Raw genomic sequence first — 121,896 nt, 5'->3', positions numbered from 1 at the left:
ATTCCCAGTTTATACTTGAGGAGACTGAGACTTCCAGAAGTTAAGGAAAAGGCCGAGGATAAATGGCCAGTGAGAGGCAGACCTGGTTTTGATCACAGGCTGTATGTCAGCAGACTCTGATATATGCTCCATTCCTTGGGCTGCCTTAGCAGAGTGTCACAGACTGGATGCTTTTTTTTTTTTTTTAATATTAGGAATGAGAGTAAACTTTAATAATAGTTCACACGTTAAAAAGAGTAAATCTACGATGAGTACATTTCTTTGTGTACCTAATGAAAAAACACACAGGGACTTCCCTGGTAGTCCAGTGGTTAAGAATCCGATCTGAAATGCAGGGGATCGAATGTTTGATCCCTGGTCTGGGAACTAAGATCCCACTTGCCACAGGGCAGTTAAGCCTGGGAGCATCCAGGAAAGATCCCACATGATGTAACAAAGATCCTGCATGCTGCAACTAAGATCTGACACAGCCAAATAAATAAATACAAATAAATATTAAAAAGAAAATATATACAATGAAGTGAAATTTAAATACATATACAAGGCGATTTTTTGTGCGCTAAATAAAACACATCATTTATAAATAAATGTACAGCATGTGGGATCTTAGTTCCCCAACCAGGGATCGAACCCATGCCCTCTGGAGGGGAAGCATGGAATCTTAACCATTGCACCATCAGGGAAATTCTTTTTATGCCTCTTTAAAAAATATATTTATTTATTTGGCTGCTCCAGGTCTTAGCTGTGGCATGTGAACTCTTAGTTTTGGCATGTGGGATCAAGTTCCCTGACCAGGAATCGCCCTCAGACCCCTTGCATCGGGAGTGTGGAGTCTTAGCCACCAGGGAAGTCCCCCTTTTATGTATTTTTGACCGAGAGGTTTATATTCTATATTAAATCATAAGATAAAAGAAGTTATAGATGGTTTTGGTTAAATGTATTCTCTCACAGTTTCAGAGGCTAGAAATCTGAAATCAGGGTGTTGACAGGCTTGATTCCTTTTTGTTAGGCTCTGGGGGGAAATCTGCTCCTCCTTTCTTTCTCACTGTCCTTGCTGGCAATCCTTGGCATTCCCTGGCTTGTAGCCGTGTCCCTCCCATTTTCGCCTTTGTCATCACACAATCTTCTCCCCATAGGTTTCCATCTTTCTCAGAAGAACTCCAAGTGATTGGACTGAGGGTGTCCCTTCTTATAATACAAACTCATCATGATTACATTTGCAAAGCCCCTATTTCCAAATATGGTCACATTTACAGGAACCAGGGGGTTAGGGGAGAAGGAAATGACAACCCGCTCCCATATTCTTGCCTAGAGAGTCCCGTGGACAGAGGAGCCTGGTGGGTGGCTGTCCATGGGGTCGTACAGAGTCGGACATGACTGAAGCGACTTAGCATGCGTGCATGCATTGAAGAAGGAAATGGCAACCCACTCCAGTATTCTTGCCTGGAGAATCCCAAGGACAGGGGAGCCTGGTGGGCTGCTGTCTATGGGATTGCACAGAGTTGGAGATGACTGAAGCGACTCAGCAGCAGCAGCAGGGGGTTAGGAGTTCAGCACGTTATTTTTTGGGGGGGTTGGGGGACACATTTTGATGCACACAACGTTGAGCTTCCATGGGGAATCTATGGCTTCAGGATGCTACATGCCTGTGTTGCTGCCAGGATTCCAACCTGCCCATTGGCCTCCTGGATCACACATGCCCTTTACAGAACCAGGCTAGCTGGGGTGACAGTGTGGGTACAGGCAGAGGGCTGGAAAGGAGGAGCCAGGCTCCTTCTCTGTGGGGGAGGGGAGGTTGCAGAGGAATCCAGGTGGACCACCCAGGACGTGTGGGCAAGGCAAGGGGGCATTTTTCATGGCTGTTGTGAACACACATCTCTCCCTGCAGTATGGTTTAAATCACCTTGACAGGAAAACCTCAAACGTAGAATCTGAGCTGAAGATGCTTTGTTTTTCTTGCTAATCAGTTCTCTTGCTTTCGGTGAGTGGTTAGAAAGATTTCAACATTTGACAGCTGAAAAGCTTGTTGGAAGCTCTTGGAAGACATCTTGGGAATGCTCTACAGAAATGCAGCAAGTTAAATGAGAACTAGAGACCCAGTGAGTAGAATTCATGACTACATATCCTCAATACTTGTCCAAAGAGACAGGGAAATGTGTTAAGCACTGTTGTATGATAGAAACTGCAAGGCCCAGGAAGAGTCACGAGAGAGTACTTAGGACTGTGGTCACAGACAGCTCTGGCCTTGAATCCTGGGAGAACTGGGGAGTCCCCGGATGTTCATCTTGATCTTGGGGACCTGCCTGGAGTAGATCTTGTGTAAGAGTTCAGTACTTGAGGGAACCAGAGAGGAGACTGTCTCGTTGAGCAGACTGATAGAAGTTGGTTCTGTCCCATCTTTTTTGGCAAGTCACAAGGAGTTCACTTGAACTAACAAGTATCCATTTGGTGGTACTTGGAAAGCACTTTGGTTTTCCCCCGGGTTCTCATGAAACATGGCCTCACGCATTTAAGCAAGTCATGCTTCTGAGGCCAAGCCAACAAAATGGTCAGACCACAGTCTCCAGCCTTCACATAGAAAGAAATTCTCCTCTGGTCATTTCAACAATGACTCAGTTACTAGGAGCCCAAATACTCCGGTAGATAGCCGCCATGTGCTATCTGTTAACACTGCCCTTCACCTTCTGGGCTTCTGCCCCAGGGCTGGCCACACAGACTCTTTTTCTTGGGCCAGACGGAGGTTTCTTAAGTGTGACTCAGACTGGAGATTAGGTCCAGGCAGAGGAGATAATTGTTTCTAGTCTGGTTTCTCCTTGGGAGGAGGAAGTTCCCGTTGGAACTTTGCTCAGACGTCAGCCTTTACGACTCTCCCCTCAGTTGCTCTCTCACGTTCCCCAGGTTTTGAGCCCTGGACCTTCTCATTCTGTGCTTCCCCACTCCCAGTTTCCGTCCAGAGTCCCAGCACCCACTTCTCTCCTGGGGGCCAGGGCTAATGTCCCACTTTCTGTTGGGAATGGAGTGTCAGCTCAAATGCAGTTTTTCTTAGATTCCCTGCTGGCTCGGCTGTTCCCACTTAGAAATGACCTGGCTCTGTCTGACTTACTTCACTTAGTATGATAATCTCTAGATCTGATATTCAATGTCTTCTGAGCTTCCCAGGTGGTACAGTGGTAAAGAATCCACCTGCCAATGCAGAGATGCTAAAGATGTGGGTTTGGTCCCTGGGTTGGGGAGATCTCCTGGAGTAGGAAATGGTGACCCACTCCAGTACTCTTGTCTGGAAAATCCCATAAACAGAGGAGCCTGGTGGTCCATGCGTCTCAAGGAGTCAGACATGACTGAGCACAGCAGTGTATAATGGAAAATCATATGAATCATATGAATAACTACATCTAGGCCAGCTAGAAGTCCAATGTGCTCTCCATTGTGCCACACAGCCAGTTAAGGAAAAGCATATGAAAAAGAAGATATATAGGTGTGTATAACTGAATCACTGCTGTACACCTGCAACTTATGCAACATTGTAAATCAACTAGACTTCAATTTAAACAATTTTGTAAGTTAAAAATAAAAACAGGGACTTCCCTCGAGATCCAGTGGTTAAGACTCTGTACTCCCAATGCACAGGGCACGGATTTGATCTCTGGTCAAGGAATTATTAATAGATCCCACATGCCACACAGTATGGCCCAAATATAAAAAAAAATAAAAATAAATTAAAAAGTAAAAACAAAACTAAAAACAACCTGGCTTTTGACTCGAGAGGCTCCAGTCACTCGAGCCTAAGCCAGATCTTGTGGGCAATCAGCTGTTCGGTCTTACAGAGTTCTCCTACCTCCTAAACTCTCACTGTGTTATTTTCCAGTCTCACTGCCAGGCTGGCTCGCAGGCCCGTCACCGCTCAGCATCACAGCTTCCCTCCTGACTGCTCTCCTGGCTCCCAGCAGCTCAAAATTCTTACAACAACTTGATTGATGCTCTTAACTCCCCAACTCTGCTCCTGTTACTTCCCTGCAAAAAAAACCTCCCTGAGCTTCCCTTTTCTCTCCATCAAATGAAGCACCCCTTCCTCCTCCCAGAATGAAGGCTTCTTTTCAAAATGGGCCTTTTGTCGTGGGGTTGCATGGCACTCCCTTCATATGTTGTTTCAGGCATGATGAGTGTTATATTTGTTTTTCAACCTCTGGGCCTTTCCTGATCATTTAATTTATCCCTTGCAGCATCACGCTCTCACCCTCATCTCCATCTGTTGCATCACCAACCTGCAGGGCTTATCTCAGGTGCCTCCCCACCTCACTAAGACCTTATCACACCTGAGGTTAATCTGTGGTATATGCCCAGAAAGGTACATGTATTTGAACTTGCGTGCAAACTGTATGCTACTTGAGTCCCTGGGCCTAGTAGATGCCTGGTTTATCTGTTAACTGAGTGTGGACAAATGCTGGCTTTATGCTCCCCGCCCCGTCCCAGCCACTTCTGGCCCATTACAGCCTTGCTTTCTCTACTCTTTTTAATCAGACACAGGCAATAAATTTGGCATGGAAAGGACTACACCCCCAACCCCCCAACCAGCCCCCACTGATTTTATATTTTGTTGGAGGCAAAAGCAAATTTCCAAGATTCAGGTCAACACCAATTTCAAATTCTTTCTGCCAGTTGGAAAAGAAAACTTTGAAAAAGACATTTGACTTTTTTTCTTCAACTTGGGGAAAAATTTGAAAGCTGTTAGCCTTTCAAGGAAACAGGATACTTAAAAACAACAACAACAACAAAAACCCACCCACCAGCCTGGCTTTATGTAATTCAATCCTGTCAAGCTCATTTAATCTTTTGTGACAGAACAACAGACCTGGTAGATCAAGGGGGGAAACAGTAGTTGGAATTTATCTTTGCTGCCTTCGAAACTTTTGATTCCTGGGTTCCACTCAATATGATTATTATTAAACTGCTTGAGAGGTTAGAGAGAACCAGTTCTAGCTAGGGGACAGAAGTGGCCTCCCTAGGGGGTCAGCCTTGAGCCCAGTTGCCCTAAACAGTGCCTGAAAGGGCCAGACAATGGAAAAAGGTAACGTATTCCAAGTCAGCATTAATCTCAAAGTGGAATTGGGGGTGTCAATGAATAATCAGCCAGAAAAGCAGCCTTGGCAGTTACTTAAATGATCAACAGAAGTGGGCAGGGTTGACTAGAATAGAATTCACTTTTGGGGAGAAGAGCATCATTAATGTACCTATAGCTTAAGAACAGGAGACTGAAGTCAAGCAGTGCAATAGGTAGGAATCCTGCAGCCCTGAGCTTGCTCTGACTCAGTCCCCTTCCCAACTTCACAGCTAAAGATGGGAAAGAGAATTTGGATGACATTCAAGGAAGAGTCACAGAGGTAACTGAACTAAGGCCGGGACATGGGAATTGAAGACTTATACCAAAAAGTTAACTAAATTTTGTTTATTGAATTTAGAGACGGACAACCTTGTCAGGGCAACAACAAACAAGAATAGAAAAAGGTTTAAATTACAACATATGAGAATGAAATTAAATGTAGGGCAGACTTGCTTTATTGGAACAGATATCTCATAGGATGGTTGGAGGGTGCTAGGAGTTAACTGACAGGCACACCTGGAGAACCCCTGAAAATACGTCTCCACCTCATGTTGTTATATGAGGTTTACTTCAAAGCACAGTTGACTCTTGAATAACGTATGTTTTGAACTGTGCCAATCTACTTACACACAAATTTTTTTTCAGTAGTAAATTCCATAGTACTACACAATCCATGGTTGGTGGAATCAGTAGATGGGGGTTGGGGGAACAGAGGAACCATGGATACAGGGGGCTGATTATCAATTATACATGGATTTTTCACTACATGGAGGGTTGATCCTCTAACCCCCATGATGTTTGAGGGTCAACTGGACTTAAAATCCAAAATGGAAAATAAGAGATAGTCAGTGCCTCAGTGGCTTCAAGTTTAGTTATCATTTATACAAAGAAATTTAAACACTGAATAAAGCTATTTCTTAAGACGAGTGCTGGGGACACTAGCGGTGAGGCAGTACTTTCCTATGTGTGGATACATGGCAGAACTCATCTGTGGTGCAGCCAGACAACACACAGGTAATGGGGTTCTTTCTATTTCCCCACCTTTAGTACCAACAAGCCCATGATAAAGTATCTAATCTGGGAAGATGGTAACATGGGAAATGTGAGTGCAGGGCTCCCTAACCTACCAGTGTCCCTGAACACAAGCCCGTTCAAACATGTTTCATTACTGAGTGATATGGCAAAGAAAATAAGGACACAGTGTCTGTCCCAATAACACTGCTGATAACTAATGATCACACAGTCATTTGTATGTAAGTTGTCTTTAAATTTAATCACTCCTTTATAAAATCTCCCAATTAATTAGTAAAAGATGGCTTATTTGAATAGCCTAAAACATTGGCCGCTATTTAAACAAGACATTCTAAAAAAGAGAGCAATCACATAATAGTTTATAGTAATTTACAAGTGGATGGTATACATTTAGATACAGAGGTAGAAGTTCACTTTTACAACGTTTCACTAATACACATTTACCAAATTCAAGGCACAAAATAGTTTGCTTTACAAAAAAATACTGTAAAAATGTCATTTGCTGTTCTACAATGTGAATAAAACTTTCAAAAGAATCTTTACACCTTTCCGTATGTATTCCATAGTGTAAGATTTTTTCCCCCTTGCTAATCATAGTTGGCACAAAAACAGGGACGTTTTTAAGTGCACAAGTTCTCACTTTTAGAAACTGTTTCTTTGCAGAGCTGCTATGTATTCTAGATCAAAGTCCAACCAAAGAAATGAAACACAGCAACTTTCTTAGGAAAGGGCACTTTCTGTATGCAGCAAAATTCACAGGTAGAAAATCTATGATTTTTTTTTTTTTTTTGGATAAGTAGGTCTCCGTAAGGAAAGACCTCAGATATACATTTTAAAATTCGACCAACAATTTGGTCGTTGTGACTTTAACAAAGAGACCTGATCACATGACTTTACTGTAACAATCAGACATCCTCTACTTCCAATTGATGGAGATTTCAAAATGCCTTTTTAAAAGGGCTGTATATATACACACACCATGAAAGAGCCACACAGGCTTTGCAAAGCTGAAACTTAGAAAACATGAGAAAATACAGCACTGTCAGTCCTTGAAGTTGCAAGGGTGTCAACTTGCTAGAGATTAATTACAAGAATTAATAAACTCTATGGGAATGAAGGAAAACAAACACATGAAACACACAGTCATTATCATCTTGAGACTTCCTGTTCATTCCAAAAATAATAATAATAATGGTGGCCTGGCGACGTCACACAGCCGTTGTCTAAAAGACTGGACTGGTCTTAGGGTTCTGCCTGCAAAGGACCCCGTTGGCAACGACTTAAGCTCACTTCTGCTGATCACGTTTTCCAAGTACTCTAGTCAGTTAATTTACACTTTATTTATTCTTGTAAAAAGCTGATTTGAAAAAAAAAACAAAAAAAACATGGATGTAGAATCCAGAGAGTATCAGTCAAGCTGATGTGGGTCGGACTAAGATATCCTGATCGTCTTCTGGTAGAAATGATATTCCATACAAAAAAGACCCTCAGATTCCGTTTTTCGCTTCGTTGTTGTTTGTGGCTTGTTTCCTTTGAGCGATAAAGGGGTACATACACTTGTCTGCTCCTAGGAACCGATACATGCACACAACTGCTTCAAAAGGGAGGATGCTGGAAAAGGAAGAGTCACAGTTAGCAAACGTGAGATATGTTGTGTTTGTTAAATTACAGGGTGGGTGTGGGAAGGCCCGCCGAGGGGGGAGGCCCTCACACTCACCTCTTCATGAAGGTCACGATGTACATGAGGCGGGGCGTGCAGATCATGGGCTGGTCGGTGAGGATGGCCTTCATGGCCTGCTTCACGCAGTAGTCGGGCTTCAGAGGGGGCAGGAAAGGCTCGATTTCTTTCCTGGGAGTTACACATTCAAGATTAAATTAAGAATTCACATAAAATATGGAAGGCTGGAAATACGTATCAAAACACCAAGGGTGATGTTATCTGAGCAATAGGATTTACAATCTGTTTTGTTCACTTCGTTGTGCTTTCACTGTATTTTCCAAATTTTCCTACTGGGAACATATTTTATTTGCATTGTCTGGAAAACAAGTTTTTTTTGTTTTTTTTTTAATAAAAGAAAAGCAGAATTGGTCTGCTTTTCTGTAAAGTGAGAAAGTTGTGTTTTCAAAATGCCTTGGAATGTATTTCAAATTATTATTATTTTTTTCTTTCAATTGAAAAAAGAGAGGGTGTCTGACATAACAAACAGTAAACCCAAACAGGATGCCAAATTAGCATTAAGTGTAGTTCAAATGATGGTGTGTAAACACCGACATAAACCTTCCTGAGAGAAAGAAAATTCAGCTGTGTGCCTCCCTGGATGCCTGGAGAGGAAAAGCCCGGGGCTTTTTGGGGGGGTGGGGGGAGGAGTGAGAGGGGTGGTGTCTCTGAAATGAAGTGCACGGGAGACAGCCTACCTTCAGCTGAATTCATCCAGTTTCCCGTAGAAGTAACTTAACAGAATTTACCCCCCTCACTTTTCATTGTCCAGCCCCCAGAGCAATGGACACCCGCTGTGATGCTAAATAGGAGACAGAGCTCCTCAGACCCTCTGCAACTGGTTCTTAAGTTTGTAAGAGGCAAAAGCCAAACCAACACACACACACACACACACACACACACACACACACACAGAAAAAGAGGTGGGGTCCAGTCCACTCCCAGTCTGGACCTGGACTCAGCCTGAGATTGAAATGATTCAAGCCACCTCCACTTACTTCACAGCCGGGCCAGGTTCAGGATGTGTCAAGATTGGCCCTGACCCACGGGGAACTGGCTCACTTATCTCACTTTGTCTTTCAAATTCATCTAAGCAAAGATCTCGCAGTGAGCATGTCTCCGCAAGTGTCCTCTTCGTGAGTCACGGCTTTGTTTATTCTATGTAGCTCGAGTCAGATGTGACTTGACATGGCTATTCCCACGTGCCTCCTTTCAAAGTGTGGGGGTGTTTTATTTCATTTGTAGAAAATCTCAATGTTTCTTCTCATTCTGTCAGAGTGACTCTAGCTACAGACACTCTCTGCAAAAAGGAAGTTCCCAAATGTGGGAAGGGTCTTTTTGGAAGAAAGGCCACCCTCCTCAGTGGCAGTGACACTGTTCTGTATCCAAACCAAAGTCACATTTATGTGCAAACATGGATGTTAAGGGGCTTCCCAGGTGGTGCAGTGGTAAAGAACTCTCCTGCCAATGCAGAAGATGCAAGAGACGCGGGTTCAATCCCTGGGTTGGGCAGATCCCCTGGAGGGCATAGTAACCTGCTCCAGGATTCTTACCTGGAGGATCCCACGGACAGAGGAGCCTGGTGGGCTACAGTCCATAGGGTTGCAAAGAGTCGGACATGACTGAGGGACTGTGCACTAACTACATTGATGTTAAAGAAAGAAAATCACTTCCAAAGTAGTAGCTTCTAAGTAAAATCCTAGGTATTTGCTCCCTGAAGGACAGAGAGGTCGTTTCCTACTGATGCTCCTTGCCTTCTGCAAATTAATACCAGCCCTTGCTTGTCAATCACACATGCATCAACTTGACAAACCTTGACCAATGAAAACTACACGTGAGCTAAAATGTCAGCTGTGGAAGTGCCAGGCTGCTTACGGTTGGAGATCTGACTGATTTCACATAGTCTCCCAAGATGAAAAGATGGTTTGTTAGAACTGCTAATCATCAGCATTGAGGCGGGTCCTTTACTGACCTGATTCGGCAGCCCCTGAACATGCCAGTGTCCACCAGGTAAGGGCAGACCAACGTTGTTTTAATTCCATCCTTCTCTGCGGCCTTTAACTCATGGCTCAGGGATTCATGAAAACCCACGACTCCAAATTTACTGGCGCAGTAGTCCTGGGGGCAAAGCACAGAGGGCAGAGGTACTCAGCATAGTGCACATTCCGGACCAAGCCCCAGGTTGCCCCGTTACTCAGGTTACAAGTCTGATACAAAAGGTTACAGGTGACTAAGCAAAAAAAAGGAGAGCATTCTAAAAGACGGGTATCTGATGTGGTTTGGTGCAGAAATAATATTTTCAAAGCAACAGCAGAAACAGATGAACACTTTTTGCCACATCAACGAAGTATCAGATTACTTTGGGGGAAGTTACCACAAAGGAGTCTATGAAAGCTAACAAGCTGGGGCTAAAAATGGAGAGAGGCTCACTTTGAAGTGTCTGGAAAATTTACAAATGGCCTCTTGTTCAGTAAAGGAGACTGAAAAACCAGTTTGTTTAAATTAATGCTAGGAGAACAAAGGAGACTAGAGCTGGAGTTATGAGCTGTTATGATCCAATTTTCTTTTTAAGGGCCAAGTGAAAATGGAAATGATAACTCCACCTTGTAAAACTTCAACTAGAACTCAACCTAAGGACTCACGGTATAGAAAAGAAGTTCTCCATTATCCAACTTTAAATGTAGGAATGGAAATGTACAATACAGAAGCCATCCTTGCGCATCCTTTTGCATATTCGCATGGGCTGATGTTTCCTATTTTCTGCTACAGGCACCCGTGGGACAAACACGGAACAACACACATATGCATGCTTTGTAACTTGAAGTTGGTGAAGAACAGGGTCTGATTAAGCCCAGTTCCACAGACTTAACATGCGGACACCTCATACCCACCCTAACCATCTCATCTGATGAGATAACACAAGATAGCTCACTTTTGACAAGCTGACCAAAACAGAGTGTCAACCTTTAGCCTCATTTATCTGTTCTCTGGGGCACTGCCAGTGCCCTCCAGTCTCATCTTGACCCTGTGTCTTCCCACTGTTGTCAAGTAAAACTGCTAATGAGAATGGGGCCACACTGAGGACCGGCCCACCTACTCCTGCTGCTGCCGCTGGTCTGTCAAACTAGTGTAAGTTTATGGCAGAATATGTAGAGGTGGTGGGTGCTGGGGTGCACTCCACAAACAGCACACAGGTAGCTTCCAGGGGCTCGTAGGAAAATGAGGGCAGCAGGCATGCTTCTAGGACTGTAGTGTATTTGTGACGAGATGAACTGATTGAAAGAAGGAGATGCTTTATAATGACAAACCTCAACTCCAGCAGTGCTGAACAATCCCAAGGAACTTGCAACTGTCACAATATGACCATGATTAATCTCCAGCATGGTAGGAAGAAAAGCCTTAGTGGTCTGCAAGAAAAGGAAGATGTAAGCTTCAGAAATGACCTATGGATTTCACCTAAAAAACAAAAAAACAACGAAACCAAACCAAACCCCACCAACTCAAGATCATGAAACAAAGTTTTATCCATATAATGCTACATTCCCCAATTTGTTTTAAAATATTTCCCATTTATCAAAAACAGACGATCCCTGAAGCGTCCTGGTTCACTTAGCACCGTGTCATTGGCATGGCAAGCCTATCACAAGCCATGACCCACAAGACTGTAACACAAGCGCTTTCGGGGACCATGTCCAGAGATGAAAAGAAAGCCATTAGGAGAGGCTCTTTATCACCTTTCAAGTGAGTTATCTGCTAATCTAAACTACTCCTGGGTCAGAGATCTTTTCATGCTTGTGACAGCTGAGTGCAGCATCTCATGGTCTGGGAGGGACCTCCCGCTGCCCACAAATAGGAGGCTCCTGTAATGTTTGCCTCATGACTACGTCTACTCAGCAACAGACCCATGAAGGCTGAGATATTCCAGCAGCATCTTCAAACATCCAAGCTGTATTATCAGAGTCTACTCACAGGAGGTAAAGTATTTTAGGTGTAAAGAAAGAGGGTAAAAGTACAGAATAGTTTTAATGAAAACTGTGTCCTAACGCTAACTTCACATGACAACAGCTCATGGCATCTGACTGACCCAGCTCTGCTGTGGGGTTTCCTGGGGAGTGTCTTTCCCGTGGAGGCAGGTGACCAGCCCTAGGGGGACAGAGCATGTGGCAGAAGCTCCAGGGCAGTGGACCCAGAGGTGGCATCCATTTCTCATTTCACTAAACTTCTCTTTTCCCTCTAGCTTTCATGCCTTCAAGACACAAAGCTGTAATTTTTCTTTTTTTAAATTACTTCAAATTGCTTAAGATAATCTATTAACTACTCCACTAGGCTCCCAACAGTTTTATAACCTGCTTCCTAAAAGAAAGCAGCAAAGAGCAATCCATCTACTGCTGAGTTATATCCCACTGCCAACACAGCTTCGCATGATTTATGAAGTTAAAAAAAAAGCCCAAACACTACCCAGTGGACTTAAAGAAGAGTTGCATTCCCTCCTCAGAGGATTTTCCGGTTAAGACATCACTGAATTTTTGCACACGTATATGATTTGCTCTGATAACTTTTGTGTGGACAAGATCAAACAGTCATTCCATTAATTTTGAAGTTTTTTCCATGTTCCAACCCGTGATGCATTGTCAGATGAAATTTTGTGAAGCAGCCCAAGGTCTTCCCCAGTCTGACTCCTGATCATCATATAACCCCTTGGTCCCCACTTACATCCATGGTGGGCTCTGCACTGTTGTTCCCTGAAAGTCGCTCAGTCATGTCCGACTCTGCAACCCCATGGAATTCTCCAGGCCACAATACTGGAGTGGGTAGCCCTTTCCTTCTCCAGGGGATCTTCCCAACCCAGGGATCGAACCCAGGTCTCCCTCATTGCAGGCGGATTCTTTACCAGCTGAGCCACAAGGGAAGACCAAGAATACTGGAGTGGGTAGCCTATTCCTTCTCCAGCGGACCTTCCCAACCCAGGAATCGAAGAGGTGTCTCCTGCATTGCAGGCAGATTCTTTATCAACTGAGCTACTAGGGAAGCCTGGGTCATGCTTATTCTCATCTGTACAGTTTTACCCGTGAACTCAACTCTTTTCTGACAATCTGCCCCCAAAGTCTTCTTATAAAACTCAAACTGTAATATCAATCACGTATTTACATAGCCTCTCATGCTTTTCAAAGTGCTTTATGTTAATTATGTCATCGGAGCCCCTTAAAAATTCTCTAACACAGGTAGTTAAGAGTGTTAAGTCTTCAATGTTATTCCACTCACCTTGACTTTGTCCATATAACCAGTATCATTCACTGTGACAAATAATTATATGTTCTGTGGTAATTTGGGTTTTTTTAATTGTTTTCAGTTTACAGCACCTGCAAACTCTAGGCTTTATAACTTGTACATGAGCACTATATCACAGAATTACAATAAAGTAACATCACAGGGAAACTTATCTACATCAATCTAAACTAAAAACACATCCTTCAGTACTCATGCCTATGAGCCTTCTTTTAAATATCTGATTATAATCAATTGTTTCTAGATTAGCTCAAAAGTATAAAATTTAGTCTTGACGTTATTCAGAGATCACTTCTAAGTATTAATAGTTTCCCTCGTCTTGGAAGAGAAGGATAGATTTAGCATGAAGGTCCTATTTTTAAGTTAAGAAATTAGAAGGACTTGAGAGTAAATCCTAAGCGATTACACACAGTACAGAATACTAGCAGGAATCTGCTATGTGGTTATAACAAATCCGAGTCGCTGACCGTGGTCATCCCCAGCCTGTGTCCATGCTAACTCTACCAGGTGGCCAGCCCTCCCCAGAAACCCAGATGCCCAGTGGGCTGGCTCTAATAACTTCTCCATGTTGGTGCTTGCAGGTGTTAAAGGACTAATCCATATCCCAGCACATATGAAGGCAGGTAACTGTTTTAAGTTCCTCACTGTTTTTAACTTCTTGCAAGGTTCTAAAACGGATTCATGTCCCCTCTAGCCCTGCTGGAATTAACTTATTCCTTCAACCGGTATTTCTTGAACACCTATTACATGCAGGACCTGATTACGATCTGGCCAAGCAATGATGGGGAACACGTGAGCAGGTCTCATTCCTGTCTCTAAGCAGACTTTTATACTCAGATGGCACCAGTGGTAAAGAACCTGCCTGCCAATGCAGGAGACAGAGGAGGTGTGGGTTCGATCCTTGGGTTGGAAAGATCTCCTAGAGAAGAGCATTGCAACTCACTCCACTATTCTTGCCTGGAGAATCCTGTGGACAGAGGAGCCTGACGGGTTTCAGTCCATGGGGTTGCAAATAGTTGGACATGACTGAAGCAACTTGGCATACTCACCAGCACCAAACTGTGTTACGTCAGTACAACAAATAGAAAACAGTTCTGGTTCATCCTTCACAAAAGTAGCGTGCTGCAGCTGCATATGCTAAAAAGTCTGATTTGAACCTGCTTCCCCTCCCACCCCACAAAGCAGTTTGGAGGGACATTTAAGCTGCTGGGTTTGTGCTTAAAGGAAATAAGAAAAAAGAACAAGAGAAACAAAAGGATCCAAATATAGCTATGTGACTAAAGTCTTTTCCAACTGTGTGTTGTAAACATATTTTTTAGGGAAACTGGCTTCATTTTAAGTAGCTAGTAAAGTGTGACACAGGTTTGTTTGTTTTAGTATGAAACTTTCTTTAGAGGGAGGGGTTGATTTTTTTTTTTAAAGGGGTGTGGCAAGTCAAAGATTCTTGTAAAATATGTGACTTCTTTTCCCCATCCAGGGACAAATTTGGCCTTCTATAGAAACAAAACCCAGTGTGTCATTATGCTTTTTTACCTTCCAAGGCAAAGGCCTATGTTCATCTAGAAAGGCTCACTACTTATAGGTCTAACACTACAGTTACTACAACTCCTAGCAGACCAGGGACAACACACCAGGCGCTGAGGAAACTGGGAGGGGAAGTGAGCCATTCAAGGGCTGGGTGGCCTTGGGACCCCTACTGATTGCCTTCCAAAGCTGGTGGCCACCACTCAGCTCCTCCTGGGTGCTGGGCGGAGGCAAGCCTGGGGGAAAAGCTTTCATACCAGGGCCGCTCAGGTTTCTTTTTAAACCCAAGTTTGCACGGCTCAGGCTGGAGCCTGATCCACGTGACTGAGCACTGAGGCTGTTAATCATTTCCTTTGCTGCCTGAATGGAGGCGAGCAATTACTGCCCAGGCGTTCTTTCCACAACCAAACCCCTGCCTTGTGTCTGGGGCGCATTACCACATACGCTTTGATCAACACGAAGCCTGGTCCTCATGTTAGGAATAAAAAAAAAAAAAGGCTGTAAATGGGTGGCGAGAAAGCATCGTGTTCTCAGGAACTTTCCAGAGTAACCCGACAAGTTTTCCTTTCTAATTACTCTTGCCCTCAACAGTCTGGTGGGTGACATCTGAGATAGCACATCATATTCTGTCCTTGACACGGTTTGACAGCACAAAGAAACCTGGCACTTTGTAATGAATTACTAATGTGCACAAATATCGTAGCACGCGTGAGGGGGGACCAGCAAGAGGCGAGGCGCTGGTTGCCATGACACCAGTCAGTTCAAGCTCAGGTTCGTGATCTTCAACTTTGTCTCAGACTCGTTAGAAGAACATAAAGAGCAAATCTGCGGCTCACACCCAAAAGGTGTGAGTGTAAATTCACGCACGGGCTGCTCACAGTGAATCTGAGAGGGGCAACTCAGAGAGCCTGCTGAACACCGCTGATGGATGAATTATCAGGAGTTACCAGCTAGTCAAGGGATCTCTAAAGGAAGTACATTTCATCAGTCACCAGAGTTAGCAGGTCCCAACGGTAGCTGGCAAGGTTAGCCTGATGCTTAGCCTAAGCCTGACTGTGCTGATGGGGACTTCAGGTCCTATTTGGTGGTGATGGTATAATCGCTGAGTCTCTTTGTGATCCTATGGACTGTAGCCGGCCAGGCTCTTCTGTCCAGGCAAGAATACTGGAGTGGGTTGCCGTTTCTCTTCCCCATCCAGGGATCGAACCTGGGTCTCCTGCACTGTAGACAGATTCTTTACTGACTGAGCCACCAGGGAAGCCCGCACTCCAAAATCTGTCCTCTTATTCAAATGTCTGAGACACGGGGGAGGACATCTAGTTTGTTATCAGGAAAACGTGATTGACTCTTGAGCAGGGCAGGGGTGGGGGGGCTGAGTCAGCAACCAGTATATACCAATTTGTATGTTCAGTGAGACAACTTAGAGTTGGAAGGGACCCAGTGGGATTAGTTTATCTGCAAAAGAGAAAACTTTTAGTAATGGACTCTGGCTAAAAAGTGTGATAAGAGACTTTTGATTACCTGTGTTGAATTTTATCACAAGACTCCAATATCATAACCTGCAACTGGCTGACAGGGTTGCTATGTGACTAAAAAGAAAAGAAAAGAAAGAAGAAGGATATTCAAATGGACACTGACATTGCTATGAAAACATGCTTCGCAAGTTTAATATCTCCATAGCTCCTCAGGGTTCCTCTTCAAAGCATTGGGACCTTTGAAAGATAACTGTAAAGGTCATATTTATAATATAAACAAGAACTTCTTAAACAGAAGTGTGACTGGACATAGACATGACATGTCATATCTTGAGAAATCTTTGAGTGTTAGGTTTACGCCAAATTAACTCCCAACAGTTCCAACCCTCCAGACCATTCTTGGTGCTCTTAATGACAGACTGCAATGCAGAGCCTGCAGCTGCACTGTCAGGACAAATTAACCTAAAGTTAAACAAAAGAGAATGTGAAGAAATGCGGTATCCGGCAAAGTCTGACTCGAGAAATTTCGAGATTGATGACATTTTAAAGGTATAGGTAAAACACTCAGAATATGTTTTCCATATTTTCGAGTTTTTCGAGGTTAATGGACACTGAGCGAGGAGCAAAGCTCATTTCTCACAGTAGGAAAAGGCTACATCCTCTATTTTTGTGCATTTACCTGACTGTCCTGCGGTTAATTCAAGAAAAGGCATCTTAAAAAAAAAAAAAAATCATTTTGAAGTATTTCTCTCTCACCTGAATGTCCAAAAATAACACAGAAAACTTTCATCTCTAAGTGAAGTCGCTCAGTCGTGTTCGACTCTTTTAGACTTTATGGACTGTGGCTCGCCAGGCTCCTCAGTCCATGGGATTTTCCAGGCAAGAGTACTGGAGTGGGTTGCCATTTCCTTCTCCAGGGAGTCTTTCTGATCCAGGGATCAAACCGGTGTCTCTAGTGTCTCCTGCACTGGCAGGCGGGTTCTATACCACTGCGCCATCTAGGAATCCAACACAAATTCAGAAATTCATGTAATGCGATGACAGCCCTTTTTCCCCTTTCCTGTTTGGGTATGTTTGTAGAGACAAGAAGGATCTCCTGACAAACTGTGCAATAGAGTCTCAAAGATACTGAAGGCTGGAATGAGTCTCAGACTTAACAAGATCAAAGTCTCTATGTGCTTGATATAAAATATTCTCTCTTTAGGTATAGAGAATATGTCATAATCATCAAATTCCTATCAATGTTACATCTACTGTCCTTTTTCTGATTATTCTCAGCCCACAGGGATTGGTTTAACATTTAGAGGCATCAGCAGTTAATACCTAACACACATGCATGAGTCTACTCCTGCAGTTGCCCTGCAACCAAGAAGCTAATAAAAGAGCTGGGCTTTTCAAAGGAACACCTAGATGATGACACCATTAGTTATTCAGCAAAAATAAATGCTTCATTAACTTGCCTTCCCACTGTTAAAACATAGGATGGATCTAGCTTGAGGCAGGGATTCAGATATCAACATTCCCTGACACTTCAGAGTTCACTGTGCAGAAATGCCAGAAAGGAAAGGACTTAAAAACTCAATGTGTCTGGAAAGTACACTGGCCTTTACTGTCCAGAGACCACATAGTTCTGTCAATCACTTAACCTTCCTTGTTAATTGACCTCTCTTGGCTTAACTCATTTGGGAGACAAAAAGGAGATAGCCAAGATTTCTTAGCTCAAAAGTGTGATGATGGCTTATATCCAATCATTCATCCTTCGATTCCCACCACATGTTCAATACACAAGTCTTAACACTGAGGTATTACTTGCCTAAGACTCTCATAAATGACTCAGTAAGGTATCAACTCCATTAGCGCAGTTGCCAGCATCTGGTGAGCAGCAAAAATATCTGTTCATTAAACATTTATATGTTGTCATGACTGTGCCTTTTACAGTAAGATAATTTGAATCCATGCCTCTCATCTAGTAAAAAAAAATTACAATCATTTTTCTGTCTTTTACTTGAGTCCACAGATGCCCAGTGTGTTAAAAGAAACGATGGAAAAAAAAAAAAAAAAAAAGAGCAAGACAATGAATGCTGCCCACTGGTTCCGAAATGCTACATTCCCTGACCCTCCCCCAGCTGAGTTCTAGATGATCAAAGGAGTATGCCATGAGCTCCAGTTTGCGCCCCTTCCCCGATTTAATAACTCTTTATAGAACAGTGAAAATCGCCCGAAAAATTGCAAATAGTCTGCTAACAACAGGTTGTCATTAATCCCTTTGCTTTGCTTTCACATCACCGAAAGTGTAATAAAGACAGATCTTCCCAAGGGCAGGGGCTTCAATTCTGCTCCAGAGACTGGTAACCACTTCCGGGAGGTTCATCCACAGGCACAAGGGCTCAGCCACTGCCTAGGTGGCAGGACGCCCCCCACCCCCACCCCACCCCCGCCGCCAAACCACAGCCCAGCAAGGCCCCCATGATCACTTTCTGTCATCTCTTGTACTTCATATGTGCAAAGAGTTCAAATTCTTCTCTACCTTCTAGGGTGCTTATTGTAGGAGTCTTTGTAAAAAATCAAATCTTTACCTAAACTCAAGGTACATCTCATCAAGAGCTTACTCCTAAAAACTTTCCTTATTCTTAGGCATGCACTGTAACAATTCAGAACTCACTCACTGTGTATGAGGGTCTATGAGGCACCTGTATTGTGCTAGGTATTGTTTAAAAACATCTTTGCAATCGCATGGACTGTAGCCTGCCAGACTCCTCTGCCGATGGGATTTACTAGGCAAGAATCCTGGAGTGGGTTGCCATCTCCTCCTCCAGGGGATCTTGCTAACCCAGGGATCAAACCCACACATCTTCTGCACTGGCAGGCAGATTCTTTACCACTGAGCAACCTGGGAAGCCCTTCTGAAACAAACTTAAGGATTGTAAAAGCCATGTTTTCTAGAAATCGGTTCTCAAACTACGCTATACATTGGAATCATCTGGGGAAGTTCCTTCTGATGCTGGGGCACACCCTAGACCAGTTATATCCCGGAGGGAGTCCAGCACCGGAGCCAGCGTTCCCCAGGTGACTCTGTTGTGCAGCTGCATTTGAGAGCCTAAGAAGAGAGTCATCTTGCCCTTAGCGCCACTGACATTTTGTGTTGGATGATGTTATGCTGTGGGAGGGCTGTCTTGTGCATTGTAGGATGTTAGGCAGTATCTCCGGCCTCTACCCACTAGATGCCAGAAATAACCGCACCAGTTCTGACCCAGGAAAATGTCTTTAGATGTGGCCAAATGCCCCTGGGGAGGAAGAGTCCCCATGAGAACCACTCTTTAGAAGGAATTCGCACATTAGTAAATTAGGTTCCATGTGGTCCAGTGATGATTTTTTCTGAGCTCTAATTCTCATATTGTCATCACATTTTCTAGCTTTGAAAGACATTCTAGACTTTTAAAAAAAAATCACAACTTAAATTCACAACTTATATTCAATCACTTGTTGATTGGGTTAGGCTCAAAAGCCCATTCTTTCTGGTTTACATGTCAAAACCTTCACCACTGTAGCACTCACTTCAGAAATACTGTTGAAGGTAAATAATGCTGACAATTTGCAGGGACCAGGAGTGGAGGAGGGGGATGCACAAGAGGCAAGGCCTCTGCCCTCCTGCAACTTGTTTTCAGTTGTTTTGGTCCTAGGCAGGAAGAACATAGCTCTTCAGCACACTGTGAAACTCCACCCTGGGCACAGCAACCAAGGGGAGGAGTGGGCAAGAGAGCATCTTTTAACAATGGCCTGGAACCACAAAAACAAAACAAACAAAATCCTAGACAAGGATGGACCCCAGCATCCATGGTCTGGCATTTTTCTAGTCTACAAAATTCCTAAAGGACTAACTAGCTCTGGGGAAAAAACATGCAGAGACTACTGAGAAGGTGGGAACGGAAATACACGCTCAAGAGCAGCTCCTCCACTAACTGTGGTGGGACAAGAACCACTTGGCATCTAAATCAAGGGCAGACCCTGACCCAGGAGGTCCGGGAGAGGCCTAAGCCTCCTAATGTGCAGCCTGGCAGGTAACACTACTGCTCTGGACCGCAGGCTGAGCAGAAGGTTGCAGTGTGAGCCAGCTAATGTCTACTCCAAATGTCAAGTGGCTTCAAATAGATTTCTCCTAGAAATTCAACAAAAAAGGCAGACTAATTTCTCTGCCCTCTCTCCTATCTGTGTTCTCTGAACCAGGGTATCTGGGGTTGAGAGGTCCTGTTCTTCACTCCACACATCCTTTCCCCAATAATGTTTTGTCAGACAAACACCAGTTCATATTGATGTCAAGAGCCCTGGGAGATTTGTATGGACAACGATGGGAGCTTATAGGTTGACTGTTTGGTTTGAATGTGTGTGTCCCTCCAAAATTCATGCTGAAACCTAATGCCCAATGTGATGTTGCTGGGTCATGAGGGTAGAGCCCTCATGAATGGGATATGTGCCCTTGTAAAAGAGACCCTTCCCCCTTCCACCATGTGATACAGCAAAGACAGCTGTCTAGAAACCAGGGAATGGGTCCTCACCAGACAACCCATCTCCCAGAGCCTTGACTTTGACCTCGTCCAGCCTCCAGAACTGTAAGCAAAAAGTTCCTGTTCTTTATATGCCCCTTAGTCCATGGTACTCTGCTCAAGGTGCCCAAATGGACTAAGACACCCCCATCCGCATTAGAACAAGCTCTCAAAAAGAGATCCAGTAGACTTCAAAATCCTTTCCCCTTATCTACAGAGCTTTGATGGCTTAGTTTTCAAGGCAAGGAATTTAGACCTTTTTAGCCTCAGTATTCACCTTTAAAAATTTTCCACATTTATTTTTTGAGGTTTTCATGCTTTGATTAGCCTACGAGAAAACCCTAATAGGAAAAGAACTATTCCTTTAAAAATCAGATGCTTAGTCCACAAGTTGGGACACTATCAGCTGGCCAAAGCTGCACAATTTTGAGAATCCATGATTACATTTTCTAAGCAAAGCTCGTGGAGTTATCTGGAATTCTGATCTCATAAGATTATTATATAACAGAATAAAGGTTTTACATTTTCCAGGAGATAAGCCTAGAACAAACCAACAAAAACCAAAACTCAAATCACACTGTTAATTGACATTTCAGTACCAAGTATTTACAGAACTTTCTTCAGCCGGTCCATCTAGAAGAGCCCTTTTTATTCATTACTTTCTGTGTCTGTCAGTGCTGACCTGCAAATTAGGAAGAGAAGGAAGCTGGGTGGCTAAGGATATACCACACTCTCCTTAATGAAGTAACCACCTCAGCTACAGACGACAGAAAATTATGGAAAAACACATGAACTGGGCTTTAGTAATAAAATTGTAGTGTGGTACTGGTTTTTTATAATTTTACATGCTTATCTAATTTATGGAGCAGACTTTTGGGGATATTAGGGTTAATTAGTCATTGCTAAACTAACCATGCTAATTAAAAAAAAAAAAAAGAACATTTAAAGGTGTATTCATACATTATACCACAGGGCACAAGCCTAAGTGACTCACAGGAGAATTTACCTTAGAACATGTGGCCTGGAGAAGTATCTGCAGAGCTACTACACTGAGGTCCTGGGCTTCCCTAGTGGCTTAGATGGTAAAGAATCTGCTTGCAATGTGGGAAGACCTTGGTTCAATCCCTGGGTCAGGAAGGATCCCCTGGAGAAGGGAATGGCTATACTCCAGTATTCTTGCCTGGAGAATTCCATGGACAGAGAAGTCTGATGAGCTACAGTCCGGGGTCGCAAAGAGCCTGACATGACTGAGTGCTCACACACAAACTAAGGTCCTGGGCTGAGGGTCTAGGTCCTAGATTCTTCCTTCCCCAGTGGAGCCCTTACGCAAGTCCCATAGCCTCTCTCGGTTTGTCTCCTCATCCATAAAAATGTGGATAATGGCTCTACTTAATTGAGAGTTGCTGTGAGGAGCAAATGAGAGAAGAGCGTTCATGAAAGGGTTTTGTAAAATTTAAGCGCTATATAAAAGTACAGTAAATGCACCCAAGGCTAATCAAGCATATATTTATAGGGTACTTGGGTTAGAAGTGCTATCTATTTTTGGTTATGTTGTTTCTTCAAGTTCCTGCCAGTTCCAGGTTCTTACCATGTATGGTTCCCAGGCCCCCTGCCCTCCGGGCAGTGTCAGACCACACTTCCGGCAAAAACCCCGCACTGGACCACCAGAAGCGGTCTCACACACCCGGGGCTGAAAGCTGCCCGCCCTCTTCCTCCAGGATCCTGGGAGATGCTCAGAAACAACAGACACTTTCCAGTAACACTTCTCTTCCTCCAGAATCCTGGGAGATGCTCGGGAACCACACACACTTTCCGGTAACACCTCTTCTCTTCCTCCAGGATCCTGGGAGATGCTCAGAAACAACAGACACTTTCCAGTAACACCTCTTCTCTAATCCTTTTCTTCAGTTCTGTTCTAAGGGTCAGAGAACTACCGTTTCAAAATACAAATGACACTGTTTGATGAAGGGGAGTCCAGCAAATATAAAAATACTAAAAGTCAGTCTGAACTATTTAACAATAATTTATCAGACCTGAGGTTTCTCTTTCCAGAGAGATTACAGAACTATCCTCATTAAAGAGAACCTTGAGAAATCAGTAGGGGGCAGTATGTTAATTACAATTTGCAGGTGGGAAAAAATTCAGGCTTTGAATTTGAAGTTTTCACTTGTCCTCAAGCTACCCATGTGCTTACATAAGTTACACCACAAATATTTTCCCAGTTACACTGATTTGGGAAGTGTTATTTTGAGCCTCATTGTTTAGAGTAACACTGAGAAGCTGAACCGTGTTAATATTCAGCAATTCCAGTACTAAGCCATTTGAAGGCAAGGCAAGAAATTCACATTTTTATGCAAGCGGCAAATGAGAAACACTTTGGTTTCCACAAGCCCCCCAAAATGCCAGTGCTTCCAATTTTAACACTGCTGCCACCTTTCACACATCTTTGTGGGATCTTTGGAAGTTTCACCCACCAAGTCATGTTGTGTTTCCAAATGTGAATTCACTGTAAGTGCCTTGTCAGTTGGGCTCATTTGACAGCACTCAAGTTTGCGGCAGTAATTGCCCTTCCTTGTTCAATATTCTAGCAGCATTTGCTGCCGTGTTGGAAGTCTTATCATCATTATGAGAGGATATTCATTTTTTTTTTTTTCTCCCTGTGGTTCACTTAATTTTAGCTTCAGAGCATTTAGGAAAATGGTCCCTGACAGGTGTGAACTTGAGTTTTGAGGGACTTGACAAATAAAGTGAAAAAGAAAAAGAAACACCCCGGGAGCAGGCCATGCTGGATAAGAGCAAGTAAAAGACAGTGGCATCCTTTTGTCAGAAGGCATGCCCGCCGGTGCTGTGATGGCGTAAGCCTGTGCAAACCCAGAGGTCCAGGTGATGGGAACTGGCTGGCCAGGTATGGCAGGGTGAACGAGATTAGGTCCTAAGGCCATGCTCTGACAACAATTACTCTAAACAGTGGTGTCTGATCAGGGTTAGACCACAATCTGGGAGGTTCTCTGAGACAGCCCTATCATGGGACCCAGCTGTATGCTTTACCTGTCTACTGTATATTTTCAAAGAAAGAATTAAAAGATTCCATCCTCTGAGTAACTTTCTGGTTATGCTTACAAGGGGTCTCTGCCTAGGTCAGTTGATAGAACTTTAAGAGGGGGTTAGTTCTTTGAATAGCCAACTACACCAGTAACTTCTGAGATAAGAAATCACTAATTAAACCAAGGGAGATTAACACATTTTAATCCGATCCCTGGAGTTACAGGCTCAAAACACTGGATTTAACCCCTGCAGCTGAGGCAGGGAACAGGTCCCTATTTCTTAAGGACTCTCAAGAGTTTGTCACACTCCAGAGATGAACAACAAAAGGCCCTTTATCTTGGAACAACTAGTGGCTCTGTGTGGGGAAGGAAGACATAAATTCACCCTGCCAGGACACCCCCTAGTGGAATTTCAGCATAGTACAATTTGGGGGTCCAAAACCATCCCCCGTGTTTTGGACTTAACACAGCCTCTGGAGCACTTTTCCAAGTCCAGAGGCTGTAGCTGCACCAATCATGGTCAGGAGCCTTCTTCCTCACTGAGCACTCCCACACAAGCGCACGAACCACACACATCATCTCTCCATCCAGTCACATAGGCAGATTGCCGGATTAGGCAGAGACAAGTTGCCTACTTATCATCATTTCAGTTTCTGAAAGAACTAGAACAAGAATTTTAGATGAATCTGCTATTAATATTCCTTAACTCAAGGGGGGAAAAAAAACATTAAAAAAGAGTTTCCTACTGAAAAAAAATTATTCCCCCTCCCTATTGAGGGTATTAAACTGCTTGGAAGGAGTTTTCCGATTGTCACATCTTACGTATGTTCAAATTACTCAAGTCAATTCACTAGAATTTGCCAAAGATCCTGAAAATCTGAAAAATGGTTAAGGTAAAGATAAATGTTGTTTTCAAACTGTGGTGCTGGAGAGGACTCTTGAAAGTTCCTCGGACTGCAAGGAGATCAAACCAGTCAATCCTAAAGGAAATCAACCCTGAATATTCACTGGAAGGACTGATGCTGAAGCTCCAATACTTTGGCCACCTGATACGAAGAGCTAACTCATTGGAAAAGACCCTGATGCTGGGAAAGACTGAAGGCAGGAGAACGGGGTGATAGAGGATGAGATGGTTGGATGGCATCACCGGCTCAATGGACATGAGTCTGAGCAAGCTCCAGGAAATAGTGAAGGATAGGGAAGCCTGGCCTGCTGCAGTCCATGGGGTCCCAAAGAGTCGAAGACAACTCAGTGACTGAGCAACAACAAAAGACAAATGTAGAAGAGAATACACTGAGAATGTGAGCAGTTAAGCATTTAAGCACAGGGTCTGCAGCCACGCTCTGGGCCACGGTGACCTGATCCTGCAGCCAATCGAATGGCTAAGGACTCTGCCAGGTGCTCCCCACTCAGTCTTTCTGAAAAAGCTAGTCCGGCAGTGTCAGCATTAGCGCAGGTTAACGAATGCTGCCACTCTGACGTGCCCTGTAGGTTAATGTCTACTTGGGCAGATACTGGATAAAGCCCTGGATGTAGAAATAATGAAGGAGAAAAGAACATCAATTTTGCTTCCAAAAACCAAGATTAAACAGCACATAATCAAACAAGAGAGTGCCATTCCCTGAACAAGGAACATGCAACTATTCTATTTCACAAAGACTGCCCCCTTTGGTATATCAAGACCCTATGAAGTTAATGTGAAAAGATTTCAAATGTGTTCGTTTTTCTTTCTCAGGAGTAGTGATACATTTTGTCTGAACTATTCAACTTTTGTCCCTGAGGAAGACGGGACCCAAATGGTAGGAGAGGTGAGTGTGCCGGCCCCTTCAGGCCCAGTGAGGCGATGGGCTTGGCAGGCAGGTGGAAATCGGCTTTGGAAGGCTGGAGCTGCCATGCTAACGAACCTGGACTTCACTCTGTGAACAATATGGTCACGCAAGGGCTTGGGGTAAGGTTCTAGTCAGCATAATCTTTAAGTAGGCATACGAGCAATTCAAGTCTGCTTAGGTACCCTCAGGTTGGCGAACAAAGGCTGGAAACAGGGAGAGAAGTTCACAGATTCTTTGCAGAGACCAGGCAAGAGGTGACGGAAGCACAGAGGAGGATGTGGCAATGGAAAGGAGAGGATCAAAGTACACAGTTTGGTGACCCACGAGTGTGTGCAGGATGGAGGATTAAAGACATTGCTGATGTTTCCAGGCCTGGCATCTGCCACACACCAGGGGATTCAAGACGGGGCAAAGAGGAATCGCTTTCCATTTTGAGATTTGCTGGTTTTAGGGAATGCATGGAAGAGGCAAGACAGTTGTATGAACTTGGGAACTCTCAGAAATCACAGTCAAAGCCACTGAAATAAAGAGACTACCCAGCTTGAGGAGCACAGTGAGAAGCGGTCTGAGCATGCCATACTAGACAGCCCTCAGATCTTGGAAGCAGGGAGAAGAGAGAACTGGGAAGATGAGAGGAGAAGCAGGAGAAAGTGGGCTTATCATGGCAGCAAGAGCGCCAGCATCTCAAAGAGATGCTTGACGGGCTCACTTTCGGTAGAAAGGTCATGCCACACACTGGATGTGGCCATTAAATAAGCCCCTGCCATTTTCTCATATGACATCGGTTACTTGGCAGTTGTTTTCCAAACAACTGAGATAACCAGATTACAACATATATCAAAGGTGCTAGGAAGATTTTTGTAGGATGGTTCCCTGCTCACACCGGTTACTTATCATGTCATAGATGTTTATTTCTAGTAGCACTAGATTTGGGTCCAGCATGTAATGCATCAAATATAGACACTTGAGCTCAATGAGCACGTGATCTTATTTTATGTTAGGAAAGAAGGCTATGAAATGACCCTGATAGGAATGTACAGAGTTCCAGGTACCCAAGCAGTTGCTATCTAAGAGACATTTTACTCGGTTTTTAACTGTGACCATGAGAATAACATGAAGTATGCTGACCCTATGTCAGTTTACAATTCGGTCCAAGACACAAAAAGTTTATTGCAGAAGCTCAAAACATTTGATGTTTATGCATATGAATTTATTTAATAACAAACGCCAGCTTTAGTACAGACTTGAAAATGCATTACGACTTTCACATTTTTAGTCGCTGTCCTAAGACAGGAAAACAATACTCTATAAAATATTTACCCTAAGAATTCTTAATATTACATTTTGGAGGAGGAAGTATCAGCTACATAGTTTTATAAGAATACTTTAGAAGTGATTTTTTTTTTAAATTCCAAATCCAAGAAGCCACAAACAAAACTAGATTTCTCTAACCAGAGGACAGAGGAATACAGTATTTGAGATTAAAAACCAATAAATCACGTAAGAACTTCAACATTAATGATTAGGGACCATTCATGAGATATTAGGTACAACCATAGCACTAATGTCTTTAAGTGCTACATTACTCAGATCTAACTGGTAGGCTTTTACTTTTCCTGGATGGATTTTAACTAAATAGACTTTAGACACTTGGATATAGATAAATGCCCAATTCAGTAATTAGTATTTTAAAACTGTGAAACCTTTTAAGTTAAGTGGTCTATTAATTAACTACCAATTATCTTGTCTGACTATCATATCAATAGAAGTAAATTACCGACTAGCAATTTGACAGATTTAGCCCTTTACCATGCAAAATTTCTTTAGAACATAAAAAGGCCTGGAGTTAAATGCTTTTGCTTCCCCCTTTTGGTTAATCGGGGATCAATTTGCTGCTCATGTATAAATGCCAAATGCAGCTCTTTGGTCAAAAAGGACCTACAGATAAATTCTGTCTTTTAGAAATGACAAGTTATGATTTTTTTTTTCCTTTTAAAGATTCCCTTTAAAAATAACAAGTGAAGCAAAATATTAATGTTTTTTGGAGAAACATGGGTTTGTAGCTCCTATGTGGAGGCCAGTTCTCCATATTTCAAAGGATACTAGAGAAGTATTTTCAAGTTTCTGCCTTTTACCCAGATACAGAGTGAGTCTGAATAGATATGGTTTCTCTGATTTATGCCAAAAGTCAAGAGCATTGTATTGCACACATTCCCATGTTCTTGTCCTAACTGAATGTTGCACAACAGATGATGCTGATTAAAACCTACCCACTAAATCTATTACTTCTTGACTGGTAACCAAGACAAGGTTCCGAGGAGAGCTGCTGGGCTAGAAGAACCCTGAGTATCATAGCTTTGTGAGCCCATGGACTGTAGCCTGCCAGGCTCCTTTGTCCATGGGATTCTTCAGGCAAGAATAGTAGAGTGGATTGCTGTTCCCTTCTCCAGGGGATCTTCCTGACCCAGAGATCAAATCTGGGTCTCCTGCATTGAGGGCAGATCTTTCACTGTCTAAGCCACCAAGTAAGCCCAGAGCAGACCGGAAGGCTGTGCAAAATAATGCTAAGTACTACAAATACTTCTAATGGGTATGGAAATAGGTCCAAGGCTGAGAAGCAAGAAAGGAATTGCATCACAGACTTAGAGAATGAACTTATGGTTTCCAGGGAATGGGGGAAGGATGGGGGGAAAGGATAGTTAAGGAGTATGGGATGGACATGTACACACTGCTGTATTTAAAATGCAAAACCAACAAGGACCTACTGTATAGCACATAGAACTCTGCTCAATGTAATGTGGCAGCCTGGATGGGAGGGGAGTTTGGGGGAGAATGGATACATGTACAAGTGGCTGAGTCTCTTTGCAGTCCATGTGAAACTATTACAACCTTGTTAATTGGCTACACTCCAGTATAAAAGTTTAAAAAAAAATCAAAAAAGAAATGAACCATGGCCAGAATCCTCTCCTTGAGGCTCAGCTAGAAACAGGAATGACTGCCATATATTCGAACTGAGCTGATTTAAACTTATCTATCAACCACCAGCCTTGCACCAACAAGCAGAGTCAATATACTATAGGAAAAAGCAAGCTTACAGGTGGGCCGGAGAATGGAAAAGTTGTGGATGAAAACAAAAGGAGAGACACGCGGTAACAAACATAAGATCCCTCACTTTGAGATCCTGTCAATCTTCCGCAGCTTGAATTAGTCCAACATAATGCTTACCTTTTGAAACTTCAGAAGCCAGACTCATGGGAGCATTCTCTGAGTAGGTGATCTTCTAAATATTTAAGCAGAAGCCTAGCCTCTACTATCAAACATTTACTAAGTGACTAAGAGTAGAGTTCTGTTCCTGGCAGAGGAAAACAAACAGAGGTCCGTAACAAGTTGCCTTCAGACAGCGTGCCATCTACCTGGGGCTCCGGGGGAGCAATGGATCAGGAGGTACCCCAGAGAGCACACAGCAGGCACAAAGGACGAGGACGACAACAAACAGCACGAGAGATCAACAGAAAGAAGAGCTCAGTTATTCAGCTGCAGCTTCATCAGAAAACAAAGGGCTGGACAAGATGGTCTCTCAGGATCCTTGTGGCTCCAACACATCAAAACACGAGAAAAGGGCCAGAGTGAGGATGCAGGTCATAGGAAGAACCTGAGCTAGCTCTGAAAAGATGTCTAGAGCGGAGCAGACGGCCTTCCAGGCCGGGGGAGTGGTACAAGGGGTGGTTTGAAATCGGAGCACCCACAGTGAACATCCACTCGGTTTCTAGTTCATTGCCTATGACTGTAGAGCTGGGTCAGGATCAACACACTGCTGATTATGTTATGAACACAGACATCAACTGCTACTTAAAAAGTCTGGCTCAAGGTGACCTGTTCCAGTCACTGAACGAGTCTTGGCTCAGATGATCCACTCTTTAAAATGTATGGGGCAACTACTTTTCCCCACCCGGATGCAGTAAAAAGACACTGTGCTAGTTACCTTTTTCTGGAAGGAAAGCAGCACACGACAGTACATCTTGGAACAGTTACCACGAACATTTTCACCTAAGGGGACTACTGGAAGGGAAGCTGAATTCAGGTGGTTCTTAGACTACTTGATGCCCTCCCCCAAAGAAATCACTATAAAATTATAGTAAGTTGTCTTCTAAATGTTGGCTTGCTAGATTTCTTCCTAAATGGTTTGTAAGTCTTGGCAAGAAGTCAGAAACTCCAACTCTTAAAATGAATTTTCTGACTCAATTTTGAAAATAAATTCTGAGGTTTAGATGCTTAAGGGAAAAACAGCTGGAGAATTCAGGAGCCTCCCATAGTTTAATATGAAGTGACGTCATTCCTGTCAAAGCGTCCAAGAACTCCCTAAATTGTGCAGTTAAACAACATTTCCAAGCAAAGGAAGGACTCTGGGAAGGTGGCACATTCCTCTTTGGTAGAGAGAGAGATTTGGTGCCACAAAAATTTTTCTGTTCAAAATTTAATTTCCTCCTTAGGTTAGAAAGTCTATCAACTGATGTGCATTTTTAAAGCTGAGGCTATGGATTTTTTATGCCTAAGATACTTGACTTGGCTCTCTTTTTATAGGATGTCTGACAAAAAGAAGCTTTCCTCTTACTAGTACCTAACTTCAGATTGTACAGGGTTTTTCTAAAAATCTGGTTATGTGTGACATTGTACAATTCAGCAAAATAATCAAGCAGGGCAATTGGGCACGGTGGTTAAACTTCAGAGTACTTTGTGGAGGTAAAGGTTCACAGTTTGGAAATGCATCATCTCAGAAGTGACTGGGAAAAAAAGAACAATCCTGGTGCCCATGGTTCATAACTAGTCAACTGATGGCTAGAGCTCTGTTTAAGAATGACAAATGGACTGAAATCAGATGCAGTTGCTAAGGCAGCCTCATCCTCACCAGGTTTTAAATATGAAAACTACAGTCTACCTGCAATTTATGTACATCTTTTATTTCAAGTGGTGGCTATTTGATTTACTCCAAATTATAAACACACAAGATTCCTGATGAACTGTGTTGCCAAGTTTATTCTCTTGCGCTGGCTTTTACCCACCTGATCAGCTGCCCCATTTCTGCGGCCCCCACGGGAACAGAATTTTTATTCAGTGTCCCATTCCCACTGCGCACCACACATACGCATCTACGTGTGTGCACGCGCACACACAAAACACACTTGAAGCCCTCCAAACTGTATTTGGCAACCTTACGCGCTTAAAACATAGGTATGAGTTAGCGTCTGTCATTTACACATTCATTTTTAGAGCTTTGGAAATGATTTAAAGCTCACGCTTGAATATACAACACTGAAATGAGCTTCTGCGGGGATCAGAGAAATGGCTTACTGTTCAAGGAGCAATGTTTCAACGAGTACTTCTAAAGCCAGATTAAGTTTTTAAGCAGTTGCTAAAAAATTAATGAGGTTTAATGTGACCTATTTAGGAGAAACAGTTCTTTATTGTGTTCTGTTAGAAGACTAATCCGCCTATGAGACAACAAATAAACAAAAATCCTATTTCCTTATCCCTTCTTTATTGGATCCCACCTGCCTACAAAAGTAAAAGGGGGTTAGAAGACCATAAAGTGGGTCAAGAGCGTACAGTTAAAGGGGAGAGCGTCACGCCTACTGTTAGAAAAGGTCAGCTGGCACACCGGGATAAGTTATGCCCCCGAGCAGAAGGCCCTCTCTCTCATCTATTTAGATGAGGTAATAGTTCTATGATGACTGGAGGCTGAAATGGTTCAAGTCCCTGTTTTGCCAGGTCTCAACCCCTCTGCCCCCTACAGAGGGACTCTGTGGTCCTTTCAGAGTGACTTCTTAGAGATATATCTTCTAAGCTGAGAAAGTTCTGAGATATGCCCCAATATGCCACAGACCCTGGGGATAGTCAGTGGATGGTAAGTGGCTGCCAGGGTGGCCTGACCACTCCCACCGGACCACAGATGCTGATCTCAGAATCTTTGGCGCTTTCTGAAATGTGGCTCAGCAGTAATTTGGAAGCCTAAACTCTGACTTTAGGAATTCATAAGAACAACTGATGTTTTACAAACTCAACAGAAAGTAAAATAAACAAACCCAGGGTTTTATACTCCCTCTTGTTATTTTTATGGCAATCTTTCAAACTAGTTCAAAATGTTCAGTCCTCTACCCTCTCCAGAAGTTCTGAATTGGGAGTGGGGGGCGGGGGGAGGAAAACAACCACTTAATAGTAACCAGCATACACTGTAATTCACCAGGGGGTGAAGAGAGAGTTGGAAGGAAGCTTTGTGGGTGAAAGAGTGCAGGTGGCTTTCAGGCTGGTACTGAAATCTTGCTCTTTCCCAACCTTCTTGCTGAGTATGGCCCAATAATAAAAACAAGGATGTTTATATTTACCCAGAAGTGTGCGTGGCAATTGACCATCATGGTTCTCTCAATGAGCTCATCGGGACATTCCAGGAGGTGATGCCCAGACACCACACCGGCGTTATTGACCAGGACAGAGACCTCACCGACTTCCTTCCGGACCCTTTCCGCTGTCAGGTAGACGTTCTCCCTCTTTCCCACATCACAGGTGTAGGTAAAAACCTGCAAGTTACAGTGGGGCAGAATTTCTTCCTCACCATTCCCAGCTGTCCTCAGAAGTCCAGATGAAGGGAAAAAAAATGGAACAGAGAAGGGACAGGAGGGGGGGTGCAAAACATGAGTCACGTGGCCATAGTAGGACAAAGATCACACAAAACAAAAATACTACAGTGAGCTTCAAGTTTCTAACACCATAAGGCTTGCCAATGACTGCACTTACAGCTGCCTTCCTCCCTCTAGTCTTTGGGAATTATAGCAATTTACTGGATAACTTTGCTTAGGGGAAAATCATGTAATTGTGACCAGCCCAATACAAGTCAGACCTCATGGGATTGGCTTTCTGGAGCTAAAGACACCTGGAATGAACAGATCTCAGCCCAGAGAGTAACACCTCCTCCTCCCAAACACACACACACAGACTCCTCTTTGGGGGGAACAGTGGTCAGAAGCAGCTCTTACTCTATTTAGTCTGTCTGCGAGCCCCGAGGCTCACAAATCAAAACTGTAATTAATAATCTGAACTCAGCCAAAGTCCAGAAATGAACCGAATTTGTTACAACAAAGTGAGGATCACACTGATTGGTCCTACCTGGAGTAGCTAAAACCCCCAAGCAGCAGCCTTACATAAACTGAGTTGACAGGTAAATGTGTGATTTTCCTGTATAAGAACTCAATCTAAAAACCTGATCTCTTCTCTGGAAAACAACCACCTTTCTCTTTTAGGTTTGGGCAGGGAGCACAGAAATCTGTTTGCTACCCTCATACCAATGGAGATGTACCAGTTTTAACCTTTGATTTTCTGACATAAAAGACAGGTGCCAAAAATTTTGGTGACAAATGATCGATATCGGGGAGGGGTGGTGTACAAGTTAATTCTCCCAATATAATTCGGTGTTTTCTCTGGAAATGAAAAAATTGTCAAAAAGCAAGAGCCATTATCAAATCCAGACCGATACTTATGGTCGGTTATGTTTTCCACTTTGGCTTTTTTTTTTTTAAGTCTCAGACTCAGGTTAGTTAATAAATACCCAGAAATGCAGATTTCCTAAGGTTATCAAAAACATGGAATTAATTTTACAATAAGGCTTAAATCCTTCAAGCGTTTTCCCTTAAGAGGCCGGGTGTCTTTCAGTCGGGCTGAGTATGTAACTCAAGCACTGACTTAACATCTCCGGTGCAACAATGTTAATTATTTTCCCGTGGCTAAACCTATAGTGAAATCATCAATGCTGCCCTCGTCTCAGCCCTTCAGACAGCAGTAACTTACGCGTATGTATCAATGAGAGAGTCTGAGAACAACTTCCCAAAGACACTAGTTTCTCCTTCCCAAACGAGACTGAGACATCTCTTTAGGATTCAAACCGGGGGTCCCAAGTTCCCTTGCCCTGCTTAGACTCTGAGGGCTTAGGAAAGCCCACAGTCTTCCCCAAAGGGACTGGACCTCCGTTAAGACCGGGCTTTGGCACACTTTCTCCCTTCTGATACAGAAGGGCTCATGCCCCTGATCAGGGGGCAAATTCCACTCGCGGAAGCCTGGGCTGCAGGGGGTAGGGTGCTCTTCCTCGAGAGCAGGACCGGCTGTGACAGTGGGGTTCCGGCGCCCTCAGGGGGAGGGCGCGGGGGTGGGAAGAGGCTCGACCCAACAATGCCGCGGGCGCCGGTCCGAGTTACCTTGCAGCGCCGCGGCGTCGGCCGCCTCCAGGTCGCGGTAGATGTGGCGCACCATGCCCGCCGTCTCCTCGTTGCTCTGGGTGTTGATGTCCCAGAGCACCAGCAGCGCCCGGCGTCGGGCGAACTCGAGCGCGAAGAGGCGGCCCAGGCCGCTGCCGGCGCCCGTAATGAGGCACACCTGGCCGGCCACGCTCTTCTCCTTGGGCCGCACCAACCAGCGCGCAGCGGCCAGCACGAACGCCCAAAGCACTTTGAAAGTGACCACGAAGAACTCCACCACGATGTTCATCGCGACGTCCCGGGGGAGCCCCAGTACGAGCCCAGCGCCTGCGTCCGCCCCCCTCCCCGAGCTGCCCCGGGGGCGCTGGTCAGAGCTGCTGGGACCCGAAGGCTGCGCCCCGCGCCCGCCCTCGGGGTGCCCGCCGGGCTGGAGTGCGCGGCGCCGCTCCCCGCTCGCGCGGGGCCACTCCCGCCCGGGCTCGGCGCGGTGGCCCCAGGCTGTGCCCGGCTCGGCGCCTCCTGCCGGCTGCCGCCCGCCGGTCCCGGAGCGCCCGCCCCGCCGGCCGGTCCCGCTGCAGCGGCGGTGACAGCCGCGAGTTAGGCGGCGCGCGCGGCTCTCATGGCCAACGCGCCGCCGCGGGTCCCTCTCACTCCCGGCGAGGGGCGCGCGGCGAAGACGGCACGGGTCGGCCGGCCGCCGCGGGAGTTGTCAACTTGACCCAAGTTGCGAGAGGATGGGAGAGTGGGGTGCGGGGCAGCGGGAGCGCCGGGAAGAGGGGACTCGATCGGCGCCGGCGAGCGCTCCCCCCGGCTTGCGGCTGCCTTCGCGGTCTCGTGGACCCTGGCCCTGCGCCCCCCCGCGGCTGTCACTCGGGCACCGGGTTCCGCAGCGCAGCGCCGCTGGCGAGTCGCTGAGCCGCCAGCCGCCGCTGAGCGGGCTCCACGCTCCGCGATATATAACCCGCGACCGGGAAGAGCCGGCGGCGGCATCGGCCCTCCCCCAGCTCGGCCCTCCCCGCCCCCCGGGCGCACCCCGCCCCCGGCCCAGCCCCCCGCCCGCCCGCCCGCCGTCCGCCGAGCTGCGGCGGGGCAGCCCCTCTCACATGGCCGTGGCCGCAGCCTCCAGCCCTCCTTGCACCTCCCATCGCGGTTCACGCCCCCACCCCCACCCCGCCGTGGGTTGTCCCGACCTCCGCCCGCCAGGCCGGACAGTCGGCAGTGCCCGGGCTGTCCTCCTCCGGCCGTCCGGTCCTCGCTTTTCCCCCGTCTAAGTCACTTTCGTTAACCCAGGGGTTCTGGACGGCTCCGCCGGCGATCAGGCGCTGCGGAAGACAGCCCTGCTGTCTGGAGGAACGAAGACAAGGACCTCGGCAGCGCGGCAACTAGCGTGCCGGTCGGCCTCTGGTGTTAGCGAAGGGCCGGGAAGGCGGCCAAAAGCCGGGAGCAGCCTAGAATCGTAGCTGGCCCTTTGGATCGAAGGCCTAGAGGCTCCCCATTTACCCGGCTCGGACCACCACCGCCGCGCTTCCCTTCAGACGCTGACCGGCGTTGCCCTTTCGGCGGGCGGGCCTTGAACGTGATGCATGCCGGGATTTGTAGTTCGCGCCCCGCCGGCGTGTCGTTCGCATATATCACTGGGTAGAAGTCGAGCCATATCCTGTCGACGCAGCCTAAAGATTAGGACCCCGAATAGTCAAGGAATCGGCACTCTTTGCTCTCATCGTATCGATTAGTCTAGCCAATGCATTCATTTTTCCCATACACATTTAACCCGAAACTTGATCGTAAAGAGGCTGAGTCAGGCAGTTCTTGGTTCTGCGTCTGCGAGTCGAGCTCTTAGTTCCGAGTTCTTTTCTGGCTTATCTCGAGACACCTATGAGTCGTGGGGCTTCACGCTCGCTGTCTTTAAGTGGACAGCGCGCATGCGCCAACTTCCTCTTTCCCAGCTGGAACCATGGAGGGTGCAGAGTAAGTTTCTCCTCGTCGTCTCGAGTATCCTCCTCCATCCCCGAAACCAGAGCCCTCCAGTCTCTGTCTCCCTCGATCCGTCTGTAGCCTGTATCTTTGACAACATATCTGTGTGTTTGTGACGCGCTGTGACACTACTGGTGGTCTCAAGCTAAAATGGGATTCAGGAGGCCTTGGGGAGGAGGTCTTGGAGGTACCGGGAACAAGGTGTGAGAGCTGAATATATATGGGGTTGGCGGATTATCCAGTTCCTCGTTCTAGGAGGGAGGATCAGAACCTCTGAATTGGGTTCTTCCTTAGCTGGCTTTTGCCCTAACCGTCCCTGGTATCAGGCCTTTGCTTAAACATGTGGAACTTGAGGTTTGAATCGGGGTGGTGGTTGGTGGTTTGCGAGTCGCACTAATAGTCTAGGGATCAGTGTCTTGGGGCAGTCTTTTACTCTGTGTTTCGCTGTCGCTATTTTTGTTGTCTTGGGACCCCGGCACTGATGGTAGGTTAAATGGGAGTTTATTGTCTTTATGACTCGTTTTAAAGACAGTGGCCCTTGTTAGACGTAAAGATTAAAGGCTAGCATACTAGAACAGTTGAAGGTACGTTGAGAGCGTGCTCAGTACTGAACGGGGAGTGATGTAGTGGTGTGGGCCTTTTAACTCTTTCTCTGTCTGCTGTTGTCAGAGAGAAGAAAAAGAAGGTTCCTGCTGTGCCAGAAACCCTTAAGAAAAAGCGGAAGAATTTCGCAGAGCTTAAGATCAAGCGACTGAGAAAGAAGTTTGCCCAAAAGATGGTAAGTAAACTTTTTGACGCACCAGTAAGGAAGAGGTCCTGTGATTGAAAATCAGTTGGATATTTTTAACAAGGCTTATTTCAGCTACTGTACCAGTGTGGTTAACTTTTAGAATGATGTTTTCTAATGAAGTTGGTGTCTTTCTCTTGGAATGTTAATATATATGGTGGTGAGAAAGTTTCAAGAGAAGAGTATTCTCTTAACTGGTATTGCTAATTGTGTTTGGGAGCCAAAAAGCAAATGAATAAGAATAATGTTGGTTTTTCAGCTTCGAAAGGCAAGGAGGAAGCTTATCTATGAAAAAGCTAAGCATTACCACAAGGAATACAGGCAGATGTACAGAACTGAAATTCGAATGGCTAGGATGGCACGAAAAGCCGGTAACTTCTATGTACCCGCGGAACCCAAATTGGCGTTTGTCATCAGGATCAGAGGGTAAGTTCAGTTTTTATTGCATTCTATTCTTAAAGGGAAAGCTGTCCACTCAGCAAAATTTCACATTTGTGGGGACCTTGGTTCTCATACACTGGAAAAGAAACTTGAATGGTAAGTGGAATGGGGTAGGGGAGTATTTTAGTGATGATAAGCCCTGTGCCCAAAGCATCTGTCCATTCTCTGAGCATTTGATTTCAGTGTCCTGGAGAATGACTTAAAAGAGATCTATACAAAAGGAAGTAATAAGAGCATTGGGGAAGTTTTTGAATATGAAAAATACATATCAAAAGACTGTTTCCTTGCAGGGGAGGCAAGTTGACAGGTGATAGAATACAGCTATAACTAAAGGAAAAAGTGGTCTTGTAACAGGAGATTATTCCTATTTGGGTGTGACGTGTTGCCCCAAAATGTTAGTTCCCTGTCTTTTGATTGTAAAAGTTTTGATAAAAGCTAAAGGAATTTTCTGTGTTTTTCCTTGCAGTATCAATGGTGTGAGCCCAAAGGTTCGAAAGGTGCTGCAGCTCCTTCGCCTCCGGCAGATCTTCAACGGCACCTTTGTGAAGCTCAACAAGGCGTCAATTAACATGCTGAGAATTGTGGAGCCATACATTGCATGGGGGTAGGTGTCTTGGACTTCTTTTTTGGTAAACGAATTATAGAGGTTTTGACAGTGATAGTCTTATTTAGTCACTATGCCTATTTTTCTTTTCGTATTTAGGTACCCAAATCTGAAGTCTGTAAATGAATTGATTTACAAGCGTGGTTACGGCAAAATCAACAAAAAGCGAATTGCCCTGACAGACAACGCATTGATTGCTCGATCTCTTGGTAGGTTCTGCCTTTTTGGGGAAAGGTAATTATTATAAAATTTATTGTATCAGACAAGCTGTTTTTTGGTGTCTTGAGAATAGCCTGGCTATTCTTACTGTTTAAGAACCTTCCCTTATTCCGTATACTGTTTATGGAAAAAGGGAAGGTGTGATTTTACTGGCTTGAGCTGTATCTTTGTATGTAAAGCCTCATATTTCCTTCTTTGTTAATTTCACTCTTGATTTACCTTTAACTCTGTTACAGCCTATATATACTCTTTAATGCTTAAAATGTAATAGTCTCAAAATAAACAATTTTAATAATCTTAAATAATTTTAAACACGTTCAGGGAAATATGGAATCATCTGCATGGAGGATCTGATTCATGAGATCTATACCGTTGGAAAACGTTTCAAAGAAGCAAACAACTTCCTGTGGCCCTTTAAATTGTCTTCTCCACGAGGTGGAATGAAGAAAAAGACCACCCATTTTGTAGAAGGTGGAGATGCTGGCAACAGGGAAGACCAGATCAACAGGCTTATTAGAAGGATGAACTAAGGTGAGCAACTACATCCAGAAAGAAGTTCACTTAATGCTAGAGTAAATTGAGGAGAAGGCAGTGGCACCCCACTCAAGTACTCTTGCCTGGAAAATTCCGTGGACGGAGGAGCCTGGTGGGCTGCAGTCCATGGGGTCGCTAAGAGTCGGACACGACTGAGCAACTTCGCTTTCACTTTTCACTTTCATGCATTGGAGAAGGAAATGGCAACCCACTCCAGCATTCTTGCTTGGAGAATCCCAGGGACGGGGGAGCCTGGTGGGCTGCTGTCTATGGGGTCGCACAGAGTCGGACACGACTGAAGCCACTTAGCAGCAGCAGCAGAGTAAATTGATCTAAATGCTGATAAGGATTTCATTGAGTTGGCATTTAGTGGGGGAAAATCAACCATGTAATATGATCACAGTTGATTTGGTTTTCCCTTTTGAGGACATTATGGAGAGAAGAAAAGTCCTGTTTCTTTTTTCTGTTTCCACTTTTAAGTAGGAAACAATTGGTATTGATAACTCCTGGTATATGTTAATTTTTAATTATTATGTTTAATGGGGTTTTTTTCTTTCCTTTCAGGTATCTACCAGGATTATTATTGTAATCTGGTTAATAAACAATCGAAACAAATTGAAATGTACTGTCTTGGTTGACTTTTATCTTTCCTTTGCAAATCTTGGTGCGAGAAGATTAAGTCAAATCAACAGCCTAGCCTCTTGGATGCAAAACTTAGGGTCCAGCCTGTGTCTTGTGAAAAACATTCCTTGGGTTTATTGAAAATTTTCCTGTACAAAAAACAATCCTGATTTTCCATTTTCAGTTGGCCAAACTGGGTCTAATCTAAGAAAGCCTATGTCACAGACTTTTGTGCATGATAAAAAGTTCAGTTTACAGATTAAAAATGTTGCAGAAATTCCATTTTCTCAGGTTTTGACTTGCTTATAAAATGGTAATCTTAATGTCAGTTTTCTTTTTGCATTTCACTCTTATTTTTGCTTTGCATCTTCTACCCATACTTCAGTGAGTGTTTAATATTTCTACTATGTATTGTGTGTAACAAGAAGAAAGGAAATTTGTGCCTGTGAATGTAATTTATAAATAACACTCCCTACATAACATGGAATACATATAAGTAAAAAGTTTTACTATCCTCACTGATTGAGCCAAGGGTATGATGCAGTATGAATTTTTATAATATTGTACCAGAATCATTACTTTTTAGTATGTGAAAGTTAAGTATATTTAAATACAGTCTTGGGTCTTGAAAGCTGTTTATCTGTGAGTTTAGGGTCGATGAATCCTTGAAGGAAATTAAGAAGGTTGTTTATAACCAATGTTACATAATGAGTATCAGATATTTTGCAAGAAATTTAATGTTTTGGTAAACAGTTGGATCTATGTTTAAAAATCATTAATTTCTTGGTGGAGCGTGAAAGTCTTAAGCTCTGAAATTACCTATTTCATTTTACTGCCTTGATAAGTAAATACACCTGATAGTCCCCAGTCTTTGCACATCCCAGTATCCTGAAAGGTTGAAATGGCTCAGAAGAAAACGCCTGGTTACTGTGACAGTGGTTCAGGTGGCGTTTGGCTAACTACCTTAGGCATGGGAGGGTGGGAGGGTGGAGGGAAACAATGTAGGATTTGCAATAGTAATAGGAATGGTGTTCTATGTGGGATGGTATTTTAACAATGCCTCTTATACAAAAAAAGAGCAGTTTGGGGTTCACAGCAAATTTCCCATGTATCTTCCTATGCCCAATACCCAGTCTCCCCCACTATCAACACTGAGGGGCATGTGTTACAGTCCTTGGATGTTGACACATCTCCCAAAGTAGCCAGGTTTTTGAAGCTGGTGAGGATAGGAAGATCCTAGATATATGGAGAGGAAAGAAACTGTTTGGGCTGTACAGGTCTTCTGCAGACAATCAATCCTAGAAATTGAACTCTCCACATAGTTTCCAAATGGGTTCAGAGGATAGGGAAGTGTATGAGAGTTTGTAAGTGAGGAGGATACCATCTGCCTTCACAGGAGTGTAAGGACTAAAAACACATGAGAATATTTTGTGAACTGTTAGAACCTGCTGAAATGCAGCTTAATGCCTTATTTTACTTAAACTCACCCAAAATCTTTCACTTGCTATGAGATCACCAGAAAGCTAACCAGCCTCGTTGAAGAAACTCTGGGCACCCAGGTTCCACTTACGCAAAGATTGATCTCACGTAAGGACATTGCAGTTGTAGCCTTCAAAGCTCCAGCTTTATTATTATTAGGTCATCTCCTGGCTACCCTAGCCATAAAGTTTAACTGTCTGTTGCACTCACTGGCTTTTAGCAGTGTTACCCTGGTCTTGGCTTATCTTTGAGGGTTTCTTTGTGGTAAATGATTAAGAGTGCTGGCTCTGGAGCCAAACTGCTTGAATTCATATCCAGCTTCCACTTAATTGGGCTTCCCTTGTGGCTCAGCTGGTAAAGAATCTGCTAGCAATTGCCGGAGACCTGGGTTCGATCCCTGGGTTGGGAAGATCCCTGGAGAAGGGAAAGGCTACCTACTCCAGTATTCTGGCCTGGAGAATTCCATGGACTGTAAAGTCCATAGTGTCGCAAAGAGTCAGACACCACTGAATGACTTTCACTTTTCCACTTAATAATTTGAGTCATTAAATTACTTCATCTCTTGTTCCTTTGCAAAATAAGGGAAATAGTGGTAACTAATATAGAATTTTGGTGAAGATTAAAGTATGTCAGGTCATTAGTGCCTGGTCCAAAGTGCTAAGTAAATGCTATTTGCTCTGTAACTTCAGCATTGAGAGGGATGTACAAAGGAAAATAGCTCTGCTTTCATGTGTTAGTCTAATGGGCAAAATAGACTTAAAGATGGTGAGATAAGTGCTACACAAGGATGTCCCAAGATGTGACAGATTCTTATGTCCTTGGAAACCACCTCCTGGGGAAGATTGACAACTTTCTGCCCCTGCTGTTTTCGTTGACAGATTTGTTACCAGCCAGCCAAAATCTTACTCTAAGTCAGTCAACTTTTTAAGGTGGGCAGTTTTTTTTTTTTCCAATCCTACACAGTGCCTGACATAGTTTACACTAAGTACTTGTTTTCTATTACTATAAAAAATTACCACAAACTTAAGTGACTTAAAGCACAAATTGTCAGAAGTTCAAAATCAGTTTCACTGGGCTAAATCAAGTCAACACCCCTTCCTACCACCTTAAAGCTCTAGGGGAGAATCTGTTCCAATTTCCTCTTCCTCCGTCTTCAAAATATAGTCTCTGCTTCTGTCATTTCTGGCCCTTAACCTCCTGCCTCCCTCTTCTGTGGTCTCTTGTGATGAATGCTGGGCCACCTGGATACCCAGGATAATTCCGAAGCTCAAATCCCTTAATAAAAGGTAACATCTATAAAGTCTACATAAAGCAGCTTACTCAAAACTTCTAGGAATTAGGGCAGGGAGATGTTTGAGAGGGCTTCTCCTTGATCCTCAGGCTTCCGTGATAGCTCAGTCTGCCTGCAATGTAGGAGACCCAGCTTCAATTCCTGGGTTCGGGAGATCCTCTAGAGAAGGGAATGGCAATCCACTCCAGTATTCTTGCCTGGAGAATCCCATGGACAGGAGCCTGGTGGAATCGCAAAGAGTCACAGACTGAGTGACTTACACACTCCTTGATCCTTAATTTATGACTCAGCTATATTTTCTTTTGTTCCTCAAATGATAAGCTTCTAATGTAGAGTCTTGGCACTTGGAATCTTATGTCTAGAACATTCAGCCACGAGATCTGTATACTTTTTTCATTTTGGAAAAAGATATCAGACACATCTCTTCATATATAAACTTTTTTGTATTTCATAGCATCTGTTACTATCAGAAATAAAAATTTCCATTTGTTAACTTGTTGCTTAACCCAGCCACTTCCATGTTTGAGTATAATCAGGTTTGAGTCTTAACCTCTGTTCTAGCAGTTAAAACAGTGCCTGGTGCCTTGCAAGGGCTTTGGTTTTTTAGATTGGCTCAAGCTTTTTAAGTAGCCATTTGATGATAGCCAAGGGGGAGGGGGGGCAATAGCAGACTCAAAACATACCTTTTAATAGTAAGCATTTGACACATTAAGTATTAGTGTATATTTAATACACTGATATTGATATTAACCATCTGAGTGGGTGGTTCTCCACTGTCTGAGTGCAACCCCAGAACTGAATTCTTAATTTATTCAGAGGTAGGCCTAGGGTTTTTCCCTTCAAAGTCGCCATATGATTTTTAATGTGCAGCCTACTAAGTATACCACTTTTTTGTTCAGTAGCTCAGTTGTGTCCAACTCTGCAACTCTGTGGACTGCATGCAGCATGCCAGGCTTCCCTGTCCTTCACCATCTCCCAGAGTTTGCTCAAACTCACATTGAGTCAATGATGCCTTCCAACCATCTCATCCTCTATCGTCCCCTTCTGCCTTTGTTCTTTCCCAGCATCAGGTGGCCAAAGTATTGGAACTTCAGCTTCAGCATCAGTTTTTCCAATGAATATTCAGGGTTGATTTCCTTTAGGATTGCCTGGTTTGATCTTGCTGTCCAAGGGACTCTGAAGAGTCTTCTCCAGCACTACAGTTAGAAGGCATCAATTTTTCAGCGCCCAGCCTTTTTTTATTGTCCAGCTCTCCCTTCGGTACATGACTACTGGAAAAACCATAGCTTTGCCTATACAGACCTTTGTAGGCCAAGTAACGTCTCTGCTTTTTAGTATGCTGTCTAGGTTTGTCATTACCTCATATTTAGTCAACGGACTAATAACCTTCCTGACCCCTGGGATCACACAACGAAGGGTTTAGGTTCCAGGTGTAATGTGAGTTGTAATGTGTAATGTGAGTCCTTAATCAGAGGAGCTAGGAAAGATTAGTATCGAGCTTAATGAAAACGGAAAAGTGGTATGCTGAGAGCAGTTTCAGCACTTCGGATTTTGTGGAATCCGAAGGGCTAAACTTGCAACCCCAGTGGAGAGGTCAAGAAATAGGATTTACAACAACTTGGTAAGAGCATATATAGGCTAAGTCAGGCTGCTAGGCTTCCCCGCCGAACCTTCTACCGAAGAACCTCGACAAAGGAGGCGTAGAACGCAGAATTCTTGAGGGCACGGTGAGGGAAACGAGAACTCGGGACGACGGAGTCACAGAGATTGGCTAGTCAGGTACTGCTGGTCTAGACTCATCAGTACTCTGGAGAGCCTGGTTAGTTTGAATCTTAAAATGCAACCCAGAGAGCCTCACCTCACCAACCTTGTCCAAGTGCCCACTACCCACTCCATCTATAGTACGTGGCACCACTTTAATGCCGCACTGACCTGCTGTCGGGACTGAGTCTCGTTTCCGCAGACTCCTCCCACCCCACCCCCTGCAGCCGTGATCTCGCAGGCGGCGGCACCCTAGAGTAGTTGTCCAGTAAGTCCTGGCTGCCTCCCGCCGCCCAAGCACCATCCTGGCGCGGCACCCTGACCCCCGCGGCACGCCCTCAGGTGACCGCCCGCCGGGAAGCTCCCGGCGCCTAGCAACGGGCGCGCGTAGCGGGCGGGCGGGGCGGCAGCCGTATCACCCGCATCCGGGCCCAGCAGGGCGGGGCTGAGCGGCGGGCGCGCCGCCCTCCAGAGCGTCGCCGGGCTGCCGGCCGCCGAGCATGTTCGCCCCAAGAGCGGCGCCCGAGCGAGCGCGCGGCCGCCCGCCCCGCCCCGCTGCCGCAGCTCGGCCCGTCCCGGCCGGGGGTTGGGCTCGGCGCCGGGCCGCCGCTGGCTCCAGCGCGGTTCGCTGCCCCCGCTGAAGCCGCTGCGGGAACCGCAGACCTGGGCGCCGCCGCCGCGGGCCGGGCCGGCGAAGAAGCTTCTCTCGTCCACGGCCGAGCTGCGGGGACAGTGAGTGCCACCGGTTCCGGTGCCGGGGGGGCCCCTCCAGGGACCTCCCGGGGGGTAGGGGTGGCCTAGAGTTAGGCCTGCAAGGGAGGTGGGTCGCTGAGGTCACCTGGTCCGGCCCCCTCCCATCCAGGGGAACCAGCTTCCTGACGCACGTGGTCTCCTGATTCTCTTGGCGAGGGGCTGGCCGGGGACCGGGCTTGAGGACCTGACGGAGGCTGCGGGCGGGGCCGGTGCAGAGACGTGCGAGTAAGACCGGGCGAAGAGACCTGCCTTTAGCATCGAGGCCTTCCCGCACTCCCAGCACACTCAGTGGGCCCTCGAGTGGACACACCCTTACGGGTTCGCCCTCCGACCCTCCTAGGGCTTAAACTGAAGAGGGGATTGAATGTGTTTCTATTTTCTTCGACTACTTTGGCATCTCCCTTCCTTCCCCAGCAGCACTTTGGATGCCGACCGTGTTAGTCACATAGCTCTGGCCCGCTTTTCATTGCCATTTTTCCTTGTCCCACTTATGATTTACCTATATAATTTGTGTATTTATTACTTTTTTTCCTCGAGGGATTAAAAATGCTAGAAAAGATTTGTGCGACGCAGGTGGTCTGTTCTGTCGTACTGGTCATCTCATTCTACAGCCTTCCTAGGGTCATAGACATGAAAACTGGAGCTTTTCCATAGATAAATGAAAATTTACAACCATTTTCAGGGCTTCCCTTGTGGTTCAGCTGGTAAAGAATCCGCCTGCAGTATGGGAGACCTGGGTTCAATCCCTGGGTTGGGAACATCCTCTGGAGGAGGGAGAGGCTACCCACTCCAGTGTTCTGGCCTAGAGAATTCCATGGACTGTATAGTTCATGGGGTTGCAAAGAGCTGGACACGACTGCGCAACTTTCACTCACTCACTCAGGGTATTATACTTTCTGAAGTGTAAGAATCCCTGTTTGTTATCTTTATTGACTTTTTATCTACATTGTTTTTTAAATCAATTTTTGTTGGATCATTTGGGCTTCCGTGGTGGATCAGACAGTAATGCATCTATCTGCCTGCAATGCAGGAGACCCAGGTTTGATCCCTGGGTCAGGAAAATACCCTGGAGAGGGGAATGGCTACCCACTCCAGTATTCTTGCCTGGCGAATCGCATGGACAGAGGAGCCTATAGTTGCTTTATAATGTTTGTTGAGTTAGTTTCAGCTGAACAGCAAAGTGAATCAGCTATAAGTATACATATAAAAAGAGGGAATATAAAAAAAATAAGTATACATATATTCCCTCTTTTTTTGGATTTTCTTCCCATTTAGGTCGCTACAGAGCACTGAGTAGAGTTCCCTGTAGGTTCTTATTAGTTATCTATTCCATATACAGTATTAATAGTGTATGTATGTCAATCCTAACCCCACAATTCACCCCATCTACATTTTTAATGGTGAGTTTAAATCTTACATTACATGGCATTTCTTCTAAAATACTTCTGACATTTTTTTTCAAATTCTTATATTTTTGAAATTGCGTTATAATACAGTTGTATTTCTTATTCAAACAGCACTGAAGTATACAGACTTAAAGATGAAACCCCTTAGTTTCTACTCCTTTACTTTCCAACACTTCATAGAGTTAATTTAGTATTTATTCTTTCATTCTTTTTACACTTATGTTTTTGATCATTAATGAAATCATATGGATTCTTTTGAGAAATTACCTTTTTAAGAAGATATGGAGAATACCTTTCATATCAGTTTGCTTGCATTCTAAGTTGCTTGCATCATGTCCAACTCTTTATAACCCCATGGACTGTAGTCCACCAGGCTCCTCTATCCATGGGATTCTCCAGGCAAGAATACTGGAGTGGGTTGCCATGCCCTCCTCCAGGGGATCTTCCCAACCCAGGCATCAAACCCACATTACGTCTCTTACATCTTCTGTATTGGCAGGTGAATTCTTTACCACTGGCACCGCCTGGGAAGCCCCTCATATCAGTTTACTTAGAGCTTCATTGAATATTTCATAGATGTGTCATATAGATGTATAATCATATGGTATAGATATATCATAATTTATGTAAACATCCTTAAGTTTGGTTCCAGTTTTTCTTTATCACAAACAATGCAATAGTGAACACTCTTACACATGGGAACAGTTTTATAAAGTGAATTCCTTGAAGCAGAATTGCTGGGTCAAATGTAATTAAAAAGACGTTGGTGGAATCTTGCTTTCCAGAATGTCTTTACTGATTTACATTTCCATAAACAGGCTGTGGTGAAAAAAAAACAAACAAACCTGTGTTTATTAGTATTTAAAAACAATAGTTCCCACTTATTGAGTGTTTATTACATGTCCAGCACGGTGCTGAGCACTTGGCATGCATTTAAAAATTTAATCCTCACCAACTCTGTGAGAGTCAGAGGCACTGTTAATTTTCCCATGACCCTATGATTATGCAGCTTTTAAAGAGCAGAGCCAAGATTAGAATCCAGGTTCATTTAACTGCAAAGCTTGTGTTCTTTGTTGGGTCTGAATGCCTGGTCAGTAGTTGACAGGGAACTGTTTCATTGGGTGGTTTGAGGATTCAGTGAGATGATGTGTTTGGTGTTACAGTATTATTAATATGTAGTTTCTTGCTCTACTAATTCCTGTAGAATTGGACATGATTCCGTTTTTTGCATGATTCTGGTTTCCTCTGGATTATTTCCCTCTCTAGTCACTTTTCTGCATCCTCTTTATCTTCCTACCCATCATATATCTTAAGGGAGTCTGGCTTTCTTCTCCCTCAAAAATCTCCGTTGCAAATCTAGTCCAATCTTGTTCTCAATTCTCACCAGTAAATAGATAACTCTTAAAAACTTTATCTCTAGGACTTCCCTGGTAGTCCAGTGGCTACAGTCCGCCCTCTCAATGCAGAGGGCCTGGGTTTGGTCAGGGAACTAAATCCCTCATGCTGCAAGTAAAAGATCTCAAATAGTGAGATGACAATGGGAGATCCCTCATGCTGCAACCAAGATCGAAGACCCCACATGCTGCAACCAAGACCCAGTGTGACCAGACAAGTAGATATTAAAAAACAAAGCAGAACTTCATCTCCGAACCAAACCTATAGCCCTCAATTTTCTGTAGCTTAGATCCACGTTATATATCTCCACCCCCATGTCCTATACTCATTTTGTCTAAAACAGAGCTGCTTGGCGTCTTTGACTCTCCAGGGCTTTATTCACATCTTTTTCTTTTTTTTAATGTGGACCATTTTTAAAGCATATATTGAATTTGTTACAATATTACTTTTTTTTTTTTAAATGTTTTGATGTTTATGTCCATGAGACATATCAGATCTTAACTCCCAATTGAACCCTCACCCCTTGCATTAGAAGGTGAAGTCTTAACTACCAAACTGCCAAGAAGTCCCCCTCCTTTCACATCTTCCCCATCAGGGCCTCTACCTGCATTTCAGCTGATCTAAATTCTATCTAAGTGTCATTTTCCAGTTTATTTCAAGTATTTTGTGAGCCCCCTCATGAAAATTATATCTCCCTGCTTTGAACTCTTCTAATGTGAGATAATGTATGTATCTATCTGTCTAGCTCTCCTAAGACCTTAATGTGGCACTTTGCCTTATAGCTGTGTGAGTGGCTACTGTCTTTCCTTCTGGGCTGGAAATTCTGTGAAGGCAGAATCTCTAGTTCACCTTTGTATTTGTCATGCACGTAGCACTTTTATCGTGCATAGACTTGTAGATAGTATATGCTTAATGAACATGTTTAAGGAAGAGAGCTAATATATTCACCCTCGGGAATAAAAGATTGCGTGTATTTGTGTGAGTGCTAAGACACTTCAGTCATGTCTGACTCTTTTCGACCACATGGACTATATAGCCCACTAGGTTCCTCTGTCTGTGAGATTCTCCAGGCAAGAATACTGGATTGGGTTGCCATGCCTTCCTCCAGGGGATCTTCCCAACCTAGGGATCTAACCCAAGTCTCTTATGTCTCCTGTATAGCAGGCAGATACTTTACCATCTGAGCCACCAGAGAAGCCCTATGTATTAGGGTATTGCTAGCTATAATGACAAATAGTCCCAAACATTTTTTATATAATGTAGAAATTCATTTCTTACAGGTCACTTCCAAGGCAGATGTTCCTGATCAGCAGGCAGCTTTTTTCCCATTGGTACTAGGATCAAGGCTTTTCCATTCATTAGCTTCACTGTCGGTTTAAGTGCAGCCTGTGGGAGGGAAAGGAGGAAGTATGGAGGAAGCAGACCCAGGGGAATTCCCTGGTGGTCTAGTGGTTAGGGCGCTGCACTCTTACTACAGAGGGCTCGGGTTCAGTCCCTGGTCAGGGAACTAAAATCCCACAAGCTGAATGGCTTCAAAAAAAAAAAAAGCAGGCCTGCTTCCTGTAAGCTTCTTGCAGAAAGTGTTACACATTGCATTCACCTGCATTCTAATCAAGGGTAGGTGGCCACTTTCTAGGAACAACTCTATTCTCCAGAGGAAAAAAGAACTTGGGGCATCCAGCCTTCTCTGCCACAGTTCATTTCTATTTATCAAAATCTGTGGGGCTTTGCTTGCAGATACCTTGCTCAAAAACAGAACAAAACTTGGGCTACCCTGGTGGTTCAGTGGTAAAGAATCTGCTTGCCAGATTAGGAGACACGGGTTCAATCCCTGCTCTGAGAAGATCCCACATGCAGCGGAACAACTGAGCCCCTGCGCTGAAACTGCTGAGCCCACGTGCCACAGCTACGGAAGCCCATGCGCCCCAGAGCCCGTGCTCTGCAACAAGAAGCCACTACAGAGAAGCCTGTGAACTGTAACTAGAGAGTAGCCCCCACTCCCCACAACTAGAGAAAGCCTGCACAACAAGGAAGACCCAGCACAGCCAACAATCAATAAATGATTAAAAAAAAAACCAAAGCAAAACTCTCCTACTGCCCTAATTTGGTTAGGTCAGCAAAAGCTCTGTTGTCCCACAAAATCTAAGCATAGATTTATCATCAATGTGTATCATAATGAACTGTAATCGTTCATTTACTGTTCCCCTGAGTAGAGTGTACACTTTGCATCTTATTCATTTTTGTATTTCAACTCCTAACACAGTGACTGGCATTGTGGATACATAAGCAACTAGCTTTCTCAATAAATCCACAGCTTGCCTTTTTTTAAGTTCATTTGATTATTTTGGTTTAATCAAAGCTAAAAATAAAGGTAATATTACCATCTACTCTTTGATGTTGGGCTGTTTTCAGTCTTTTTGCTTTTCTGTTATAAAAAATTGTTGGATTTGACGTCCTTGAAGGTAAATATTTGCATGTATCATTGATCATTCCTTTAGGATAAACTGGAAGTGGGATTTCTGGGTCCAGCGTATATTAAAAAAAAAAAAATCGACCCCATGGACTGTAGCCTGCCAGGCTCCTCTGTCCATGGGATTCTCCAGGCAAGAATACTGGAGTGGGTTGCATTTCCTACTCCAGGGGAATCTTCCAGCCTAGGGATCGAACCTGGTCTCCTGCATTGCAGGCAGATTCTTTACCATCTGAGGCTCTTGGGAAGCCCAAAATATATAAAATTATAAAGACATAAGTATGGCTAGGTTGCTCTCTGGAAATATCACACTAACACTTACAGTGAAATCTTCTGAGAGTACCTGCTTCCTTGAACCCCATCTTACACTGTCTAGTAGTAGAGAAAAAAGTCTGTACTATTTTCAGGACAGAAGTCATAGCTCATTATGTTATTTTGCTTTTATTTGAATATTAGTGAGGTCAAACCTTTATTGGCCATGTATGGGTTTTTCTTTTTTTTTCCTGTAACGAGTTATCTGGTTTTTTAATTAACACACTGTCTTGGGCTTCACTTGCTTATTGACTTTTAAGTATCTTTACATACAAAAGAAATTAAATTCTTCAGTTCTTCATGTCATTGTTTGAAACATTTTTCTGGGAACTTCTGGCCAATGTGGCAGAGGAAGCGGACATGGAAGAGACTCCACTTGGCTTCCCTGTATTTCAAATGAGGGGTAAAGTGTATTAAGATCATTTATGGGCATGTGGCTGAGCTAGGAACCAAAAGGAGGAAATCCCCAGGTGGCAGAAATGAAGGAAAGCTCACACAGGAAGGCAGTGCTGAGCATCTGCTGGGAGCTGAGAGTCACAAAGGAGTCCTGTTCCAGTTACCATGACTGCATCACAAACTTCTCCAAAACGTAATGGTACAAAACAGCCCTTTATTGTGCTCACAGATGCTGTGGGACCGTGCCGGAATTTGGATATGGCGGCAACAGCTTGCCTCTGCTTCGCCATGGCTGGGGCCTCGCATGGAAGATTTGAAGGCTTAGGTCTGGGAACACCTGCAGGCAGGCTCACTCCTCCATCTGGTGGCTGATCCTGGCTGTGGACCGAGACCTTAGCTGTGGATATCACATGGAACCTTTCTATGGTGGCCTCTCCCTGTCACTTAGCTTCCTCACAAAATGGTTTTTGTTGTGAAGTCACATTATCACGTGGTTCAGGGACCACAGTAGAAGAAATTGGTGTATTGACTGACCTGATACCTCTGAAACCCAGGGCCAGGCACAGACCATTTGAGAGCATATGGAGAGATGTATAGCGGTTTCCACAGCTCAGGGAGCACTGTTGTCCTGGAGATAGCAATCTCTCTAAAGATGAGCTTGTAGGGGCTTCCCTGGTGACCCAGTGGTAGAGTCGCCTGCCAATGCAGAAGACGGGTATTGAATCTTTGGTCCGGAAAGATCCCACATGCCCTGGAGCAACTAAGCTGGTGTACCACATTAAACCTGTGCTCTCAAGTCCAGGGGCCACAACTACTGAAGCCTGGCAGCTCTGAAGCCCATGCTCTGCAACAAGAGAAGCCACCACGATGAAAAGCCCGTGCACCACAGCTAGAGAGTAACCGCTGCTCGCTGGAGCTAGAGGAAAACCACGCAGCAAGGGAGACCCAGCACAGCCGAAAAAGCAAGCAAACCAGAATCCCACCTTCCAATGCAGGGAACTCGGGTTCAATCCCTGGTCGCGGAACAAGGATCCCACATGCAGCTAAGCCTGCAAGCCACAACTAGAGAAGCCTACACACCACATTGGAGGCCCGGTAGAGCCCAAAACTTTTAAAAAATAAAAATGAGCTTGCAGTCAAAGGTTATAAATCATACAAGGAATCCACAAGACCCAGTGGATGCAGCAAATGGGAGATCTGTGCTGAAAAACTGAAAATAATACACATCTTGGAAAAAAATGTTACAGTATTTAAGGAGATGAAGGGATGAAAACCATAAGGCAAGAATGGGACAGTGTGACTAAGAACAGGAAAAGATCTAAAACTGCACACTTAGCCAGAAGGGTAAAGCGGAAGAGTCACTGAGTCAAGCAGTGCCTCCTGGACTCCAGGTATTAATTGGTTCTTGACCTATAATAATAAGAATCATGATGATTATGGTAATAGCAGCTATCATTTGTTTCTATATGTAAAAATACCTTCTGTCATCTGTACTGAGATTCTTGTTTGAGAATTAAAGCAGTATACTGCTCATATTCTGCTGGACCATTGCCGAATAGTTCCTGTGTTACATCATCAGACTTGTGTGTATGTTCGTTCCCCCATCGTGTCCAGCTCTTTGCAACCCTGAGGACTATAGCCCATGAGGCTCCTCTGTCCATGGGATTCTCCAGGGAAGAATACTTGAGTGGGTAGCCATTTCCTTCTTCAGGGGATCTTTCCGACCCAGGGATCGAACCCTGGTCTCCCACAGTGCAAGCAGATTCTTTACCATCTGAGCTACCAGGGAAGCCCATTATATTATCAGACTTGGAGGGAAGTAATGACACGTTCTCATTTTTAAATTGTTACTTTGCCTTAGCCAGTGTGGCAGGCCTGCTAAGGTTTACTCACAGTGCCTATTCCTTCATCTTTCTAGTAAAAGGACCCCTGATTTTTAAGCTGGGTACATCATGCCCAGAGCGGATGACATTTTTCATGACCCTTTACAGCTCAGTGTGTCCACGTGGCTAAGTTCTGACCAATGGGATATAAGTAGAATTGTGTGTATGACTTCCCAGAAGTAGCTTTAAAGAAAGGGAGAACGCCTCTCCCTTTTCCCTTCCTTCTCTCTGTAAGCTGGAGCTCAGTTTGGTATTTTTTCAGTTGTGGAGAATGCCTATCATATCCAAAGGTAGAAGAAGTCAGATAGTCAAGTCCTCATCTGCTTTTTCTTTGTTTTGAACGCTCACTACCATTCACCTGAACAATTGCAGTAATTTCCTCATTGACCTTCTCGTTCCCATCTGCCTTCTAATATTGCTCAAGTTAAAGCAACATTTAAAAATCTTTAGGCCTAATCCTTCAACAGCTCCCACTGTTATATCTATGGCCTCCAAAATAGATGCATGAACCCCAAGATATAAGCCATTTGAAAAGAGAATAGAATTCCTGTTGCATATATAATTTACGTTTCAGAAATTTCACCTAGTAAGTACTCAGTAAAGGCTTATTGAATGAATTAGAGGAGGAGCTGACCAACTCTAGTAAAATATATATAGTATATATTTTAGACTTTATGGGCCACTGTTGCAGCTACTCAGCCGGGCTTATTGTAGGCCAAAGGAAGCTGTAGAAAATAGGTAAATGAACGGACACTTGTTTCTTTGTTCCAATGCATGTACTAAAACACGTAGCGGGCTATTGTATTTCATTCAACATATCCACAATTGTCATTTTAACATAAAATCAACATGAAAATTCTTAATGAGATATTTTTGCATTCGTGTAGTCTTTGAAATCGGGTGTGTATCTCTCACAGCACATCTCAGTTCCAACTGGCCACATTTCAAGTGCTCAGTAGCCACATGTGGGTGATGTCTGACAGCAGAGGTGCTGAACACACATCTTCTGCCTTTGAACGTGCCAACCTTATTCTGGTTTGTGGGCCCTTTGTACTCACTTTACGTGACGAGTGCTCTCACTCACTCATCATCTTCACACATCTCTGGCTACTTCCTGCCTGTTCAGATCTCAGCTCGAGATCACCTCATCTAGGAAGCCGCCTCTACCACCCCATCTGAAATATTCCTGCCCCTTGGCATAGTACCGCAATGAATTCCAGTCAGTCCTCATTATTCATGGATCCCATCATTGGCTAGTTCTCCCACTCATTAAAGCTTAATTTGTAATTCCAAAATCGGTATTTGTGCATTCCTGCTCATTTGCAAATGTGCAGAGTGGCAAAAATTGGGGTTGGTTGACATGTAATTCCTAGTGGAGGTCAAACAAGGCAATGCTCTGTCTTGTTTCACCTCACACTACAAACAAGTGTCCTTTTCACTGTCTGCTGCTGCTGCTGCTAAGTCGCTTCAGTCGTGTCCAACTCTGGTGTGACCACATAGACAGCAGCCCACCAGGCTCCCCCGTCCCTGGGATTCTCCAGGCAAGAACACTGGAGTGGGTTGCCATTTCCTTCTCCAGTGCATGAAAGTGAAAAGTGAAAGTGAAGTCGCCCAGTCATGTCCGACTCTTCGCTACCCCACGGACTGAAGCCCACCAGGCTCCTCCGTCCATGGGATTTTCCAGGCAAGAGTACTGGAGTGGGGTGCCATCGCCTTCTCTGTTTCACTGTCTATTCAGGGTCATATTTTTCACACTATTGTGCTTTTTGTTAATTTCACTGTATGTGTCGTACTCCAGTGCTGTATATTGTTCCTAAGTGCAGGAAGACTGTGCTGCATCTTACAGAGAAAATATGTGTGTGTTAGAGAATCTTCTTCAGGCCTCAGTTTTGGTGCTATTGGTTGTGATTTCAGTGTTGATGCATCAACAATATATATATTAAACAAGGTGTCTTTAACAGAAGCATACTCAAAAGAATGTTGTGTATTGATGGGTTGATTTTTCTGTATGGTATAAGATAAGGGTTCAACTTCATTCTTTTGCACTTGGAGATCCAGTTTTCCCAATGCCATTTGTTAAAGAGACTATCCTTCCCCTGTTGTGTATTCTTGGCACTCTTGTCAAAAATCAGTTTACTATATATGTATGGGTTTATTTCTGAAGTCTCTTCTGTTCCATTACCCTATATGTCTGTCTGTATGCTGGCGTTATATTGTTTTACTCACTTCAGCTTTGTGACATCTTTTGAAATCAGGAAGTTTGTTGTCTTCAACTTTCATCTTCTTTTTCTGGGTTATTTTGGATCTTCTTTTTCTAGATTATTTTGGTTATCTGGGGTCCTTTGTGGTTCCATATTAATTTTTATTTATTTAAATTGAACTATAGTTGATTTATAATATTAGTTTCAAGTGTTCAGCAAAGTAACTCGGTTATATGTATATGTATATATATCTTTTTTCAGTTATTTTCCATTTTAATTTATTATAAGATATTGAATATAGTTCCCTGCACTATACAGTAAATCCTTATTGTATATATATGGTAATGTGCATGTGTTAATCCCATATTCCTAATTTTTCCCTCCCTCTTTTCCCCTTTGGTAACCATGATTTTTTTTTTTTTCCTATGTCTGTGAGTCTGTTTCTTTTTTGTAACTACGTTCATCTGTACTTTTCTTTTAGATTCCACGTAGAGTGACATTGCATAATATTTGTCTTTAACTTACTTTAACACTTAGTGTCTATCCGTGTTGCTGCAAATGGCATTCTTTCATTCTTTTTATGACTAAATAGTATTCCACTCTATGTAAGTTCCACAACTTCTTTATCCATTCCTCTTGTTAATGGGCATTTATGCTTCTGTGTCTTTGCTATTATACACACTGAGATCTTTTCTTTTCGAATTAGAGTTTTCTTTTCTTTTCGATTTAGTTTTCTCCAGATATATGCCCGGGAGTGAGATTGCTAGATCACATGGTAATTCTGTTTTTAGTTTTTTAAGGAGCCTGCATAACTGTCTTCCATAGTGGCTGTACCAATTTACATTCCCACTGACAGTATATGAGGGTACCCTTATCTCCACACCCTCTCCAACATTTACTATTTGTAGACTTTTTGATGATGGCCACTCTGACCGGTGTGAGGTGATACCTCATTGTGGTTTTTATTTGCATTTCCCTAATAATTAGAGATACTGAGCATCTTTTCATATGCATTTTGGCCACTTGTATGTCATCTTTGGAAAAACGCGTACTTAGGTCTTCTTCCCATTTTATAATTGGATTGTTTGTCTTGTTGATATGGACTTGTCTGAGCTGTTTGTATATTTTGGAAATTAAGCCTTGTCAGTTGCATCATTTGCAAATATTTTCTCCCCGTCCATGGATTACCTTTCCATTTTGTTTATGGCTTCCTTGCTGTGTAAAAGCTTATAAGTTTGATTAGGTCCCATTTGTTTACTTTTGCTTTTGTTTCTATTGCCGTGGGAGACCGACTTAAACATTGCTACAAGTTATGTCAGAGAGTGATTTGTCTACATTCTCTTTTCGGAGTTTTACAGGGTCATGTCTTATATTTAAGTCTTTAAGCCATATTTGGTTTATTTTTGTGAATGATCTGAGTGTTCACACCTCATTGATTTACAATCCATATGAATTTTTGAATTGTTTTTACTACAATTTTGAATTGCTTTACATTGGAACTTTGATAAGGATTGCATTGAATCTGCAGATAGTTTGTTTTTAGTGTATAGAAATGCAAATGATTTTTGTTTCTTGATTTTGTATCCTGCAACGTTCCTGAATTCCTTTGTTAGTTCTAAGTTTTTTTTTTTCCTGGTAGAGTCTTCAGAGTTGTATATGATCATGCCATCTGAAAACAGGGACAGTTTTACTTTTTTCTTTCAAATCTGGTTGCCTTTTCTTTCTAATTGCTAAGGCTAGGACTGCCAGTGCCACGTTGAATGGAAGTTGTGAGACTGGGCATTACTACCTTATTCCTGATCTTAGAGGAAAGCATTCAATTTTTACCTTTGATTATGATGTTAACTGTGGGCTTTTCATGTATAGCCTTTTTTAATGTTGAGATAATTTCTCTCAGTTTCTTGTTTGTTCAAAGTTTTTATCATGAAAAGATGTTGAATTTTATCAAAAGTTTCATGCATCTATTGAGATGATCGTGTAATCTTTAAAAAATCTCTCATTTTGTAATGTGATATATCATTAGTCAATTTTAATATATCAAACCATCCTTGCATCTCAGAGACAAACTGCATTTGGTCATGGTGCATAATGGTAATATTTTTGAGAGAATCCTAAGCATTACATTGTCTTGTAGATTATTACTTGCTGTTGATGGAGAAAGAAATGGCAACCCACTTCAGTATTCTTGCCGGGAGATTTCTATGGACAAAGGAGCCTGGTGGCCTACAGTCCATGGGGTCGCAAAGAGTTGGACACGACTGAGTGACAACACACACTTGCTGTTGGATTTTAAACGTTTTATGTTGCCAAATACCTGTAACCTTGAATTTGAAAGAATTCATTAAAATATTTAGAAGAAAAAAGTCTTACAACTTATTTTAGCTATATTCTTGAAGGCCTCTTGCTTTAAATTCCCAAGGGTCTGTATTTACATGTTATAAGTAAACTTTTCATTTAAATCTATATTAATATTTATATGATGGAAAACAAATTATAAAAATGTAATTTCTGAAATACCTTTTTTGTTCCTTTTGTATTTTGTGTTGTGAATCTGATGCAGTATCTCACTTTCATCAGCACTGTTGAAAGAAGAAGAAAAAATGCCAGTGCTGTCTCCTGAAATCAAATGTGAGCCTTCTAATGTCACCAGAAATACCCTTGGTGGTGGTTTTCTTTTTGAGAGTAGTTGGAGGAAAGCAGTGTTAGAAACACAAAAGATGAGGAAAGGTAACTTCCATATTTACTTATTTTACTTAATAAAATGTAGAAGTTGTGCCTCATTTACGTATTTACATATACCTTTTTACATATACCTTTTTAAGCAGTCAAGAGATGTTAAATAATTTCTGTAACATTTATGTAAGAAGGATAATACCTTAGGCTTATGGAAAAGAGAAATGGAAGCAGATTAGAAATAACTTACTGAAGGCATTTCTGTAAATCACGATAGAAACAAATTCTGAAGACCTAAGCTTGTTACCAGTGTAGTAGTATCTCTGTTGGATCATACTTCTTTTTATGCGTAGTGTTTATTTTTAAATACCTCATGTTGTTTTTTATATTTTAAAAAACCCAAAACTTTAGCAGAACCTTTTTGTATTAATAATTCTAACCAAAATTTTACTTTTTGAGTGAGTTATGTGGAAAGTATCTTATATCTTATAGTTGCTCACTAAAGACTAACCTGAGAACTGTCAAGCTGTATACAAATGTAAAGCTTCCCCCTTAATTTCAAACACAATTGTATTTCCTATTTACCCTGAATTCTGCCTTCCCCTTTATTGATGGAGATATAATTCTTGAAAGCAGCAAAATTCAGACATTTTTGTGTGTTGCTGTGTTTGTCAGTGTTGCCTCTAGTGTCCCAGGAAAGGTGCTCAGAAGACACCAGTGTGTCTGTTCTCCTACCTCCACATCTAATTGCTGAAAAAAGACTCTATGATTTTTGATGAAGAGAAACTAATTTTTTTCCAAAAGAAAAAAATCAAAAGTTGCAAAATAGCATTTTGAGCATATAACTCCAGTCCCATTAAATACTCTTTCTATTTCTGTGCTACATTTACTTAGTAGAGAAAGCTTGAAAAATAATTCTCCAAGTTTAAAAATCATCCAAAACTTTAATCTCTTAATCTGTTTTTTCCACTCACTGTCATCATTTTGAATTTGGTTGTTGTTAACATTTTGACAACCTGTTTTACCAGTGATGTGCAAGGTCAGTCGAAGAAGCCATCTTGATACTTCAGATGTTGCTCTTTATACGTTTGGTGTGGAATTTTGCAGAGAGAAAATTGAAATCAGTGCCTGAAATGGAATTCTTTTCTCTCTCATTGCTAGCTCAGATAATCCTATATTTGTGCCTCTTGATTATCACACAAAAGTAGGAAGAAGGAAAGATTTAAAGTACCAGATACTGTAAGACTCTTGAAAGTGTTTTTAAACTCTTTAAAAACTAATTTTTATTAAATAAATTTAATAATTTCATAAATTTAAATAAATTAATTTGCTTTATAATTTTGTGTTATTTTCTACTGTACAGCAGAATGAATCAGCTATACATATCCATACATCTCCTCCCTTTTAGACATCCTTCCCATTCCAGTCGCCGCAGTGCACTAAGTAGAGTTCCCTGTGCTCTACACTATGTTTTCATTAGTTGTTTATTCTATGCTATGCTAAGTCACTTCAGTCGTGTCCGACTCTGTGCGACCCCATAGACGGCAGCCCACCAGGCTCCCCCTAGGGTATATGTGTCAATCCCAATCTCCCAACTGCTCCCACCCGCATGTTCCCCCTTGGTATCCGTATATTTGTCCTCTGTGTCTGTGTCTCTGTTTTGCAAATAAGATCATCTATACCACTTTTCTAGATTCCACGTACATATGTTCATATATGATATTTTTCTTTTCCTGACTTCACTCTGTATAGAGTCTCTAGGTCCATCCACATCTCTACAAATGACTGTTTTGTTCCTTTTAATGGCTGAGTTCCTTTTTATGCCATATAAAGGAATGTATAGCTGATTCCTTTTATGGCTGATGGACATTTAGGTTGCTTTAATGTCCTGACTATATACTGCTATGAGTATTGGGGTTCATTGTATCTTTTTGAATTATGGTTTTCTCTGGTTATGTGCCCAGTAGGGTGATTGCTGGTTCTTTTTTTAAGTTTTTTAAGGAAGCGCCATACTGTTTTCCATAGAGGCTGTATCAGTTTATACTCTCACCAACAGTGTAAGAGAGTTCCCTTTTCTCGATGACTTCTCCAGCATTTTTTGTTTGTAGATTTTTTGATGGCCTTCTGTGTGAGGTGATTCCTCATTGTAATTTTGATTTGCATTTCTCTAATAATTAATGGTGTTGAGCATCTACTCATGTGTTTGTTGGCCATCTGTAGGTCTTCTTTGGAGAATAAGCTATTTTTCCATGTGAAGGTATCTAATGTTCTGGGAATTCTGGTTGACCAAAATAATGAAGGCAGAGGACAGTGATGACTCTGGGAGATCTGTGAAGCTCTCCTTCCTTCTTCTAGTATTTAGCCCCATAATGAGCTCTTCTCTACTGTCCCTATTCTAGGAATTGAAAGATATTCTCTTGGAAAAGATGTTAGCTCAATTATAGTAGCTTAATTTTATTTTCTTAATGACTGATTTAGTATAAAAGAAGTTATATACATTTAATCAAGAAATAATACAGATGGTTATAATACTATTTTAAATTAGAATACACCACAGCATTTGGTCTAGAAGAATTCAAAGAATGTGTCAAAATGCCATATTTACCAGGATTGCAAAATTGCCAAAAGAGTGTAAGTTCCACTCCACTAGAGTTTCGTAGAAGACTCCTGCATGCTGATACCGAGATGCCTCCTGTCAGGTAGGTTATTTCTACTTGATTTTCTTTTGTTGAATATTTATTTGAAGTAACACTAGTGAATACAGAGATTTTTCTGACTAGTGAATCTAACTCTTTCTTGACAACTTTTTTTTTTGCATAAGGGATTTAATTTTTTAAAATCTCAATTAGCAATTTTTATTCAGTTTGACCAGTAGGTACTTTTTTCTGTTTTCAAGTAACATTGCCAGAAAGAATTTAAGAACTAACTTTAAAAAAAAAACAAAAACAACTTTTATTGCTCTAGCATAGATTGCTCATGAGAATATTGAAAGTTTTAGCAATATAAATAAACAAGGTCTCTACAATAGGAACCAGCTTCTGTACCCTAAATAGAGAACCTTGTTTCATTTCTAGTTTGATTGAAGTGGTGTGAGGGGAAATTCTGAATGAGAATTCAGCCTAATGAAGAGCTTGTATTGCCATCAGATGAAATGAGTTTGTCAACCAGAAAAGTCCCACTGACTTTGAATTCTGGCATTTAAAAACATTATTATGGATACCTTTCCTTCTACAAATCAGATAGCATTAAAAGAAAACTTCTTTCTCCAAAGGGACCTAAAAATTAGTAAGATAGTCTCATACCCCATTTGGTTCCTGCTTTTATTTATTTTTTCATGAAGTATGTGTTGAATGTGTAGTACTCATTCACTTTGCCAGCCTAAAAAAGATGAAGCATTTTCTTTTGTTGGATATTTATTTGTAGTAACACTGCTGAATGTAGAGGTTTTTCTGCCTAATGAATATAATTCTTTCTTGCCAGTTACTTTCTTTAGTGGAAAATGCAGATTTTCATATTTTCTCCTGCTGTAGGGAGCTTTAAAGATATCTAGTTATACATGGCACACACATAATTGGAATTTTAGAATATATATCTAGAATATATATAAGTTTTCAACTAGTGTTATTGGTCTTGTTAATTACTCTTGAAGTAAATTTTTATAATATAAAGAACTAGAATATACTAAAAATGAAAAGTTATAGTTTATATCTGAATTATGAAAATAAATAATTTGAATTTTGTAGAAAATCTGGAGAAAAAAATAAAAACAATTATTTGATAGCTTACCCATTTTAACATACCCATTTTTATTCTTAGAGCTTCTCTTCTGTCATCCTCTATTTTCATGGATTTTTATTTGAGTTGTGATTTTAGTATAATTCCAATTTTTTATTCTGGCCCTTTTTACTTAATATTACATGTGTACAGTTTTTCCATATTACTACATAATCTTCAAACAGTCCTTACTGGCCACATTATAAAATATTTCTTTGTTAGATTCATAGTTTATTTAATTTTATTTAATTTTCCTGTCATTGCTTTGACTTTTTTCACTTTGTAAATGACACCATAAATGAACAATAACACACATAAAGCTTTTGCCATTGTTTTTAATATCATCTGAGGACAGACTGTCAAGCTATAAAATATAAAAACCAAAATCATTCTTTCTGAAGTGAGGTTATAATGAAATAAGGCAGATAGTGAAGGACAGGGAAGCCTGGCATGCTGTAGTCCATGGGGTCACCAAGAGTTGAATGCAACTTAGCCTGAACAAATGCAGAATCAGAGAGGGTAGAAGAGAGACAGTGAGTTGCTAGTGGAGCAGATGGTAGCAGTTAAAGAGGATGGATGGCGGGGATGTAGAAAGAAGAGAGACCATTGAAAACATGCATGTGAAAGCTACTTAAGGACAGTGAGTTTCTTTTATTATCAAGATACCTGTTTCCCTGACACTCAGCTCACCCTTTGAGTAAAAGTGTGTAGGGCTGCACACTTGGCCTTGTCTCAGTACAGACCAGTCTTCTTTCAATCACATGACCATCTTAAAGAAACTGCAAACCCAGAAAGCATCCCCTGAATTAACCCATTTGATTTTTAGATTTTAAGTCTTCATTTGGCTTCCTACCTTTTTCATCGGATTTCAGTTCATTATTTTTTTCATTTACAATTTGGCTGTATGTGAAATGATTTCTTAATATTTTACATTAACTTGAGTGTGAATTTACTTACTTTAATGAAGAATAATTTGAATATATACATTCATGTTATGACAAGTGTTCTTCAGACACAGAATGGAAGAGTGGTGGCTAAGAACCATGCTGTTTACGAAGTGCTTCAGATCAGATCAGATCAGATCAGTCACTCAGACGTGTCCGACTCTTTGCGACCTCATGAATCGCAGCACACCAGGCCTCCCTGTCCATCACCAACTCCCGGAGTTCACTCAGACTCATGTCCATCGAGTCAGTGATGCCATCCAGCCATCTCATCCTCTGTCGTCCCCTTCTCCTCTTGCCCCCAATCCCTCTCAGCATCAGAGTCTTCCAATGAGTCAATTCTTCGCATGAGGTGGCCAAAGTACTGGAGTTTCAGCTTTAGCATCATTCCTTCCAAAGAAATCCCAGGGCTGATCTTCAGAATGGACTGGTTGGATCTCCTTGCAGTCCAAGGGACTCTCAAGAGTCTTCTCCAACACCACAGTTCAAAAGCATCAATTCTTCGGCACTCAGCCTTCTTCACAGTCCAACTCTCACATCCATACATGACCACAGGAAAAACCATAGCCTTGACTAGACACACCTTTGTTGGCAAAGTAATGTCTCTGGTTTTGAATATGCTATCTAGGTTGGTCATAACTTTGCTTCCAAGGAGTAAGCGTCTTTTAATTTCATGGCTGCAATCACCATCTGCAGTGATTTTGGAGCCCAGAAAAATAAAGTCTGACACTGTTTCCACTGTTTCCCCATCTATTTCCAATGAAGTGATGGGACCGGATGCCATGATCTTCGTTTTCTGAATGTTGAGCTTTAAGCCAACTTTTTCACTCTCCACTTTCACTTTCATCAAGAGGCTTTTTCATTCCTCTTCACTTTCTGCCATAAGGGTTGTGTCATCTGCATATCTGAGGTTATTGATATTTCTCCCGGCGATCTTGATTCCAGCTTGTGTTTCTTCCAGCCCAGCGTTTGTGCTTGGTGGACGTAAATATTATTTCTTTTTCCTGTGTCTTTATTTTAGCCATTCTACTGAGAACATATCAAGTTGCCTACAAGTATTTTATTCTCCTCTACATATTGCACAACGCCCTGTGAAAGGACAGTCTTGGCAAAGCAGGAAAGTACTCATTTTTGTCTGTCTTGTATACAATCCCTTACCCTTTAAAAAAAAAAAATCTCTGTATATATGGATATTTGATTTTATACTCTGATAAAAGTTTAATGTGTTTTTAATGTGTTTTTAAGTTTCTTTAGTGATAAAATTTTTCAGTGAACTGCAAGATGATGTATTGTGGTAATGTAATTGAAAATAGTCCTAGAGGTGAAGTGCATTTAAAAGTTACAGTTGACTATTCTGCATATGATATGATAAACTGCCATCAGCTGTCATACTAGCAGACCTGAAGCAATGATTTGTAAGTTTAATTCCATTAAATTAATATTATGAAACTGACACAATATGACCTCTCAACTCACCAGTGTTATCTTTAAAAGTTCTATGCAGCCAAGCACAAGATATTTGTTCTGATATTTGATACTGTTTTTTTAAAAATGTATGTTCTGTGTTTTTTGAGGACGTGACGCTAGTGGTAAAGAGCCCATCTGCCAAGGCAGGAGATGTAGGAGACGCAGGTTCGATCCCTAGGTCAGGAAGATCCCCTGGAGAAGGGCATGGCAACCCACTCCAGTGTTCTTGCCTGGAGAATCTCCATGGATAGAGAAGCCTGGTGGGCTGTAGTCCATAGGGTCGCAAAGAATCAGACACAACTGAAGCGACTTAGCACAGGCATGCACAAAGCCCTTCACACTAAGAAGATTAATCATAGAATTTCAATTGTCTCTCAGAAGGTGCAAGAGAATCTGAGGAGTATCCTTTTTTTTTTTTTTCTGAGGAGTATCCTTAGGGACCACTAAAAGCTTATTACATAGCAATCAGTAAGGCTGGTCTTGAGTTCCAACCTCAGTGTAAATACTAGGTATACTTACCTCAACTGTACCCATATTTGATGTCTAGGAGAGGTGATGTTGCCATGGTAATAAGTTGCTCCGATACCTCCAAGCAGCCATGTAGGCTGACTTTGTTTAGTGTATTACATGGATTAAGAATGAATATATGTTTTGATTGGATAGAGGGGAAAAAAGTTATAGCTGGTTTGTAAGTTTAGTGTACTTACAAGAAATTTGGAATGCTTATGAGTTATCTTACCTACGGCCAATTTGATCATGATGTATTTCCTCTAATAACTTACTCATTATCTAGGTTATTTGTAGGAATAGAAGTTGATTATGACAAAATTCCAATTGTGGTAATTAATAGGTAAAAAGAGCACAAATAACTGATAGTTGGTATCTGGCTTAAAAAGAGTGAAAAGGCTGGCTTAAAACTCAACATTCAAAAAACATTGCATCCAGTCCCATCACTTTATGGCAAATAGATGGGGAAACAATGGAAACAGTGAGAGACTTTATTTTCTTGGGCTCCAAAATCACTGCAAATGGTGACTGCAGCCATGTAATTAAAAGATGCTTGCTCCTTGGAAAAAAAGCTATGACCAACCTAGACAGCATATTAAAAAGCAGAGACATTACTTTGCTGACCAAGTTCTGTCTAGTCAAAGTTATGGTTTTTCCAGTAGTCATGTATGGATGTGAGAGTTGGACCATGAAGTAAGCTGAGTGCTGAAGAATTGATGCTTTTGAACTGTGGTGATGGAGAAGACTTCTGAGAGTCCCTTGGACTGCAAGGAGATCCTAAAGGAAATCAGTCCTGAATATTCATTGGAAGAACTGATGCTGAAGCTGAAGCTCTGATCCTTTGACCACCTGATATGAAGAACTGACTCATGGGAAAAGACCCTGATGCTGGGAAAGATTGAAGGCAGGAGGAGGAGGGAATGACAGAGGATGAGATGGTTGGATGGTATCACCACACGATGGACATGAGTTTGAGCAAGCTCCAGGAGTTGGTGATGGACAGGGAAGCCTGACGTGCTGCAGTCCATGGGGTCGCAAAGAGTTGACTGAGCGACTGAACTGAACTGAACTGGTATCTGGCATATCTAAATATTATGCTAATTAATCTTAAGTCCCTTCCTCTAGCATTCCCTGAATCATGATTAGTTATAAGTTCAGATAAAGGTGGGAAAGGATGACATAGCACTCACCCGTTGGTAAAATTTGTTAGCAAAAACCAAGATACTGAGTTGGTTCATATCTGCCTCTGATGTGGTTATTTGTGATGGAAGGAGTTTCCTTCCTTTAATGTTTATTTAATTTTTATATGATGTCCTTCAACAAGTGAATTTCACTGAAAGCAAGCTTCTTGTCTCAAAGTATTTTAAAAAATTAATGTACCCTGGATTTATATAAAGTGAATTTATGAAAATATATAATTTTAGGTTAAAGAAGACTAAGCCCACATGTACTGTGACACCACTTCAGGAGAAATCAAAAGGTAAGCTGGATCATCTTTTTCTCCTACGACTTGTCTTATGAAGGGTGTGAAAATACTTATCTTTTTTAAAACTTCCTTTCTTTCCACTGACTTAATTGTCTTTGTTTTGTCAATTTTTCTTTTAAGCTGTGCTTGTTTTATCAACTTAAGTGCATGTTGTGTTCACTATATACATGCCTTTATCATGTCATGTTGGAAGATGGAGCGAATAAACAGTACCTCTCAAAATGAGGAGGCACCTTGAGACCGAAAACCAAGGCAGACAGTGCCATTGAATCAATGGATCAGCTTATTATATGGTGACTTATTCACAGGGTGGGAGTTCCAGGGTGAACGACGACTGGAAACATCTGTAGCTGCACTCTGCATTACCGAGTGGCCGTTGGACAAATTTATAGTTAACCTAGCGTATGGGGGTATATGCTTAAAAACAGGAAGAACATTCCTAAGTCAAGATTTATGAATGGGTAACTATTCTCATGGGTGTCAGGAATATGTCAGGGAAGGTCTTCATCATTGTTTGGAGACCACCTGGTCCTTATGATTTGTTGTTGTTTAGTCACTAAGTCGTGTCTGATTCTTGCAGCCCCATGGACTGTACCCCGCTAGGCAATATGGAAAACAGTATGGAGGTTCCTCAAAAAAATTAAAAATAAAGCTACCATGTAATCCATCAATCTCAGTACTGGATATATTTCCAAAAGAAATGAAATCCATATCTCAAAGAGATCTGAACTCACATATTCACTGCAGCATTATTCACAACAGCCAGGATATGGAAACAACCTAGGTGTCCATTGACAGATAAATGGATAAAGAAGATGCAGTGTATATATATATACCCAATGGAATATTACTTTGACATAAAAAAATAAGGAAATCCTACCTTTGTAACAGTGTGGATGAACCCAGAACACTTTATACAAGTGAAATAAGTCAGATAGAGAAAGACAAATACCGCATGGTATCACTTATATGTAGAATTTTTTAAAATGTCAAACAGAGACAGGGTAGAATAGTGGTTATCAGTGAGTGGGGACTGAGGAAAATGGGGAGCTGTTTTGGAGATATAATGTACAGCATGGTGACTGAAGTTAGTAATACTATATGGTGTATTGAAGTTTGCTGAGCAAGTAGAATTTTAAGTGTTCTCATCTCCTCTGCTCCTCAAAAAGGTAAACAAGTAAGATGATTGATGTGTTAACTAACTTAATTATGATAATCATTTTACAATGTATATGTATATCAAGTCATCAGTGAGTGAGTGAGTGAGTGAGTGAGAGTTGCTCAGTGTTTGACTCACTGCGACCCTATGGACCATAGTCTGCCAGGCTCCTCAGTTTGTGGAATTCTCCAGGCAAGAATGCTAGAGTGGGTTGCCATTTCCTTCTTCAGGGGATCTTCCCAACCCAGGGATCGAACCCAGGTCTCCTGCATTGTAGGCGGTTTCTTTACTGTCTTACCAGGGAAGCAAGTCATTAGTGGTATATTTTAAACATACACAATTTGTATCATATATGCCTCAATAAAATTGGTAAAATATGGAAAACTATATTATAGGATTAGTAAAATGAAAGATAGAGCATTATGAAAGTACCCAATTAAAGTGAAGAGAGAAAGATAATACAGAACAGAATATGCAAAGACAATATGTGATAAGATAAAACTACTTTACACATGTATAATTCTAATTCCAGATTAAGAGGAGCAAGAGAAAGTGAGACAAGCAGTATTTACTTACTGGCTGAGAATTTCCCAAATTGACTGAAAAATACCAAACAATGGATACAAAAATTCTATGAACCTCCAGCAGAATAGCAACAAAGAAAATCATAGTTAGTCACATTATAGTAAAAAGGCTAAATATTAAAAAAAAAAAAAGAAAAAAGATAAGTTCTCTTCTGCAGAGCAATGGTAAGACATACAACTGACTTTCCAATGGAGACAATGGAAGCAAGAAGACAAAGCAGTGGTATTTTCAAGTGCTGAATGACAGTAACTGCCAAACTCAATTTGAATATACAATGAAAATATCCTTAAAAGTAAAAACAAAATAAAGACATTATTATTCAAATGGAAGTTGAAAGATTTAATTGTCAGTAGAGCTACACTAAAAGAAATATTAAAGAAATAATGATACAAGAGGAAAGCATGACAACTTGTAAAGGAAAGAGAAGCAGTAGCAGTAGTATTTTCTTAAGAAGTTTAAAATATATGTAGAAATGAAATACAGTAATACCACAGAAGTGGGATGGGGCATACATGGAGTTAAAATGTTGTAAGCTCCTTGCATTATTTGAAATATAGTAATTAAGTTAAAGTAGATTGTAGGGACTTCCCCTTGGTGGTCCAATGGTTAAGACTCTATGCTTCCTGATTGGGGAGAAGATCCCACACACCACATAGCACAACCAAGAAATAAAATTTCTTTTAAAAAGTCAATTGTAATATGTCAAAGAGGTATGATAAAATCTGTATGATAACCACTAAAAGAAAAGGATACAAGTAACAAGATTATAGGGAAATAGAAAAGTAAAAAATATTTAATCATCTCAAAGCAAGAAAAGAGGAAAAAAAGAAATATGAAATAGGACAAATAGAAAACAACTAGTAATATTAAAATTAAACATGCAATAAATACATTGGATATAAGTGGACTAAATATTTCAGCTAAAAACAAAACCCATCAGACTAATAAAAATAATTATATGCTGGTTATAAGAAGTGAAGTGAAATGAAGTGAAAGTCGCTCAGTCATGTCTGACTCTTTGCGATCCCATGAACTATAGAGTCCATAGAATTCTCCAGGCCAGAATACTGGAGTGGATAGCCTTTCCTTTTTCTCCAGGGGATTTTCTCAACCCAGGTTATAAGAAGCACACCTTAAAAGGGCAGGAAAGATCGAAAATAAAAGGATAGAAAAATATAAACCATGTAAATGGTAATTAAAATAAAGCTTGTTATAGCTACACTAACATCAAACAAAATAAACTTCAAAGCAGGAAGTATTATGCACAGTAGAGTGATATTTCATAGTAACAGAAGGATTAATACAACAGAAAGATTTAACCATCCTAAATTTGTATGCTCTATTAACATAAAATACACAAAGATCAAAGGAATATAATGAAAAGGAAAGTAGACATTATAGGAGATTTTTAAACAAATATCAAATAAGACTGCAGTGGAATTAAACTAGAAATCAGTAATTAAAAATAATTATAAAATCCCACAGAGGTTTGGGTATTAAGAAATGTACTTTTAAGTAACTTGTGAGTCAAAGGAGAAATACAGTGGAATTTACATATTAGTTTGAACTGAAGGATGATGAAAATATGATACGTCAAAACTCCTCAGGTACAGTAAAAACATAGCTTTTAGGGAAACTTAAAGCATGAAGTACCTGTATTAGAAAAGATGAAAGGCTTAATAAGCAATGATTTTAATATTAATCTCAAGAATTTAACAAAAGAACAGCATATTAAATTCAAAGAAAATGAAAAAGTAATCAAGAGCAAAAATCAACAAAGTAGAAAACAAATATTCAATCAGCAAAAATCAACAAGAGCCAAATGTTAGTTTTTTAAAAACATGAATAAAATTGATAAATGTCTAGCAAGACTGACAGGAGAGAGAGATTATCAGTATCATATAAAAAAAAAGAAACCACAACCTAGCAGAATTGGCACTGGTAAATTCTTCCAGCATTTATATATTTATTTTTAATTGGAGGATAATTGCTTTACAACTGTTGTGTTGATTTCTGCCATACAGCAACACAAATCAGTCATAAGTCTACGCATATCCCCTCCCTCTGGAGCCTCTTTCCCACCCACCCCTCATCCCACCCTTCTGGGTTGAGCTCCCTGTGCTATATCGCAGCTTCCCACTGGTCACCTGCTTTACACAAGGTAATGCATGTATGTTGATGCTGCTTTCTGTCTGTCCCACCCTCTCCTTTCCCCGCTGTGTCCTCTAGTCCTTCCCCTGCACCTGCATCTCTATTCCTGCCTGCAAATAGGTTCATCAGTACCATTCTTCTAGATTCCACATATGTTATGTGTTAATATCCGATATTCGTTTTTCTCTTTCTGACTTACTTCACTCTGTATAACAGGCTCTAGGTTCATCCACCTCAGTTCAGCTGACTCACATTCATTCCTTCTTATGGCTGAGAAATATTCCATTGTATATATGTATCATAACTTCTTTATCCAACATTCAATTTTAAAAAGCTGTGTGATATAAATAATTCCAGAAAATAGGAAAAGAAGGAACACTTGAATACCCATTTTATCAGGTCACTAACCTTGATTCTAAAACCTAGCTTTGACCTTATAAGAAACTTACAATTATAGACCAATTTTTCTTAAGAAAATAGAAATAAAAATTCTAAACAAGACTTATCAATTCAAATTCAGTGATATATAAGAAGGATAATGCAACATACCATGTCAGATTTATCTAAGAAATGTGAGATTGATTTAACATTAGAAAAGCAATTGATGTCTATCATCTTGTTAATAGAATAAAGGAGAAACTGCATATGTTCTCTTTAATAATTGTAAAAGATATTTTAATAGGATTCAATATTCATGATTAAAAATATTTTTAGCAAACTATGAGTAGAAGGGAACTTTCTTAATTTGATAAAGATGGTCTTTAAAAAACCTACAGTAAACAGTACACTCAAACAACTAATGGGTCAAAGAAGAAGTCACAAGGGAATTTTGAAATATCTGGGAACAAATAAAAATTTAAAAATGCAACATACCTATAGATTGCAGCAAAAGCAATGTGCTGAGTGAAATTTATAGTGGCAAACACATTTAAAAAAAAAAGGATCTTGAGTGAACCACATAAACTTACACCTCAAGGAATTAGAAAAAGAAGAATAAATTAAGCCCAAACTTAGCAGAAGGAAGAAAATAATAAACATTAGAGAAAAGACAAATGAGCTTCCTTGGTGACTCAGTGACAAGAATCTGCCTGCATTGCAGGAGATGCAGGATCAATCCCTGGGTTGCGAAGATCCCCTGGAGAAGGAAGTGGCAACTTATTCTGGTGTTCTTGCCTGGGAAATCCCATGAACAGAGGAGCCTGGTGGGCTACAGTCCATGGGGTTGCAACAGAGTGGGACATGACTCAGTGACTAAACAGCAAAAACAACAAAGTGAAACAGAACAGAAAACAAATCAACAGGACCAAGACTCAATTTTTAGAAAAGATAAAGTTGACAAATCCTCGGTTACACTAGAAAAAAACAGAGAAGACACAAATAGTTAAAATTCGGAATGAAAGAGGAGACATCATAACTGATTACAGAAATAAAAAGGATTATAAGAAGCTACTGTGAACAATTATGTCAACAAATTGGGGAACCTAGAAAAAAATGGGTAAGTTCATAGAAACGTACAGCCTACCCAGACTGAATCATGAACAAGGGACAGGCTGTGCAGAGCTGTAGTAGAACTATTGAGGAGATTGAAGCAGTTATCAAATACATCCCACAAAAACAGTAAGTCCAGAAGTCTAGGATAAGAGGACTATAGTTTTAAAATTTGCACATTTGCTCATATCGTATTGGTTCACACTCACTAACAAAGCTATACTTAGCTCTAAAGCAAGCTGAGAAAGGTAATCTCTCCCTTTTAGCTGGCCTTGTCCTCAGCTAAAATTCTGTTTTGGAAAGAGTAAAAAGTTTTGAAAAGATCATTAGTAGTCTGCCATAATTCTTTTACGATTAAAATTTATAGCTTTCTCTTGCAGATATTTGGAAATGTAGTTAATTTTTACAATTTAATCTTCCAGTCATCCACCTTGATAAAGTCTCTTGTTATTTCTTGATTTATGTTTTATATTGTGTATATATATTAATATATGAAATATATAATTTTTTAGTTCTTTGTGTAGATTACCATATGTGAATGATGTCAGTTTTATTCTTTCTTTCCAAAGGTTTTTCCTACCCCCCACCCAAGCTTTCATTTCTCTAGTTTTACTAAGCTGACTGGGACCACCAATACAGTGGTGGATAGAAATGAAAAATAGGCATCTTTGACTTGTTTCTGATTTTAAAGGAAACTCCCTTAATGTTTTCTCATAAAGAATGATGTGTAGTGTATGTTTTGCGTAGATATCCTTTATCAAGATAAAGAAATTCTCTTTAATTTGCTCAGAGTTTTTTATTTTAAAAACAAATGAAAGTTTAATTTTATCAAACATTTTCTTCTGAATTGATTGAAATGATCTTGTGATATTCTGTTTAATTTTCTAATGTGAAAAATGACATTTGTAGATTTTTTTTTAATGTTCAGCCAGTTTTACATCCCTGGGATACTCACATTTAAGGCATAATTCATTATCATTTTGTGTACTACCATATTTAACATTTTGCTAGGTTTTTAAAATCTATCTTAATGAGTGAGACTACCACTAATTTTCTCTTTGCCTGAATTCAGTGTCAAGATTATAATGCCTTCAAGAAATAAACTGGGGAGTATTCTGCTTTTTCTTTTCTCTGAAGGATATGACCTAAAATTGGAATGACTTCTACCTTGAAAGTCTGATAGAGTTCATTTGTAAAATTATTTGGATCACTTGTTTTCTTTAGAGGAATTTTTTAATATTAATTCAATCATTTTAATTTTAGGACTCTTAAGGCATTGTAATTCTCCTTCCATCAATTTTGGTAAGTTATATTTTCTAGAATTTTGCAGTTTTGTCTACATTTTCAAATTTATTGGCATGAAGTTTAGTTTTTGTTCCATCTGTACTTCTCCTAATATTAGTTATTTAGGTCTTCTGTTTTTTTTCTTAATTAATTGAACCAGAGAATTTCCCTTTTTTATTAGTTTTTTCAAGGAAGAATTTTTATCTTTAAAAAAATTTTTCTTTTTGTAAGTTTGTTTTCTACTTCATTGAATTTTCTTTCCTGTATTACATCTTTCTTCCATATTCTTTTGGAGAAGGAAATGGCAACCCACTCCAGTATTCTTGCCTGGAAAACTTCATGGCCAGAAGAGCCTGGTGGGCTATAATCCACAGGCTCGAAAAGAGTCACCCGCCACCGAGCGACTAAGCACATCCATATTCTTTGGGTTGTTCTTTTCCTAATGTATGTCTTATATTGAGCTTATTAATTTCAATCTTCTTTTCTAAAACAGGAATTTTAAGGTATAAACCTTTCTATGTACAACTTTTGCTACATCACACAAGTTTTGTAATTTTTCTTTATCAGTTATAAGTATTTTTAATGTTTATTACAGTTTATTTTTGATGAGTGAATAGTTTAGAATGTGTATATATTTCTAAATATTTGAGAATCTTAGAATTTATTGTTAGTTTCCAATTTAATTGCATTGGTCTGTATGATACCAGTTCTTTGAATTGTTTTGAGGTTTGCTTAATGCTTGCTCAGTGCTCAGTCTCTCAGTTGTGTCCGGCTCTTTTTGACCCCATGGACTGTAGCCCTGTTTTCTCCTCTGTCCATGGGATTTTCCAGGAAAGAATACTGCAGTGGATTGTCATTTCCTTCTCCAATAATTCTTAGAATCTACTTTTTGCAGCCAGAGACTCTAAGTGTCCAGTTCATTGTACTGCTAAGAACTGGAATCCTGCTCAGCTCTTCCCCTCTACTCTTTCTCTGAAATTTCCACTCTAATTACACACTGAAATAAAACAAACAAAAATACCAACTGCATTGGAGAACTGAAGACAGTTTTTATTTTTGGCACTTGAAACTGCAGTTAAATAATAGTATTTTAAAGAAATATGGATCAGTCTATTACTATTAAAGCCTTGTATGTTTCTAAATAGAAGAATTTATACATATTACATAGGAACTTTGAATGATGGATCTTGATTTAAATCCTGCCTCTAACAATTTCTAAACTCTTTTTTAAATCTGTAATCCAAGACAGTACTAGTTACTGACTTCATAGTATTGATGTGTAGATGATATAGATGAAAAATACTTGACATACAAGAGATCATTCAATTAATGTTATCTATTATTATTGTTATTATTCTCCTTCTATAATAGAAACTTCATTATTGCTGTTTCAGTGAGTGACTTATTTTATAACTTTACTGTTTTACTTCACTTAACATTTATGAGAAATGGTTTTATTTGGAGATGATAACAAACTCTGATTTAGTTTTATATCATTAAATACCGGCATTGAGCATTTTTGAATTCAATATTTTTTGGATGACTTGTCATCCCTGTGGCTCAGGCGGTGAAGAATCAGCCTGCAGTGCAGGAGACCCAGGTTCGATTCCTGGGTCAGGAAGATCCTGTGGAGAAGGGAATGGCAACCCACTCCAGTATTCTTGCCTGGAGAATCCTCATGGACAGAAGATCCTGGCGGGCTACAGTCCATGGGGTCACAAAGAGCTGGACAGGACTGAACGACTGAATGCTTTCACTTTGCCATTCCACTCACTTAGAAACTTAAGTGGCTTTCATCTCTACTTCAAAGAATGTGTTATATGAAGAACTGATGTTGCTGCTGCTAAGTCGCTTCAGTCGTGTCCGACTCTGTGTGACCCCATAGACGGCAGCCTAGCGGTGTTTAATGGTCATTTGAGGAAAAGATATTTCATTTGTACTCTAAAGAGAGTATCGTTCATGTGTGCTTAATTCAATTGTAATAAGTGTTTTTTGTTTGTTGTTTGTTTACAGGTTCTGGCTTCAGCGATCCTCTCGCTGGAGCATCATCTCAGTACTTACAGAGACTTTCCAACATGGCCGTTTTGGAGTATGACACCATTCGTCAAGAAACAAGCAAAAAATCTAAAAAGAGCAAGAAACGAGAGCTTCGAGACTGCTGATTATCATACACTATGATGCTTTCTTCACTGACTTTTAAAGTTTATATTTTTCCTTTCTTTTCTTTTTTGATATGTGATATGATGTGCAATGATTTACATAAAAATGGAAATGTAAATAGGAAATAAATGTTTTCTGTTATATATGAAATATATTGTATTTTGTTAGTCTCACAGAGACACTAAGATAATTATTTTTATAGTTGATACACATAAGCATAAGAAAAATTTTAGTATGTCAATTTTATGCACATCAGTTACACCTTTGGATTCTATTTGATAAATGCTTTTTGAGTGTCTGTCTGTACGATGAGCTTTGCTAGAAGCTGCAACAGATACAAGAGTGAGTCTTTGTTTTGGGGGTTAGAAAGCACCCAGTGAGAGCCTCAACTTGTCCCTGCTTGAGTTTGGAAGCAGTTTTGAGATAAGTATTCAAGCAGATGAAAATGAGAATATTCGCTTTGTTTGCTGATAAAACTTGGAAAGGAAATGCTGCCTGAGATGTACGGCGGCAGTGGATTTCCTAACACTGAACATGAGAATTGAGCAAATGCACATCAGGTATCGCTGATGTGCGACAACCTCAGGCTCACCTGCTCAGTCAGGCCTTTACTGCCAGGCAGAACAAGGCATCGCTCCTGCATACATAAGGCATCCCTGAAAGGAAAGGGGATGGAAGAGAGACCCGCTGTACCTCTGTCGGGAGGAGGAAGGTCTAGGTCGAGAGGAGAAAACCTTCCTCAAGATAGCCTGAGGAAGGACTTGCCTGGCAGTCCAGTGGTTAAGACTTGACTTTTCAATGCAGGGGTGCTGGTTCAGTCCCCTGGAAATTTTTTCTTTCATTGCATCTTTGAGTATTCACTCTTTCTGTCCCATATTTTTGAATTCTCTACTTCAGGAACACCAAATATGCTTGAGATCATCTTTATCTGTTTTAAATATCTGGAGTACTAGAAACTTAAGATTTGTCAATATTTTTCTCTTTATTTTCCGATTAATCTGTGGGACTTTTTCTCACCCAGCTGTGCTGGCCATTGATGATTTTAGCGTTTCTTTCAGGTCAAGAATTCGCCACTGTGTCCGGCAAGATGAGGGTATTATTTTCCCTTTCACAGACAGAGAAATTGTGATTTAATAACTTACCCAAGTTCCCAGAGCTCTCAGGTTCCACAGCCTGTATTTGAACCTGCGCTGTCCTGAATCCCATGTCCCTGCTTTCTCCATCACAGTACAGCTTCTTTGAAAATGTCATCTTGAATGTCCTTCCAGCTCAAAAAATGCTCATGGACAGGTCCATACCTGCCCTACTCAGACTCAGCCATCAACAGCATCTAACTGATGGGCAATTTGTGTTGGGCACTTGAGGAGAGCTGTGTGAACAAAGTCAACTGTCCCTAATTCCTCCTTCTTCACTCCATTTAGGATGTGAAGCATCAGGGGAGAAAGAGTTTAACTTTCCCACCTCAGGAAATCAGGAGGAATATTATAAACCCTAAGGTATAGTTTAAAATTTAAATAATCACTGGCATCTTTGTAGTAATTTGTGGTTTATAAAGCACTTACAGTCACATGATCTCATTAGCGCCTTGAAAGATGAGGTTACATGGGGCTGTTATGTATGGACACTTTCACTGATGATGATAGTAGGGGGTTCCCATCGTGCCACATGGCTGCTGACAAGCAGCTCCACAACACCTGGTCATCAGGAACACTTTATAAAGCTCCTTTAGGTCCATTGTAGACCCACATAATCAGTCATATAATTTCAAGTGCTTAACATGTATTTGTTTTTTCTATCCGGATTTTTCTCCTTTGAAAATAAGTGTGGACTGCCCATTGGAATTATGAACTAGCTCCTATTGGGATAGGTTTGGGGTGTTGAATAGATGACCACTGTCAGCAAATAGCCCTAACTGAACTAAGGTCTGCTTTAGAATAAATATTTGTGATTCCTCAAGCAGTTTTTACCTCTTAATGTACAGCTTTTTCAGAATGCTTATTATGGTCTGTATCCTGATTGATGCCTGTGTTTAAAGAAGTATAGAAATTGCCACCAGAACCTGATGATTCCACCAAACTGTTGAGCTAAACACAGGAAATGTGTGAGTTCACATTTACGGACACAACTTACTTTCCTCGGAATATAAGTGGACACCTATATAAAATGGACAGATGAGGGGAAGAATGCTTTTGATGCATGGAGTGTTTTTCTTGGGTCATTTGTTAATCTCATACTAAAGAGATATCAGCCTGTCATTTTTCTACAACTCCACAAACGAGAATAATCCAAGATAACATGCAAATGAAGAGAAACCAAAAACCTATCTCCCAAAAATGACCTGGTGAAACAATGCCATCAAGGAGCTCATCCTAAAGTTGATAACTCTGGGGGCTGTGACAGATTTGAAGTCTATGCTTATAGAGCATTGTTTTGGCAACAATAAAAAGATGGATGAAAAGAAAGAGCATTCTGACCCATGACAAGTCAATGTAATTTAATACAAATGTATTTTAGAAGATTAAGTGCATTCAAAAATTGATTTACATTTTCGAAGATTTGGCACATAAACTTGAAACAATTTCAGATGACTATCCACCCCCCAACTACCAATCCTATTTGGACTATCCCTCCTGAGATCCAGCCCAGGGTCAGGGAGGTGGCCTCAGGGGGCCAGACTGAAGCCCCACATGGCCAGTTGGTTGCTGGCTGTCACGTGTGTTGCTATCAGAGTGGACTTTAGATCTTCTAGTCACATAGTATCTTTGCCCAGCCAGATGGAGTTCTGAGAGTCAGGTTAGAATAGAGGCTAACACTTGGGGTCTGATGTCAGGCTGCACGCGTACCAAGTTACTTCAGTTGTGTCTGACTCTTTGCAGCCCTATTGACTATAGCCCGCCAGGCTCCTCTATCTGTGGGATTCTCCAAGCGAATACTGGAGTGGGTTGCATGCCCTCCTCCAAGGGATACTCCTGACCCAGGAACTGAATTCACATCTCCCGGAAGCCCTGATATCAGGCTGCCTGGGGTCAAATCTCCACCCTGAAACTTGGTAGCTGTTTAACTGTGGTCAGGTTTCTTTGCTTCCCCAAGTGTCATCTGGAAAATTGAGATGTTAAAAAAAAAACACACATACAATAATACTAACACCTCCTTCTCGGGGGGTGTTGGGAGTGTTAAGGAAATAATGTGTATAAAGCTCTGAACCCCATGTCTGCCACTTGGAGTTTAATCTTTATTTTAATCCTTGAGGATGGTTCCCATCTTGGCGTGTGGGGAGGGCGGGTGTGGGAAACAGACGCCCTACAGAATAGCTCTGTAAGCCAAGAAGAGCTGATCAAACACTCTCCCCAATTTGGAAGGGGTTGAGTGAGATACAGTTACAAATTCCTGATTTTCTTTTCAATCTTGGCAGAAAGGGTATAATTTTAATAAGATGAAAGGGGGCTTGCAGGCTCCTGACAACAAAGAAAATCACCACTGTGTTTGAGCCTTCTCCGAATAGTCTTGAGGAACCCGATTAAGGAATCTGGAGTGAAGGGAGACCCTGGTGCTCCCCACTGAGACACGGTTTGCCCTTTGGGGTGCAGGGAGCAGAGAGGAACCCAACTGGAGTCCTCTTTTGATAACTGCTGAGGTTAAGATAGGGATGGTGGTGCAAGTGCGTTAAGACTTTTTCCAGTATTCCTGAGCTCTCCTGCCAGGCTGGCGGCTCTGATGTCTTAAATGAAAGTGAAAGTGAAGTTGCTCAGTCGTGTCCGACTCTTAGCGACCCCATGGACTGCAGCCCACCAGGCTCCTCCGTCCATGGGATTTTCCAGGCAAGAGTATGACCTGTTCACAATTGCGAACTTAGGGAAAAGTGAGTATGTCCCTACTCCGTTTTGGAAAGATAAGTAAATACTCGTATCAGAGTTCAAGTGTTGATACATACTCTCTTCAGTGAACTTTTACATTGGACGTTTTCTTTCCCCTTCACTTTCCAAGTAAAGAACAGCAATATCCAACTCATGTTATTTTGGTTCAAGAAAACAGCAGAGGGACTTCCCTGATGGTCCAGTGGTTAAGACTTCACCTTCCAATGCTGGGGGTTCGGGTTCTATCCCTGACTGGAGATCTAAGATCCCACATGGATTGAGCCCAAAAAAACAAAATACAAAACAGAGGCAATATTGTAAACAAATCCAATAAAGACTATAAATACGGTCCACATCAAAAAAAAAAAAAATGAAAACAGCAGAGAATCTGATTCCTTTACACACACCCCTGCCAGGCTGTCTCTTCCTTTCAGTGTTTTTCTTTTTTCTTTATTCACAGCTCTGTTGCCCGGTGTTTAACATGAATGCAAGAAAGACACATATGAACAATGCACTTGAAATTGTCTGTCATGAGTGACTTAACTATAGTATTCTGTTTCTGTCTTGAAAGCAGTTGTCTCCGCTCCCCACCCCCACTCCCTTAGTTGCCAAGGAAGTATTAATATTACTAGAAGTCTGAGAACAGTGAACTGTACAAGTTGTTACCTACTAAGAGGGAGTATGACATCTCCATGGAGACCTGTGAACTGAGGATGGATACAAAGCAGGTGACATTTACAGGATGCACAGATTAGTAATTACCATTGTTGTCTGCCCTTTTGATATCAGATACTAAACATTTAACCAACATTGTTTCATTTATTCCTCATAGCAGCCCAGTGAGCCAGGTATGATTGTTATCATTATTATTCTCATTTAATGACCTGGTTAACCACAACATCTAAATCAGACATCCTAGAGTGTGAAGTCAAGTTGCCTTAGGAAGCATTATTGCAAACAAAGTTAGTGGAGGTGATGGAATTCCAGCTGAGCTATTTTAAATCCTAAAAGATACATATTAGGGAAATAGGGAAGGACAGGGAAGCCTGGCATGCTGCAGTTAATGGGGTCACAAAGTATCAGACACAATTTAGTGACTAAACAACAACAACTGGATATGTAGGATCTTACTTCTCCAACCAGGGATTGAACTTCTGCCCCCTGCATTCGCAGCACAGAGTCTTAACCACTGGACCACCAGAGAAGTCTCTTTTCCTGTTATGGTTTAAACCCAGCTTCATATCAATAAAAGTGGGGAAGAAAGCAAGAAGTATGATTTTCATGATCACTCTTTTTAGAAAAAAGTTTATCTTTCCAAATATTCAAGAGCATAATTACTCTGAGTCATGGCGAATTTCTGGCCATTGAGTTCCCCACTAATGAAGGAGAGGAATCCTCTTTGTAATTATAGAGGCAACCCTTATAAGAAGTGTCTCTGGCAAGTGGAGGTGGGACTTTTGAATATTTCCTTTATCTTGGGAGGAAAGAAATTTTAAAAACACTTCAAGATAAAATAGATAAGAGAAAGAGTAAACTCATCGAGGTTTTTTTTCTTTACTCTTTATCATTCAAATAACTTCCATGAGTTAGTGTGTGCCATGCAAAGAATTCACTGGAAAACTATTTGTGGCTATTTACAAGGTCATTCTATTTCATAATTGTAAGCTTTCAAATGGATGTTAATAATGAACTCCAGATGCCAAATAAAAAACTTACTGCATGTCATAACTCATAGGGCTTCCAGTGCATTCCAGTCTTTACATCCAGTACTCAATTAATGATGCCATTAAGCAAGTTAGAAACTACAGCCAAAAAAAAAAAAAAAAAAACTTACTTTGAGGATGCTCTTTGGGATAATGCTAGGTCTGCTGAAAATTCCCTGGATGGAAAAAATAGTGGAAGTTCTGAAACCCCCAGGACATCTCCTCACAAAGTTTGAGTGATTTGGTGCTTTAATTTTATGTTTGGTTCCCTGAGCCTCTCCCAAAGGATGAGTTCTGTCCAGTCCTGGCTCCTGACCCACTCAGAAATGTCCTCAGAGAAAGAATAAGTTTCTGGAATGAAAGAAAGACAGTTGCAATTCAACCTTTCTTCTCTGGTGATCAGCACGAGAGGTAGATCACAATGCATGTGTGCTAAATTGCTTCAGTCATGTGCAGCTCTTTGCGACCCCATGGACCGTAGCCCACCAGGCTCCTCTGTCCATGGGATTCTCCAGGCAAGAATACTGGAGTGGGTTGCCATGCCCTCCTTCAGGGTATCTTCCAGACCCAGGGATCAAACCTGTGCCCTGTCCATCTCCTGCATTGGCAGTGCGTTCTTTGCCACCGCTAGCGCCACCTAGGAAATTCAGTCCACAATACTCCTAACAGAACGATTTCATTTAAGGGACAAGAGGAGATGATGAAACAGAAATACAAAACCATAATTCCAATGCCAAGGAGAGAAAAAAATTAGCATCAATTTCCCACTTCGACCTCTTCTGTTTAAGAGTCTGAACTGCCTGAGGAATCACAGGGCTGGCCATTATCTTGAAACAAGAATTTGTTAGGCGCATAATGATGTGCGTTCTCAACCATTTTGTGGATTTTGGTTTTCAATGCCCCTCTTTCACGTTCTCTCGAGTTTTTCCAGGCCAACATCTCTCCATCCTGCAGCCCTACACACAGCCAAATTCATTTGACATTGGATGACAAACTGCATTTGAATTTGCAAGGTTGAAAGGTCAAGGCTGTTCTCTATGAGTCAACCAGGCTCCCTCCCAGTGTATCAGTCATGGGGCTCTGTTGGAATGTTCTCTGAGCTGCTGCCTTCTTCAGTTATCATGAATACCTAATTCAGAACTGACTTAGATTTCTAATTACTGGCTCCATCTGAAGGAAGGGATAAAATAATGCCAGGGGATTGACAAACCTCAGCGCCTGGTGCATGCTAAGTCACTTTAGCCGTGTCCGACTCTTTGCGACCCCATGGACTGTAGCCTGCCAGGCTCCTCTGTCCATGGGATTTCTCTGTGCAAGAGTACTGGACAGGGTTGCCATTTCCTTCTTCAGGGGATCTTCCCAACCCAGGGATTGAACCCAGGTCTCCTGCATTGCAGACAGATTCTTTACCATCTGAACCACCAGGGAAGCAAAAAAATGAGGCTTTTTGGGAGGGGTGGGGGAAATGGGAGGGAGGTTCAAGAAGAATGGGACATATGTGTACATACATCTGATTAACTTTGTTGTACAGCAGAAAGTGTAAAGCAATTATACTCCGATAAAAGTTTTTTAAAATAAATTTCAAAAATGAGTTTTCATAGACCCTTAGTAGTATATCACAGATTATAAGTAAAATACTCAGGAAATTTTTTTCCAAATACTTAATGAGCTGTAGCAGACAAACAACTGAAATGCTAATTCAAGTGATTTTTACATAGTCATTTATGGAGAACATTTCAAGACATTTACTAGGTTGTACTAAGATCTCTTTCTTCAACTAAGTAGTTATTCACGCCTTCTTTTCTTTTTAGCCTATGGCACTGATTGCCCTAAATTAAATAGTTTTTCAGAAATGTCTGTTGATAATTTTCTCAAACATTATGATAGTCACCATGTGTAGTTTAGTTATTACATGTATATTAGAGTAATAATTCTATAATAAAAATTCCATAATTCAAACTTTCCCCTTCATTAAGTATTTAATAATTGCTACCATTTATTAAGCCCATATTTTATTAGGATGCTAAATGCTTTATATCCATCATTTAAAAAAATTTTTCACCAGCCCTGTGATGTCAGTATAAATATGATATTGCAGAAGGGATTCAGAGAAGTTAAGTGACTTGCCTCAGCTCACTCAGCAAGTAAGTGGCAGAGGTGAGATTCAAACACAAGTCCTCCTGATCCCAAAGCCAGGACTTTTAACCACTGTGATGTACCACATTCATGACATGGTTAAACTCATGTCTGAATGGGTAGAATTTTTACTGACCATATCTATGCCCTCCAAGGTATGGTCTCCATTCAGTCCTTCAGCAAATACTAACCCTGCCCTCATGGACATGTTACAATGAAAGGAGAACCAAGGTTAAAGTCAAAACAAAAGGTAATATAGCTGTGAAAAGAAAGGAAGCAAAAAGCAAAGGAGAAAAGGAAAGGTATACCCATTTGAATGCAGAGTTCCAAAGAATAGCAAGAAGAGATAAGAAAGCCTTCCTCAATGATCAATGCAAAGAAGCAGAGGAAAAGAGTAAAATGGAAGACTAGAGATCTCTTCAAGAAAATTAGAGATACCAAGGGAACATTTCATGCAAAGATGGGCTCAATAAAGGACAGAAATGGTATGGACCTAACAGAAGCAGAAGATATTAAGAAGATGTGGCAAGAAGAACTGTAGAAAAAAGAGCTTCACGACTCAGAAAATCACGATGGTGTGATCACTCACCTAGAGCCAGACATCCTGCAATGTGAAGCCAAGTGGGCCTTAGGAAGCATCACTATGAACAAAGCTAGTGGAGGTGATGATGGAATTCCAGTTGAGCTATTTCAAATCCTAAAAGATGATGCTGTGAAAGTGCTGCACTCAATATGTCAGCAAATTGGGAAAACTCAACAGTGGCCACAGGACTGGAAAAGGTCAGTTTTCATTCCAATCCCAAAGAAAAGCAATGCCAAAGAATGCTCAAACTACCACACAATTGCACTCATCTCACACGCTAGTAAAGTAATGCTCAAAATTCTCCAAGCCAGGCTTCAGCAATAGGTGAACCATGAACTTCCTGATGTTCAAGCTGGTTTTAGAAAAGGCAGAGGAAGCAGAGATCAAATTGCCAACATCTGCTGAATCATGGAAAAAGCAAGATAGTTCCAGAAAAACATCTACTTCTGCTTTATTCACTATGCCAAAGTCTTTGACTGTGTGTACCACAATAAACTGTGGAAAATTCTGAAGGAGATGGGAATACCAGACCACCTGACCTGCCTCTTGAGAAATCTGTATGTGGAAAATTCTGAAGGAGATGGGAATACCAGACCACCTGACCTGCCTCTTGAGAAATCTGTATGCAGGTCAGGAAGCAACAATTAGAACTGGACATGGAACAACAGACTGGTTCCAAATAGGAAAAGGAGTACATCAAGGCTGTATATTGTCACCCTGCTTATTTAACTTGTATGCCGAGTACATCATGAGAAACGCTGGGCTGGAAGAAGCACAAGCTGGAATCAAGATTGCAGGGAGAAATATCAATAACCTCAGATACACAGATGACACCACCCTTATGGCAGAAAGCGAAGAACTAAAGAATCTCTTGATGAAAGTGAAAGAGGAGAGTGAAAAAGTTGGCTTAAAGTTCAACATTCAGAAAACGAAGATCATGGCATCCGGTCCCATCACTTCATGGGAAATAGATGGGGAAACAGAGGAAACAGTGTCAGACTTTATTTTTCTGGGCTCCAAAATCACTGCAGATGGTGATTGCAGCCATGAAATTAAAAGACGCTTACTCCTTGGAAGGAAAGTTATGACCAACCTAGATAGCATATTAAAAAGCAGAGACATTACTTTGCTAACAATGGTCCATCTAGTCAAGGCTATGATTTTTCCAGTGGTCATGTATGGATGTGAGAGTTGGACTGTGAAGAAAGCTGAGCACCGAAGAATTGATGCTTTTGAACTGAGATGTTGGAGAAGACTCTTGAGAGTCCCTTGGATAGCAAGAAGATCCAACCAGTCCATCCTAAAGGAGCTCAGTCCTGGGTGTTCATTGGAAGGACTGATGTTGAAGATGAAACTCCATACTTGACAGAGGATGAGATGGTTGGACGGCATCACTGACTCAATGGACATGGGTTTGGTAGACTCCGGGCGTTGATGATGGACAGGGAGGCCTGGTGTCCTGGGGTCGCAAAGAGTCGGACACGACTGAGTGACTGAACTGAACTGAACCTTAGGAAAGACTTGTTAGCAAGTTTATGAATCAGATTTTGATAGTCAAGTATACAACAAACCCCCAGATCCTGTTTGCTTTTCTTGGAATGTGAAAGTACTGACTAAAAGATTTCAGTTCAGTTCAGTCTTTCAGTCGTGTCCAACTCTTTGTGACCCCATGAACCACAGCATGCCAGGCCTCCCTGTCCATCACCAACTCCCGGAGTTTAACCAAACTCATGTCCTTCGAGTCGGTGATGCCATCCAGCCATCTCATCCTGTGTCGTCCCCTTCTCCTCCTGCCCCCAATCCCTCCCAGAATCAGGGTCTTTTCCAATGAGTCAACTCTTCACATGAGGTGGCTAAAGTATTGGAGTTTCAGCTTTAGCATCAGTCTTTCCAATGAACACCCAGGACTGAGCTCCTTTAGGATGGACTGGTTGGATCTCCTTGCAGTCCAAGGGACTCTCAAGAGTCTTCTCCAACATCACAGTTCAAAAGCATCAATTCTTCGGTGCTCAGCTTTCTTCACAGTCCAACTCTCACATCCATACATGACCACTGGAAAAACCATAGCCTTGACTAGACAGACCTTTGTTGGCAAAGTAATGTCTCTGCTTTTTAACATGCTGTCTAAGTTGTTCATAACTGTCCTTCCAAGGAGTGAGCGTCTTTTAATTTCATGGCTGCAATCACCGTCTGCAGTGATTTTGGAGCCCCCAAAAATAAAGTCGGACACTGTTTCCACTGTTTCCCCATGTATTTCCCATGAAGTGATGGGACCGGATACCATGATCTTCGTTTTCTGAATGTTGAGCTTTAAGCCAACTTTTTCACTCTCCACTTTCACTTTCATTAGCAGTTGTTGTTCATACTTTTGTAGAAGGCAGAAGACTTTCATTAAAGTGATAATTATGGTGAATGTGCAAACATCTTATTTGTTCGTTTTTCCATTACATTTTTCTTTTTTTTTGGCCATGGCTCAGGACATGTTGGATCTTCATTCCCTGACCAGGGTTGGAACCCACACCCTCTGCAATGGAAGCTCAGAGTCCCAACCACTAGATGCCCAGACAAGTCCCTTATTCATTTTTTTGAATGCACACTTTAGTTCACACTTTAGTTAAAGTGAAAGAACCTAAACCTGTCCTTAAAAGGTTCAAATTATAGATCCTAATAAATTCATTTTAATTGATCTTAATCTGTTCCTTGGACTTCCCTGGTGGCTCAGATGGTAAGGAATACACCTACAATGCGGGAACCCTGTGTTGGGAAGATCCCCTGAAGGAGGGCATGGCAACCCACTCCAGTATTTTTTCCAGGAAAATCTCCATGGACAGGGGAGCCTGGTGGGCTGTTTAGATACATTTCATATATGACGATGTGGGAAATTCAATTCTTCACATATTTCTTGATAGTCTACCTGTACCATTTCGTGAGATGGATGCTGGAGATGTCTTTCTTTAGGGACTCATAGGTAGCAAATCAGGTATATGCAATGAGTCTGGAATGGAATTTTTTAAAGGATGGTTATGAACATTATGAGTCATATAAAAATGTTGGCTTGAGCACCATCATGCCAATATTTGGCACCAACAATGAGAGAATAATAATAAAAACATGAAATACTTTCCTTCCTTCTGCTTGCTTGAGTTTGATTTATTCTTCTTTCTTTAGTTTGTTATGTAGTTGAAAGTTACCTTATTGATTTGAAATCATGTTTTTTTTTCCCATTTTTAATTTTCTCATATAAGCATTTTGTGCTATCAGTTTCCCTCTAACAACCACTTTAACTATGTCCCTCTAGTTTGGGGATGTTACAGTTTCTTTTTCATCTTAATAAAAATATTTTCTGATATGTCTTACTAATTCCTTTTTTAACCAAGGATTATTTACAGGGAGGTTGTTTAAGAAGTATTTATTGATGTTTCTGGATGTGATTCTGTTGATTTCTAGTTTTAAACTATTGTGGTCAGAGAACAGAATTTTTGAATAATTTTAATTTTTAAAAAATCATGGAAGCTCTTTTCAGGATATGGAAGCAACCTACATGTCTATCAACAGATGAATGGATAAAGAAGATATGGTAATATATACAATAGAATATTACTCAGCCATAAACAGGAGTGAAGTTGGGTCATCTGTAGTGAGGTGGATGGACCTAGATTCTGTCCTATAGAGAGAAGTAAGTCATAAAGGGAAAAACAAATATCGTACATGAATGCATATATACAGAATCTAGAAAAATGGTACAGATGAACCTATTAGCAGGGCAGGAATGGAGAAGCAGCCATAGAGACAGACGTGTAGACACGGGGGGGACGAGGAAGTTAGGACGATTTGAGAGAGTAGGACGGACATGTATACTTCGTGTGGGAAGTAGATAGCTAGCAGGAAGCTGTCAGAAAGCACAGGAAAACTCAGTGCTCTGTGATGACCTAGAGGAGTGGAATGAGGGGGTGGGAGGAAGGCTCAAGAGGGAGGGGATACATGTATACTTATAACTGATTCACTTTGTTGTACAGCAGAACCTAACACAGCACTGTAAAGGAATTATACTCCAATAATAAAATGAAAATCATGGAGGCTTTTCTATGACTCAGAATATGGTCTATCTTGGCATATGTTTCATAAGCATGACAGGTGACCATGTATTCATTCAGATGCTGTTGTTTAGCATGTTCTCTAAATGTCAGTTAGATCAACTTGCTTAATAGTGTTGGTTAATACAGTCTTATTGATTTCCTGTCTATTGTCTATCAATTATTTAGAGAGAAGTTTCAAATTTTTCAATTATAATTGTGTGTGTATATATATATATATATATATATATATTTTCCTTTTTGTTCAGTTTATGCTTCAGGTATTTTGAAGCTCTGTTAGGTGCTTGCACACGGGGGATCATAATGTCTTTTTGATGAATTGACCATGTTGTCATGACGCAAGGTCTCCCTTTAACGTTGGCAATATTCCTTTTTTTTTTTTGTCTGAAATCCACATCACCTGATATTAATGCACCCACTTCTGCTTCATTTCGAGTAGCAATTTCATGGCATATCTCTTTTTCCACTCTTTGACTTTGAACTAGTTTGTGTTTTCCTATCTTTCAAGTGGGTTTCTGGGACTTGCCTGGTGGTCCATGGGTTAAGACTTTGCCTTCCAATGTAGGGGTGCAGGTTTGATCCCTGGTTGGGGAGCTGAAATCCCACATGCCTTTTGGCCAAACACACACACACACACACACACAAAACAGGAGCAATACTGTAACAAATTCAATAAAGACTTAAAAAAATGGCCCACATTAAAAAAGAAAGCTCTAAAAAAGTACCAAAAAATGAGTTCTGATGGAAAGTATTAATATATAGTTGGGTCTTGCTTTTTATCCAATCTGACAATCGTAGCCTTTGACTTTGGCTTTAGCGCTACACCTGTATCACTAAGAGGGCCTCTCTCTGGTCTCTTGCTTTTTCTTCAATCTTTCTCATCAGCACCAGCTACAGGTCAGTGGTAAAGAGCTTGCAAGTGCAGAATTCTCCTGTGTCTTGTGGTCCTACCTACTCCAAACTGATCGGCTAGCCCACACTGGCTTTTAAGAATATGTCAAACTATTAAATAACGTCTTTCTACCCACTTGAATGGCAGCCACCTCTTCCTTCCTTACTTGGAACAATATTTGTGTCTCTACTTGTGACCTCAATTCCTTGATGTGTTCAAGAAAAGTTACGATTGTATAGATTATCTGCCATTTTCTCATTGTTGGGGAAGCTATGTTCTCTTGCATCCTAAGTGCAAGCTGAATCTTCCTGGAGAGTTTTAAGCAGCAAAGTGATGCTATCTGATTTATGAAACTGGAACCTATTATACAGAGTGAAGTAAGCCAGAAAGAAAAACACCAATACAGTATACTAATGCATATATATGGAATTTAGAAAGATGGAAACAATAACCCTGTGTACGAGACAGCAAAAGAGACACCGATGTATAGATCAGTCTTATGGACTCTGTGGGAGAGGGAGATGGTGGGGAGATTTGGGAAAATAGCATTGAAACATGTATAATATCATGTATGAAACGAGTCGCCAGTCCAGGTTCGATGCACAGTACTGGATGCTTGGGGCTGGTACACTGGGACGACCCAGAGGGAGGGGAGGGGAGGGAGGAGGGTGGAGGATTCAGGATGGGGAATACGGGTATACCTGTGGCGGATTCATTTCTATATTTGGCAAAACTAATACAATATTGTAAAGTTTAAAAAAAAAATGTTTAGCTGAAAAAGCTCTCTCTGGCTGCTTTGTGCAGAACCCACTGAGGGCAGGTATGAGTGGAAGTGGGGAAACCATTGAGGAAGCAAGCAAAGCAGTTTAGTTATGAGAGTGGTGGCCCGCACAAGGGTGATGCCAGAGGAGAAAGAGGGATTTGAAACATAGTTTAGAAGTAAGTTGAGAGGATTTGATGATGGGTGAAGGGCAGAACTCAAGGATGGCTCCTAGGCTTTGTTTGACCAAAGGAGTAAATGTTGGGGCCATTTATTAATAGGAAAACCGATCTTGGGGTGGCAAGTCAAATTCTGTGTTGGAGATGTGAAGCCCTCAATTAAGGAGAGGGGTCGAGTCAGAAGCTAGATACTCAAGTTCAGAGTTCAGAGGAGAGTTCTAGGTTGACCATGTTCCTGTAAGAGTTAACAGTGTAGAAATGATATTTATAAAGTCCTGGGACTGGCTGAGGTTGCTCAGGGAAAGGAGATGACAGAAGATGTAGCCCATTTGGCATAGGATGGAGGAGGGAGCATAAAGGAGACAGAGAAACAGTGGCCAAGGGCACAGAGGGAAAATTTTAATACAACCCCTGGAAGGAAGATTTTAATCTAGACTTGGTAGGAATCCATAAGTCACAAAAACATTTTTTCATTCAAGAGAAACTTCAGACAATGAAGCTCTATTCATTCATTTGCTTGTTAGGTAAATAAGACTGCCGATTGTTTTCGGAATCTTGGGCCCAGGCTCTTCCGGTGATCCAAGGCAGGAGTTGGCCACAGCTAGGAGGCATACGGGTGCTCTATAATAGGGTTTCTTATAGTTCCATGTGTCCCAGGTGGTTCAGTGATTAAAAACCCGCTTGCCAAAGCAGGAGACACAGGAAATGCAAGTTTGATCCCTGGGCTGGGAAGATCCCCTGGAGAAGGAAATGGCAACCCACTCCAGTATTCTTGCCTGGAGAATGCTACAGACAGAGGAGCTTGGTGGGCTATAGTCCATGGCGGGTTGCAGAGAGTTGGACACGACTGAGCTACTGAGCACACAGCTGCATGCTGGGGTATCTGACTGAAACTCTATTAAACTTTGCAGGTAAGCTGCACGTGTCAGAGGCTTGATCCTCCTCTTTAAATTTTAGTCTCTCCCTCTGAGGCAGATGCTTCCTGGCTGCATCACGGATTCCTTCCTTGGTCTTTGCATGTGTTATTGTGAAATCTAATGCTTCTTCAGAGGAGACATGCTCTATTAAGTAAGAGAAATGTGGCTAAAGGAACATAATAATGAGGCTGGTTAGATGTTTTTGTTGATGGTGACCTTTCTACTTAACCCTGAGAATGTGTTGTTTTGAGTTTTAAAAATAAATCATAACTCTCACATTTCTTTCCTTTGACCTCTGAATCACATGCAGACTTGCACTATGTAACACAGGTTAGAGAGAAAAAAACGATTGGTATGAATCTGGATTATTTTTTTCCAGGCAGTTGAGAACAATATTATGCCCCTCTCAAACCTTCTGATTGAGACAATGAGACAGACTGGACGGAGCAGGGTGGGGTTTTTGTCTGAGAGCACTAGTAGGATCCAGGTGCGCTCAGTCGTGTCCAGCTCTTTTGCAATCCTATGGACTGTAGCCTTCCAGGCTCCTCTGTCCATGGGATTCTCTGGGCGAGAATACTGGAGTGGGTTGCCATGTCTTTCTTCAGGGGATCTTCCCAACCCAGGGATCAAATCCATGTCTTCTACGTTTCCTGCATTGGTAGGCGAGCACGAAACACCATGAATTCTGCTTCTGTTTCCCAACTACTATAAAAGGCCACCGTTTTGACACACACCTAGTATACAACAGTCTATTCCAAGTACCTGTCAATAAACACATTAGAAATGAATTCTGTTTGGACTACCAGGCACTGCTCTACAGTCCAAGTTATCAGCTTTTCCTCCCTGAAGATAGGCATTTGAAACTCAATTTGATCTTTATCCCGTCCCTCGGCACCTAGAAAGTCATTTATTTTCAGACATTATTTTTGGTTAGTTTGAGTATCTCTGTCATCTTGTGCCATCATAAGGAGCTTGGTTCTCTCTGCTAACTCCAGTGAATGGACCACCATACCAGGCTGGTTACAGGTGGCATCCAGCAATTAATTTCCCAAGATGCTCTTCTTCACCCACTCTGTCCCTCCATTTCTGCCCAGGAGAGTGAGCCAGTGATGCGCCCGGTGGGACTGTAACGTAGACAGTAGGACCACAATGAGGGGCATTTTTCTCTTCTACAGAATCAAGATGCTTCACTCATTGTTTTGTATATTGCTTCTCTTGGTGTTTTGTTTTGGTTTATTTGGCTTTTTCTTAATCTCTGAGAAAAATATGAATAATTAAAAGCAAACTGTGATCACTAGCAAAAGTTTTATCACTTGGCTCTTTTTCTAGGAACCCAGAAAAGTTCTTTTTCAACTTCTTGGCTGAAGTTGGAATTTGAAAGAAAAAGCATTTCAGATTTTATGGAACTCAGATGTCCAGCTTGGAGGGGGTGGGGAAAGGTGGGAAGAGCAATTTCCTGTCCCATCTCTTAAAAGCTCCTTGAGTTTGGCTTGAATGTTATGGAACCCTGTTGCTCTCTCCAACAGTGTGCAAATTCCCAGGGAGACAGAAGAAAGGGGGTCTTCTGGCTCCCCATTCTTGCTTCCAAACTGGTTCAAGTTGAAGGTCTTCTTGCCATCTGCGGGTGTTATTTTTGTTTTGTGTTGTGACAACACAGACTTGGAACTTTGCCCCTTTCTTTTGTTCACACATATGAGCATATACACACACACATACACAACCACTTGAACAAGACAGGTGGGTGAGTTGCAGACTGAAGATGTTTGATTGGAGTGGAGATAGACTTCAAGGCAGTACAACTTCACATTTAATATTAAACATCCTGGTTGTATTAGTCAGGATTCTCCTAAGAAACAGAACCAATAGGGTGTGTGTGTGTGTGTGTGTGTGTGTGTGTGTGTGTGTGAGTATGTGTAGAGAGAGGAAGAGAGATTGATCTATATCTATAATCTATATCTATATCTTAATCTACCTATCTAGAGATTGATTTTAAGGAATTGGCTCATGTTGACCAGGTTGGCTGCAGGTTGACAAGTCCTAAGTCTGCAGTTTAAGTCTGAAGGCCAACAGAATGAAATGGAAGAAAGATCTCGTGGGGCAGTTCAACTGCAAAGGCCACCCACTGGCAGAATTTCCTCTTGTTGGGGTGTGTGTGAAGGTGTGTGTATGTCAGTTTTTTCTTCTAGTCAGATCTTCAACTGACTGAATGAGGCCCACCCACACTATGGTGGGCAATCTGCTTTCCTTTAAGTCCACCGATTTAAATGTTAGTCTATCCAAAACACCATCACAGGAACATCACAGAACAATGTTTAACCACATATCTGGGAACCTCATGGCCCAGACAAATTGACATAAAATTAATAGCCACCCCAGTTTTCAAGTCTTTTCCTAAAGCACTGAGTTGGTTAATATCCCAGTCTCTGCTCATCTCCCACCCCAAATGCCTGCTTTTTAACCCTCTGAAGTCTGGCCACCTCTCTTGCTTACTTGAATCTTCAGGGTCTCATCTTCCATGCCCAAAAGGCTTATCCATGTATTTCCTTGAACAAAAATTGTTTCCTCCCTTAGCTTACCGGGGCCAGATGGCAAGATGACCATTTTCCCCACTCAGTTACATGTATAAAATTGCAGTCCATGTAATGGCCATTTAAAAACCTTTCAGGATGTCCTCTTTTAAAGAAACTGAACAGTCATTTGCATTTAATAAAACTGTAATAATTTTTAAGGAGTCTATTAAAAGGATAATTCCCTTGTACATTTAAAACATAATAGTGTATAAAGTTTGGTTCCCCTGCATTCTCTCAGAACACACTGATAATTTAAAAACACTGACAACTAAAGTTTGCCTTTTATCAAGCAAGAGTTCAAGGTGTGCAGCCTGAAAGCTCAAGTGCCCTCGTGTGCTTTGCTTCTGCACTGGGTCAGCTCTGCCTCATGCTCCCAGCTAAAAATACCTCACTCCTGGCCAACCCTAGAATGGCTGGGGATGTTAACTACTTAGAGGCAAAGATTTTTTTTTCCTATGATTTTGCATTTTTCATTATTACTCACATATATATGTATATGTGTATATATATATATATATATATATATATATAAAGATGATAACAGCCAACACTTTTGAGCGCCTGCTCTGGGCCAGGGCCCTGCATTAAGTACAGTATATGCTTTATCTCACTCGATATTTACAAGTCACTTTTTTCAAAAAAATACATTTTATTAAAGTATGGTTGACTGACAGTGTTGTGCTAATTTCTATTTTTCAGCAAAGTGACTCAGTTATACATATATATGTTAGTTGCTCAGTCATGTCGAACTCTATGTGACCACATGGACTGTAGCCTGCCAGGCTCCTCTGTCCATGGGATTCTCCAGGCAAGAATACTGAAGTGGGTAGTCATTCCCTTTTCCAGGGGATCTTCCCGACCCAGGGATTGAACCTGGGTCTCCTGTTCTGCAGGTAGATACTTTACCAGCTAAGCCACCAGGGAAGCCCCATGCGTATATACATATATAGATTCTTTTTCATATTATTTTCTATCATGGTTTATTATAGGATATTGAATATAGTTCCCTGTGCTAAACAGTAAACCTTTTTTTAATCCATTCTGTATATAATGGTCTGCATCTACTAATCCCAATCTCCCAGTACTTCCCTTCCCTTTGACAACCGCAGGTCTGTTCTCTATGCCTGTGAATCTGTTTCTCTTTCACACATAAGTTCATTTGTGTCAGGTTTTAGATCCTACATAAAAGTGATATGTAATACTTGTCTTTATCTGACGTACTTCAGTTAGTAGGACAATCTCTAGGTCCATCCATGTTGCTGTAAATGGCATTATTTCCTTTTTTTGTATGACCGGTATTCCATTGCATATATGTACGTGTGTGTGCATATATAAAGAAAGGCAATGCCAAAGAATGCTCAAACTACTGCACAATTGCACTCATCTCACACGCTAGTAAATTAATGCTCAAAATTCCAAGCCAGGTTTCAATAGTACGTGAACCGTGAAATTCCAGATGTTCAAGCTGGGTTTAGAAAAGGCTGAGGAAGCAGAGATCAAATTGCCAACATCTGCTGGATCATTGAAAAAGCAAGAGCGTTCCAGAAAAACATCTATTTCTGCTTTATATGCCAAAGCCTTTGACTGTGTGGACCACAACAAACTCTGGAAAATTCTGAAAGAGATGGGAATACCAGACCACCTGATCTGCCTCCTGAGAAATCTGTATGCAGGTCAGGAAGCAACAGTTAGAACTGGACATGGAACAACAGACTGGTTCCCAATAGGAAAAGGAGTATGTCAAGGCTGTATATTGTCACCCTGCTTATTTAACTTATATGTAGAGTACATCATGAGAAATGCTGGGCTGGAAGAAGCACAGCTGGAATCAAGATTGCTGGGAGAAATATCAATAACCTCAGATATGCTGCTGACACAAACCTTATGGCAGAAAGCGAAGAACTAAAGAATCTCTTGATGAAAGTGAAAGAGGAGAGTGAAAAAGTTGGCTTAAAGCTCAACATTCAGAAAACGAAGATCATGGCATCCAGTCCCATCACTTCATGGCAAATAGATGGGGAAACAGTGGAAACAGTGGCTGACTATTTTTTTGGGTTCCAAAATCACTGCAGATGGTGACTGTAGCTGTGAAATTAAAGACACTTACTCCTCAGAAGAAAAGTTATGACCAACCTAGACAGCGTATTAAAAAGCAGAGACATTACTTTGCCAACAAAGGTCCATCTGTTAAAGCTACGATTTTTCCAGTAGTCACGTATGGATGTGAAAGCTGGACCATAAAGAAAGCTGAGTGCCGAAGAATTGATGCTTTTGAACTGTGGTGTCGGAGAAGACTTTTGAGAGTCCCTTGAACAGCAAGGAGATCCAACCAGTCCATCCTAAAGGAAATCAGTCCCGAAGACTCATTGGAAGGACTGATGTTGAAGCTGAAACTCCAATACTTTGGCCACCTGATGCGAAGAACTGACTCATTGGGAACGACTGATGCTGGGAAAGATTGAAGGCTGGGGAGAAGGGGATGGCAGAGGATGAGATGGTTGGATGGCATCACCAACTCAGTGGACATGAGTTTGAGTAAACTCTGGGAGTTGGCGATGGACAGGGAGGCGTGGTGTGCTACAGTCCATAGCGTTGCAAAGAGTCAGACATGACTGAGCGACTGAACTGGACTGAAGTGAACTGATTTATATATACATATACACCACATCCTCTTTATCCATTCATCTGTCAATGGGCATTGAGATTACTTCCATTATCTGTCGTGAATACTGCTGCTCTGAACATTGAAGTGCATGTATCTTTTTGAATTAGTTTTGTCTAGATACATATGCCCAGAAGTGGGATAGCTGGATTGTATGGCAACTCTATTTTTAGTTTTTTGAGGCACCTCCATAGTGTTCTCCACCGTGGCTACACCAATTTACATTCTCACCAACAGTGTTGTCTCCAACAGGTGAGTTGACTCTCCAACAGGTGAGTCTCCACACTCTCCAGTATTTGTTATTTAGATTTTTAAAATCACTCTTGTTAGGTACTTTTATCAGCTTCATTTTAAGGATGAGGAAATGAATATTTGACTACTGTTTACAAGGTCACACTGCTGTTAGATCTTGAAGCTGGGATTTGCATCCAAAAGGATCTGCCTCTAAACTAAGCCAATATACCAGGCTCTCTCTTAGCCAATGTGGCTACACTCCAGGCTCTCTCTGATCATGCGCTGAGTATTCTGCTGGATTCTGCCTATAGCAAATCTGTTTTTGCAAAACTAGCGATTCAATCAAATCACATACTTAGCCACTTTGTAGCAATTTACAATAAAATTAAGAACTTTTTTCCCTCCTGAATCCCTTTTTGCAAATCAACTTTAGTGTGTGGGAGGGATCCCCTCGGGAGGACACAGCTCTTAAGACTCCAGCCTGCAGAGCCTTGTGGAACAAAATTCTGCCTCTTTCAGCAGCTTGGGGCCAGTGTTGGCATTAGCATGGTGTTTTTAATGGCAAAGGTTGAGGCATCATTCTCCAAGGCTGCCACCTGCTCGCATGTCTCAGTGGGTGTTATCTGTCTTGTTCTGAGGGACTTTTAGAGAAGAAGATTCTTGGACAGCTTCCTCAGAAGTTATTCCAGAACTTTAGACTCTTAAGAGTCCTTTGGACTGCAAAGATATCAAACTGATCAATCCTAAAGGAAATCGACCTTGAATATTCACTACAAGGACTGATGCTGAAACTGGAGCTCCAGTAGTTTGGCCACCTGATGTGAAGAGTTGACTTATTGGAAAAGTTCCTGATGTTGGGAAAGATTGAGGGCAAGAGGAGAAAGGGGAAACAGAAGATGAGATGGTTAGATAGCCTTACCGACTCAATGAACATGAATTTGAGCAAACTCCAGGAGATAGTGGAGAACAGAGGAGCGTAGCGTGTTGCAGTCTATGGGGTGGCAAAAAGTCAGGCTAGACTTAGCTACTAAACAAAGCACAGTGAACAAGAATTATCAAAGTCAAGACAAATAGAAAAACATAAGACAGAACGACAAGAAGAACATCCAGACTATCACACCAGAGAGGACTTGTGATGATATCCCTGATATCTACAGAGAAGAGAAAAATGAGAATTGTCACTTGGTATTTCTCTTGTTGCCCCCGCAGTAGGGGGCACCCCGTGGTTTAGTTGCAATACAATTGAGCTCCTTTGAGCTCTTGGGAGATTGAGAGGAGGCGAATGTATTGCACAGAAAGTATCTAGGCCGGAAGTGAATGATCCCAGTGTCGGGGATAAGAGCAGCCCTCTACTGCCCTGGAGAGAGAATACTGCCCACGACGGAGGTGGGGACCTGGGCCCACTGGACTGAGAAATTCAGCAGCCGCTCCAGCAGCATCACAATTCTCCTTCCCACCAAGGAGCATGGGAAGCTAGAGATCTGCAGGACACACTGAAGAGCAAGACGGTCTTCTGCTCAGCACATAGGAGACTAATCAAGAGCAATCAGAGCCCAAGAAAGCTGTAGTGACCACCGCAGCCTAAGGGTGGAGGGAGGCCCAGCTGGACCATGCTCCTCCCTTCTCCATGCAGATGTTGGTGAGGGAGGCTACCAGATGGGCAGGAGCAAATTAAATTTTAAAATTTCTCTAAATAGTTTCTTTTCCTTGTTATCCAAGTAAAACACAATGATTGCAAAGGAAAGAGTGAAGGAGGGAAGAAAAGGCAGGAAGAAAGAAGGAAGGAACGTAAGGAGTGGGGGGAAGGAAGGAAGACAGGAAGGCAGAAAAAAAAAGAAGGAAAGAAAAAAGGGGGTTGCCCCTGGGGGAAGCTGGATTGAAGGACATATGAGCCATATTGGCACCATTTTTTACAACTCCTGAATCTATAATCATTTCCAAATAAAAATGAAGAAGGAAATCCCATAATTCTACCCCACAGAAATCACCACCATTACTACTGCAGCATACGTCTTTGGTTACCTGTGCCTGTAAAATTTGTTATAATGAAACAAAGCATGATAAACTGAATGAGAGCTACTTACAGAGTAGGAGTTAAGTCACTTAGCAAATGTTTTGACTCTTTATAAAGTTTCCACTTTTCCTCCATGTAAAATGACATCTAGCTCTGAATTGAGAGGACCCCACCTGACATTAAAGACTGTTGCTTCAAATGGACAAAACCTCCATAAGCAGCCCGCTTAGGCAATTCTGCCTTAAAATGTGAATTTCTCTCTGGGTATCCTATCCTTCTCAGTTTCCCCCAGAAAATATTGCTTTGAGGCTGGGAAAACTTCCCATTTAGGGAGGAAACAGTACTTATACAAAAGCACCTAGTATAGTCAGTGAAGAATGACATAGCAAGAATAACAGGATTATAGAAAGAGATTTAAAAGAAACCCATCTCCTTAAAACAGAAGATAAAAAAGAAGACGTGGTGAGGGGTGTGTGGAATAGGCCTAAAAGAAGCCGAGATTATGTGCCACCTTAACATCTGAAACCAGAGGGCCTTGACTGGCCTCACCACAAGTTCCTCCCCATTCTGCTCCATGAATAAAGTGCCTTAGCCAAGCCACCCTCCAGGGAACCAGCCACAGTGCCTGCTTATCCCAGGGTACTGGGCTTCCATTCCCTGGGCGCCCACAGAATTATTCAAACAAGTCAATCACATCCTCCCTTGGGAACCAGGCAGGCACCCCATCCTCTTGATTCTACAAAACCTGCCTCCACAGCCCCTGCTAATTCATTCTGTTCCCAAGTGTGACTCACGGAGGGGTTCTGTGTGACGGAGTCCTCTTCCCCTGGGCTGTGAGTATAGGTGACTAATTAGGCCCTGCACATCTCCTCTGTCCAGTGTTGCTATAGAGTGTTTGGCTCTCCCCCAAACCCTACGGCGGACCGGATCCTTCACCAACAGGTCAAAGAACCAGGGATCAAATCAGGGTGGGGTCTCCATCAGCTGTGGGAGTCTGACCCATCCAAAGAGTTTCATGGCCTTGGGCAACATGCTCCGTTTATCTGTGTGTGTCCCAATCATAAACCAGAAGCTGTTGGAGATTGTTGCATCACTTCTGTTTGCTTGATTTACTAAACATTTCTTCCCTTTGTAGAGGAAATATCAACAAATCCAGGGTTTGCCTTTCAGGGGCGGCTCAGCCAGGGTGGGGAGAGCCTCTGTGGCAGCCTGCTGGCTGTGTGGGAGGCGGGGGCGGGAACCTCTAAGGGACAGCAGAGTAGCTAGCTGGGCTGCAGAGCTGGAAGTGACACATGAATACATCAGGGCCACAGGAGGAAGGCAGCTCATTATCCCTGAGTGTTCCTACTTTCTCATTAGTGAGGTTTTTCCACATTAAATGTGTAAAAGGGCATGATCACAGGCGTGCTTTGGAGTTCTAGGCATAGCTGAGTAATTCAGAACAGGCGTTTTCTATCCGAAGGGGCAAATAAAAGGAAAGGCTAGGAAAACAAGCTGCTGGGATTATCTTTCCTTCAAGAACCAAAGGAATGAGAGTAAATAACTTCACTAAAGAAGAAAATGTCCTCAGCTATGTTTGGGGATCATTAGTCTCATCCATCCTTTCAAAGACCTTCGTGTGTTTTTTTTTTGTGGGGGCGGAGTGTCTCCCTTTGATCGTTTACAATAACCCTACAAAGTATGCGTGCCCAGTCGCTCAGTCGTGTCTGACTCTTTGTGACCCCATGGACTGTATCGTCTGCCAGGGTCCTCTGTCCAGAGTTTTCTAGGCAAGAATACTGGAGTGGGTTGCCATTTCCTTCTCCAGGGGATCTTCCCGACCCAGGGATCAAGCTTGTATCTCCTGCGTCTCCTGTACTGGCAGGCAGATTCTTCACCGCAGTGCCACCTGGGAAGACAAAAACATTTTCCTGACTGGGAACTGAACCCAGGCCATGGCGGTGAGAGCACTGAATTCTAACCATTGGACTACAAGGTGGAGCAGCAACTTAATATTTGTTGAGGACAGTAGGAAGCAGCACAGACATTGTTCCTCTCAGATACCAGATAAGTTAACAGTATAAGCATAAGTAGAACTCCAGTTCCCTGCCACCATCCTACTACAAGGAATGCATGTGGTGCAGATTCCTTTGTAGACAGTGCCAATCACCACTGCGTCAGCGCCAGCAGGAAGAGATGTCATTGGGAAACGAGGAAGGCTGGTCCTCAGGCAGGGTCTCACGGACTGGTAGTGCCTTGGGGTCCCATGGGCCAAGAGATTCAGATGTGCAGTTTCAAAAACTGTTCAGGCCAAGGAGCATACCTCCTGCTCACCGAACTTACAAAGACTGACACATCAACCAGATTTCCAACTGGTTAGTTCACGAGCTGATCCACGGCTGCCAAGTGATGTGGAAGTGTTTGTCATTTGTCCAGTTTTAAGATGCATTTCCCTCCTCGTGCTTTAACATTTCGGACACAGGTTTCATTCTACAAGCGCTGTCAGCCGACAGCAGCTCCAACATAGTTGCTGTTGCCTGCAAGGAGATGAATTTGGTTATTATTTCTTGTAATGTGCCTGGAAAACTGCAGCCATTCATACTTCAGCCAGCAAACCAGTGAGGACCTCTTAGGAGAAGGAATATGAGTCACGATTCTTTTGTTATTATTGTCATTTTGGGTTTTTCCCCTTTCTTTTTAAAATTTATTTTTTATTTTATTTTTTTGAGTCATTCTACTGACATCTATCTGGTAAGATCTAGAAAGCACTGGAACCAAAACCCTCCAAATTGGTGTTGACAGCTTGAGAAAATTGGAAGAAAATCTGAGTGGATTTCTTAGTAGAACACATTTTTTTTCTTTCTCATAACATTTTATTTTGAAAATTTTTAAACTTATGAAAAAGTTTTAAAAATTATTTGGTGAATACACAGATACTTTTCCCCCAGATTTTCTCATTGATATAATTTAGAGACATTTGCCTTGCCTCTCTATCTGTTTTGGGGGGTGTTTAATTGCTTGCTGGATCATTTTGAAAGCATGTATCTTTTAGGAACAAGGACATTCCTCTAGATAACCATATACTATTATCATATTCAAGAAATTTAACACTGATATCTTAATATTATCCGATATACAGCCCATGTTCACATTTCCAGTGGAACAAATAGGTTTATCAGTTTTATTCTCTTTTAAGAAATGCTATGTCACCTACATTGTTGAAAGGTAGAGGATGACTGTGTAGGAAATACCAGAGACATCAAAGACTTTGAATCTAAAAAGGATTCAGAGAATTAGACAGCAAATACAAAGAAGTCTTAGGAGGACATTTTGGCCATGTTATTTCCCTTCCATTTTTCTTCTCATGGATGCACAAGACTTGATGTATAGTAAAATCTGTGTCTTAGTAAGTCAGAAATCCTCTAAGTGATTACACACTGAAGTAATATGAAAGTGTCACATTCTAGTGTAATTGGCAGAATTGTTTTTTCTTTGTGGTAAAGCCCTGATGCTGAGAAAGATTGAAGGCAGGAGGAGAAGGGGATGACAGAGAATGAGATGGTGGGATGGCATCACTGACTCAATGGACATGAGTTTGAGCAAGCTCGGGGAGATAGTGAAGGACAGGGAAGCCTGGCGTGCTGCAGCCCATGGGGTCGCAGAGTCAGACTTGACTGAGAGACTAAGCAACAACAACAAAAAGAGGATGTAGCAGACAGCCTCTCAACTGTCTCCCCCCAACTCCACCACCCCTGGCCATAAAGACATGAGTACCTAGCCTGGGCTGAGCCAATGGGAGAATTCTAGGTTCTTGGATCCTGACCCAACTGGGGTTATTCAAAATCCTGCAAAAATCAGTCATGTTCTCAAGGTGATGGAAGAGAGAAGCTCTCCAAATAGAAGCTCTTTCAAAGGGGTTTGTTATTTTTGAATTATGTATCTGGAGAGGCCAGTATGATTTGACTTTGCCGAGAGAGAGAGGGTGCTATTTCTTCAAAATAAAGGCAAGGATGGAGAGACAGAAGGAAACGGGTAGAGATGAGAAACAGGAAAAGAGAAGTCTGGTGGTGCTGGATCCTCTGTTCCTGAAGGGCCTCTGTCCCTGGTTTCTATAGAAACTCTTCCTTTGATATTATGAGGTAGATCCCACCCCTCTTTAAAAATCTGGCTTTAGTTGGTTTCTGCCACTTGCATCCAAAAGGCTCTTGACTAATGCAGCCATGGTATCCACTCTCCGAGCTAAACAACGGTCTCCGTGCACTGTCAGGGACACTCAGCAGTGCCTTTTGTTTGCTTACAACTCTGTAGTTTCCCTCTAACAGTTTTTGCCCACAAAGTATATTTATTTTTAAACAACTGAAAAGACAAACAGAAACTTTGCTCCTAGCCGGTATTCTTTTTATTTCACCACTGCTGAAATTTACACTGGTGCCTTCATTTACACACACAGAGGCCACATACACATACTCACACAGCACACAGATACAACATGTTACTAGGTCTAGATCACAGGTTTCAAGCTCAAATAATTAACAGGGGTGAAGCGTGTAATGTCAAATGAATGAGGAGAGGCAGATGGACAGTCTGGTAATACAAGGGGCGGTGGAAAGGCAGCAGCAAACTGAAAGGAGGGTGCCCTGTCTAAAGGCAGCTAAATTCAAAAGAGAACAGCAGCAGCAGCAGCACGCAGGTCAGAGTAACCAAGCCTGTGATTCGGGCTGCAGGCCGCCTTCTTGGAACTCCCAGCGTACACTGTGATTACTTACCTCCCTCTCTTAGAGGACATTTGGTCATAAAGAACAGAGTTTCACTCAAGATAGCTCGTATAAGTGGCCATTGCTTAGAAGAGTAGAGCAGATAACTGATTGGACACAAGATCCAAATTATTACCCAGCCTTGTGGGAACAGGAGTGGGCACTGTCTCGTGCCAGGGTTTTTCTGTTTCTGATTACTGTCTGCATAGGGTCTTCAAAGCCTCGAGGGAGAGTTGACTGGCTGCTGGTCAACGGACCAGACATCCATCCCTTGTCTGATAGGCGTATGTTGGAAAGGAGGTCATGTACAATCTTGGGCACCTAAGCTCTGTCTTCAGCAGAGGCTCCGGATGGGGGTTAAGCTGGGGCTGGGCTGGGGCAGGCGGTTAAACCTCATACAGTGGCTTTGTCGCTTCAAGCATCAACTCCAAAATAAGTTCAGATTCAGGGCATTTGCTAACTTTGCATATTTTCTTAAAACTTTTTTCCAATCTGATAGAACATGTGGGACTCTTTAAAAAAATTTTTGGGGCCATGCCTTGTAGCATGTGGAATCTTATTTCCCCAACCAGGGATCGAATCTATGCCTCCTGGATTGGAAGTACAGAACCTTAACCCCTGGACCACCAGGGAAGTCCCCATGTGGGACTTTTAACAGGGAGTATGTATGTATACGTACCGTCTATTAGTCATCAGTGAACATTCTTCTGGACTTACACTGGGTCAGCTCTTACAGCCTCTTTTCTCTGTCCCCTTGGTGATCATACATCTCTCTTCTGCTTATCCCCACAATAGTCCTGCCTCATATTCTGCACAGATTAGTATAAAATGTCTAGTTTCTTCTACCTTAGGACAAACCTGAATATCATCTCTTAATTAATCTTTTCAAAGAGCCACTGCAATTATATCAGTCTTCTCCTGGGCATGTACTATGGTTCCCTACTGGTTTTTGGTCCTAGAAAAGTGAATTAACATCTCTGGATCTTGTACTTTATTATAAAATGGTACAATAATAGCAGTCTAGTAGAGCTATGGTCAGGACTACAGACAATGCCCATATGCCCGGGGCAGTGCTTGGCAGAGTACAGGTGTTCAATCAACGTTCGTTCATACTTCACATTTTGGTTCCCTTTCCTGAGTCCACATCATTTCCACAAAGACCTCAAGCTCCTTTAGAACATTCTCTTGCTTTCTTCCCCTTTATTACCTACAGCCTCGGAGCCTCTAGATGGAACAATCTGGCCCCCGGTACACACTCAATGAGGCTCAGGCAATGAAGCTAAAAAGTGAAAAATGAAAGTGTTAGTCACTCAGTTGTGTCCAACTTTTTGCAACCCCAAGGACTGTGGTCCACCAGGCTCTTCCAAAATGTGGCGAGACCAGTTATTAGAAGTGGAAGGGAGTGGGGCCCTGTGGCCAGGAAGCAGGTCACTGTCATGTTTGGTCCAACCCAATGCCAGGGGCGGGGTGGGGGGCGAGGGAGAAGCCTATCGTTTCTGAGCCTGCAGGTTGACTCCTAGGCTCTAGTAACGTGCCCCCTGGTTTCCTGACCCTGCTCAAGGTCACACACACGTGTGACACCTTCCGTAGACTCATCACCCCAGGATGAGGACTTTGGACCCTTGTACCTCAACCCGGGTTTGATCCTTGAGTTGAGAAGATCCCCTGGAGAAGGAATGGCCACCCACTCCAGTTTTCTTGCCTGGAGAATTCCATGGACAGAAAGAGTGGGACATGACTGAGCTACTGACATACGCACTTCTCCTCCCAAGACAGGACGAGGAAACTGCATGGTGGAAGATGAAAGAGCAGTCAGTGTAAACTGCCGACAAGTCTGAGTTTGCATCGACAAATCGCCACTGTGGTTTGGCCCCCTGGATACCTGGTGCATTCAATGTCCTTCCTGGGTTACTCACTTGACTTCAAGGGCACTGTTGTAGGGACACCATGGAAATAAGGACAAAGGAACCTCTGCCACAGGGCCCAGGCTTCTGGACACCACGAAGAGCTGGGGCTCACCCAGGATGGATGTGGTTTGGGAATGGAAAGGTCTGGGTTATTCTGGTGCCCTGCTAGTGGTATGAGTACCCCTTACCATGCCCAGATTGTTCTGTCTTCGTCTTTTCAAATAGTTTTTTCAACTTCTGCTCCTTCCTTCACTGTTCAAGCCTTTTTTATGTCTCATGTTTCAACTCCTCAGATAAGAGGATTTGAGTAATTTACAAGGTCATTTTCATTCCTGAAGGCAGTTTTGCCCCAAACCACATCACAGGTGGCCCCTAGGTCCTGAAAGGGTTACCCCAGATCTAGTGCCCACCTGATCCAATAAGCTGTGGCCAGGGTGGAGGGGTCCCAGGCAGCACGAAGGCACCCACGGGGACCACAGAGAGGGAGTGGGTTTGTGACTCAGGACTCCCTATTTCTACCCTCGTCCCACAAAAGACGTCAAGAAATAGTCAATACTTATGGAAACTTGACTTCCCTGGTGGCTCAGATGGTAAAAGCGTCTGCCTACAAAGAGGGAGACCCAGGTTCGATCCCTGGGTCGGGAAGATCCCCTGGAGAAGGAAATGGCAACACGCTCCAGTAGTCTTACTTGGAAAATCCCATGGACGGAGGATTTTACTGCTTCCCCCTTTCAATTCAAGCTCCACAGTACTGCTAAAATGCTCTTTGTATATGCAGATTAAACCCCATCAAGAAAAAAAAACCTTGCATTGGTTTTCTATTACCTTCAAGCTGAAATCTTAACTCCTTGACATGGCATTCAAGAGCCTTATGATCTGCTTACAACCTTTCTCACTGGTCTCATCTTGAGACCACTTGCATTCTCCACTCCCCACAGTACACACCTACACACACACACGCCATGCATATAAACATCTTCTACGCTGCTGCTGCTGCTGCTAAGTCGCTTCAGTCATGTCCGACTCTGTGCGACCCCATAGACAGAAGCCCACCAGGCTCCCCGGTCCCTGGGATTCTCCAGGCAAGAACACTGGAGTGGGTTGCCATTTCCTTCTCCAATGCGTGAAAGTGAAAAGTGAAAGTGAAGTTGCTCAGTCGTGTCCGACTCCTATCGACCCCATGGACTTCAGCCTACCAGGCTCCTCCATCCATGAGATTTGCCAGGCAAGAGTACTGGAGTGGGTTGCCATTGCCTTCTCTATGTCCAAATTTTGCAGGCCCCTGAATGTATGGTATCCTTCCATGTCTGGAGGCCTTTCTAGAATCCTTTGCCTTCTGTCTCTCTGGTTTAACTCCTATTCACACTTTGGGATTCAAGTTTCTCTCTCTTTTATAAAATAATTTTCTTTATTTATCTATTTATTTATTTGGCTGCCTTGGGTCTTAGCTGCAGCACAAGGAATCTTGGTTTTATTATTGGGGGCCTTTTGTTGCAGTGCAGGGACTCCCTAGATGTGGCCTGTGGGCTCTGGAGCATGCAGGCTCAGTAGCTGGAGCACATGGTGTTAGCTGCCTTGTGACATGTGGGAGCTTAATTCCCCGATGAGGAATCAAACCCGCGTCCCCTGCATTGCAAGGTGGATTCTTAACCATTGGACCATCAGGCAAGTCCCAGGGTTTAAGTCTCTTAACAAAATCTTCCCCTATGGTTCAGAGTTGACTGGGACGCCTTCTGTCGTGGACCCATAGCCTATGACCCCACCTGGAAAAACTCACCATACTTCTTTGTAACCATTGATGTACTTGTTATATTCTCTACTGAATTACAGATTCACGGGGGTCAGGAGCTATATTTTATTCACCATGATATCTTCCCATTTTGTGGGAGATCAAAGTTTTTTTGAATGAATGAATTGCCTCCAAAATAGGTTCCTGTCGCAAAAGCAATGACATGAAATTGAGAACAAAATCTTTGGAGTCTTGAGTCCCATCTCTTCCAGTCTCTAGCTGAGGGGCCTTGACCTCTGTGGGTCCTGCATTGCTTGTTGGGTAGAGTGAAGGGTTAGGGGTTGGGGGTGTGGCCTGAAGTCCTAGTCTCTGGGCTCTAGATTTCCAAGGACCTGTGTCCATGTAGGGCCAACCACAGAGCGTAAACAGACCTTCCTGGCTCAGGGCAGCTAGTCACCAGAGATAGGACAAGACGTTACTCCTTCCTCTCAGTATGAACGACATCGCCCAGTACTGCTTCTCTTTGGCATTTTTATGAAATAGTGCCTTGACTCAGTTTGTTTTCTGTAGTTGGCCTTTAAAAAGGACAAGCTTTGAACTTGGCAACTAGCAAAAAGGGAAAGAAATGGGACTCTGTCTACCCATCTATACTTTATCATTGTACCATGACTCTCACTACTGATTCCCTTTTCTTTTAAACTTTTCTTTTGAAATATTTTTAGATTTTTTCCACTTGATTTGGAATTTTTCTGGGCCCAGTAGTGTCCCAAGGGCTTTCTTCTTTTTCATGATCGTATAAAATTTCTGAAGGACCATGAAATAAATGGATCGCCCAAAGCGCATGTGCTCTAGACAAGGAGCAGTTAAAGCCACCCGTTGCCACGTCTGTTACCCAGAAAATGTTGAACTGAAGCCCAAGCAAGTGATTTCAGTTAGTTGTTGACTTCAAACCCATTGTCTTTCAAGTTTAATATTGGTCCGCCCGGTCACGGTGGCCAACCGCACTGAAGACAAAATGAAGACGAGGTGGATTACTGGCCTCCAAGTGCCCCTTAAAGGCAAACGTTGCCTTTGATTTGTGTTTTTATGTGGCTATTCTCTGCCATTACGGTGTTCAATACCCCTTGCCCTGCTTGCCAGAGCTGAGTTATTGGTGGGGGAGTGTTCACTCCCCTTCTGAGGATAAGCTTTTAATCACCTACAAAGAGCAGTTGGCTGCCTCTAAAAACACTTCAATAAAGTGGGATTCAGCCGTCGGCCGGCTCAGCCCTTGTCGGCCCCAGGCTGCCTTGTGCCAAGATGCATCGAAGCCAGAAACGAAGGTCAAAAAGTTACTAAGGGTTGGCACGTTTTGCTGGCTGGCTTGTTTGGTAGATCCTTATTAAAACATAGGTGAAGGTTGGCCGGCTTCTTTATCGCTTTTATAAATACTGTCCTGTCCATTTTCATTCCTTTCTTCTCTGCCCACTTCTGCCGAGATGGTTGTGACGGGGGATGGACGAGCTGAATGCATCGGTACCGCTGTCAGCTTAGAACAGGGATTCCGGGCGTCCCACACGATTAGTGCTGATGGTGCACATCAAGGGGGTGGTGTTATGAGATCACCTGATGGTGCACATCAAGGGGGTGGTGTTATGAGATCACCTGGAAGCTGGCCAGATGGACCAGAACAGTTCTGCCTAAACCCTTCCCTGGAATCCCGCGCTTCTGCAGGGTTCCGAACAGCGGCTAAACTCTGCGTCCACTAGATGGCGCAGTGATACTGGGCTCGCGCATCCGGGCGAGTCTCTGGGTCTCCTACACGTAGTGTTCCGGGCTTGATCTCAAAGTTGGAGATCAGTTATGGCAGGGAGCTGGGGACAAACTTCCTGAAGTTCTATATCTTGGATCTATTTTTTCATATACCCATTGTGAAAACTGTGTGGATTTCGTAAAACTCTGGACAATAATTGATGATGAAAGTGTAAGTCACTCAGTCCTGTCCAACTCTTTGCACTCCCATGGACTACACAGTCCATGGAATTCTCTAGACCAGAATACTGGTGTGGGTAGCCGTTCCCTTCTCCGGGGGATCTTCCCAACCCAGGGATCAAACCCAGATCTCCCACATTGCAGGCGGATTCTTTACCAGCTGACCCACTGGGGTAGCCTCTTCCTTCTCCAGCAGATCTTCCCTACCAGGAATCCAGCTGGGGTATCCTGCATTGTAGGCAGATTCTTTACCATCTGAGCTACCAGGGAAGCTCTAATTAATGATGAGGAATCATAATACCTAAAACACTTGATTGTGTAGGAGAAATGCCATATAAACGGGATCTAGCCATCTCTGATACTTAGAAAATGCATTCTAATAGTTTTGGGGGAAATATGTGGCTTAACTAACTCTTGTGTTATCCCAGGTAGTAAGTGCTTTATTGGCATTCATTCTGTTAATCTTTATAATAATTTATGTGTGTGCACGGGCGTGTGTGTGTGTGCTCGGTAATTTTGGACTCTTTGTGACCCCATGGACTGTAGCCTGCCAGGTTCCTCTGTCCAAGGAATTTTCCAGACAAGAATACTGGAGCTGGTCGCCATCTCCTACTCCAAGAAATCTTCCTGACCTGGGGATCAAATGCAAATCCCTTTGTGTCTCCTGCCTTGGTAGGTGGATTCTTTACCACTGCACCACCGGGAAGCCTATAATAACTTTATGAGGGAAGTGCTATTAACATACTCATTTTACAGACAGGAACATTGAGGCACAGAGAGGTTATGTTACTTGTGTAAAGTCACAGAGCTAATAAGTGATGAAGCTGAGACCCAAACCTTGAGAGTTTCAGCTCCAAAGTTCATGCTCTTAGAGACTAGACTTCACAAAAGAGAATTCTAGGGAGCTCCGCCAAATAAGCTTTTATGCTCTCTCATGACAAAGGAAAAAGCTTAGGTTCTAAGCACCTTCCTCCCTATATCTTCTCTTTAACATTACTGCCCTCAGACATCAATGCTATGCGTCAGTGTATCTGTATTTTCATGTTCTGATTCTACAGCCAATGTTATTTATTGTCCTTACACAAATTGTGCTGCAATAGCATAATTTTTTGGCTTTCTATTTGGAACGTTGCTTTAAAAAAATTTTACTGATTTTCATTCTGACTTTCAGTTTCAGACAGGAAAATTAACATGCAAAGTCATTTCTCTACAAAAGGATGCTTAGAGAATTTACTCCTTTATTCATGCCTCCATTTATTCTGTGATGTTGACAGAACGTGTGCAGTGTGCTTGGCCTGAGTTTAGAGCAATAACTCAGGCAAGTTTGCCGCCTCCACAACACTCAGTTTGATATGGGGAACATTAACAGAGCTTCGAACAGTTAAGGGTGGGGGGCTGCCTAAGTCTTTGGGGCAGTGGGTCAGCCTTCACAGAGGACAGGACACTTGTGTGGAGGCATAAAGGAATAGCAGGGATCCTCTAGGTAAAAACACAGCATCCCTAGGGAGAAAGAACATGTCCCCAATGCTTAGACACTGGAAGAGATGAGCCTGATAAATTCCCAGAGTCTGGTCACCAAAGCTCCCCATGAATCAGTCAAAGATGGAACTTTATTCTCTAGCCGATGGAAAGCCACAGTGAGCTCTCCAGGAAGGAAATGATACCATTAGATTTGTGTTTTGGGCAGAAGACTCTGGTCTGAAGGATGGACTACAGGTTAGAGAGACAGCAGCCACAGGACTTGATAATGAAATGAATGCAGGGGCTGAGGGAGATGAAAGCATTCAACAAGAGGATAAGTGGGTGGGACTCCCATGGTGGTCCAGTGGTTAAGAAGCCACCTGCCAATGCAGGGGACACATGTTTGATCCTTGGTCTGGGAAGATTCCATATGCCAGGGGGTAACTAAGCCTGTGAGCCACAACTATTGAAGCCCGTGTGCTTCCCTCACCCTGCAATGAAGACCCAGCACAGCCTAAAGAAATAAATGAAAAAAAAAAAAAAAAAAGAGGACAGTGGGTGAATGGGGTGCCATTAATCAATATGGAAACTGAAGGGCAAGAAGAACATGCTCAAGAGGATACCTAAGTTTCATTTCAAATGTATTGCAGTTGAAGTGGACAGTGAAGTGTCTCTAAGGATCTGCACCCTGTGGGGAAAGTCAGGGATGGAATGGTAGAATTTGGAATTATCTACACTTTGGTGGGGGTTTCCCAGGTGGCACTCGTGGTAAAGAACCCGCCTGCCAATGCAGGTTAGACCTAAGAGACACGGGTTTGATCCTTGGGTTGGGAAGATCCCCCAGAGGAGGGTATGGCAACCCACTGCAGTGCTCTTGCCTAGAGAATCCCATGGACAGAGGAGCCTGGTGGGCTGCAGTCCATAGGGTCACAAAGAGTCGGACACGACTGAAGCAACTTAGCACGTAGCACGCACAGTGGTGGAGGCTGAAACCGGGGGTGGAGGGTAGGGACTGTGGGGGGATGGATGTCCATTACAGCATCTGATAAAAAGTATGAACCGTTTCATTCAGTTTCCCAGTGTTTAAGTATTTAATATCTCATAGATCTCTCTGTATTTTTTTTTTTTTCACCTCTCATCACAACGGCTCCAGGAGGTAATGAGAGAATGGAGCAGAGTACGATATCTCCAGGATTTCTTTGGGCTTGCCTTTCTTTCCACACAAAGCCTGTGCACATTGCACATTCCAAGATATATCAAAATCTGGTGCGGAGGGAGAAGACACTGAGCTTTCAATCACATCATTTACAGACAACACTCCACCTCCAGCCCCTGAGTGAGACTCCAGCTTTTTGAGAAACTGGAAAGAACATGCTTCATTGGCAGGTGAAGAAAGGGAGGGAGCTGGAGCCAGCTTCAGGCTTGTTTTATTTTAAAACTGCATAAATGTTTGAAATGTTATGTGTAAATTTGCTTTCAGGCCACTTTTCGCGGTAAGCAGCCTTGACAGTTAACCGTTAGGCTTCTCTGGGATGCCGGAAACGTGTTCTTTTGGAGAGCACAGCAGAAAGTTGCTTGCTAGTTGCACGAGGGGCAAGGCTGGTGGGTTTGCCATCTGCTCTCATCTTTGGAAATGGAGGAATTGAAGGCAGCCGAAGAATTGATGCTTTTGAACTGTGGTGTTGGAGAAGACTCTTGAGAGTCCCTTGGACTGCAAGGAGATCCAACCAGTCCATTCTGAAGGAGATCAGCCCTGGGATTTCTTTGGAAGGAATGATGCTAAAGCTGAAACTCCAGTACTTTGGCCACCTCATGCGAAGAGTTGACTCATTGGAAAAGACTCTGATGCTGGAAGGGATTGGGGGCAAGAAGAGAAGGGGACGCCAGAGGATGAGATGGCTGGATGGCATCACTGACTCGATGGACGTGAGTCTCAGTGAACTCCGGGAGTTGGTGATGGACAGGGAGGCCTGGCATGCTGCGATTCATGGGGTCGCAAAGAGTCAGACACGTCTGAGTGACTGATCTGATCTGATCTGATCTGTGCTAGCTCGTGGGAGAAATTAAACAGGAGATACTTTATTCCCCCAGTCTCAGGGGTTTTGTCATGGTTGTTGTTGTTTAGTAGCTAAGTTGTGCCTGACTCTTTGCAACCCCATGGACTGCAGCCTGCCAAGGCTCCTCTGTCTATGGAATTTCCTAGACAAGAATACTGGAGTGGGTTGCCATTTCCTTCTCCAGGGGATCTTCCCATCCCAGGGACTGAACCCATGTCCCATGCATTGGCAGTCAGACTCTTCTCCACTGAGCCACCAGGGAAGCCCAAATCCAGTGACTTACAAACATTGACTTCTCCATCATATACTATGGAATGGACACAGCTCTGTGCTAAGCTGTGGACTCACTATGGGTTGACTTCTAGAATCTTCCTGTTTTGGGACCCGGGTTGCAGGAGCAACTCCCAACTGCAACATGCTGTCTTGTGGCAGAGATAAGAAACACGAGAGCCAAGCCATGCACTCTCCCTCCAGTCCACTCCTCGGAAATGGTGTGCATTGGGCCCCACTTGAATTTTATTGGACAAAGCAAGTCACATGGCCAAACCCAAAGGGTTGGGTCATAAGAAAAGAAGAGGTGAATGCTTGTGCAAAGTAATGATAGCTGCCAGAGGTAATCATTCTTTCACCAAATATTTACTGAGTGCCACCATTGTGCTGGAAATTGATCTGTGGAAATAGATCTGCTCCCTGCCCTCATGGAGATTACAATCTCACTTGGGACATAAATGATGAGACCAGAAATTACAATAAAGGTAGAGCCCAGTCCCAGATTTCAGACCCCTCACAAGGGAGTGGAGGCTGCAGAGAACACAGGATGACAGCCAGAGGATGAATTACTCCAGAGTGTCATCTCTAATAAGGCCTAAACCATATTTCTCCCTGCATGGGGTAGGGAGAGGTTGAGAGATTCTGTTCTTGAAAATTCAATTCAGGTCTGAGACCTCATAAGGCCTTCTTTGCTGAGATAGTGTCAGGTAACCTGTCAGGTTACCTGCCTTGACATCCTTTGTCCCACCTGCCACCTGTAAACCCAGCCCCACCTCCCTTCCCAATCTGGCCAGGTCCTGAGTCAGAAAGCACTTAAATAGATCCAGCTTTGTATTTGGGTGCTGAGGATCAAGTTGTTGTTCAGTCGCTCAGTTGTGTCTGACTCTTTGCGACCCCATGGACTGCAGCATGCCAGGCTTCCCTGTCCTTCACAATCTCCGGGAGTTTGTTCATACTCATTTCCTTTGAGTCGGTGATGCCATCCAGTCATCTCATCCTCTGTCGCCCCCTTCTCCTGCCCTCAGTCTTTCCCAGTATCAGGCTCTTTGCATCAGGTTGCCAAAGGATTGGAGCTTCAGCTCCAGCATCAGTCCTTCCAATGAATATTCAGGGTTGATTTCCTTTGGGATTGACTGGTTTGATTGCCATGTTCCTAAGCTTTTCCCATAACCTTCCAGATTCATCCATACCATCATGCCCATACTTCTCTGACCCAACAACCCAAGACTCCAGCCCAGTGATTCCCTTCATACCTGTTGGGTCCTGAGTCCCAGGGTTCATAAACACCATCATTCCCTCAACACCTTCACAGAGGCTGTCTCTCTGAAGACTCTTTCCTGTGGGTGCCACTTCTGCAGGACTGGGAGACTGGGAAATGTTCTCCTTACTCCCCAGTGTGGCTTCCTGTACTCTGGTGTGGCACCTTATGCTCCTTTGAAATGAGAGATTCTTGATTGTACACATGTATATGGCCCCACCAGGGTCTAGGGAAGACCCTGGCAGAGACTGACTGCTACTTTTCTTCATATTCACTACTTAGTGTGACCAAAATGTTGTGCAAGGGACTTCATTGGTGGTCCAGTTTAAGAATCCACCTGTCAATGCAGGGGACACGGGTTTGATCCCTGGTCCAGGAAGATTCCACATGCCATGGAACAACTAAGTCTATGCACCACAGCCACTGAGTCCCTGTGCTCCAGAGCCTGGAACCACATCAAGAGACGCCACCAAGATGAGAAGTCCGTGCACTGCGACTAGAGAGTAGCTCCTGCTCACCGTGGCTAGAGAAAGCCCATGCACAGCAATGAAAACCCAGCACAGCCAAAAATAAAAATAAATTAATACATTTTAAAAATACTATGCAAGTATCAAGAAGTGGGTTCGTGCACACAGGTGAAGACCCAGCGAGGGGATAGTTTTGAAATCTGGTAGTTCATGTGTTTCCATCAATGACTGGTTCAAATTTACCTTTCATATGAGTTCTTGGCATCAAGAACAATAAGCCTGAGTGTTGGGAATCCAAGGTCACAGGTGAATATAAATATATTCTAGAGAAATTACACAGGTCTAGTTAAGCTGAAATTAAGCCTGCCAAGTGGGGAAGTAGCTCAAGCACCCTTCTGCAAAGCTTTACTAAGATTTATTTGGAAAGTTATGGTCTCTCCTGAAATGAATCCACAGATTGCCTTGCTCTGATTACAAGAAGAACATTGAGGTCTTTATGAACAGTCATCGTTGGATTCCTGCCCTCCTTAAGGAGATTAATTAGGTAAATTTCATTACGGTAACACCAACTTTCTTGGAAAGAAACCATCCAACTTTAGAATGACTCTGAGTTTATATCTGGAAACTAAGCAATGTTAATGTTTACAGTTGAGAATGTGAAACATTAGGTTTTAATAGATGTTGATGTCATTCTTGGCATCCTGCGATGATATAAACTACTCTGCGAAGAGGTAACACATTGTTAAATGTAACCAAAATGCAAAGAAAGAAGTTGAAATGTACACACACAAGGTTCAATTCTGCCTCCCACTTTCCCACCCTGCAGCTGCCATCTGAGCTGAACCAGAAAGTGGCAGTTGGCACGCTCCATCTATCACAGATGTGTAGATAGAGAGATGAAGGAATCTCTCCCATTCTGTTTAGTGATTTGCTACTCTGGTATTTTTAAACAGGGCCAAAATGGCCAAGGAAAGAGAAATCAGTTTTAGTCCTGGTTCTGCCACTTACTTGTTGCATGACCTAGGACTGTGGTCCCTGTACCTTGGCAGTTTCCTCATGCCCAAAGTGAGAAGTCTAGAATCCCTGGCCTCCAATGACCAGCATAGTACTCTGTTTCAAAGATAAACCTTCTGCCACTTGTGTAGGTTGCTGTAACCAATTTTTGACCACCCCCCTTAAACCCTAAGGGAATCTGTGAACTTAGGGGCTGACCTTAAACCCTGAAGTGGGCCCTTGTGCCCTTGAACTTGCCTCATGACAGCCAGGCGTTGGGACATTTCTGAGATGGCCTCAGACACAGACTGTATACAAACTTACTCAACCTCCCACCTCCCTCTGCCCTAAGTACAGTTTCCAAGGGGTGCGTGCCAAGTCACTTCAGTCGTGTCCAACTCTGTGACCCTATGGGCTGCAGCCTGCCAGGCTCCTCTGTCTGTGGGATTCTCCAGGAAAGAATACTGGAGTGAGTTGCCACTTCCTCCTCTGGGGGATCTTCCTGACCCAGGGATCGAACCTGCATCTCTTACATCTCCTACATTGGCAGGCAGGTTCTTTACCACTAGCACTGGCAAGGCAAGCAGGGTGAGCTTCTTACACGTAATTGCTAAAGGAAGTTCAAATGTGCTCAGAAAATGAAATTTTGGGACACAGCACAGAATTTCTTCCTTAGAACTGGAGAGAGGGTCGTCTCTATGATTTTTGTTAGTGTCCTTAAAATCATTCCACATAACAGCCTCCCATAAGTAGGCTACTTTGGTAGGAGTTTGCAGGAGTGGCGGCTGCACGGCACAGGAGCGGCCAGAGGATATACCCCACGTCCAAGGTCAGGAGCAGCGGCTACACTTTCCTGGAGCAGTCGTGAAGAGATACTCCATGTCCAAGGTAAGAGAAACCCAAGTAAGATGGTAGGCGCTGAGAGAGGGCATCAGAGGGCAGACAGACTGAAATCACAATCACAGAAAACTAGCCAATCTGATCACATGGACCACGGCTTTGTCTAACTTAATGAAACTAAGCCATGCCGTGTGGGGCCACCCAAGATGGAGGGGTCATGGTGGAGAGTTCGGACAGAATGTGGTCCACTGGAGAAGGGAATGGCAAACCACTTCAATACTCTTGCCTTGAGAACCCCATGAATAGTGTGAAAATGCAAAAAGATAGGACACTGAAAGATGAACTCCCCAAGTCCAAGGTGCCCAATATGCTACTGGAGGTCAGTGGAGAAATAACCCCAGAAAGAATGAAGGGATGGAGCCAAAGCAAATAGAATACCCAGTTGTGGATGTGACTGGTGATAGAAGCAAGGTCCAATGCTGTAAAGAGGAATATTGCATAGGATGCTGGAATGTTAGGTCCCTGAATTAAGGCAAATTGGAAGTGGTCAAACAGGAGATGGCAAGAGTGAATGTCGACATTCTAGGAATCAGAGAACTAAAATGGACTGGAATGGGTGAATTTAACTCAGATGACCATTATATCTACTACTATGAGCAGGAATCCCTTAGAAGAAATAGAGTAGCCATCATGGTCAACAAGAGAGTCCAAAATGCAGTACTTGGATGCAGTTTCAAAAATGACAAAATGATCTCTGTTCATTTCCAAGGCAAACCATTCAATATCACAGTAATCCAAGTCTATGCCCCGACCAGTAATGCTGAAGAAGCTGAAGTTGAATGGTTCTATGTAGACCTACAAGACCTTTTAGAACTAACACCCAAAAAAAGATGTCCTTTTCATTATAGGGGACTGGAATGCAAAAGTAGGAAGTCAAGAAACACCTGGAGTAACAGGCAGGTTTGGCCTTAGAGTACAGAATGAAGCAAGGCAAAGGCTAACAGAGTTTTGCCAAGAGAACACACTTGTCGTGGAAAACACCCTCTTCTAACAACATAAGAGAAGACTCTACACATGGACATCACCAGATGGCCAAGACCGAAATCAGATTGATTATATTCTTTGCAGCCAAAGATGGAGAAGCTCTATGCAGTCAGCAAAATAAGACCGGGAGCTGACTGTGGCTCAGATCATGAACTCCTTATTGCCAAATCTAGACTTAAATTGAAGAAAGTGGGGAAAACCACTAGACCATTCAGGTATGACCTAAATCAAATTCCTTATGAGTATACAGTGGAAGTGAGAAATAGATTTAAGGGACTAGATCTGATAGACAGAGTGCCTGATGAACTATGGAATGAGGTTTGTGACATTGTACAGAAGACAGGAATCAAGACCATCCTCAAGAAAAAGAAATGCAAAAAAGTGAAATGGCTGTCTGAGGACGCCTTACAAATAGCTGTGAAAAGAAGAGAAGCAAAAAGCAAAGGAGAAAAGGAAAGATATACCCATTTGAATGCAGAGTTCCAAAGAATAGCAAGGAGATATAAGACAGCCTTCCTCAGTGATCAATGCAAAGAAATAGAGGAAAACAATAGAATGGGAAAGACTAGAGATCTCTTCAAGAAAATTAGAGATCCAAGGGAACATTTCATGCAAAGATGGGCTCAATAAAGGACAGAAATGGTATGGACCTAACAGAAGCAGAAGATATTAAGAGGTGGCAAGAATACACAGAAGAACTGTACAAAAAAGAGCTTTACAACCCAGATAATCACAATGGTGTGATCACTCACCTAAAGCCAGACATCCTGGAATGTGAAGTCAAGTGGGCCTTAGGAAGCATCACTACGAACAAAACTAGTAAAGGGGATAGAACTCCAGTTGAGCTCAAGTTCATATCCTAAAAGATGATGCTGTGAAAGTGCTGCACTCAATATGTCAGCAAATTGGGAAAACTCAGCAGTGGCCACAGGACTGGAAAAGGTCAGTTTTCATTCCAATCCCAAAGAAAGGCAATGCCAAAGAATGCTCAAACTACTGCACAATTGCACTCATCTCACACGCTAGTAAAGCAATGATCAAAATTCTCCAAGCCAGGCTTCAGCAATACATGAACCATGAAATTCCAGATGTTCAAGCTGGTTTTAGAAAAGGCAGAGGAACCAGAGATCAAATTGCCAACATCCACTGGATCATTGAAAAAGCAAGAAAGTTCCAGAAAAACATCTGCTTTATTGACTATGCCAAAGCCTTTGACTGTGTGGATCACAATAAACTGTGGAAAATTCTAAAAGAGATGGGAATACCAGACCACCTGACCTGCCTCTTGAGAAATCTGTATGCAGGTCAGGAAACACAGTTAGAACTGGACATGGAACAATAGATTGGTTCCCAATAGGAAAAGGAGTACGTCAAGGCTGTATATTGTCACCCTGCTTATTTAACTTGTATGCAGAGTATATCATGAGAAACACTGGGCTGGAAGAAGAACAAGCTGGAATCAAGATTGCCGGGAGAAATATCAATAACCTTAGATATGCAGATGACACCACCCTTATGGCAGAATATGAAGAAGAACTAAAAAGCTTCTTGATGAAAGTGAAAGTGGAGACTGAAAAAGTTGCCTAAAGCTCAACATTCAGAAAACAGAAGATCATGGCATCTGGTCCCATCACTTCATGGGAAATAGATGGGGAAACAGTGGAAACAGTGTCAGACTTTATTCTTGGGGGCTCCAAAATCACTGCAGATGGTGATTGCAGCCATGAAATTAAAAAATGCTTACTCCTTGGAAGCAAAGTTATGACCAACCTAGACAGCATATTCAAAAGCAGAGACATTACTTTGCCAACAAAGGTGCGTCTCGTCAAGGTTATGGTTTTTCCAGTGGTCATGTATGGATGTGAGAGTTGGACTATAAAAAAAGCTGAGTGCTGAAGAATTGATGCTTTTGAACTGTGGTGTTGGAGAAGACTCTTGAGAGTCCCTTGGACTGCAAGGAGATCCAACCAGTCCATCTTAAAGGAGATCAGTCCTGGGTGTTCATTGGAAGATCTGTTATTGAAGCTGAAACTCCAATACTGAGGCCACCTGATGTGAAGAGCTAACTCATTTGAAAAGACCCTGATGTTGGGAAAGATTGAGGGCAGGAGGAGAAGGGGACGACAGAGGATGAGATGGTTGGATGGCATCACCGACTCAATGGACATGGGTTTGGGTGGACTCTGGAAGTTGGTGATGGACGGGGAGGCCTGGCGTGCTTGGTTTATGGGCTTGCAAAGAGTCAGACATGACTGAGTGACTGAACTGAACTGAACTGTCAGTTTCTAGCATGACTTGATTTTCCCTCAATTTGATTGTCTAGGGGAGCACTAGGGCCTGGTCAACCTTTTTGTAATGACCTGGTACTAAACTTGACCCCCTCATTCCCCAAGTTATAGGATGTATTTCTGAGGTCCTTCCTACATTATCTCTTATCTGTAATGCTGTGCACAACCAAAGCCCCCAAAACAGATTTGCTGAGGCCTGGAGAGTCCAAAGGGACCCACATACCAGGAGAGGGTCAGTCCTCCCAAGAAAGAAGGAATGTTGAGAATTTTTGCACTGACTGCACACACCCTCAAGATACCGTATTCTGTTCTGGATTCCACGAATTTAGAGCGATAGGAAAAAACAACACAAAAGTTCAGAGGTGAGCCGTGTGGTGATGAATAGATTGGAAAGTGTTACTTTATGTGTGAAGATGGCAAAAGTGGGTGCGTTCACTTTGGGGAAAGATAGTGGAGGAGGAGGATTGGGGGTCACCTTCAAGCACATAAGGATTATTTTATAAAGACCAGAGGACATTTGCTGTTCACAGAGGAAGAAACAGGAGAGGCAGACACGCGTTCAGGCCTGGGTGGATTCAGCTGAGGGGAGGAAGGCTAGTCTTAGTGGTCAAGACTGAGATGAGACCAAGAAGGCTGTCACATGCCCTCGTCTGGGAGCCTCTTGCTCATTAAGCTGAATTCTCTGACAGCAGCAGAGGGACTAGATGAGACATACACTCACCCCAGTAACTCTGCTTTTTCACCAAAGGACAACTAAAACCCGCCTACAGGCTTTCCAGGTGGCGCAGCGGTAAAGAATCCGCCTGCCAATGCAGGAGACACAAGAGATGAGGGTTCGAGCTCCGGGTCTGGAAGATCCCCCGGAGAAGGAAATGGCAACCCACACCAGGATTCTTGCCTGGAAAATCCCACAAACAGAGGAGCCTGGAGGGCTACCGTCCATGGGGTCGCAGAGAGTCGAATACCACTGAGCGAAGAGGCACGAGTGAGCACAGACTTACAGAAAACAGTACTGTGTGAAAGCAAGAGCATGAGAAGAAAAAGAAATGTTTTAACTGTCAGCTCCAGGAATTTTGAGTATGAGAGCTGGGGATAGGGCGGGGGTCTCAGAACCTGTGAACACCCAGTTTTGCTTCCTTCAGGTAGTTCTGAAACCACTGATAAGAGTGAGCTGATTGTTATCTCAAGCTTCCAGGATTTTAGGATCCTATCACTGCTTTGGAAAGAGAATGTTTATCTATAAACTCTAAAGGAACGACTTCTTCTGTTCCATAGGATGCTTGGAAAATGAGAACAGACAAGACTTTTCAAGGTCAAAGGTCTGAGCCAACAGTGAGAGTTGATTTGGCTGTGAGTTGCCTGATTTGTGGGCTTCCCAGGTGACTCAGATGGTAAAGATTTTGCCTGCAATGCAGGAGACCTGAGTTCGAGCCCTGGGTCAGGAAGATCCCCTGGAGAAGGGAATGGCAACCCATTCCAGCATGGAGAGAGAAGCCTGGTAGGCTACAGACAGAGGAGCCTGGTGGGCTACAGTCTGTGGGGTCACAAAGAATTGGGCGCAACTGAGCGACTAACACTTTCACTTGCCTGACTTGCAATATGGCTAACTAGTTTCTGTGTCTGCATGTAATAATAGCTGATGCCACTCTGAGTTGTGTTTCTTGGCACTCTTGTGTCCTTAGTCACACAGCGATGGGTGGTGGGGTGGGCAATGGCTGGAGGACTCCTTCATCTGTGTTCCTGACCCCCATCATCACTAAGGACTGTGTCACTGCAGACCAGCCACCCAACTTTGAGACTTCCGTTTTCCCTTCCTGTAAGATGAAGCCATTACAATAGACCTAGAGTAGACCAAAACTAGAAACATGCGTGGGCCCTAAATGTCAGGCAATTTGTGATTAAATGTCCTATCGTTACCCTCCAAATGCTACTTGAACTCATATTCATATTTATTGACATTACATTAAAATGAATACAAATATTTCTTTATATTAACTCACTTCTACTTATATAAATCTATTTAAAAGGTAACTGTGTATCTTACCATACAAGGACAGCTACCCCACTTGCCATAAATAGAAAGTAAATACAATGAAAACAAAACTAAGGTATTAAATTCTAGCTGGTAATGGCTGCTTGTCAAAGACTGAGCCCGAGGCTTGCCCTTATTAAAAAGGGAGATTAGAAAGTGTTAGAAAAATCTTAAAGATATATGAGTCCCAAACTAATACTTTCTCTTTAACAGAATCATGAGGGTTGAAAGAAACTTGACTTGGGTAAGAAAACTTTCTATTTTGATATAATTTCAAACTTTCCCCCAAAGGTGTAAGAATAGTATAAAAAACTCCAGTACAGTTTTTATCCACATTTACCAATTTTGAACATTGACCACATTTGCTTTATCATTTACACTTCTCTATATACATTTATAATGTTTTTTTTTTTTCTGAATCACTGAATAGGTGCATGTACATGCCCTTTGTACTTCAGTATGTATTTCCTAAGAATAAGGATATTCTCTGTTATAACCACAGGGAAATAATCATATGCAGAAAATCTAATATGGCTGCAACATTTCTCGATAATTTGATTTTGTCAATTGATCCAATAATAACATTTATAGCATTTTTTCCCCCAGTATAATAGGCACTAGTTCAGATCACATTGTGCATTTAGTGGTCATTTCTCTTCAACCTTCTTTAATCTGAAACAGTTCCTCAGCCTTTTCTTTGCATTTCATTCTTGAAGAATGCAAGCTAGTCACTTAATAGATTGATCCTCAGTTGTCTGATGGTTCCTCTCATTAGATATGGAAAAGATGGGCATACTTTTTTTTGTTGGAGTGTAGTTGATTTGCAATGTTGTATTAGTTCCTACATACAGCAAAGTGAATCAGCCACACATATACATATATCCTCTCCTTTTTGGATTTTCTCTCCATTTAGGTCATCACAGAGCACTGAGTAGAGTTCCCTGTGCTCTAGTCAGTTCTCATAGTGATCTGTTTTATACATAGAAGGGAATGGCAATCCACTCCAGTATTCTTGCCTGGAGAATCCCATGGACAGAGGAGCCTGGCGGGCTACAGTCTATGGAATCACAGAGTCGGACATGACTGAGTGACTTACACACACACAGTGTATATATGCCAATCCCAATCGCCCAATCCATCCCTCCCCCCAAGATGGGCATTATTCTGATTCTGAGCTATTTAATGCCATGTCCATGTTCTTATGATATAGTGTCTTTTATCCCAGCAAGAACCACCCACACCGACAGTGAGACTGAAAGAGATCATGTCCACTGTTCCTTTTCGGACCTTTTCGTTTATATTTCTGAAGAAAGCCAGATGCTGGTTTTAAGCAAGTCACATTATCTATAATGAATCACATCATCTGCAGTATTTCATGTTGTTTCTGGTGCTACCAGATGTTGAATAGACAGCCAAGAATCGAAAGAGAAGTTCTTCATCCCTTTCTCTGTCTCTGACAAGGGTTGGTAATGCCTTTTATTTGAGAGCCAGGCGTGACTGGGGGAGAGAGAGTAAAGAGAGGGCAGGATGCATGAATTATATGCAGAGTGGATGATGGCAGCAGTAATTCCTGCTCAGTGTGAGCTCCATTGTGAACCAAAATGGGAAATAAATAATGGGAGAGAAATGGCCCCTGGTGAGGAGCTATTTGGATCAGAATATAAGTCTTCACAAGCACTTATGGAAGCAGGCAACAGGTGGTAGCCAAGGAGTATGATTCAAGTCTGCTGCCTCCTCTGCTACATGAATTATCTAATATGTAGAATCAGAAAACCAACTCAAACTAGCATCAGTTCAGTTCAGTTCAGTTCAGTCACTCAGTCGTGTCCGACTCTTTGCGACCCCATGAATCGAAGCACGCCAGGCCTCCCTGTCCATCACCAACTCCCGGAGTTCACTCAGACTCACGTCCATTGAGTCAGTGATACCATCCAGCCATCTCATCCTCTGTCATCCCCTTCTCCTCCTGCCCCCAATCCCTCCCAGCATCAGAGTCTTTTCTAATGAGTCAACTCTTCGCATGAGGTGGCCAAAGTACTGGAGTTTATAAAAATAATTTATCAGCTCACTGATTAGGCTTCAGGAATGGCTAGATCCAGGAGCTCAAATGATATCATAGGGAGTGTCTGTCAGTTCTGCTTTTTTCTATATTAGTTTCCTCCTCCATATGGATAGAAAACTGCCCCCAACTAACTTGCATATGAGTCCTCCAAAGTGGACTCTACCCTTTGCTGTCCACCGGAAACTATCACAACAT

The 121,896-nt window shown here is 42.4% G+C and overlaps 3 protein-coding genes across 6 annotated transcripts; 2 read left to right on the top strand and 1 right to left on the bottom strand.

Moving 5' to 3' along the window:
- Window positions 1-5,428: 5,428 nt before the first annotated feature.
- RDH10 (retinol dehydrogenase 10) lies at window positions 5,429-34,245 on the bottom strand. Its single transcript, XM_027561181.1, has 6 exons — window positions 33,787-34,245; window positions 31,927-32,162; window positions 11,156-11,254; window positions 9,820-9,965; window positions 7,848-7,979; window positions 5,429-7,741 (listed from the first exon to the last, which is right to left on the bottom strand). The coding sequence occupies exons 1-6, from the start codon at window positions 34,073-34,075 to the stop codon at window positions 7,618-7,620; spliced, it is 1,026 nt and encodes a 341-aa protein (XP_027416982.1). The 5' UTR covers window positions 34,076-34,245; the 3' UTR covers window positions 5,429-7,617.
- Window positions 34,246-35,438: 1,193 nt separating this feature from the next.
- On the top strand, window positions 35,439-38,970 carry RPL7 (ribosomal protein L7). The gene is made up of 7 exons (XM_027561183.1): window positions 35,439-35,754; window positions 36,430-36,538; window positions 36,807-36,973; window positions 37,455-37,592; window positions 37,692-37,801; window positions 38,133-38,342; window positions 38,910-38,970. Exons 1-6 carry the CDS (start codon window positions 35,741-35,743, stop codon window positions 38,339-38,341), a joined length of 747 nt encoding a protein of 248 aa, XP_027416984.1. The 5' UTR covers window positions 35,439-35,740; the 3' UTR covers window position 38,342; window positions 38,910-38,970.
- A 5,093-nt stretch (window positions 38,971-44,063) lies between these two features.
- Window positions 44,064-74,141, top strand: C14H8orf89 (chromosome 14 C8orf89 homolog). 4 transcript variants are annotated; one of them, XM_027561180.1, is made up of 7 exons: window positions 44,064-44,229; window positions 56,874-57,040; window positions 59,532-59,685; window positions 62,726-62,821; window positions 65,103-65,158; window positions 71,811-71,849; window positions 73,845-74,141. In XM_027561180.1, the coding sequence occupies exons 2-7, from the start codon at window positions 56,914-56,916 to the stop codon at window positions 73,991-73,993; spliced, it is 621 nt and encodes a 206-aa protein (XP_027416981.1). In that variant the 5' UTR covers window positions 44,064-44,229; window positions 56,874-56,913; the 3' UTR covers window positions 73,994-74,141. The 4 variants fall into 4 exon arrangements, with proteins under 4 accessions (XP_027416981.1, XP_027416980.1, XP_027416979.1 ...); XM_027561178.1 differs by having other exon boundaries at window positions 44,070-44,229; window positions 56,891-57,040; XM_027561177.1 differs by lacking the exon at window positions 44,064-44,229 and adding an exon at window positions 50,459-51,620.
- The last annotated feature ends 47,755 nt before the right edge of the window (window positions 74,142-121,896 follow it).

Source organism: Bos indicus x Bos taurus, chromosome 14, assembly GCF_003369695.1.
Source record: "Bos indicus x Bos taurus breed Angus x Brahman F1 hybrid chromosome 14, Bos_hybrid_MaternalHap_v2.0, whole genome shotgun sequence".
NCBI lineage: Eukaryota > Metazoa > Chordata > Mammalia > Artiodactyla > Bovidae > Bos > Bos indicus x Bos taurus.
This window is presented reverse-complemented; position numbering and strand designations above follow the sequence as displayed.

Excerpts from the sequence above, each read along its gene's own strand:
- RDH10 (XM_027561181.1), bottom strand. The coding sequence starts at position 34,075 with ATGAACATCGTGGTGGAGTTCTTCGTGGTCACTTTCAAAGTGCTTTGG. Across the intron at positions 7,980-9,819 it reads TTCAGGGGCTGCCGAATCAG|GAAAGAAATCGAGCCTTTCC; the intron begins GTCAGTAAAGGA and ends TGTAACTCCCAG. Across the intron at positions 7,742-7,847 it reads ATCGTGACCTTCATGAAGAG|CATCCTCCCTTTTGAAGCAG; the intron begins GTGAGTGTGAGG and ends TTCCTTTTCCAG.
- RPL7 (XM_027561183.1), top strand. Across the intron at positions 36,974-37,454 it reads TTTGTCATCAGGATCAGAGG|TATCAATGGTGTGAGCCCAA; the intron begins GTAAGTTCAGTT and ends TTTTCCTTGCAG. Across the intron at positions 37,802-38,132 it reads ATTGATTGCTCGATCTCTTG|GGAAATATGGAATCATCTGC; the intron begins GTAGGTTCTGCC and ends AAACACGTTCAG.
- C14H8orf89 (XM_027561180.1), top strand. The coding sequence starts at position 56,914 with ATGCCAGTGCTGTCTCCTGAAATCAAATGTGAGCCTTCTAATGTCACC. Across the intron at positions 57,041-59,531 it reads AACACAAAAGATGAGGAAAG|AATACACCACAGCATTTGGT; the intron begins GTAACTTCCATA and ends ATTTTAAATTAG. Across the intron at positions 59,686-62,725 it reads ACCGAGATGCCTCCTGTCAG|CCATTCTACTGAGAACATAT; the intron begins GTAGGTTATTTC and ends TCTTTATTTTAG.